Genomic DNA, 130,047 nt, shown 5'->3' on the forward strand with positions numbered 1-130,047 from the left:
TGAAATCCATAAAACACAACATAAAACTTACACGAGATCGAAGCCCTCGTCGTAAGGATTTCAGAACAATTTACGGAATCGAAATTGGATAACCGGAGCAAAAGTTACGAGGATTTAAAGATCACAATTTCAAAGAAAAACAAAGGATCTCGACTTTCTGCTTCCAACTTTTGAATTCTCCACTATGATGCACGTGTACATGCTGAATCAAAAATATAATCTGATAACTTTCAAGCATAATTGCAGTATAGTCCCTTAAGTCTTCAATATTTGCAATTTGGTCCTCGACCCTTATTTTAATTCAATTTCAATCCTAAATAATTTAAGAATATTAGAATTTAAATCAAAACTCTAAATATTCCTAAATTAAATATACTCGGATTAAAATTAAATTAATTTCGTATTAATATTAATTAATCCCGGGCCTTACATTTCTCCCCCACTAAGACATGAGTTCGTCCTCGAATTCATAAACAGTATAGATATGAAGACTGCATGCTCATAAGAATAAAGAATAACTAAAAACTGAATAAGAACTCACATCAGTGAAATAGGTAAGGAAATTGTTGCTTCATATCTTCTTCGACTTCCCACGTCGCCATTTCAACTTCGTATCGATTCCATTGAATCTTCACCAATGGAATGGTCTTCGTTCGGAGTTGCTTTGTCTTCCTATCGAGAATCTGAATAGGTTGTTCGAAATAACTAAGAGTATCATCCAACTCAGCTTCATCAGAACGAATCACATGAGACGCATCAGATATATACTTCCTCAACATCGATACATGAAAGACATCATGTATTCCAGATAAAGACATAGGAAGAGCGAGTCGATAAGCTAGATTTCCTATCTTCTCGAGAATCTCATACGGCCCAATATACCTCGGAGATAATTTTCCTCGTTTACCAAATTGAACGGTGCCTCTGAACGGTGAAATCTTCAGAAACACTTTATCTCCCTGATCGAAAGATAATGGCCGTCGTCGTATATTCGCATATTTGGTTTGTCTGTGCTGTGCTGTTCTCATTCTCTGCTGTATCAGTGTCACCTTCTCAGTCATCTATCTGATCATATCTGGCCCTAACTCAGGTACCTCAGAAACATCATCCCAATACAAAGGCGATCGACACTTCTTCCCATATAATGCTTTAAATGGTGTCATCTCTATACTCGTTTGATAACTGTTGTTATACGAAAATTTTACGAGTGGTATAGAATTTTTTCATGTAACACCAAAATCAAGTACTACAGCTCTGAGCATATCCTCAAGAGTCTGAATAGTTCGTTCAGATTGACCGTCAGTTTAAGGATGATAAGCAGTACTCAAATGTAAGCGCGTACCTAAAGCTTCCTGTAGGCTATGCCAAAAGTGCGAAGTAAACCTCGGATCTCGGTCAGATACAATCAACTTTGGCATACCATGTAGTCTTACCACTTCTCTAATATAGAGATCCGACATTTGATCACGACGATAAGTCATTCGGTAAGGAATAAAGCACGCAGATTTCGTCAATCTGTCGATGATCACCCAAACATCATCGCATCCTCGAGATGATCGTGGCAACTTCGTTACAAAGTCTATGAAAATGTGGTCTCATTTCCATTCAGGAATCGATAAACTCTGTAATAAGCCACTTGGTTTCTTTCTTTCAGCCATCACCTGTTGGCAATTCAAACATTTAGATAAAAATTCAGTCACATCAGACTTCATTTGTTTCCACCAGTACTGATTCTTCAAGTCGTTGTACATCTTTCTGCCTCCAGGGTGAACACTAAAGCGACTGCAATGGGCTTCTTTCAAAATATTCTGTCTCAAGTCTGCAATATTGGGAACAACTATTCGGTTATTCACATACAAGATATCATCATCACTAACCTTGTACTCAGACTGATGTCCTAATCGGATCATTTCAATCGATTTCTGCACATTCTGATCGGCTTTCTGCGCTTCTCTAATACGAATCAGCAATTCTGGCTCAGCACTGATTGCATACACTCTCATCGGCCTTCTATCTGTCTCAAATACATACCCAGAAATACAATAATCTTCAATCAAATTAGATACACCTACAGTAGACAAAGACAGAGCACAAACCTTTCTACTCAGGGCATCCGCTGCTGCATTTGATTTTCCCGGATAATATTTGATTTCACAATCAAAATCCTTCAATAAATCAAGCCATCGTCGTTGTCTCATATTCAATTCGGATTGTGAGAACAGATACTTCAGACTTTTGTGATCAGAAAAGATTTCAAACTTCTCGTCATATAAGTAATGTCTACAGATCTTTAATGCAAAAATAATTGCAGCCAATTCAAGATCATGAATCGGATACCTGACTTCATGTGGTTTTAGTTGTCGAGAAGCATAAGCGACAACATGTCCTTTCTGCATTAAAATACATCACAAACCCTGGTGAGAAGCATCACAATAAACAACAAAATCACCAGTACCTATAGGGATTTTCAAAACTGGCGTTGTAGTTAATCTCTTCTTTAGTTCGATAAAACTCCTTTCACACGCCTCAGACCAAATAAATGGTGCATTCTTCTATGTAAGCTGTGTAATAGGCTTCGCTATCGATGAAAAATCTCGAATGAATCGACGATAATAACCAGCTAAGCCCATAAAACTTTGAATTTCTGGCACAGATGTCGGTCTTTGACAACTGATCACAGCTTCAACCTTACTCGGATCAATTGAAATGTCATCTCCTGAAATTATATGACCAAGAAAAACAACTCTCTGCAACCAAAATTCACATTTGGACAACTTGGCATATAATTTCTCTTCTCTTAATGTTCTCAGTACAATTCGGAGATGATCAGCATGTTCACACAGATTCTTAGAGTATATCAAAATATCATCGATAAAAATAATCACAAAGTCGTCTAAATATCTTTGAAATACTCTATTCATCAATCTCATAAAAACTGCAGGTGCATTTGTTAAACCAAAAGGCATGACTATGAATTCATAATGGCCATACCTGGTTCTAAATACATTCTTAGGAATGTCTTCGTCTCTAACTCTTAATTGATGATATCCTGATCGTAGAATCTTCGAATATACTGACGATCCCTGCAATTGATCAAATAAATCATCGATACGAGGTAAAGGATATCGATTCTTTACCGTTGCTTTGTTCAATTGCCGGTAGTCAATACATAATCTCATCGATCCGTCTTTCTTTCTTACAAATAATACTGGAGCACCCCATGGGGATACACTCGGTCTGATATATCCTTTGGCCAATAAATCTTCAAGTTTGTCTTTCAGTTCTTTCAGTTCAATTGGTGTCATTCGGTAAGGTGCTTTTGATATCGGCTGAGTACCTGGTATCAAATCAATACCAAAGTCTACTTCACGGTACGGTGGTAATCCTCGAATCTCATCAGGGAATACATCTGCAAACTCATTCACTACCGGTATATCAGTCAATTTCGGACCAGTCTTCAGTATATCAACTGCATAGATCAGAAATCCCTCCGCTCCCTTCTGTAACAAATCAGTCATAGCAATAACAGAGATCAAGGGAATTTTAGATCTAGCACCCTTACCATAAAATTTCCATTCGTCAGCCATCACTGGTATGAACCTCACTATCTTCTGAAAACAGTCAACTGTTGCTCTGTACTTGGTTAACATATCAATACCGATTATACAGTCAAAATCAGATAAACCAAGAACGATACAGTCAAGATCAACTTCATTACCTTCGTACTGTAGTACACAATTTCTAACAGACTTCACTGATATTATACCTTTTCCCAACGGTGAAGATATAGACACTACAGTAGTTAATGACTCAACAGGCAATGAATACAACGTAACAAATTGTTCAAATATGAAGGTATGCGACGCACCAGTATCGAATAAGACATAGGCAGGATAACCAGAAAGAAAACAGTTACCTGCAATCACATCATCTGGTGCTGCTTGTGCTTGCTCCTCTATCAATGCAAACACTCATGCTTGTTGCCTCGGAGGTTGGTTCACCGTCTGACCTCCTCCTCTACTCTGTGCTGCAGGCTGTGGTTGAAAAGAGTGAACAGAAGATGTAGATTGACCCACCGGTTTCGATGATCCAGTACCCTGTGCACCCTCAGAACCTCGTTGTGGACACACTCTCGCAAAGTGTCTCATCTTGTTGCAAATGTGGCAACTGCCAAACATACCTCGGCATTGATCATTATTATGGCGACCACCACACTTGGTGCAATACACATCAGACCTCTGTCCAGCTCTAGACTGTCGGGAACTACCTGAACTAGAAGAGCTACTACCACCAGATCTCTTGAATTGTTTGCTCTTGCCCTTGAAGAAACTTTTCTTTCCACTACTGCTACCTCCAGCTTCAAATCGAGGTGGTGGAATCTGTGGATGCTCTTGGGGTTGTCTCACTGGCTGTGACACAAACTGTGCTCCTCGTTGTTTTAATATCCCTGCTTCTGCACCCTTTGCTCGATTCAGAGCATCGGCAAAGGTATTCGGTCTTCCCAAATTCACAAGTGTAAACACATCAGGATTCAAGCCATTGATGAATTGATCGGCTTGAGCTTCATCACTAACAGCAATATGTGAAGCAAACTTCAACAGGCTAGTGAATTTTGCAACATATTCCTCAATATTTAACTGTCCCTGTTGTAAACTTGCAAACTCTGCTCCTTTGTCCCTACGATAAGATACAGGAAAGAAACGCTGATAGAAAGCAGTTCGAAATACAGACCAGATAATAACAGTACCTTGGCTTTTCATTGCTCTCTTCGTCGCTATCCACCAACTCTTGGCAAGGCCATGCAATTGATGAATTACCAGTCTCACACGACGATCATCTGTATAATCAATGGACTCGAATAACTGCTCAATATCTTCCAACCAGTTTTCGCACTCCACAGCATTCTCAGTTCCTTGCAACTTCGGTGGTTTGAATGATTGGAATCGTTTCAGAAGTTTCTCTATCGGATTAGCATCACTGAACTCATCAGTAGAAGTACTACCCTGTCCATGTTCAGAAACTATCACTGGGACCTGTGCAGCATTCGTCTGTTCAGGCTGATTCATGGCCAATGTCTGTCTAACTCTTGGTGCTGGTCGGGGAGGCATATCTGATAATCAAACAGATTAGTGTACAGTTCAATCTCAAATAGAACAAGTCTGTTTCAGTCCACAATGCCTTCTCAAAAATCGAGTTCTGATTCATACTCATTCAATACATGCTATTACTTCAATCAAATAACCAGATAGCATGTAATTCAAAACATTGTATAACATATTCTTCGCAAATTATCACAGCATCACGTGACAATTTAACATCTGTAACAATGAATCATATACCATACAAATATGAATGCAATAAATAAATCAGATTAAAAGACTCGATCTACCCCGCTCATCTATTCTCAGTCCAAGAAACTTATGCTCTGATACCACCTGTTGTGGGGACCTCGGGTTGCTAATATCATTTTAGGGCAATTAACGATTAATAAACCATTAATCAAGTGTTTAAAAGAATACTCAAACCAAATAAATTTTTTTAAAAAAAACTTGGACCTCGCTCGATCGGTGAAATCTTACCGATCGAGCGGGCTAAGAAATCACAATTCTCGTGTCTGAGTATAATTTGGCCTCGCTCGATCGGTCAACTTTTGCCGATCGAGCGGCCAAGAAAATCCAAATTCTCTGTTTGCAAAATACAGGCCTCGCTCGATCGGTGAAATCTTGCCGATCGAGCGGCCTCCAACTCCAGAAAACTCTGCATAAATATTTTTGCTGTCAAAACCATACACTATCAATTCTTGTCACCAAAATCAATACAAGGCATGGTTTAAAAGTTCTGGAACTTGCATCAACAAATAAACAAGATCTCGAACAACAAGTCATGCATATATATATACATCGAACGATTCATTCAAAGGTTAATAGAAAGCATAACTATCTTAAATTCCATACAATACTTCAAACCAACAAGTTTTAAGGTTCTATGCTTCTAAAGTTCACAAGACTTCATCTACAACCCGAGTCCTCACGTGCTAGACTCTCTCCCAGCTGTCAATGACGTTGATGATCAGCTCCTGCCCTCTCTGTTGTCATGCACACATACAAAACAAGACAACAACCGGATAAACTCCGGTGAGAAACGATTCTCAGTATAAACAACATATAGAAAGCGCTAAATAAATCACATCATCTCAATTTAAACTCGACTCAACAAATAGAGTAATTTAACGCTTCAAATACGAATTGATTCACATAACTTCGAGGCCATCAAGATTCATAACTGATCTTGACATGGATATCCATCTAACGAGTTCGTAATCGACTCGCAAATAAGGTTAACAGCAACCTTGGCATAGAATCAATTCAATATAGCATCATATCAACTCAATTTAAAGATCCACTATCTGAGATGGATCGACAACATCACAATCAAATCAAAAACATAAACAAGTATGTGGTTTTTGCGGGCCAACTCAATAATAGTCATTCTTGAGTTTCAAAGTCCCTACTTCGCGATGTCGTCATTATACCTTCGTTATTATCGATTCTGGACTCTTCAAATCTGAAAGATACATCAAATACACAAATATCAAACTTCATTCCAATCTATTATATCAAAATCGAATCGAAAACATCATAAGATCGTCAATCGATCGCATTTCAAACCTCAATCAACTTTCTTCGGTTCAAAATCGTTGTCTCGAGTCGTTGGCCTTCCAAACTCAACTAAAACTGAAGAATAAAATTCTATAACATTCACATCATCAAGATAAGTGTTTCAGCTTAGCTATCGAATATCAAAACAGTCCAAAAACTCGATTAAATGGCGTAGCGATTGAAAATCGGTAACCGACGTAATCCCAAAACCATTTCTAACTTCATTTCAATCATTCATACAACATATATCAGATAATATCTCATCAAACTCTTCATAATATCAGCTATAAACAACAATCATAAGCTGGAATTCATGCTTGGACACATTTCATATAAACTCCTCAATCCGATTTCGAGATAGAATCGCATAAACGTCAATAAACGTAATCAAAAGCTTAAACTATGATTTTTGTCACAAACTGATTTCGAAATCCATAAAACACAACATAAAACTTACACGAGATCGAAGCCCTCATGGTAAGGATTCCAGAACAATTTACGGAATCGAAATTAGATAACCGGAGCAAAAGTTACGAGGATTTAAAGATCACAATTTCAAAGAAAAACAAAGGATCTCGACTTTCTGCTTCCAACTTCTGAATTCTCCACTATGATGCACGTGTACATGCTGAATCAACAATATAATCTGATAACTTTCAAGCATAATTGCAGTATAGTCCTTTAAGTCTTCAATATTTGCAATTTGGTCCTCGACCCTTATTTTAATTCAATTTCAATCCTAAATAATTTAAGAATATTAGAATTTAAATCAAAACTCTAAATATTCCCAAATTAAATATACTCGGATTAAAATTAAATTAAGTTCGGATTAATATTAATTAATCCTGAGCCTTACAATCCTTATGTACTAATCCAATCCTACTAAATAAACGTAGCTTATGAAAATAAAATGTTACAGACAGGGTTGCGATATTTATTTATTTATTTATTTATTTATTTCTTTTTACAAACAACGATTAAAATTTATAAAACCAAATCTGGAGTTACTACTTTAAGACACTCTTCTCACTAGACCAGTCATAGGTCTCACTACTAGAATATGTGCAGTCCGATTCATTGATCGTGTTATTTATTTATTTATTTCTTTTTACAAACAACGATTAAAATTTATAAAACCAAATCTGGAGTTACTACTTTAAGACACTCTTCTCACTAGACCAGTCATAGGTCTCACTACTAGAATATGTGCAGTCCGATTCATTGATCATGTTGCAAAAATAAAATTACGAAAAGGTATGCGAAGCAAGGATATTACAATCGTAAACTATGCGAGATTTATTCACTCGCATAAATATTACTCCCTCCGTCTCAAATACATAGTCCTACTTTTTTTTACACGGATTAAAAAAAAATTATTGGCAAAGTAAATTTTATACAAACTTCCTATTTTATTCTTATTTAATGTATTAAAAAATGATGATTGCACAATTTTCAATGTGTAGTTAATAGGGGTATATTAGTAAAGAAGTGTAAAAAAATATTATTAAATATGGTATATGACTATGTATTTGGGACAAATAAAAAAGGAAACGTGGACTATATAATTGAGACGGAGGGAGTATTACAAAGTCGTGTAATGGGAAAAAAAATTTCATAGTTAAATTTAAAGAATTACGAAGAATTTCAATTTTCATATGGTTTTACAAGAAATAACTAAATCTGATTATTTATTAGTGTTTGCAAAAAATTATGTTTTTGTAAAAAGTGATTAAATTTATAGATAAATGATTAAATTTATATAAATAAGTGGAGAAAAATCATAAGTGAATTGTGCTTGAAAACGAAAATTAAAAATTAAAAATTAAAAATCAGAAGTGACTAACGTTTGATAAATAAGAGATTCTACTAATAGAATCAAAATCATCATATTTAATTTCAATTAAATTAAGCAAAAGTTAAATCATACTTTAAATTTAAGAAAGATGATGGAACATGCACTAAATTTTTATCAAGCAGAAGTAAAAAAATCACTTTTTTTTATTGATTGTAAATAAATCAATTCAAAGATGGGATGGGATGTACGTTTTCTCCAGCCATTACAGTGGTTTGTTACGGGCCCAAGGTTTTGGAGGCTTTTGATAATTCTCGAACCGAAAGCCAACCAAATTCTTATCCACCTGTTAATATCATAGGTACCAAACGGGGCCTAGATATAAAGAAAGAGTTAGTTGGGACGTTATCCTTATCTCTTGGATAATACCTTCGAACGAAGCTTAAAAAAGTTTTAAGTTGTGACAACGTGTGATTAATGCATGATTAACTTTAATTCGGATTAGATAAACACTTACTTTGTTTGGTATGGGGACGAGATAACTAAATGATTAATAACTTGATAGATAAGTGGTGGATAAGAAAAGATTATGTTTATATATGACAGTGAATATTATGTTTGTTATGTGGTATATTGGTGGGATTGATAAATATGTATTTTATGTTGTGACCAAAATACCCTCATTAATTCCCTCAATTTTCTCACCCATAAACTCTTTCTTTCCCCTAGTTTTTCGAAGCCATACTGAGAAAAAATCAGCAGCTTACAACTTTCCTATCTTGCGAGATCTGTCGTGCAAGATCTTAAGAAGAAAACGACAGCCTATTTCAACAAATCTTTTGCGGCTTCCTTCATCGTGTTATGGTAATTTTCTTCCCAACTCATGTTGAATTTGACGTTCATAAATTATATGATACGAATAAAAAATTGTTTGAATCGTCAACACTACTTTGGACACGACACGATATTGTGGGAATTTGCAGATCTAGTTGAATTTCTTCCCAACTCATTGAATTTCACGTTCATAAATTATTGATTTCTGTACATGAAGCTGTAAACCCGAGTACGTTGATTTCATATTATTTAAGTTTGGGGTTATTTTGGTAAATGAATGTATGTAATCCAGTGGGACAATTTCAATCCTTGAGAATACACGTGATTGGGAATACACGTGAAAAAGAAATCAAGTTTGTACAGTAGATTTTAAACAATCCATGTTACAATCAAACTACAAAAATCCTTTCAAACATGAGTTTATTTATCAATCAAGTTTTTATCATAGGTATCGAATGGGGCCTTATAATTTTACTAACTGCAAGCTCCACGGCTCCAGTAAAATATATCTATAACGCCAAAAGTTTGAGAAACCTTGAAAAATATTAATTTTTAGAAATTTAAAGTGTGACATATTTTACTAGCTATATCGGTATATCTTACTATATTATTAAAAAAGAACATCACTTAGTAACCTAATTAAAATTGATTTGGAAAATCCAAAGTCGAAATATCTAAAATATATCTTGTAAGAGTAAAAAAAAATCTATATTTTAAACTTCACGTATCCATGATTTTCTCCATTTTTCGTGCCTCCATTTTACTTGTAAATTCAAATATGTTAGAAATAAAAATATAATAACAGCAACAACAATAAACATTCATATTTTAACAACACACGCAATGCATTTGTGGATGCTACGAGTATTAATTATGAATTAAAAGTTATTTTCAGTACTAAATTTAATTGGTGATAGACCAAAGACGCAATACAAGAATTAATCAAGAAAACTATTATTTTTTGGTGTTATATGTACCAAAATTTTATCTCGAGTATGATTAAACAAGATGGATGGATACAAATGGAGTGGAAATATAATAAATCGTAAAAATTTTATTTATTTATTTATTTTCAATTACAGCCCATTTTATGCGCAAAATTTTATTCGACAAATGGAATGTGATCAATGCAAACTGGAAAATAACATCAACAATTATCAAAGTACATTTTATATCAGATTTAATATCTGTTCGAGTTGGAAATAACCGTATTTTATAATATTCTTTCTGTGTAAAAAATAATAATTTTTAGGTATAATGTATAAATTCATATATCTGTGCATGCGCGCGCGTAAATTACTCGAAATCGAGATTTTTTAAAGAAATTTTAGCAATCGAACTAAAGAATTCTCTCAATTTATACAAGTGTCATATTTTATTGCTACAAACTTAGGGGATTTTTTTTAAAAAAAAAGTATAAATTAATGGTAGTGGAAAGTGTTGTCTCCTACTCAAGACACGGCTCATTTGGAATTAAAAGCCTACAACATAAAAGCTCAATAATTGCCAATTGGCTGGTAAAAGTGAGGGGCTAACTTTAAACACAAAGGCCGATTCATTTCAAAAAATTATTATCAGTGATTTATACATTTAAAATTGTTTATATGTGTATTTTTTAGTCAATTTACCATTAATATTTGCATATAAAGAGTTAGTTCTAATATTATAAAATAAAATGTGATTCATCATATATGTGGTCAGTGGTAGGAGAAATTTCACGAGCTTGCAGATGATATATTGTATATAGAATTATATATCCTGAGAAATGCATTAAATTTTGACTCAATAAAATAAAATTATAGTACTCGAATTGGAACTCTTGCCATGAAAAGAATGTCCCATTCGTGGCCTCAAATTTCACCAAAGTATCGCTAAAAACCAATTTTGTATTGCTTTATGGAGGGGGAGGGCCCCTTATCGTGATAATAATTTGAACATCGCTCAATTGCCACGTAAAAGATCAATGGAGTATTATTAGAAACAATTTTTTAAATAAAAATGAGACAAAATCACATAAGTAAGAAAATACTATTTTTTTATAACTTACTAAATATAAATATACACAAAAACTCACGTGAGATTGCTTGAAAAGTATGTTTTTCTTATCAAACGTATTAATTTTTATTTAATGTATGAACTGTGTTGGTTTTTCTTATGAATATACATTCTTGAGACTTTCTCACACAAAAATGGAACCATGTATTGTTCTGCATGCCCATATATGTCCTAGTTTTTTCCTATTTCTTATAAATTAAATTCAGTTCAATTTCTCAACAATTATCCGATGACTCAATTTTAAAATATATGATACAAGCTTAACCCATAATTTAAAAGGAGATTGACTTAGAAAATTTGATCTAGCCCTAATAAAAATAAAAACCTAGCTCCACCATTAGTACCAAAAGAAATTTGTCCAAACGTGGTAGAATAATAATTTTTTGTAAAACATATATATTTATTATAATTCAATATCGAACCTAAAACTTCTTTCCAAACTTAAAAATTGGATATAAGATAAATTATAAATCCTTTAAATATGTCTGCATGTGTTGTTCTACTCCATTGGTCCAAGTTTTTTTCTTATTTTTATACATTGAATTTAGTTCAATTGATCAATAGCTGGGTGACCCAATGCTAAAAATATAAAATATAATCTAAGCTCATAAAAAATAAACGGTTTAGAAAATTCTAGCTCGGGTAAAAATAAAAACTTAGCTCTGCCATTGATCTGAAAATAAACGTGTTCACATAGTAGAATAATAATTTTTTTTAAAAAAAATGAGATTATTTGTTATAATTAAATGTCGAACCTATAAATTTTTCCCAAATTAACTTAAAATACTGAAACGATTGATTCAAAAAAAAAAAAAAATACTGATACGATATAAATTATAAATCCTTTAAATTTGTCAAGTGGGTTTTGATGGAATGGTGAAAATCAAGTGTTACGTGGCCGTTTCTTAGTAAGTAAGGAAGAACTTAAAGACCCTACAGCAGCCCCCAAATTTCCCAATCATATCAAACACCAAAAACACAAGAAAAGTAAAATTAAAGGAACAAAAATAAAGAAGCAAAATAAGAAAAGATGAAGCAACGTCCAATGGATATGCAAAGCAATTGGAAGGAATATATTCTAAATTACATCTCAATTTCGGCTCGTATTTTTAGAATTTATTAATTAATTAATTCTTAACATTTTATATATTTATGACATTATTTAGCAAACACTAACTTATAAGTTTACACAACCTTTACCTCTTAGCTCGTAGAATCAAGTGATAAAAGATGTGTCCGTAAATTATTAAAAGATAACATGATAGTTATTTATTATTAGCTTCATATATATATATCACAAAAATTTACATGAGACAGTTTGATGCGTTTTTTTTTTTTCATTCATTCATTCAAGGCTTGGATTGATGTAATATGGCGTAAATAAAATTCTGATTTTTCATGATCTTATCTTACAAGTTAGTGATCAATTAACGAAAAACGTTTCGTAAGTTAATAAAACTTACTTTATCTTGCATTTTGGAGTTACACGACTCTATTTTTTTAAAATCAACTAACGTAAAAAGCTTGATCCCTTTGAGTAAGAATCAATGATTTTGGTCCATTGCATAAATGTCCCATTAATTAATAAAATAAAGATGTCGTTATTATAGGTTAAATAAGCAATCCAACAGAATTTTAAATCAAATCTCAACTTACTTTTGGTATTAATCAAGTGTCTCCTCAACACCACTTTTTTTGGTCTATTTAGTTTTTCAAGCAACCAATTGGGAATTTGGAGTTATCCAATTTTATTTATTTATTTTGGTAATAAGAGTTGTCCAATTGAACAATCTAAAATTCAATCAAGGACGACCGAACTATTCGTATTCCGGATCAAATTCGGATTTATACATTTAGTTCTCTTCCTTTCGTGTTAAATTGGATCAAATTGTTGTGTAATTACAAGGATGAATCATGGGACTTAACGGCCAATGATAATAATTTTTATCGACAAAATATTCTGATATATTAACTTTTATAGCGTAGGTTTATTGTCAGATCCAGTTTCACGTATCTATATATCCATAAAATTGATCGACTCAATTCATATATATTTGTAGAGAAAAATAATATTTTTGACACAAAAAAATAAAATTTTTCATGAATCGTATCAAAGATTTGTCTAATTATAAAATTGATTGTAAGCAGGGACCGACCCAGAATTTTTTTTCAGGTGGGGCACAATTAATAGCGAAGTCATGTGTTACTCCGTCGGGTGGTAGTTTGGGTGACCAGTTTGTTTTTTCTATTTTGTATACAATAAATTTAGTTCATTTTGTCATATCTCTATTAAAAATTTTAAAAATAAAAAGATAGAATAAACACATTTAAAAAATTGAGATATTATAGAATTTTAATTCAAAGTAAAAATAAAAATTTAACTATGTTAAACGATGCAATTCATCATAAAAAAATCACGAATGCATAATTTATATCACTAAAAGACAAACAAAAAATTTAAAACATTGTCATCAATTCGTAAAAAATTATTATATAATTATTTGATAAGTCCCTAAATATTTATAATTTTCAATATATAACACCAATATGAGTTAAAATTGACATGCATGTACTATATTTTGTTTTATTAAATAAATAATACATATATATATAATAAAAATTTATTTTAAAAAATTGAGGGGGGGGGCCGTGCCTAGGGCTGGGGAAAAATACTGAAAGCCAAAAATACCATCATATCGTACCGAAAAATTTACCGAATATACCGAAAAATCGGTATACCGAAAATTTCGGTACGATATCATACCGTACCGAAATTTTCGGTATCGGTATCGGTATATAATTTTTTTTTTTTCGGTATACCGAATATATCGAATTTTTTTTTTAAAATTTTTCACGGTATACTGACAAAAAACTCGGTATACCGAAATTTTGGTATATCGAGTTTTTTGTCGGTATACCGAAATTTTTTTTTTCGGTACGGTATCCGATATAAAAATTCTCTATACCAAAAATTTGACATGGTACGATACGATATACGGTATCATAGTTCGGTACGATATACCGTACCGTACCCAGCCCTACCCATGCCCCCTGGACCCAGTATGGGTCCGCCCCTAATTGTAAGGCGGTCTCATGATAAAATTTGTGTAATTTTTTAAATATCTGAAGTATGGAATGTATATCACATGTTCTGTTTATAAATTATCATTTTTTTCGAGACAGATTTGTGATCAACACAACTATATGTTGATATAATATTTCGAAAATATCCTATCACTCAAATTTTATTATAAATAGAAAATAATCCTTGGGGGAAAATATATCAGTACTCTAACTTAACTTCTGAATTGTTTCAAGTTTATAAATATAACTTATTAAAACTACTTAATTAAAAAATTGAGCTAGAAGTGTCACCAGTATTTCTATATTTGAAAAAACATAAATTTGAAATTAATGTTCAATACGTATTAATGCATGCATGCTCATCAAATATTGAGCAACAAAGGTTTCATACATATTGAAAAAGTCAAAAAACAAACAAATAACTTAATATATTGCACTATACAGAAGAATATTACAAAGGAAATATTTTGAAGCATGCTATGTATTATAGAATACTAGAAACATAAAAACTTATGTGAGACGGTCTCACGAAATTAATCTGTCTTATTTGGGTTATTCGTGAAAAAATATTATTTTTATGCCAAAATATTACTTTTTATTATAAATATAAGTAGCAACTAGAAATCTAGAAAAAATTATAATATTATTATCTATAATGTACTATTAAAACACTTTTGGTCCTTAAATATTTTAGTTTAATTTTTGGTCCTGAAACTTTTTTAAAAAATATAACACAATTAATTATTTTTGTTACTTTTTCTTAAAAACAAATATTAAATTAATTGAAATGCTCTTAACTGTTCTGCGTCAAATTAAAATTAGGAAAAAATTGCGTTTTTGGTCTTGTATGTGTGTCACTTTGCGATTTCAGTCCTTTATATTTTCAGATTTCAGTTTTAGTTCGCTAACTTTATTTTTTTGGCAATTTTAGTCCTTTTTCCGACGTGGCGCTGACGTGGCACCAATTCAGTGCTGATGTGGAGCTGACGTGTATAATGCAACGTAAGCATTTTTGAATAAAAAGGACCGAAATTACCAAAAATTAGAACATGCAGGACTAAAATTGAAATGTGAAAACATAGAGAACCAAAATCGCAAAGTGACAAACATACATGACTAAATTTGCAATTTTCCCTTAAAATTAGTGAAACTCGGGATCGTCGTGAATTTTTTTCCAACAAATTTCTTTTGAGACGGTTTTGGTCAATTTTATGAGATGGATCTCATATCCGACTCGATCTATGAAATAATAGCATCTTTTATATCAAAAGTATTACTTTATAAATCCCGATAGCCAAACTATGTTGTTTTTCTGATTTCCGAAACAAATAGTACTCATTTTCTCAATTTTTATTGGGGAAAATTAATTCTTTCTATTCAGTAACTTTGTCTTTTTTAAAAAAAAAAAAAAAATTTTGTCCCACTCTTTATTCAACTTTTAGTGTAATATATTTTTTTTTTTTTTTGGTTTTTAGTTAGGTTTTACTGGAATGTTAACTTAACGCGCGCGACACCAAATCAACATGTTGATGCACGTTAATATTGCCAACCGTGAATAAAAAAAAAATTGCTAATGTATTCAACATGATCACACCAACAATTGGATCTTGATGTTGTAAGAAATGTTGCCTTAGATTAGATAAATTTAGATAGTCACTTAGTCCGAGTGAACACGTTGATCCAACAAAACACGTGCTACGAAATGAATTTTTGGGGTTGCGGATCGCACCACGAAATAAAGTTAGAGGCGCGGCAAATATCCGATGATGCTGCTAAGCCCAAATATTCAACTATCGATCACCTTAAAATATATACTCAAAAAATTAAAATATTTTAAATCATAAATAGTGATATAGAAATCAGCTTCTTCTGGAAAGGAAGAAGTGCCCTCTCTTTGTAGGATTTTCAAGATGGATTGTGGCTAGCTAGCTAAAGGTGTAAGCTAGCGCCCAATTCTTGAACTCAAAACCCTTTAATGATTATATATGAAACCCCATTTTCTAATTAGATTAATTAATATAAAATGTGCTACTACCCATCATGATGGACTGAAATTGAAGGTTATATTATCACCAAATTATTAGAAATAAAGATATGTGGAATTCTAAATTCAATTGAAATCCAAATATTTTTGTCGCTTTGGAAGCAAAGTGAGTGAGTAAAAAAGAAAAAGGGGAACGAATCTAACTTTTGCCTATAAATACTTCCAATTACATTCCATTACTGCAAATCCTACCGTTTATATATTCCATCTAAGAACTCTCACTCTCAATCAAAAATCTCCCACTTTTTTCTTCTTTCTCTCTACAAGATGGATTCATATCATGCTCTCTCATGTTCAAATTCTTATATAAAACTTGTGGCAAAATATAATTAGCCAAGAAAGAAAATTAAGTACCCTCTATTTCTTTCATATCATGATATAATTGTAAATATTAGATATAAGAAAAAAAATGGATTCACTAAAGTTTTGTAATGTAAGAGTAGAAAAAGCCAACGCAATTTCAAAGTACGTTAAGATTCAGAGAATCACGGCTGTGTTTCGATTCTTGGAGCTTTTTGTTTTCACGATCATCGTCGTTCGATTCTGCTCGCACTTCCCATTTTCTGTCAAGTCTCCGGGAGAGCATTTCAGGGGTTTTCTGCTGACTTTGATAAGCCCAAGATTCGTTTTCTTGATCGGAAACTTGATAGTCGCCGTTCTTCTGTTGAATTCCGGCCGATTCTCCGCCGGAAAGGGGACCGATTTTTACGACGAGTACGTGGAAAAGTGCCGCCGGAACCATCCAACCAGCGGTAAAGGGAAACCTAGAGACGTGGAGGTGATGAACAGGAGTGCGTCGGAGAAAGTTCTGAGGGTGGCGCAGGTGGAGGAGCGCCGCCGTGAGTTGAGACGGAGCATGACGGAGAGGTGTCAGAGGAGTGCTACTAATGCGAGCAGTGGGAGGAAGAATGCTGCGGCGGCGAACGGTGGCATCACCTCGTACTGCGCGGAGGACGAGATGAGCGGCGAAGAGTTCCGGCAGGCCGTGGAGGCATTTATCGCGCGGCAGCAGCGGCTGCTCAGGGAAGAAGAAGCACTTTCCGATGTATGAAGGTAGCGTTTGGAAGCATTTTCAACGAAGAACGTCTCGGTTTTTCTTTTACGAAAAAAAAAAAATTTTGAAATATCGTGAAAAAAAAACTAAGAAGTATTTTTAGAAAATCTCTCAATTAAACACTACCGAAATTTAAGTTGACTTGGTGTGGATATATGGATTATGGAGTTCTAAGTGAATTTTTTTTAAAAAAATGTTTGTATTAGAACTCTTCCACTGTTTTAGTACATGGTAAAATTAATATATGGAGTTCAAAATGAATTTCTATTTCTTTCTTTATTTATATATATATATATATATATACATATATATGTATGTATGTATGTATGTATGTATGTAGATCAATTAATGATATTTCGAGTTAGAATCGCTCGTTGAACTAATTTCTTGTTTTATGATATTATTATAAAATTAAGTATATATGCTTCAAATTAAATTTTCAGATAGGATTGTGGAGTATGAATCTTCGAAATATGCTTAACCGCTAATGCACACGTGTTACGCAAACACAAACATTTATTAGATCGAATATCTGATTAATTATCCTCAAAAAAAAAATCTGATTAAAACTCGATTTTAAATTCATTTTAGTGGTTATCAAGTGAAGCCACAAACATTATTACTGATGAAAAAGTGCAATTCCACTCTTATAATTTTGTCTTTTTCTAATTTTGATTTTATATTTTGTCAAGTTTTAGCTTGAGTTTATGTTATATAGATGTGATGTCGACATTTCACTGACATATAAATAGCAACGCGAGTGTCAATATTCATGAGAAAAAATAATTATAATTGCAAAAAATTGAAACATTCAAGATTAAAGTTGAAATTTAATAACGTAACCAAAATGAGGAAAGACAAATATATAAATAAATCTGAAATTTTCCACACTTAATGTTTGTGCGTGCATTAAATTCTATATTATTGATGTAATCAGTTATTGCTATTATTTTGGCTGTATTTTCATCCCAAAATCCCACCATTTTGATGGTGGAGGATGAGTCATTTTACTCTACGTGTAAATTATCATCCTTTATCAATCTCCCAACAAAAAAATCGATACCAAACATTTAACAACAATATAATTTAATTTATCCAATATATGGATCATACCAAAAATTTAACATAATTTTTTCTTGTTGGATCTAATAATATATTGCTTTATAATTCTCACATATAATGATTTATGGTTTATGAATATATATATACCCATATGTATTTTATTATATCCGTGCATAATTCTTATAGCTATATATAAAATCTCCCCTTCTTTTGTCCTCCATTTGAGACAGAAGCAAATTAATATATTTGGTTCAACATATATATCCAATTAATCATCAATATCATGATGACTAATCCTTAATCAAGATGATTACACAATTAATAAAAAGGATAAAGCCACAAGAACAAATTAAAGGTAGTTTTATACGATTTGTCAAAAATGACTCAGCTCTTACACCGCAGAATTGATACCTCCACGATGTCCCAAAAAAAAAAAAAGTGTCTTTATACAAATTATGTCATTATCCAAATAAAAAAATTAATTATATAGTGAAAACTTTCTCCGGATCAATTTAATGTTTATGGTCTGCAATTGCGCGATTGTCGATAGTCAACATTTTCATGAAACACGACTTTAACTTTAATTCCCACTTTTTCCAATCCATTTTTTGTTGACTGATGGAATATTTATTGGAATCTGCGTATATAATATGTTATTTTAAATGGACCAAAATCACTGCGTCAAACACTAGCAATGCTTGATGATAAATGTTGGCCACTTTAATTAAATCTCATGAATTAAGGATCTAATGTATCAAACACTAGCAATGCTTGATGATAAATGTTGGCCACTTTAATTAAATCTCATGAATTAAGGATCTAATGTATATATATATATATATATATATATATATATATATATAACTAGATTCATGATCATAAATCGAACACGGAAAAATTACTTTTTTGAATATGTATGTTTGTTATTTTGTGATTTTGTTTCTTTATGTTTTCATATTTCAATTTTAGTCCGTTATCTTTGTTTTTTGGTAATTTTAGTCCTTTTTCGACGTTGTGCTAATGTGGCACCAAAGCAGTGTTGATGTGAAGTTGACGTTTATAGTGTCACATAAATACTTTCGAAGAAAAAAAGACTAAAATTGCTTGCCAAAAATCAGAACACGCAGGACTAAAACTAAAATATTAAAACATAAAAATCAAAATCGCAAAGTGACAAACATACTGTATTCATGTATCTTTAATTAACTTTTTCTTTCTAATTTCTTTAATTATACAGTTCATTTTTTTCCCACACTAAAAGGAGTATGAGTACGTGATTCTCATGCTCCCTTTATATTTTAAAATTTTAGGATTTTTATTTTAACACGCAATATTTGAGGTAAAAGAGATGTTTACATTGTATGGGGTTTTGTTTTTTGCTTCTCCTTTTCAGCTTTGAAAGCTGGATGAGTTAATGTGTGGATGGTAAGCTTCAGAATCTGTCATGGGAATTTATGCCTTCTGCTTGGGGTTGATTTTGATCAATATCTACGTCTAAAGGTAGGAAGGAAAAACAGTCTTAATTCGCATAACATTATTATTTTTTTGAGGTATATATGGTGGGTTCATTCTGTATATTTTATGCATGCATGCATGACTTTAATTAACCCTCACTCATGCTAATTAAACTCTAAACGTACACGCGAAATTATATATATATATATATATATAGACAAATGTATATTTTCATGCATATTAAGAAAATGTTTGAGAAAGTAAATTTTAGAAAGTAATTTCTTATTTTAGGCTTATTTAGTGAATATTTTAGTAGAATATATAAAATAATTGTACATGTAGATTTTAAGGATATTAATTTAATAAGTGTAGAATGGTAAGAGAGTATGAAAGTGTGTTTGCAGTATTAACTACGTACAAAGATCACCAGAATAGACTATTTCCCCAAATTAATATATGGGATGGCCAAGATTAATTAGTATAAATATCAAGGAATTGCAAGGCAAATAATAGCAAAAATATAAGTATATAACTGATAATAAACAAAAAAAATACATCTTTTTAGTGTTTTGATTAAACAATACAAATAATTATCGTTTGTACTTATTAAAATCATTATAATTATTAATTAAATTAATGAAACTTTAATTTTTTAAAGTTACCATTAATAATTATACATATAACAAATAAATCAACGGGAAAATTGCGTTTTTGGTCATGTATATTTGTCACTTTGCGATTTTAGTCCTTTATATTTTTAGATTTCAGTTTTAGTTCGCTATCTTTATTTTTTTGGCAATTTTAGTCCTTTTTTCCGACGTGGCGCTGACGTGGCACCAATTCAGTGCTGATGTGGAGCTGACGTGCACAGTGCCACGTAAGCATTTTTTAATAAAAAAGACCAAAATTGCCAAAAATCAGAACATGTAGGACTAAAACTGAAATGTGAAAACATAGAGGACCAAAATCGCAAAGTGACAAACATACAAGACTAAATTTGTAATTTTTCCATAAATCAACTATGCTTAATGATATTACATTGCGATTATTTCAGTAATATAAAAAAATAATGGGATTTACAAAAAAAATTCAAAAGAAATTAAAATCAAAAGTTTTATTTAAAATATCTAATAAAAAATTGAATTTAATGAAAATAATAATAAATAGTACTGAAAAAATTAATTTATTTGTTTTGATTGATTTGTTTACAAAAATAACCGAACCAAATTGAATGAACACATTTTTTTTTATTAAAAAACGCCAAACCGATTTACAAATGAAATCGATTTGATTTATTATTTCAATTTAATATGTAACACCCGGTATTTTAATACGTAAATTCGCATGCATAATTAGGAAATTTATTTATTTAAAATTTTAGATTTATGGGTTAAATTATTATGTGAATTATTTGTGCATGTTTTAAGATTTATTTTCAAGCATTTAACCCATAATTTGAGATTTTTATGATTTTTGGTATTTAAATTATTTTATCGCGTAGACGGGACCGTGGACGGACGAGATGACAACTTTCTATCCAATGTATTTCATGAGCCTTTTAAGAGCCCAAAAATATTATTTTGAGTTTTATCTCCTCAAAATTATCAGTATTTAATTTTATATAATTTTAGGAGTCCATCTTTATCCAAATTTAGCCAAAATATTGACTTTTAATTACCTTTAAAATTCCCTAAAATTCATATTTCGGGATTTTAAATGAGTTATCAGATTCTTAACTTTTATTTGGAGTTTTAAGTTGTATATTTTATATTTAAAACCCTTATTAATATTTTAATTACCCTATATTCTAAATTAATCAGAAATCACCAAAAAAAATAAAAAATAAAAAAATAAACCCCAACCTTACGTTCAATCCTTCAGCCGCCACCCCCTCCCTTGTTCTTCATCTCCTTCATCGTGCCAGGCCAGAAAACTTCTTAGGAGATCGATTTTAAGCTTCCAAGGTGGTTGATCATCGTCCCGTCGTCACGGAATCGTCATCTACGCCTACTTCTCTTCAATCTTCGGTGCTAGGCATGTTTTCTTTCGATTTTTTTTATGCCATATCAGTGTTTATGCGTGTGTGTGTGATTATCAGAATTATTCAAAAAAATTTCAGAAAAATCGATTGGTTTTGTTGTTATGCGCCTTGTTCTTGGATGGGTTGAATCATGCTCACGTTTTTTTTAGCCATGGATGCGTCCAGTTGCTGGCCAGGGGTTCCTAGGTTGTGTGAGGGTGGTTTGGACTCGAGTGGCTCGAGTGGTTCGAGTCAAACGAGCCTAGGAAAGGGCTGGTGCAAGATCGGCCTTGTTAATTCTTAGTTTATTTCTTGTTAATAATCGTAATATAATAGATTTTTTTCCAAAAGGGTGGACCTAAAATAGACACGAGAAAAAACTATGATGCTTTCTAGATTGCATTAAAGAGCTTTATCTTCGTTCTCATTTTTCCTCCCTCGCCATACTTCAATATCATAAATAGCCAAAAAATTAATGTACAAGTCCACTGACTATCCTCAGGATAGCACCCCAAGCTGATCTGGACGACCCAGATCAAATCAACATGTCAAATCATTTGATATGCAAACTGATCTGGTCCGTTCAGATCAATTTTTGGGTGCTACCCTGAGGATAACATATATTGATCCCATAAACACATCCAGCATTAATACAAAATAGAAACCGAGGAAAAAGGGAATATCAGACTAATCTCGAAAATATAAAAAACTAATATAAAAAACTAAAAACACAAAGGTCCAACAGCAAAAACTTAGCCATCAAATTATACAAAAGAGACAAATTTTATTTTTTTTTTGATTTTGTAATATACTATGAGGAAACAGTCCCGCTTAGAAGCTGCGGTCAAGGGCCCAATATAACGAGGCCCCATAATGTTGGGCTAGTTATTCCAGTGCGCTTAACTCAAAATTTTCATTTCTTTCATAACCAGGCCCTGATAAGCTTGGGCAAGGTTCATATAAACTAGTATGGCCCATATACCTTATTGTCCTAGTGAATATTGTCGTTATTGGCTTGTCACTTAGTTGAAAAAGTAACTACTAAAAGATGAAAATATTAGGAACTTAAAATACAATGAAATAGGTCCGTAAGTGCTCACATAATTGTTCGTCATAGAAACTTTATATTTATATATGTGGAAATAAAGATAGAAATATACATGGTCTCTTGTAACTAATTAAAAGTAGTCATTCAATTCTTATCACAACAATATATTATCATCATCGTGTCGATAAATTTCAATAAGAGGTGATATGAATTGTATGGTAATGACAAACACTTAAATTTTCCAAAAAAGTATACGAAAAAAATAGCAATTGTTTTTATGAATTAATTAGGAATTGACCCTTTCCGTAGCTATCTTGATGGTCCCTGGCTATATATAATATGCCCTAATAGAATCAGTTTTCCCCTTTTTGCACTTGTGTGGCATTTTCGAATCCTATCTTATGATCAATCCATATACATGCCAAAGGCACACACCCGTTATCACCATTTCGACAAAACCCTTTTCCCTTGATTATAACCAAATCAAAGTTTAAATTCTATATAATTTTTTTGAGGGTTGCTGTCCCTAAGCCAATTCATGATGTTTTATCACATATTTCAAGGGAAAATTTAAAAATTCAACTATGATTGTACAAATTTTTTTGGTTATTTTGGTTCAATTGTTAATATATATAACACCAAAAAATGATGATATGGCATTGAAAATTACTAACTTGTCAGATGTCACGTCAACAATTATACTAAAATAATCTAAAATTAAAAATTATTGTACGAAAACCTAGCTTTGACAAGTTAATGGAGCAAAATTCGAATTTGAATAATTTAATTGACCAAAAAATCATTTTCCCATGTATATATACATGTGTGTGTGTGTATTTGTTGGTTTTTTTTATTAAATCTTTAATTGAAGATTAGTTTAATGTTTTTTATGATCCCTAATAATTAATAATTCATAAAAATTTATGTGAGATAGTTTCATAGGTTAATTTTGTGAGACGAATATCTTATTTGGATTACTCATGAAATACTACTATTACATTTATTGTAAATATGACAGAATTGACGAAATTCACAAGATACTCTTTATAGGTTGTATGTCCGAGGCTTATTTACTCCATACTTCAAGAACATGCATGCTAAACTATTAGTAGAACTTAAAAGCCACCCAAAGCAACATTTTTGTATATTTTGCAATATTATCAAATCATTTTCCATACAAGATTATATTCTCTTTATATTCAAAAAAAAAAATCATGATCACCTATTTAATTAGCATGCATGCATCATGTGGTATGCTACAAATCGAAATATCACAATGCTTTTGGAATAATAAAATCATGGTCCCCTCGTTTCCCCCAAATGCATGGACAACACACATCCTCGTTCCTCAAAATGCATGGACAACACCATATGGGGCATTTGTTCCTCTTATATTATATGAGCACAAATACCACACCAAAAACTTCACACATATTATTCTCTAAAAATTCAAAATTCGTACTAAATACATCGAATCGTGAAATATCCAAGTTGTGAGAAGGACCATCCTATGCATAGGGGGGAGCTTGTAAGCTAGAGATTCACACATGTTATTTTCCAAGAAGGCAAAGCATAATTACTCGTGACAATGGATTCCTAATAATATGTGTGTAGATAAAGGTAGCTGCGTCTTCTATTCGCAAAAACACATCGATTCTCTTCTACGTGGTATGATCCTGGGCAAGAATCACATGTTCCTTTCGACTAATCATTGGAGGACCACAAATATTTATTCATTAGGTTGGCACAAATTGCCTCAAGGACCAAGTAAGTTTAATGCATAAAGCAACTTGTCTGTCGAGGTCCCGACCCCCTAGCTAGCTTTTGATTTCTCTAGTTTTAATTTGAGTTTACGAGATTGATCATAAATCACACATATATTGCTATTATACTACTGGAGACGTGTTCGAGGCCAATCGAGGGTTTGATGAAAGAGCCGTCGATATCGGAACGAGATAAAATAGACTTATAGTGTTTGAAAACTCTAAAAATATTAATAAGTACTGAATATAGAATTTTTTTTCTTAACAATCTTGTAAAGAAAAAAAATCTACAAATACTTATTTTTAGTGGTCGCAAACACTCTCTTAATTGGAAGGATAATGATGAACTCAATGACAATGTGGATGAATTTTGTGTTACCTCCAATTATCGCAATTTGTAAATACACAACAACTTAAAAGACAATATCATGAATCAATTTTGTAATACGGATATCATATTGAACTCGATCAATGAAAAAATATTTATTTTTAGGTCAATATGAGCTAGTCGACCAATCTCGCGAATATAATTTCGTGAGACCATAGAGACCTAATATGCATGGTTTTTTAGAGTTTATAAGACTATCGAGATTATTTTGAATAAAACATATATATTAACCTTTAAAAAAAAAAAAAGATCTACAACAGTTTTAAGTTTGGTCGTGATTTTATTAATGTACTTTAGCGCGTAAATTTTTTGTGTAACATATGCTATGGTGCGTATTTTCAATATAGCCAAACAAGAATATTCCAATTATTGCATTTTTTTTTTCGCTTTTGCTCTCTTTCGAGTAGTGAGATTTTTCCATAGAGCTACACTTAATCTTCGATATTATTCCATATTCTTTAGATTTTTCTGTTATTGATTTTATTTCTCTAAAAAACTATTTTAGTTCGTCAAAATACTCGTTCTTATAAGCATATATATTATAAACAAAAATCAAAACTTTTCATGATAAAATAGTCCATAAAATAATTTAAAATAAACAAGTGGTCATACTAATGTCCACAATTCCCCAATGTCGACGAAGGCTCCTCTATATATATATAAGCCAAATATGCTTTTTCAACCCTTAGCTTTTTTCATTAATTATTATCAAAAGTGGCTTTTGGAATCGATCGAAGAAATGAAGAATGAATGAATATTTTAGTATCAAATTTCAACCGACGAAGGGACCATATATGAGGATACCCAATCCCACTAGCTTGCTACAAAAGAATCAATCGATATTTTATCCGGATTTTGACACTTCATTTTTATTTTATTTTTTTGGAACGAAAATTTTTCGAATTTCATACGTATTTCTTTTGTGTGTGTGTGTCAGTGTGTGCGTGTGTATATGTTATATACAAAATCTCTTTTTTGTTTAGATGGAATGTACAAACTATAAAATTTGAGTTTGATTAAATTATGTGAAATATGCAAAAATTCCACGACAATTTCAAAATAAATTGAAAATTATTATCTTCATATGGATATATACCATGTAATGTAATGAAACGAGCCTACACGTAAGATGGCATTCAAACACATTTTTTCAAAAAGAAGTAGAAAAATTATACATGTAATATTATTGGAAATTAAAAAGTAAAAAATCTATTTCAAAATACATGTATTATGTTTTGTGAAAATGTTTGCGATATATACATGTTAATTCTATATCAATTATATGTGCATGTACACTAGTATTCGGAACGTGGCTTGATGACACCCGTGTATGATGTCTATCTATATATGGTGGTATACATAATATATTTTCCTTTTTGGACCTTTTAACTCAAAAAATAAAAATAAAAATAAAAATAAAAATAAAAATAAAAATGACGATGATGATGATGATGATTTATAATCAAATCGTTGGATTGCCATTACGTGAGATGGGTGTGTGTAAAATATAGTAATTATTGGTAATTTGTTTATACATACACGATTGAATTCATATATATTGCCCATTTACAATTAAAATAGGAAATAAATATTAGATCATAGTTGTAACATAAAAAATCTCCCATTCCAATAATATTTTAATCGGACTGATGATCTGATGCATGAGAAAGTCTATGCTATCCCAAGGGCACTGTCCTTGGGGTGGTGTGACAAAGTATAATTGGTTAAAATTAGTGGGCCCCACATAAGATTAACTAATTTTAACCAATCACGCCACGCCACCTCAAGGGCAATGCCCTTGGGGTAGCATAGAATTTCCCCTGATGTATCATGCATGCAAGAAATGATGATGTACTATTGACAATTGTTAACGTGATTTCGAACACGTGAGTATAGTATACTCTGATTATAAAAATGGCTAAAAAATCTCTATTGATCAATAACATCAATTAAAAAAAAACAAATAAAATTATATATACGATTCCGTTATATATATGTGAGATAAAACCACGAAAGTTAAAAACATTGTGCCTCTTCTTAGAGTAAGAGAGGATCCATGAAACTAATTGAATCCATTTCTTGAATTAGTGAGTGAATTAAACACCAAAACTTCTTATTCTCTCTTTCTTGACATGGATTGGAGAAAGGGTTAAATTAAAGAAATAGAAAGCAAAGGGCCCCTGTTTTGTACATGATGCACGTACTTGTTCAATTACAATGGGCTACAAATCTTAATTCTTAAAATAAAAATGCTTGTATGTATTTAAGGTAAAGCCAGCTATAAGTTCTTGGAATGTTGTCTAGCTCGAAGGGCACAAGTACACTACACCAAAACAAAAACTCAGGGAAGCAAAATGAATGCATGCATGGTGATTATCATGTCATGAGAAAACCAAAATTTTCCTGTACAAACTAGTACATTTTTCACCCTCGTGACGGCCATTTGTACAAAAAAAGAAAAAAATTTGTTTAGTTTGGTCACTCAATGTTTCTTGGTATGATATATTTTTCGGTGGTACCTTTTATGTCATGAATACAATGGTGGTTTGTATTTTAATTTGAGAAAATTTTAATTTTGATTATGTTTGTGTTTTTTCGATATCAGTCTTCTATGTTGTCAAATGTTTGTGGTTAGGTTTAGGGCTGGCATATCGGATCAAAATACCGAATTTTTGGCATACCGTACCAAAATTTTTTCGATATACATATATTTTTTCGGTACACCAAAATTTTTTCGGTATTTATATCAATATGAATTTTTTCCGTACCAATATTTCAGAATATCGGTATCGATATGAATTTTTTTTCATACCAATATTTTTGAAACGGCATACTGAAAAACCACCCCTAGTCAGGTTTAGATAGAGTTGGGGAGAGCTTTTGCGAATCACTTCTCAACTTTTCATTCACAAAAATTTCAAAATTTTGTGAAGGAAAACTGAAAATTGCTTCTTATAGAAGCTCTTCCAAACACTACCTTAGTCCCGTAACTTTCAAGTATTTGTTATTTTAGGTTTTTTTTTTTTTTTACCAAAAGTGTTAATGTTGCACTACACACATCATATCTTGATGTGGAAGCCAAGCCAAGGGCTAGCCATATTGGTACCGCTTCCGAAAAAATGATAAAAATTACAAAAAAAACAAAGCTAACGAGTCAATTAAAATTGAAATTTGACAACATAAATAACCAAAATCAATAAATTAAGACGATGATACACTACTAATATTGAAGTTTTCTATTATATATTTTTTATTACGACGATTTAACTATTTCTTATATGTTAATAAGGATCTTTTTACCCACAACATTGTCTTTTTTAGATTTTATTTTTACCCTCTATTTATATTAAAAATCGGTTTTGTACTAAAAAATGCAGACACCGCAAATCTTACGTACTTCATATCATTATTATTTCCCCAATTATAAGTCTTTATTATATCCACCAATATTCCATGCACAATACAAAAGTAATCGTAATGCAAAATTTTTAACTAATAGTGACTAAAATAAAATCAATTAAGAAACTTGTGCAAAATAGCCTTGTATATATATTCTTGGCTATATAGCTATCATCTATTATTACGACATTTTATTCATGAGGATCTACTTACGGATTCCAAAGGTTGTAATTGTTCTTGGTCCTTGTTCATTTGTGGTTTTTAAGAAGACAAATCACCCAAATTTCTAATTCACATGCATTTTGCAAGAATATTGACCAACTTGCGTCACCCCCTCTCACTTTTTCTCCACCCTAAGCCTATAAAAGAGGTAGCATTTCTAACACTTTTTGCACATCCCAAATCAATTAATATTAGTAACATCGAGTGATCTTAATTAAATCCTCATTCCCCCTTAATATTTTAACTATTCCTTCTTCAAATGGCTTCGAGTTCAATGAGCGCGCGTGGACGTTCTTGGAGCGCCAAGGAGAACAAGGCGTTCGAGCAGGCGTTAGCGGTGTATGACAAAGACACACCGGACCGATGGACCAACGTGGCCAAGGCGATCGGGGGGCGAACCACCGAAGAAGTGAAGAGGCATTATGAGAATCTTGTGGAGGATGTGAAGTATATTGAAAGTGGCAACGTACCATTTCCCAACTACTGGACCACTGGAAAAAAGTGATATATAGGAGGAGCATGAGAAATGACCAAAGGTAGTAGTAGTAGTAGTAGTAATACTACAAATAAAATTTTGCCTACTTCTTTTTTCGAATTTTTTTTAAAAAAAATTATATTTGTTAAACTATATAATATAAGTTCTGAAAAACCAATTAATTATATTATTGAACTATTTACCACTTGCTATACTAAATATATATGAGGACTTGTAGCCATTACTTCTCTTTGTTTTCCAACTTTAATTCAATTTCCTAGTTTTATTGCATTAATTAATTTAATATTTTACTCGGAAAATTTGACTGGAGGCGACCACATTTAAATGTGTGTGGAATAATAGAATTGGTGTCCAACACGCGCTTGAACCGTACAAAACTCAACTTTATATATTTTTATTCTATTTAATAATTTGGCTTAAAATACATATATATAAACAAGTATATATTGATTAATTTTACCATTAATTTATGGCTTACATTGAATAAAATATTATAAATGAATTAAAGTTCATTAATCGACGCCAAATTATTTATCTTGATTAATTGATTTATTTATATATATATATATATATATATATATATTTGGAACTCAAATTTGAATAATGCATGATTAAAGAAATTATTCTTTCTTTACTCACACTTTCCTTTTGATCAGTTTCCACGTGCAGTTTAATATAAATTTATGAAACATATCTACGTAAATATATATGTTTTCAATTTTCTAGGAAATATTCCCTTAATCGTCATCTAACACGAGATTATCTTAACATTAGATTATATCCCATGCATGCACGTCCCTATATAATGAGAATATTTTTAAATGTTTTTTTTTGTTTTAAATAATATTATTTTGTCGTGGATAACAACCTTGAATATTGGTCCTTTGCAGGTGAAAATTCTGAATCTGCGTCCCGACAACCACCAAATAAATTATACAGACAAGAATACATATATATGAATAATTTCGTATGCAATTGAAGTTGATTTGAGAATCATGCATGCAAAGCATATACTATATATATGCGCATGCAGTCATTTATATATAAATCTAAGTTTATTATATATGTATTTTATTGTTTTTATTTGCGATATATACCATGTACTCGTAATCTGAAACGGAGATTTCAATTTTATTTCATTCTGCTATATGTATCGTTTATGATTTTATTCTATTGAACCATTACAATTAATACATTTAACTAAGTGATATTTAAACCTATAAAATGTTGAGGAAAGAAAGTAAATTGAATATCGGAGTGATTAAATAAACACTTCAATTAAGTAACATTATCAAGACATATTATTCAAGAATTTTTAGATTGTGGAGATGTTATTGTTTTGTTTGCACTCTACTTGAATCATGAAATACATCACCATATATATTTTGTGTATCCTATTCTTATCTAATTGGCCAAGCTCGTAATGTAATTAACCAGAAAAAAAAAAACTCAAAATATGATAAGCCAGTTAAATGTTAAAAAAAAGTCTCCTATGAGACAGTTTACGTATTTATATTCGTGAGACATATCGATACGACTCATATCTAAACTGAAATGTAATATTCTTAACATAAAAAAATAATCTTTTTTCATGATCAGTCGGGACAAAAATGAGACTCGCATCACAAAATTAACCTGTAAGACATTTTCATAGGAGTAGTATGCTAAATTAAATATAAATTCCAAAAGGGTAGGTGATAAAATTATTTTGAGTTTTGGATGCTCCGTACATCAAGGTTTATTTCAAATTTTGGTGACAAAAATATAAATTATTATTGGAAAATGGGAGTTGTGTACATAGAAATTCAGTAGGTTGGGCTTTCAAAATTGTGATCTATCAACTCAATCGAATGTGCCCAACACTCCGAAGTCCGAAAATATGTTATTAATTGAGAAAAGCCCATAGCCCAAATAGAATGCATACATTAGAAGCCGGATCGAAAAATCCACCAACAGGCCCAACATATATATGATAAAATGAATACCTTATCTGATACATATTTTATTTTTAAGCTGTTCGCATGTTGTTTTTTTTAAAAAAAATATATAAAGAAAGAAAGAAAAGAAGAGAAAATAAAATTTTTTGACAAATATATTATAATTTGGAATAAAGTCTTATAAATATTTAAAAATAATCCGTTGAAATCTTTTAACACAAGACCATTCCAACCTTTTTCTCAATATCATATAGATTTTGTACGTTCAAGATAATCTCAATATATACTTGTTCTTATATCCTTAATTTCTGATTAAATCTATTTTTCTTCTACTACTTTTTCTCAATTTTGTGTTAATTTCATTCACTAGCAGTGTCAAAACCCAAGATCATTAAAACTCTTTTTAATAAATGATATATTAACTTATAATATATATATATATTAACTTATTATGCTTTCAAATATTGAATGCGTTCATTCTTAGATTTTCAAGTATTAGGCGCACGCATCATTTATTTTTACATGTTTTCAAAAATATGCATCCTCAAAATTTAAAAATGTATTAATCATAAAGATTTTAACAAAAATATTAGATGTAATTAACCCTAAAATATTTAGCTTGATTAACTTGTGGAAATACATGGTGTTCATGCAACTTGTAACAAATCTCATTTTCTAAAGCATTCCAAAGTTTTTTCATTTATTTATCACGAAACATCATATACTTCATTTAATGAATCAAAATGTCATGAAGTGCAACTTGTTTAAAAAACAATGGAATAGCATCGGGGAAGCCAAGTTGATAAAACATTCCAATGTTAAAATAATAATAATAATAATAATCTTGTCAAAAAAAAAAAATTAATAATAATAATAATTGGGGAAATTGACATAAAGAAGAATAATAGAATTTTTACTAATAACTTGGTGTAATTTATGTCATATGCGATCGTTCTTTATCCACTCGGCCTCAGACACTAGAATGCAGGTATTCCAACCACAGAACCACCATATCGCCACCGTCCTCCGCCACCAAGACTGCCGGTTTTCTCCACGCGTCACCGATCTATATCTCTTCCCCATCGCCTTCAATCGTCGCCATTTCCGTCCCATTTGCTCTTCTCTCCCCCACAGCCAGCATACACTCCCAGACCAAGAAAACACCCCGGTCCCCGCCGGCGCATTACCGAGCACTGTAGATGACTCTCTACGGACCCACAACGCAAAGTCGGCGGCCTTCCTCATCCGCCACCTCTCACCCCAAGATCAGCAAAACCCACTTCCACCGCCGCCGCGAAGACAAGAACACCGTCTGCAATTCTCCAAAGAAGATAAAGAGAAGCTGTTGGAATTATCATTAGTTAACAAAAGAGCCCCACAGTTTCCGGGCTCCATTTTCGTGAATAGTTCTTCCCCACCTGTGAAGAGTGTTTTCGAAGTGGAAAAAAGTAGACTTGATGATGGTGCTGAGGATGTGGATGATGAAATGCTTATGAAGGCACTTGAAATCCGGAGGAAAGTGACTGTGGAGGTTTTCAAAGAGGCTATGAAAAATGGGAAGTTTGGAATCACTTATTCTGAGAATTTGATTTCCAAGTTGGCTGATTTCCTTGATTGTGTCATGATTAAGGCTGCTTCCATGAAGCAGTTGCCTGAATTCTCTGGTTGCACGTACAACAATCGTGCCAAGGCATTCATTCGTGAATCTGGTGTTGTTCATCTTATCAGGTGAATAGATAATATAACTTGTTTAGCTAAAATATATCATGAAACACACCTTGCTGCTCAAGCTCACAACATTGCTCGAACTTGATCAAGCAGTTAATTTGGAGCTCAATTCTAATGCCTACAGGGTACACGGACTTGAGCTAAAGCTTGATCCAGTAATGAATTTGGAGCTCAACTTTAATGTATGTTCGAGTTACTTGACCCGTTCTAGCATCATTTAATCTCGAGTTCCGACAAGTTCAATGTTAAAATGACCAAAGTGGCATTGTTTTTTATGAATTTAGTGGATGCAACCTTTTATTTATAATATTATAAATAATTTCAAAAAATTAAATAAATACAATAGCTCAAGTTCGAGTGAAGTCGAATACCCAAGCTCAGTTTTACCAGGCTTTGCTTGAGCTGCTTGCAACTGGCGCCTTGGCCCATTTGCACCTCTAACTGACGAGAAATTTCATGTTATTTTACCTCAAAATACAAAATATGTATAGTTGCTTGCCAACAAAGTTCTTGGATCAGTTGGATAAGCAACTGCTACCAACTAGGAGAAGTTGCTATTTTACTATGAATTATAGCTTTCACCTTTGGTCATCTAGCTTTGAATCTTGAATGAGTTAGTTTGTATGATACAAATTCAGAAAATGCCTACTATATGAATTTCGATTTTGAATTTCATGTAGGTGGTTGAAACACAATTCACTATCATATCCCCAAATTGGGAAATTGATATGTGCTTCAAAAGGAAATGTTGTTTCCATCAGAAATTTGGCTGAATGGCTGAAATCAATTCATGTTAAAGGGAGATTTATCGGGGTTGCTATGACCCGAGCTGGAGAAACTGCATTGGAACGGGATTTGGAAGAATTGGATGAAATTGTTATGTATCTGGAGAGCAATGGTGTGAGGCAGGATTGGATGGGCTACGTAGTCAGCAGATGTCCGGAGGTACTGTGTTTTAGCATGGAAGAACTGAGGTCTCGTGTCGAGTTTTACTTGAATATGGGTATGGATAAAAATGACTTTGGAACGATGCTTTTTGACTGTCCCAAGGTTCTTGGTTACCTTTCCATCGAAGAGATGAACAAAAAGGTACCTAAAGTTCTATGCTTTACACGGAGCCAGTACATTATCATGGTTATTTTCTCATCATTGTGTGGGTGTTTTTCTATGAATTTGTGAAGTTTCACAGGCCTTAAATTTATAAACATGTGCTTATTTGGTGCTATAAGTCAATATGTTGATCCCAAATATTCTGCAAATGCTTAGTTTATGTATTATTCATGCACCAAAAACTCGCAGTATTTAATTACTTCTGAAGATGTTTGCTTATTTATCTAGGTAGCTTATTTGAAGGAGTTTGGCCTTGACGATCAAGATGTGGGGAGATTATTAGCATTTAAACCACAGTTGATGGCATGTAGCATCGAAGAACGATGGATTCCTCTCATTAAGTACTTTTATTACCTTGGAATTTCCAAAGATGGCATGAGAAGAATCCTAACTGTAAAACCAATTATTTTCTGCATTGATCTTGAGAGCACCATTGTCCCAAAGGTATGCCTTGCTTGCTGATGTCGCATTATGTGTAATTTAATTTGGGAAAGAGATTGTATTTCAAATTGTCAATAGTGTAAGTGAAGCTTAATATATTTGGCTCCCAACTTCCCTCCTATCAAAGTTAAGAGAAATAACTATCCAACCATAATTCGGTACATTTTGGTCTCTTGTGGCATTTAGTGCTGCTCATGTACCATATGTTGACATTTACCTTAAAATTATTTATGAAGGTTCAATTTTTACGAGATATCGGAGTTCAAGATGATGCCATCGGCAGCATGCTTGTTAGGTTTCCCTCCTTGATGACATACAGCCTATACAAGAAGATTAGGCCTGTGGTACATCTCATCTTCTAATCATTCTTCCTTTATTTATTGGCGTCGCAGCTGAACTTTCAAGTTCCTGCACAAAAATTCAAACATGCAGGTCGTTTTCTTGTTGACGAAGGCCGGAGTTTCTCAACGGGACATTGGGAAGGTGATTGGGTTGGGACCGGAACTATTAGGATGCAGCATAGCTAATAAACTTGATCACAATGTGAAGTATTTTTTGTCACTTGGAATTAAGTTACCAGTGTTGGGTGAGATGATTGCGGATTTTCCGTCACTGCTTCGATACAACATAGACATCCTTCGACCCAAATATCGTTACCTTCGGAGAATGATGGTACGGCCTTTGCAAGATGTCATTGAATTTCCGAGGTATCACTCCAATAATGTAACTAGTTTTTCATTCAATCTTGATTTCTTGAAAGTGTTGTTTTCCCAACAAGATCAAGGCTAAAAAATGATAATTTAGTCGGCCAACAGTGGTAGTTTAGTTGGAATCGGGTCAAATTAACATGTGTAGAGATTTATTTTGAAATAAATTCAAATTGAACCAATATTCACTCTCAACTTTTTTGTTATCGACCCATAATCTGTAAAATTGTAGTGGTGAAAGGAGGTTGCAAGTGGGAAATCAATGGCTATATTTTCATGGGAAAGGATCACACTTGTTGGCTGGAAAAAATTATATGTTTGAATTGACATTTTCTTGCATACTGAATTTTTTGCAGGTTTTTCAGCTATTCACTTGAAGAACGAATAATCCCAAGGCATAAGATCATGGTGGAAAATCAAATAAACTTTAAGCTGCGATACATGTTATCAAGCACAGATGACGAATTTCACACGAGGGTCGCGGATGTAGTGGAGAGACGAAGAAGATTCGAATCTGGTATAAGGGATGAACAGCCAACAGACTGAAATTGATATACCTACAAATAATACAAATGTATTTGGCGACTAACCCAATAGTTTCAGCATAGTGTATAGCATGTACATATTTTGTAATGTGAATACGGGACACAGCCAACATTGACCGATAGCAGCTCTTTCTTAGGTTACCCCTTTCATTGCATTGATCATCAAGTAACGTCATACATCGAGCTAGAACGTTTTGTAATTAGTCAGAGAACTTGCATTTTTTCAAAAAAAATATTCAAACACAAGCGTAACAGCATCAACTAAATATAACCACCGGGTCATAATTAACATCACAGGAAAAAATTGTGACAATCCGTAACACAGAAAGTGAATTTTCTATTCGGATTCAAAGCATTCAAAAGCAAAATCTCATCACCGACGCCTTACTGGAATGGACAGATATGGCACCAGAACAAAGTAAGCATCTGCAGTCTGCACTGGTGCATCGGATGAGAAACAAAGTTTAAGCAGTTGTCTTCATCTTTGAAGCTGCATCAGTGCTCAGAAATACCGGGTGGATTTCATGACCCTCCTTAGGCTCAACGTGAACCCACTTGCGACCAGTCAGCTTGTGTCTCTCAAACTTGACACAACCTTCCTTTAGAGCATAGAGAGTGTGATCTTTCCCAATCCCAACATAATTTCCAGGATGGAAACGAGTTCCCCTTTGGCGAACAATTATATTTCCAGGTATCACTCTCTGCACCCAAAGCAGAATTGCATTATAAAATTCAAGATTTCGTGTGATAGGAAGAAGGAATGATGTTTATAAAGGTTAAGATACATGGTTCACATCAAGAGATACAACACCTGCTTACTTAGTTCAAGAACTAGAGATTTATGCATTCACACATCCAATATTTCATGTGGCGCTTGTCACTAATTTTGTACTTTGAAAGACCTCTTGATTCAATTAGAAGAAGGGGATGATTAAATAAATGTTATTTTCAGTTGAGCCATAAAATTTAATCAACGATCTAATTAAAAGCTTACGTTTTTACATAGATGCCTTTGATTTGAAATATTTGAGGGGGACTCCAGGTTATTAAAATTCAGATGCATAATTCAGCAATAAAGATTCTTTGCCATTTCATGTTCTGATGCTCACCTCTCCCCCAAACTTCTTAACCCCGAGATTTTTGGGAAGTGAGTCACGACCATTTTTTGTAGATCCTGCCGTCTTTTTAGTAGCCCAACGCCTGAAAATTAAGCTCAATCCCTCTCCAGATACATCTGAATAGTGCAAATCGAATAATTGTTCACCATATACAGCAATGCAAAGTATATGAGCTGCTATTACAAAAAAGCAAGAGCAATTTCATACCACTGGCAGAATTATAAACAGGAGTGCTAGTGATCAAATCCCGGATGCTCAACCTTCTCTGGAGTGATGCCACGATATTCATCATTTTGTCAACTATGTGAAAACACAAAACCAGTATTAGAACCCGAGCTTACACAACACAAATTGATTGATTCAAACATCTTTAAAACATCTAGACAAAAAAAATTCATAATTTTCAGTTCTCATATCCTCAAATCAGCCATATCATGTCAAACGATTTATATTAACTGCTGATCTGGTGCATCTAAATTAAGATAAACCCCACACCGACTGAAACCAAAGCATAAAAAAGAGAAAAACAGAGTGATCAAACCAGCTGGACTCGCACAAACCCGAATCACGAAATGAGTGAGGATCACAAAAATGCCTATCGGGAAGGCTAATATTAATTGGCCCACAAAGCCTACAAACAGAGATATGGGGAAATTCAAAACATTAATCACAGTTGCCAATAAAATTAATTCAAACATTTCATCAAACAGTTTATACCCATTCACAGAAAATGGTGACACCGATCACACAGTCATTATCTCGAATAGATGATCTCATTTAACACAGAAAATTAAGCTGAAAACTTGAGAAATTACAGGAATTCAGAAGTTTGGGCGAGTGAGTGAAAGAGGAAGAAGCAGTACCTTTCCCCTTAAAATGAGACGACCCAATTCTGAAAGTCCATTACGTGCATATAAACAAACCGGGTCTGACCGGAATCAAGTTTCGATAATTACATTTCACTCCAAAATATTTAACTAAACTTGTAGAGCCCATTTGAATTTCAAAGATTTTTTTTTTTAAAAAATATTTATTCAAGTTCTAATTTTGGGCTTTTGATAAAACTCTAAATTTGGCTTAAAAAATTACTTTTTAAGCACTTAAATGACTATCCAAACACCTTATAAATTAAAAAAGTATTTTTAAAAAAATGATTTTTTGATTTGGCTTTTGATACCAAACGGGATCGTAATTATCACTAAAGCTTGATTTATTCACAATTTACCCCTTTTTATAATATTTCATTTGGCAATCAATTTTGATTATTTGATAAATTGCTTGCTCATATATTTAAAATATTAGTTAATTTAAGTACTAATAATGTGAGGACATGTTGATTGATTAGATTAAGACTGTGTTTACATAGTGGGATATAATTATACATGGATAAATCATACTAGGATTATTAAAATGAATTTAATGGATATAAAATAATAATGAATAAACGGTACCATGTTTACTTTGAGTTATTAATTTTGACATTAAAGTAATGATTGGTGAACGAATTAAAATTTTACCCTCCACCTATTATAAATAATCTTATGTTTACTTTTGTATTCATAAAATTTGGATTAGATTATTTTTAAAATTTTGAATTGGGAGATGGTAGATTATGTTATCTATGGATTTGTTTTATCCAAAAATAGTGATAAGTATGAGTTATACCTAGAAATATGAAGGATGAGATATCACGTCAAATATGGATAAAAAAAAGTGAAATGACGGGTTTTGAGATTTGAAAATAATTAACTTTTTTCAAGGCCTAAATAAATATTGATGAATAGTCAAGCATTTATCTAACCTTTGGATAAATGTTTGATATGCTTTAATTAGGATAATTATTTGATTACTAATCTAACAAAATAAGTGTGATAAGCTATTCAACTCATCAAATTACATTTCTCCCTCTGATCACTTTTTCAAGATAAAAAACGACAACAAATCTTTAGGTATATATCGTTTTCCTCTTGAAGAATCTACAAATATTTAACTAAACTTATAATTATCCACTGAAGGTTGATTTATTTACAATTTACTCTTTTTTACAATATTCCATTTGATAATAAATTTTGATTATTTGATAAATTTATTGATCATATTTAAAAAAATATTAATTAATCCAGTTAATTTAAGGACTAATACGGTGATTTGTGAAAGTAAATGGACAAATAATAGGATAAAAACGAAAAACATGTAAATTAAGGTAATAAATATAATTTTATGGTTTTCGGCGGACCAAAGTATAATTATTTTGTACCGCGATTGAAATCTGGAACGACAACCTCAGTCCCGCAAAACCTCGTCAAAACTGAAATGGCGCAGGCGTGGAGATCCGCTGCGGCGATCTGTAAAAGCTCCCCGTGCGCTCGCCCTAGCTCGATACTCAAAACCCTAGCTCGGAGGCCGATCCTCTCCTCCGCCAGACCAATCCCTTGTCCTGCTTCAAGGTAAACACCATTTTTTTTATGCAAGTTTCAGTTGATTCATATGCATTTTTCAAAATAATTGATGTTGATTGATTTTACAGACATGCTTCGGTGCTGGGGAGTGTTGAATCAATGCTGCCACTACATAGTACAGTTGCCATTGCTCGATTGAAGTCCAACATTGGCTCTGATACTGCGTTCTGGAGTTGGCTGTCTCAAGGTGACTGCTTTTTGTTTCGATTTTTTTTGTTGATAATTTCGTGTTGTGTTTGACAGATTGGGTGACCTTGTGTCGTTTTTGGAGATGAGATACCCAAAACATTATGGTTTAGGTTTTATAAGTAAGCTAACACCTGTTTAGTTCCTAATCTAATTTTAACTCTTGGTGGTATGCAGAAGCATCACTGATTTGAATGATATTCGTATCTTCTATAGTTTTTTATTACCTTATCCATTAAGGGTAGCCTTTATTTACTGTGACATTTGATTGTTTGAACATGAGCAAGCGGAAAATTAGCCATTTACTCTGGCATTGTTGAATTGGTTTCTCTCTTGGCCGCCTTATGTTTGAGTTAGGTATGTGCGCATCTGTTACAAAGGTTGTGGACGAAACCCCTGAGACAGACAAGAGATTGTAATAGCTTTCAATTGCCCTCAGATGGAATTTTTGTAATTTTTTTTCTTCAAACACGGTTGTATCGTACGCAATAACACAATTAACTCTAGTTTAATATAGTGTAGAGTTGAGCATCTCCACTATTTTCAATTTTACAGACGCACAGACATTGTGCTTGAGAGTTGAGAGGCAAGTGTTGGTCAACATACTATACTCGTAACCAACTTACCGCTCTAGTGGATTGAACATGTGATCTTAGATTTAATATAAATGGTAAGAACAATAGCTGGTTTGTGTTAGTGGACAATTTTTGTTCTCAAACATATTATTATCAGTTATCAGTTGTCACGGTCTATATTATCTAAGTAACTCATGTTTCTTGTTTTATTTACTCTGCATGATTGCATTATGCTCCAGGAGATCCATTTTGCGTTGTAAAGTATAGACCTTTGACATCGTTTTGGGTTACAAAGAATGAGGATTTACATATATTTTAAATCCAATTGTTCACATGGTTTGTCTTATCCCTGTTATCAGCCCCAAATAGTTTCGAACGAAGTCTTGTGTGACGATGATGATCGTGTGATATTTTGTCCATTGATTTTCCAACTTTCTTTCTCCTATGCGTTCTTTAGATTTTGCCACTCCTCGGTAACCAAGGATAAAAAATCCAGACTTGAATTCAAGTGGCTCGTCTTCTCCATCTTCAACCACTCTTCACTGACATTTAATACTCCGGTATCACGATCATTCCCTAGTAAGAATTGCCTCCAGATCCTGAAATGAGACAAGATTCGTTGCTGCTGCTGTTTCTAATTTTGGATGATGATGCTGACTTGGTTACATAGTTTTCTCATTCCGTTTTTATACATTTGGATAGTTCTTCAAGTTTTGAGTTTTCCAAATCGAACATTCTTGCTATTCTCATTGTCTGTATGGATTTGAATTCGGATTTGGATATAAATATTTCCAAATAAGTTTTTGTAGGATCAAATATTCAAATTCAAGTCGAGTAGGATGGTTCCAATAATTGTATTAGCAAGTCGAGTCATTTGGGGGGATTTAATGTATTTTTTAAAAAGTTTGAGATGGATAAATGAATTATTCGAACTATTGCTCAGATATTAAAGATCGAAATATTCGAACTTATCCGTGAACTATTCGAACTATTGCTCGGATATTAAAGATCGAAAACTTCGTTCAAAAGATCGAAATGTTCGAACAAAATTCGCAAAGTATACATATTTATTATATCATTATATTATATTAATAAAATATTTAGACTCGTGAACTATTTGCGAACTATCGAATAAAATAAATTTGGATCGAGCTCGACTCGAAAAAAAGTTGGAACATGTTCGAGTTCGGCTCGAGTTCGATAAGTTCGAATACGAATCAAATATTTATCCAGCCGATTCGAAAAACTCGATCGACTCGATTCATTTAAACCCACTCAGTCTCACCTTTTTTTCCCTCAATAAAAAAAAATAATTGGACACGGTTTTGTGATTTTAACTTGTTTTAGGTCAAGTTGCCTATAGTTGGGTAGATCTTGATTAAATTTCAAGTTTATTTTTTAAAGAATTAATTTTTTATTTAAAAGTAAACAATGGCTCATGGTGGGACTCATTGTCGAGGACAAAATCATACAATAACCCAACAAAATCAACAAAAATAATCGATCAGATGGACGCCCCCACATTTATTGTGTAGCATCATAGGTCATACCAAAAAAAAAAAAAAATGTCTCAATACAAACCTCATGGATCATGCACAAGTTCCACTGTCATTTTATTTTATTTTTTTTTTACACTTGGGAATGAGAGTTCATATATGTTTCGGTTCGAGAAATGTCTGTATTGGGACGGTATATGTCGCTAGATCAAGAGATGAGATTACAATGTGTAGATAATACCTTAACAAATGTGTAAACCTGAATATTCACATGGGAGAAATACTGATGGGAAAAAATACTGATGATTTCGAAGTTTGATCTCTTACCTGTGTGAACCTGAATAGATGTCCGCGAGTTGCGAACTTGATCACCCATATGCCCTTCTGATCAGACCCTTATATCTGCATTGCAGTACTATAGGTGCACTGCCTTTGCAATGATTGAGAGACATGTCAACCTATATTATATTGGTTGAACAAAATTCCACCCTTTTCCGAACGAAATACAACAGTTACATATAATCTTCCGTCTTGGAAATTGAAGTTTTGTTATTTCCTTAACTCCATTAGCTATAATAGAGGATATATACTAATACAATGTGAGGATGGGTAATTTTGATGTTATCTTTGGGGTAGCTATTCCAAGGGCAATTCAATGGACCAAATCATATCATTTGAGGTGTAAATGTGATCTGGTCCATTCAATCATCCTTGGGGTGCAAATGTGATTTGGTCCATTGCATTGTGCTTGGAGTCAGGGAAGGGTCCAGGAATTAGAATTAGGATGAGCTTGAACTTAATTTAATAAATTATATAGTATTATAAAAAAACATAATATATTTTATTTATAAGATATTTTGAACTCATTTAAAAATTTCATGAATTTAGACTAATACAACAATAAATAAAAGTCAATTTTTTTTTTCAACCACTACAATTTATTTTAATGCAACAACAAATAATTTCATTACTTAAGTAATATATATTTTTCTCAAATCATAAAAAATATCAATTTTTAATACATTCATATCACACAACTATTACAATTTTAAAAATTAACCTGAAACAAAAAAATATTTCATTTGTATCTGTATTTAAGACTTGAAAATCCGAAATCATAAGCTGAATTTTATAAAAATATTTTAAACAATAAGCATACAAGATTTAAAATTTACTATACTATTAATTATTTTTGAAATTATATATCTATAACCCCCCCCCCCCCCCAAAAAAAAAATGGGTTGTTTTTAGGGGTGGGTTTTCGGTATACCGTATCAATAATATTGGTATGAAAAAATCCATAACGGTACCGATATCGAAATTCTGGAATTTTGGTATGGAAAAAATTCATAGTGATACCGTATAGAAATCGAAAAAAAATTCGATATACCAAAAAAATGTCAATATCAAAAAAAAATCGGTACGGTATCACGAAAAATCGGTATTTTGGCTCGGTATCCCAACCCTAGTTGTGCTATAGCCTAGCATGCACAATCCATACATAGATTCGTCTATGCTTGGAGTAGCTACCCCAAGGGTAGCATGAACTACACTGTGATTATGATAAATTGAGATGAATGGATGATGAAGGATATTGTAACTTTGTTGTCAGAACCCAATTTCCATACCAAATTATTCCAGCTTATGTGAATATTTATCATATGATCACATATAAATCATGGGTAGATAATGAAAATTAATATTTTTTTATGATTCTGACCTACCCTTTTTTTAAAAAAAATAAAAAATAAAAATTGCCCACTAAACTATTCAATTTTAGGAGATTCATACCGAAATGTTTTTGAGACCATATATAAGGTATACCTAATTGATATTAAGAGAACTTTGTTCGCTAATATATTAATTTTAGTATAGAATCAATTTTGAGTGGATATCTTGTAAGTCAGTTTCACGAATTTATATTTTTTAGATGAATCAATCGATTCGACTATATTTATAATTAAAAATAATATTTTAATATAAAAATAACATTTTTTCATAGGTCAAGTCAATAGAAATGTGACTTATCAAAATGACCCGTAAAAACGTCTTATAATATTATAATCAAATTTATATTTTAATTTTTGGTTAATGCACATCTATTAATGTAATAGTTTATTTACTAATCTGAAAATCTAACAATAATTCATATATCAAATAAATTTACCGATCAATAACATACATAGAAAGTTAACGCTAGAATAATAAAAGATAATTATAAGCTTTAAAAATAAAAATAAAAAACTAAAATTTGGAGTTTAATGGGTTGCATGACTAGTTATCGGATTCATGTAGAAAATTGTTCTTGATGATTGAAGTTGGTGCCTTGTTTTTTAGGTATGAATTGGTTGAATATTTTATTTTTTGATTATTCTTTTTTTTTTTTTGACACAATTTTATTCTTTGATTGATAACTTAAACATGATTTGGTCTTTTTTCAGTTGGAGTGTAACGTTACATTTTGATTTTCTTTGACTTATTGAGATATCAAGCTTTTCAATCCCTTTCCAAGTTATCTTTCTCCATATATAATTAATGTTAAAATATACATAATATCTCGAATTATTAATTTGCAGTTTATTATTAATGGGATAATTAATCTTTATCTTGATTAAGACATTTTCACGTAAAGTGAATGTATAACAGTAGTCGGCAATTTATATTATAATTTATAAAATCTAATTTAACATATTTTAGACAGCTAGCCAAACTATTTATTTAAGCATCGCTTAATTATATTGTTGGTAAATAAATATGTAATCAACTTTCATATACAAGTACTTTAAATTGGAGTATGTTTCTTTCTAATATGGATTTATGGATCTATATTTATGATATGAATATACTCAATCTATATATGAAGTGAAGAATAATATTTTTTTGTCGATCGAATCGAATATCTATCTCACAAAATTAATTAGTGAGACGATGTTATATGAGTTTTTTTTTTATTAAAATGATAGTATCATCTGAGACGGATCAATCTGATCCATATTTGTAATAAAAGTAAAATCTTTTAAATTAACATATAATATTTTTTATGAGTAATATATCAAACGGTTTCATATTCTAAATTCCTCCTGGATCTATATCACAGAAAAGTTTTCATGGTGTATAGATGCATTATCATCGTATTATCTACATGGAGGCTGCAACTATCCGTATAAGGAAAAATCAAAAATCCAAAAAGTCAAATCTTGGCCCACCCCACCCTACGGATTATTCTATGCTACACCTGCAGTAATTTTTCTCCCATAATGTGGTCAAATATCAACCATTAGATCATCAACACATATGTCAATTTTCATAAAAATATAAGGGTCCCACGTGATCCAATGGTATTGAAATAGGAGGAGAAACACTCCCGATGTAGCATAGACTAACCCCATCCCACTCCGTATGCATACACTATTCATAAAGTCAATGTAATAAAAATCATTTTATCCAAACAAACTAAGTTTTTACGTGTTTACCGTCAAATAAATAATCATCCATTTAACTCATAATTCGTCGAACTTAATGTTAAATCACGAATACTAACATCCGTGGATATTGATAATTCCATCAAGGTCCAAGGATATGTTAAAGTTACAAGGATATTTACAACAATTATATCGTGATATTTTGTTGTTATATCGTGGTACTTTGATATTATATCATGATATTTTGCATTCAATATATCATGAGATTTGATAAATTAATTTTGTATCGAATTTTGTATACTATAAAATTATTGTACAAATTTCGTTGTATTTGTAACATCGCTTTTTTTAATGTTTAAAAATAATTTAAAAAGCTACTAACAAGCTTTGAGAATGATCAAGTGACTCGATAACGTTCTTATGAGTTGTGTTTCTCTTCGAACAAAGCGCGTGGTGTGTATCCTGTGGTTTTAAGTATCAAAACCTACTTAATTATTTAATAAATATATTTTATGAAAATTTTGTAGCTAATGAATCTATGTTTGTTATATAAATAAATATTTTATGTGTCACAATTCCTAGGGGTACAACAGTCGTTTAAAGCAGCCGGCGCTTCCGCCACACCTAGCTCCCAAATTGTCTCCCACACTGTCTGCAGTTGCGACAGTGGCATTCTTGTAATATTCCCAAAACAAATTACCTAAAACGGTCCAACCAATTTCCTGCCTATATTTTCCCTTTAATTTCAATTTCTCATCCGCGGATTCACAACTCAAACCTTGTTTCAACTTAGCAGACTCTAGCAGAAATGCTTCCACTTTCCAAATTCCACTCCATTCACTTCTAGAAAGTTCCACGGAGAGAGAGAGGAACACTAGGCGGTTACCTCTCCGGCGAAATGGCGGATTCTGGTAATATTTTGACCTCAAAAACTCCGATTCTCGGCCAGAAACTGTACGTCGTAGTTATCGTTACCATCGTCATTGTGATCGCTCTTTTTCTCACGATTTTTCTGTTATTTCGCTGGAACCGGAAGTCAAAACGGCGCCACATTGGCGGCAAGCGCAGCGCGGGGCGGCTGCCTCTGGTTTTCGAGGAGATCGGTGAAGTTAACGACTCCGATCAAGGTCAGGCGATCAAAGTTCTCGATGAGGAAAGGAAAGCGTTGGTTCTGGTGGACGATGTGGGGAGAGTTGGGGAGATCGAGTCGGAGAGTAGTAAGAAGGGGAGTTCGGAGAGCAACGAGTCGACTGTGACTCGGAGTGAGTCTTCATCCGCATTTTCCGCGTCCACCGACGTTTTGGGGACTGCTGGGTGGGGGCGGTGGTACAGTTTGAATGAGCTTTTAACTGCTACCAATCAGTTTACTAGTGCGAATGTCATTGGAGAAGGAGGCTATGGCGTTGTTTATCGAGGTGTTTTGCAGGATGGTTCTTTTATCGCTGTCAAAAATCTTCTAAACAACAAGTAAGTTTACTGTCTCCAGCTTGGGGAAACTGGGAAAACAACGAGCTAGTATTTCATGAATTGCATAAGGCATCTCATATTATGTAGCCTGAGAATCTTATTTTTAGGACGAATACCTGGATTGGCAAGTTTTTTGTTTTTTTTAAAAATTGGATTGGCAGGTTTTGAGGGTTCAAAGAAAGTTTTTTCTCTTTAGATTTAAAGTTGTATTTTTCTTAACGTAGTCAAAATTTTGAACAAGTGGAACATTAGATTTATCTGCAATATTCAGTTGAGGGGCGACTTTATTGCCAGCCTGGTTTCATGCTTTACTCGCCATTATTGTCAGAACAATTTGCATACAAAAGCGCACATGTGTTTATGTGTATGCTTGTCCATCGACGCCTTTCTACCTCATAGTTCACTATTCATTTATGATTTCTTAATAGATATTTTAATCGAATTCTCGATCTACCGCAATGGTCTTTTTTCTTTTTGGCGGAATGGAGAGAGTTTTATGCTCCCTAGACCTGGACTATGTGGAATTGACTGTGTCGGTGACTGATTTTGTCCTTTGTGATTAGAGAGGTAGAGAGAGACAAAGTAAACGGTAGTTTTTTCCCTCTTTATTTCTTTTGGTTCTTATTTTCCCCATCTTGTGTTCTACTCGGCAGAACAAGTGTCACACACCTTTTTATCTTGCTGTTAACTGTTGCATTATGATCTTTCACTTTTTATCTCATCTTCCGTGACTCTGTCGTGTTGCATTTATTTCTCAGTTTATATCCCCTTTGCCATTTTTCTCTTAATTTGCCGATCATTTCTGGTTTTCTTTAGCAAGGCTTTGTATATGTTGTATTATCTTTTTGTTCGGATTTTGCAAATGATATTTCACTGTGTGAAAATGATGCCAACAAATGTACAATGATACATGTCGGAAATATTTGACCACGGCTTGTTTGCAATTGCATGTTTTGGGTGGGACCTGAAAAGAACCATTTGTTGAATATGTGTGTAGACTTGTAGTGCTAGTGGGCATTAACATTTGCACCTCACTTTCACTCCGGAATCCACTTTGGATTGCAATCTTGACATTATGAGTCTAATGATGCTGCGTGCAGATTCTGGTGCGATTCTGCATCGGTAGAAAATATAAGTATCCATTTATAAAAGATGGAGCCAATAGTGTTCTATCACATCTGTGGAGAAAATGAAGCAGTAACTTATCACTTTGTTTTTGAGCACGTACATAAGTATCATTATGTCTATGGTAGTATGGTTATGGTTCCACTGAACAATATTGAAAAATGCAATTATCGTAGAACACACGATTTTCCATTTGTTATTGTTTTAAGGTATCGAGCAACGCACTCCCAAAATGAGAATCTTCTCCTGCGATACTCGTTTTATTGGGCATAACAATTTCTTTTTACTTCTGTTGACACGAAAAAGGCTCTATGACAGCAATTCTGAATGTGACTGCAAAGGAAACATATGCATTGTTAAGACCTACTAGAAAAGGAAACAATATGAGCAGATTTTTTTATGTGTATTTTGTCATGAACACAGGGGTCAAGCAGAAAAGGAGTTCAGGGTGGAAGTCGAAGCTATTGGCAAAGTAAGACACAAAAACCTTGTAGGACTGATAGGTTATTGTGCGGAAGGAGCTCAAAGGTACGTCTCGTTAGCTCTAGGTTAATATAGAACATGTGACTAGCTTTTCTTGGATTGTTAATTGATCCTATCACTCTGATTCAGGTTGCTTGTCTACGAGTTTATTGATAATGGCAATTTGGAGCAATGGTTGCATGGTGAGGTGGGGCCAGTTAGCCCTTTAACTTGGGAGATCAGGATGAAAATTGCCAATGGAACTGCAAGAGGGTGAGGCGTAGCACGATTAACGCTTCTGCCTGCATTTTCTTTATTATTATCTTTGTGTTTTCGTGGAAATATCTATTACATATTATATTCTCTAATCTGGAAATTCAAGTAGCTACTGTACGGAAATACATCACAATGTTTCTCAAAATTCCATGACCAATTTTTATTGACATAATTTCCACAGCATCAAGGACTTTTCTGCTGATGTTGGTTTTTTTCCCCCCCAGACTAGCATACCTGCATGAAGGATTGGAACCCAAAGTTGTTCATCGTGATGTGAAATCCAGCAATATTCTTTTGGATAAAAAATGGAACCCTAAAGTATCCGATTTCGGACTTGCCAAACTATTGGGATCTGATAAAACCCATGTGACTACACGAGTAATGGGAACATTTGGGTTTGTTTTGTTCTGTCTTTGGTGTACATTTTCCATAATCTTTCAATTGTTGCGAGCAATTCTCATCATTTCCCCTGTTCCATTTGTTTAATTTATGGCAGATATGTCTCCCCTGACTATGCAAGTACTGGCATGCTTAATGAAGCCAGTGATGTGTACAGCTATGGAGTTCTACTCATGGAAATAATAACTGGAAGGAGCCCTGTGGATTATTCCAGACCGCCTGGAGAGGTGAAGAAAGTTCTACTTTTTAACCATTTCTTCGTGTATATCCCCACCCCATACTCAACCTTCTTCACTGATATGTGCTATTACATACCTTCTAAACATTCACGTGTTAACCCATTTTCCCTATTTCAGATGAACTTGATCGATTGGTTCAAAGGGATGATATCAAGTCGTCGTAGCGAAGAGTTGGTAGACCCCCGGATTGAAGTTCCTCCTTCCCCAAGAGCTTTGAAAAGAATATTACTCGTTTGCCTTCGATGCATTGATTTGGATGCCAATAAGCGTCCGAAGATGGGACAGATTGTACACATGCTTGAGGCAGATGAATTTCCTTACCGTTCGGTGAGCTCCCACCTCACCCTCTCTTGCTACGCATTCGGAGAAATAAGCAAGCAATTTGAAGTGGACATAAAGCGTGTCATGGATTTATAACTAACACGTTACCATCAAAACATGTGCAAGTTCCATGCTCTCCCTCCCTTCGCAAATTGCTAAAGTTCAAATGATATCATGACTGCTCCACTGTTAATTTTCATTTAGTCAAATTTAATTTGATCTCCTGGATCGCTCATTTGTTTGCTGTTATGTAACATCCTCTGATTTCTACCTGTTTCACCTATAGGAACCTCGATCTGCTGGTGACAAAGCTCCGCAGCCACCGCCAGTTGGTAGCGACAGAATTCAGGCAGCACAAAATGAAGTGCTACATGATAATGAAGGAAGGCCTAAGGCAGAAACCATCAGTTTTGATGCCGAATGAAGGTTTGTACGTACTGGCTTCTATTATATATTGATTGTGGTATAGTTTTCGAGTCATAAACGTTTTTCATTCTGGCTATTATTAATTTTTTTTTAAAAATGATATCCGATCCTGATATTTAACTCTGAAGCTACGATAGTATAAGTTTGTAAATAATATTTAGGTTGGTCCAATATTGTTTGATAAGTATTTCATCTTGGCTTGATGTATTTATAAAATTTTGGTGAAAATACATGTAAGTGGAATATTCATTATTGGAGAATTGGTTAGACTCCATTTTCTTCGTTTCTTGATGTATTTAATAAAATGTTACATGTTTCAAGATATGATTGTTCATAGAAGTGGGTCCGATAATTTTTTCCTAGGCAGTACAAATACACACATATATATATATATATATAGAGTTTTGATATGGTGAACATCTATCATGTGCACTTATGTATGCACCTGCTGATGTGACATTCACCTATTGGATGTAGAGAATGTCACGTCAGCGGTGCACACAAAAGTGCACATCATGGGTGCTCATAATATCAATGGATGAGTGTCACCTCATAGGTGGGCATGGTCCGGTGGACAGCATAGCAAAACTCTATATATATTCACTTGGCCGAGCAAAAAAATGTTCCGACTTTATAAGATCCTGAAACAAACAGCAAGAGTGTTAGAAAGGGTCGGGATTAGATATTTCTGATGTGTCCCTATGACGCTCAAGTCAGATGTGAGAGCGGAAAATATATATTGAATGATGTGTGTGTATTCGAAGATTGGAACACCTGGAAATGAAATCGAACCTGGTATTTATAGGAGGTGTCGTCGGATTTGGTGTCGTCATTTCTTAATTAGAACCCGTGATCATAGGAATCGCAATCCCACGAATCTCGACGGAGATCTTGTCCAAATCCTCCTCAAAATGAAATTCGAGTCTCCGAAGTGATTTGGTTATCATTTGGTAGACCCCGGAATATAGCAGAGCTTCCACAGTGGCCATCCTGAAAGGCAAGCCGACCTCCCACTTGGCCGACTTGGGATTCATGGTTAAGAAACTATGCCGACCTGCCATGGAAGCTGACTCGAGAGTCAAGCCGACCTTCCACTTGGCCGACCTGAGATTCATGGCTAAGGAGCTATGCCGGTCTGCCATGGGAGCCAACCCGAGCATTGGGTTTAGGGCCATCAAGGGTGACGTAGTCACGTAGAGGATGAGCTAATTTCATTCTTGGGGCATCAATATAAATATATATATATATATATATATAAACATATAATATAATGAAATATAAATGATATTTTTTATTTTATATTTAAGTTACAATGTCTCATACAACTTGAATTTTTCTGAAAATAATTAATAATAACTATGTTCCACAAGTTATGAAATATATCCTTTTCAATATCAGTAATTAAATTATTAATTAAATATTCATCTTTTATTTGATTAATTGATGAAAATTTTGGTTGGAATTTTTTTTAAAAAAACTTGTTTTCATTTCTTTAAATTGTGTGTTGTTGGAATATTTGACATGAGAAAACATGTCGGCTGGGTGGCTGGATTTGCTATGTTTAAGCATCAACTATATTTATTTCAATGAAAATTTAGGATTTGTCTTGCTGACAATTTTATCAGATTATTTTTTGAACATCAAACTTATCAGATTTATTAGAATTATTGGTGTTAATAATCAATATCTGGCCAGAAATGTTGTTGGAGCCCCATCGTACTAACTCGACTTTAATATCCATATATGGATCAAGATAAAGTGTTTTGATTAGGCATCACCTTTTGTCATTTTCATTGATTTTAGGGAGATTGCAACTTTCTTAGCATATTCAACTTTTCCCCACACTCGTGTAGTCCCCATTTCTTCTTATCTGGAAAATATATCGTCTCATTTGGTTCCTTTTTAGCTTGAATTGAGTCAAAATGTGGCCACAAAACAAAATTCACGTGAAAAATAGGGAGAGATGGGATTTTGGGTCGAGATTTTGTTCAAATCTTAGACTATGATTTTTTTGTTTTTTAACACGTATAATTGAAGCTGATTATGTCTCTTGATGATCTATTTTCAAATTGGGATTGGGAATGGTGGGATAATTCTCCCAACATGTCGTTGGCTAATGGCTTGGCTGTCCTGACCTAATTAAGGAAAGTAGACTATTACAAAAAAAATTGTGAGGTTTTGGTGGAAAATTCGATCCTACCCACCCATGAGTGGTGTAGAATCATATGATTGTTTAAATTATATGGATTGATGTGGGCCTCATGATTTAAACCAATCAAATCATACCCAAGAGATATTACCTTGATTTTGGTGAGTACCCTTTTTCCCCTCACCCGGATGTTTGGCTCATTAATGATGGGATTGGGTTCTTACTATATACTTGGCATAAAATTACGTAAAAACTTTGGTGAAAATATCTCATCAGTTAATTTTGTGACATAATTTTTTTAATTGATTCGACTTATAAAAAAATATTACTTTTTCTAAAAGTATGATTTTCAGGTTGATTCGTTTTACGGATAAATCATGAATGTCCTTGAGACCCAGACTTGCTCAAAAAAAAAATCAGTAATGCTGAAAAACGTAAAGCTAGACTCGAGATTTTGCGATATGTGTAAGAGCGATATGTCCAAAAACTAGCTAGCTAGCTATTTAATGAATTCTAACATCATCTAATATTTTTCGGGATAATCATAATACAAACACAACGCGTGGTAGAAGAGAAAAGAATCCGAGGCTCTAGGCACATCGTTGCTGTGTTTGAAAAATCTAATTAGTTTGACATTTGTGAAAGCAGAACTGTCGTCCTAATGACAATTTATGATTTTAATTAATTCGTAGTTGAAAAAAAAGAAAGAAAGAAAAGTTATATTTATTATAATACAACGGAACTTAAATTTGTCCTTTTAGAGCTCTGTCGGAAATTATTGTCCCTGTTTGGCCGCATGCAATATTTTAAAATTTAAAATTTAAATAGAGTTTATGCAAGTCATTCCCCGATTACAAGTTTGACTAGTGCGGTAGTGCCACATTTTGGAGTGATGCTAATTATCTATTGAATTCGATATTGATGTAGCTAAAAAACATTTGGATTTCATGAGTTATTTTCGCAAAATTCGGAGTATCAACAATTATTTGTATGTTTTCTGTTGAGATTTTCAATGGGTTGTTTCTACGTCACAAAACAAAGTCAGAGGAGCCGGGAGGGTTCCTGGCGAAGGTACTCCGACGTTCAAGTTAGTGATTACTCAAGAAATAATAATCGAGAGTAGAGCGTTATAGTGCTAAAAAAATTGTGTACCTTAATAATGAGGTGACTTGAGCTATTTATAGATATTCGAAGAGTTTCAAGGGCTTGAACCTGTTATGAACTTTGTAGAATTTAGGGTCTGCTTAAATTAAATATAAATAATACTTAAATAAACTTGAGCCTCAAAAATATTTGGACTGAACTTTTATGATTGAGCTCATGCCCAGTTGAATTTTTAGATATAACCTATCAGATATTATATTTTAAATTATCAATTATTACATATTTTATAAAGTACCAATTAATTCCTTAATTTATATATTATTATTATATATATAAATATCTATCGGTGTGTATTCAATATTATAAAATTTTACTTAAAAAAGAATTAAAAAGAAATAAGAGGAGATGTCATTTTTTTATATTAAGGCACCGTTCTGTCCACAGTATTACTAATATATGTATAACTCATCTCATCTCATCCCACGTTCTTCTCATTATATTATTTATCTATATATTAACTATTTATTTTACATCAATCAAATCATTAATTATTTATCTCACATCAATCAAATCATTGAATTCAAATTACTATATTATCTCTTATAAATAATATAATTTTTATTTTATTTATTGTTAAAAGAACAAAATAGTCATTTAACATTTTTATATAAAATTTAATCAATCAAATCTAATAAACATAATCTATCAATCAAATTCAATACAATTTTAACTAATATTTTTTATTTATTTTTTATTACATTATACTATTTATTTATATATTATTTATACTATACTTCAAATCAAACGATGACGTAAGAAAATGTCATTTCAAATTTCAAAAAACACGCATAAGAGAAGACTACATCCATTTTGACCATTAATTAATTTATTAATGTTTCTCAATCATACCCCACGATCCCAACTTTCTAAATTCTAACCGAACCTACTTTTCAAGGTTTTTACCTAATTAATAATTCAATTTATCGAATCTAACCCCCAAAAATTCATGATTTATTATTAATAAATTGCATCGAAAAATGCACACGTTTTGCATGTTTAAAAGAAAAGTTTAATTTTTTATATTTATTTTTTAAAAAAAGTAAAACATGAAGGAGTGGAAGAGATTTAATGGGTAGTTGATATGAAAGGATAATTATGAAATAAATAATTTTGGTGTCCTCGAGGTAGTTATTATAGTGTGCTCAACTTTTATATAATAGTACACCATCATATTTTTAAAAAATAAATTAGTACATCATCAACACAATAACTTTACAAATAGAACAAAACAATTACAAATTTTTCAATACAATCTCTTCGTAATTCAAACATTAACTTCAACTCCAACAATTATCATTCATAAAAAAACGAAAAAAAATAATAATAAAATAAAATCCATTGTGCAAAGATGCAAGGTGTAATCCTAGTAATCAATGTTAATTTTTTTTAATTGACGTTTTCGGTTCACATTTTAGAAAAATCCTCAAGCTAAACAAATTGGCATGAAAAAAATGTTGATGAGATAAATCATAAATCGACCTACTTTATCATTTGTTAAATGTTAACGTACTCCACCAACTCATACATATTTTTTAAAGTCGTGGTCTTCCTTAGTTGGCCCTACATCATCTGTATATATCTAAAATCGGAAAATCTATATTTCATGAATATTAAAAATATCATAATCAGCGGTCCCAAGGAATGTAATTTTGTGTTGTCGTTCCCCTCAATTCAAAGCTCCATCATTTTACAGTCATCGTTCCAGATTGATTATATATATACAGTGATCACTCACTCACCCACCTTCACAGTCAGCCATGGCCCTTCATTCAATCTTCTTCCTTCTCTTCCTCTCTTTTTACTCTGCAGCAAGTAATCACTTCATCTGCTACATCTTTATTTCTTTCTTTTACTTTCATCCCTTTTTTTTGGGGTTCTTTTTGCAATTTTCTATGTTAATTTATTTGTTCCAATTGGTTAAGTATACGTTCTGCAAGATTTCTTGCATTGTTGTTTTTTCTTCTACAGTTCATTCACCGTTTACGCTTGTACTCAACAACCCTTTTTCTATATTCATAATTGTAATATAATTTAATCTCGTTTTTTCATTAAAGAATTCAGTGGGTCAAAGCGAGTCATCTTTTATATATTATATTTCTTTTTGGCCTTCGATTTTGCCTTTTTCTTGTTCGATACAATGACGAAACCAAATGATTGATTATCTAGTGATGGGATGGTGATTCTTTGTTTCCATTTTCAGAGTCGGAGTCTTTCATCGGAGTGAATTATGGGGAGGTGGCGGACAACCTGCCGCCGCCGGAAGCGACGGCGCAGCTGCTGAGATCGACGAGCATCGAGAAGGTGAGGATGTACGGCGCCGACCCGGGGATGATAAAGGCGCTGGCGAACAGCGGCGTGGGGATCGTGATCGGCGCCGCCAACGGGGAAATCCCGGCGCTGGGATCCGACCCGAACTTCGCGGGTAATTGGGTCGGCTCGAATGTGCTGCCCTATTACCCGGCCAGCGACATCATCGTTGTTACGGTCGGGAATGAAGTTATGAGCTCCAAAGATCCGAATCTAGTGGCTCTGCTGCTGCCCGCCATGCAAAATGTCCAAAACGCCCTCAATGCCGGTGAATAATATATATCTTACTCACCTTCTCCAATGTTAAATTATTTTATTAGTTTCCACTCGACAAATTACATCCCCACCAATCATGATTAGTTCTAACATTGTCAAAAATCCAAAAACTGTAATATTATTACCATCAGAAAAATGGTCACATACACATAATTTGATAAAAAAAAATTATATAAAGTTTTGTCCCATAAAAATCATTAAATTATATTTGAATGAAATATTTATAGTACAAAAGTCAATCGTGTGAGACAAACGTCCTATTTAACACGATCGATGAAAAAAAATATTTTTTAGGAAAATTGTTTTTTTGTCCTCTCTGTCTTTTTGCAATTTTTGTAATGGTCTTTTGTGTTGTCAAATTTCAATTTTAGTCCGTAACTGTTAAAAAAAAAACTAAAATTGTTAAAAATCATAAAAACTGGAATATGGAATTATAAAACACCAAAATCATTTTTAATGTTAAAAGTATAATAGATACAAGTCTCACAAGAGACATGGACTTTGTGTGATATCAACAATATAAGGAAATTTTGCATAATTTATGGATATTTTGTTTGCAAAAGAATATGGAAATTATGCCCGCAGCTCTCAGCTTGCTTGTGATGTTAATGTATACTATTTTACAGCATCACTTGGTGGGAAAATAAAGGTGTCAACTGTGCATTCAATGGCTGTGTTGAGCCAGTCCGAACCGCCTTCAGCCGGGGCGTTCGATCCGGCTTCAACCGATGCAATGAAAGCATTGTTGCAGTTCCATAGCGCCAACGGCTCGCCTTTTATGATCAATCCATATCCTTTCTTCGCTTACCAGAGCGACCCGAGGCCGGAAACGTTGGCGTTCTGCTTGTTCCAACCTAATGCAGGGAGGATGGATTCTGGAACTGGCATCAACTACATGAACATGTTTGATGCTCAGGTAGTTAGACCCTTTTTCGCACAATTTGCTCGATATCTTCTTGTTCGTTTGCTTAGAGTTTGATTGGAATTTCAAATCAATGGACTGTTTTTGTTTGATAAAATCTTCTGGTTTTTTAATTCTTTGATATGATCTTTGCAGGTTGATGCTGTACATTCGGCCTTGAACGCGATCGGTTTTAAGGATATCGAGATCGTTGTGGCTGAGACGGGGTGGCCTTATAGAGGTGATCCTACAGAAGTTGGTCCAAGTTTGGATAGTGCTAAAGCTTACAATGGGAACTTAATAAACCATCTCAGGTCCATGGTTGGTACTCCACTTATGCCTGGGAAATCAGTTGATACCTATATCTTTGCTCTTTATGATGAAGATTTGAAACCCGGGTCGTCTTCGGAGAAGTCGTTCGGGCTTTTCAGGCCTGATCTTTCCATGACTTATGATGCTGGTCTCTCAAAGAGCTCGCAGGTGACACAACTCCTTTAACATTTGGGATACTATCATCCATAAAAGACTAATACATGATGATATACTTTTAGGAGCATTTTTATAGCATTATCCATTATCTTGGACTAGATTGTGCTCGAGTTGAGCCCTGCTGATGTTTTGCTTCATTTTCTTAGGCTCCAACAACGCCCACTACTCCGGTGACTCCTGCGCCAAAGCCAGTAGCAGGTTGGTGTGTGCCTAAGACAGGCGTACCGGACGCGCAACTGCAGGCAAATCTTGACTATGCCTGCGGACAGGGCATTGATTGTACTCCGATTCAGCCTGGTGGTGCATGTTTCGATCCACCAACCACCCTATCGCATGCTTGTTACGCCATGAATCTTTTATACCAAACCGCGGGTAGAAATCCATGGAACTGCGACTTCTTGCAGACCGCAACAATCACCGATACAAATCCTAGTGAGTTCTACTTCCAATTTGTGCCCAAGGTCCTTCGATTCTTGCTCATGATCAGGGGATATAATATGTCCATCTCGAGTTAATGTGGAGTCAAAACTCAGCATTTTTCCAAAAAGAAAAAGGAAAAAAAAAAAATCAGACATGAGATTCGATTAAATAATTATGTTATGGTTATCTTTCAATCAATCATCTCATCCGACGAGCCTCGATGGATCGACATTTTGCCTGGGGCTGATGGGTGTTTCTTATATTGTAGGTTACAATGCTTGCGTTTACCCTGGTGGGAGTACATGAGGGGGAGCACAAGTATTTTGGCAGCTCTATTAGCTTAATTAATAATTTCCACATGATGCAAATTGAGTTTCATGTTCCTATTTATTTATTTTGCAATTGTATTTATGAGTACGATTGATAGTAATGAATATATATTATCGTTCAGAGGTTATGCTCTGAATTATTAGAGTTGGTTGTTATTCACTCGCACGAGAATTCGGGTGCACATATTTTAACATGATTAATTATTGTTTTTTAAATATTTATGTTATTGATTATATAAAATTATTAAGTTATTTTTAGAGTTTAATCAAATAGGTTCTTAGCTACAAAATAAAATAAAACAAAATAGGTTCTTAAAATAATTTTTATTTAATTAAAGAAACGGTATTTGTTCATACATGAAAGTGATCAAGATAGTTATTTTAAGAAGTTTATGTATTATTATATAGTATATATTATTATTATTTTTCGAAAAAAGAAAAGAAAAAAAAAGAAAAGAAAATCACAACCTCTTCAATCTATGTGCTTATTGGATAAATCCTGTAAGACCGTTCTTCTAATCCATCCGACATAAAAAAATAATATTTTTACTTTATACATAGATAAGATCAATCCGTTTTACTGATAAATCATGTCACAAAAAATTCACTATTGAGAGAAAAGTTACTTTCTCCCTACCAAAAAGAGGTAGTTTAAACAAAATATAGAAATGAAAAAAGAAAAAAAGAAAAAAAAACCTTATTGCTGTCAGTGTAGGATCCAATAAATATGCAGGGTTAAAAAAGAATGTAATTACGCAAACTTAATTATAATTAGAAAAAAGTAAGCACAAATCCATTGTCGTCCAGCGGTTAGGATATCTGGCTTTCACCCAGGGGACCCGGGTTCGATTCCCGGCAATGGAACCTTTTTTTCCCTATTTTTCATTTTCATTTTCATTTTGCTTTTTTTTTTTTGTTTTTTGTTTTTGTTTTTTTTTTCATTTTCATTTTCATTTTGCTTTTAGATTTTCTTTTCTTTTTTTTTTTTTTGTTGGTAAATTTTCAATCTGATCGATCCCATTTCACAATCATTCCTCTTCTCTCCACGGTCAACATCAATCCCACTTTTCTGCTCAATTTCTTGTTTTTGCTTCAAGAAGCCCTAATTGTCTTCGGGGAACTGAAATCGGTGTTCAAAATGGAGCTCTGATTCTGAATCTTGTTGTTCAGAAGAACAAAGATGGCGTCAGTTGCTGAGCTGAAAGAGCGTCACCTGGCTGCTTCCGAAACCGTTAATGCGCTCCGGGAGAAATTGAAGCAAAAGCGTTTTCTTCTTCTCGACACTGATGGTTCGTGTTTCTTTATATAAATTGCGCTTGAATCTGCCTTTGGTTGGTTAAAGATGTTTGATTTATTGTTTGTGATGATTTTAATTGCAGTTGCTGGTTACTCGAGGTTGCAGGGGAAAAATCCGGTGAATTTTGGGCCAACCGATCTGGTTTGCTGTCGAACGTTGCAGGGGCACACAGGGAAGGTACCCTTTTCATTATAATATTTTTTGAAGTTGTGAATATGTTCTCTGTTTTCTAAAGTTTAGTTTACTGGTTTGGGCATTTTGAACTTGGATGTGTAACATTGCTAACTTTATCTAATAATTCTTATAAACAATGCGGGACAAGGATGTTCCAGCCTATCAATCATAACACATCAGTCCGCCAATGCCTGAAATGTAGAGGTGGCTCTCCGTGAATGTAGCACGTTGCCAGAAAGAAAAATCTTTCATACCAACCTGTAGTTCCTTGTTGTTTTCCGCACAGTATCTAGAATGCATGCAAACGTCTATATGCCAGACTTCTTTGGTCGATGAATTTTAAATTAATTGTAGGTTTATTCCCTCGATTGGACCACTGAAAAGAATCGAATTGTAAGTGCATCTCAAGATGGCAGATTGATAGTGTGGAATGCTCTCACAAGCCAAAAAACTCACGCAATTAAGCTACCTTGTGCATGGGTCATGACCTGTGCCTTCTCTCCCAGCGGGCAGTCTGTTGCCTGTGGTGGCTTAGATAGTGTCTGCTCTATCTTTAACCTTAACTCACCATGTGACAAGGATGGAAATTTGCCGGTGTCAAGAATGCTTACCGGGCATAAAGGATACGTGTCATCATGTCAACATGTTCCCGATGAAGACTCTCATCTAATAACTGCTTCTGGTGATCACACGTGCGTTCTATGGGACATAAATACTGGCCTGAGGACTTCTGTATTTGGGGGCGAATTTCAATCTGGCCACACTGCCGATGTGCTAAGGTATGTTGGAAAAATTCTTTCTGATGTATAATAGTACTTCCTTGAAATGCATTGTTGGGCCTGCTGAGCTTGAATTTTGTCCTTGCAAACGAAGGACTCTAACATGTATCATTTTCAATTTAGTGTCTCCATCAATGCGTCCAACTCGAGAATGTTTGTGTCTGGCTCATGCGACTCAACTGCCCGCCTTTGGGATACTCGTGTTGCTAGTCGAGCTGTTCGTACTTTTCATGGCCATGAAGGAGATGTTAATACTGTAAAGTTCTTTCCAGATGGCAATAGATTTGGAACTGGTTCAGATGATGGAGCTTGTAGACTATTCGACATCAGAACTGGGCATCAGCTACAAGTGTACCAGCAACCACACAGTGATAATGTGGTCCCTCATGTAACTTCTATTGCATTTTCTATCTCAGGCCGACTCCTCTTTGCTGGATATACAAATGGTGACTGCTATGTATGGGACACACTGCTAGCTAAGGTATATGGCATTCTTATAGTACTCACTCATCTTATGATGTTGAAAAGTTGCTTCTTCAATCTCACGGTTGAGTCGATTTTATGCATCCCAACTTCCATTTTAACTCTTATGTTCCAGGTGGTTTTGAACTTGGGATCCCTTCAAAATTCTCATGATTCCCGGATTAGCTGTCTTGGACTATCAGCTGATGGGAGTGCATTATGTACAGGAAGTTGGGATTCAAACCTTAAGGTAAGTGACAAATCATGGTTTTTGTTGTGTATATTGTTGTTCCTAGTGATTACCTGATCGATCTTCTTTGTGCCATTTTTGTTGAACACGTTTATAGATACCAACCTGAATGATATCTTTTAAAATATTCTGTCTAAATTGTGTATTGCTCTCCTTTTTTTATTTGAAATAGGCTAAAATCCCAAGGTGAAAAATCAGTGAGATGAAATCTCCTGTATTCTTTAAATTGATTATTGAAATCCCCTTAGATATATTTAAATTTTATGGAATGAAATTGTCACCTTCAATTTTTGTAGTATTTCCTGCTACATATAATACATGTGGAATTTGTTTAGCTTGTAAAACATGGAATTAGTTGGTAATTTCGTTTTTTAAATGGTTAAAGTTAAAGGAGAAATTGGGGGCAAGCAAATCTCGCGTATAACTGAAATTGCTATAACTACTGTATTTGTGTGGCAGGAACTACTAAACAAATTAGAGTTATAGGATTTCATTCCACTTTTTATGCACATATATTTGCAGAATATCCAAAATTGGAGTTCTTGGAGTTGAAGATGACATTCTTTCTGTGGTGAAAGGATAAATATAATATCCTTTCGTTGTAGACCTTGATAGCTTGACATTCTTTGCGTTGTTATTAATTAAAACTGATATTTTCGAACTTGAGAACACTCATTTTGGGGTAATTTAATGCATAACACAAAAAAAAGGTAAATCGAATTAGGAGTTTCAGCTGTCAATTCAACAGCACATTCGGATTTTAGCTTATTAATTGGTAATACAGAGAGTTTCTATGCAATTTACTCTATATTTTATATCGACCTTTTCTGTATATATATATAGAGAGTGAGTGAGAAAGCAGCACACTTAACTTGGACTCTCTTTTGGTATGTCAATGGTGTGAAATTACATAATTACGCTGTCCACTTCCATTTTGCCTTGCACTGACTTACTCACAATTCAACCATAAAAGGAGAAATGGCTATAAATTGCCACATACACTCATTTTTAGTGTGCCTTTTTATATGCAAACTATTTGCCTATTAATGATTTATGTTATTCTAATTTCACAAAAGACTTGTTATTCTATGACTTGGTTGATTAAATTTTGATTCCCATAACATTCTAATGCATTATCATCGAAATAAGTAAGTGTATTGCATGTGTCCAGTAACTAGTTTATGTGTATTTGATATGTTATTCTGTGGCACGGCAGATTTGGGCTTTCGGAGGTTACAGAAAAGTGAGCTAAGAGATTGTTGTGCTTAGTTTCATTGCTCTGGCTTGTGGTAAATGGACACTCAAGCTGTGTGTTAAATCATGATTTCTGTTTGGGGTTTGTAGAGATGTAATTGTGTTGTATTTTTGCCTGTAATATGATGTATGTTTTCTAAAAGACAGTCATTAGGTTACTTGCAAAATGTAAACTAGATGGAACTGATTGATCGATTCTTGATCTTAATTGTAATGGCCCGTCATATCATTTTTCCCCCTTTCTGCTGGTGGTGGTATGAAAAATAACTCGAAACCAGTACGCTTAAAAAATGGAATAATTTAAGCCAAAAAACAGGTGGTAAAAATTACTACATTATGGAATATTTTATCACTAAAACACAATATATTTTAGAAATTGATTACGAAGGAAGAAAATATGTTCTACTCATAATTTGCCGCGTATAACGTTCCCGCAATATTCGATATGACGTCAAAAGTCTATTACCTTAGCGCAATTTATGACGTGAAAAGTCTTTTGTCTTGATCTCAAGTTTGATTTTTTTGCTTTAACAAAACTAGATGATCAAAGCTCAAACTAGTCTTTGACGAAGGAAACCATAGGAAAACATCAACAAACGAAAGTACACTATATTGGTTGACTTGGAGAATCCATAAATCGAGAGAACAAGCTTCGGAGTTGCAAAGCTACGCGAAAGAAATTCCTCTGTAATTACATTTCGTTCGTCAAAAATTGCCTTTCAACTTGTTTACTTCAATGAGAACCAAATCCTAGTGAAATACAAAACGGCATTATGCAAGCCCAAGAAACGTTTCTTCTCTCAACGTAAACAAAAAATAAAAAAAATGATAATGACAAAAAGCTTAGGGGATAAAAGAGAGGAATTATCCACTGGCAACAATTTCATGAATAGCATCACTAACATTCTTATCCTCGGATCTCACCGCCAACTTCATGGCCACTTCTTTCGACGCATCAATCCCGAACGACAGCCGAACAAGAACCCTGACATTTCCAATGTATACCCCTGATAATAAACAGGTATGTGATCTCGAATTCTTTGGGACCATCTCTGTACCCTGCAAAACAGAAGTAAAAAAAATGAAGTGGTATAAGATGGCGAGCTATAAACCCCGATGTCACATTATTCAAGGGAGATGCAAACAAACTGAAACAAATAACTGACAGACCTTTACTCGAAATAATAATAATAACTGAGACCTGAATAACAAACCCGAAAGACAACTGCACACCCCTCAAGTAGGGTGGGAGGTGTCAGTTTTTCCCTAATGGAAAATCGCAAAATTTATAATCACTAAATCTCTAAAGATAGTTGTTTCCGAAGACTCTTGATATCCCTCCCCGGATCCCCTGAAATCCCAGTCTGAGACTACAGTGGTGGAACAGGAGGAGGTAAATCATTCAGACAAAAATGCAGTAAACACAAAAGCAAGATTCTAACAAAATTTGAAACCAAGCTAGGATAAATGGATATATGGCATCCTTTTGAAGTAAACCACTGACCTCGCAGGGTTGCATGCCGAGAAGATTGATGACTGCATTAACAGCTTCGGCCAAGCTCTCCCTTGGCCCGAGACCATATTCATCTATACGCTCAAAATCAGGGCCCAGGCTATCCCAGGCATTTTTATAGTTAGAGACCCCAACTTTACGAATATAATCTGCAGCTGCAACTTCAAAATCCTCAAGTTGGTATTCATCTTCCACACCATCATCTTCAGCCTCACCAGTCGAAGGATCAACCTAACAAGTTATGCAGGGAATAACAATCAAAGAATAACCAGCACATGGATAAGAAGCTAGCATGTTCTCTAACTGAGCACCGATGGTTAAAAATGAGAAAATATCACAATCGTATTCCTCACTTTCTGTTTCCATTTTTTTAATTCAAAAATATCCTCTGCAAGGCTCAAAAAGTAAAAGTTTGTTCATTCATCAAAATACCCATGTTTTAGTTCAGGTTTAGCACTTCAACAGGTGATTTCCTCGACATCAAGTTTTAGGTATAAAACAGTTTAAATAATTATTTATGACTACAATGAAATGTAAATATTCCTTGAACCTCTTATCAAGATTAAGGAACAAATACCTCTTTGACAGTAAACCTCAACAAGTTCGAGAACCTTCCAACGGCAGGGACATCATCAGGTTTCTCAAATACCACAAAGGTTTGCCCTGGTGAATCATATGGAAGAGATCTTAAAGGTTTAGATCCTAATTCAGAAAACTCCTCAGCTTCAGAAGCATCGACAAGTACAGTAACCTAACAGCAGAAGACAATATTAAGAAAATGAGTCTTCAAACATGTCTCTAAGGAATTAAATGCTTGCGACAATATGGTCAATACCTTTTCAAGTAGCTGCTCAGGTATTGTATTTGTGCAATTGTACTGGAACACCACATGGCGGTCAAATACGTGCTTAACAACATTAACTGCATACTCAGTTTCTGCTTCTGTGAGCTCCACAGGTGCTGATGACTGGTTTAGGGGCAATAAAAAATTATCAGAACATATGGGAATAGCCGAATAGATCAGAGCAGAAATTTACATCCCAAAAATATTCAGAACAAACCTTGAAAAGATTTCCAAAACCTGCGAATTCTGGAATAGAAGAGAGAAGACTTTCATGAGAATCAGCGGCTGACGCCGGGCCAGTAGGTGGAGCACCCAAACCAGTTGGCTTTTTGCCTGGTGCCTTTTTCTCTGCAAGAGGTTGAGATTTAACCTCTTTAGGTACAGAATGAATGTCAAAAGGTTCTTCTGTTGGATCCTGAATCAGTTCCCAATAGACAAATTAAATCTTGATTTCAACATGCACCAAGTTAAAAGATAGATTGAATAACAGTCAAATAAGAACCGACATAAGTTGCCACTTACATAGTTTTTCAAACTCGTCTCCAAGTTTGCCAGTGGTGTTTCAAGTGAGCCAAACAAAAATTCCTTCACATCTTTACCAGTTTCTGCAACTGAACCATCTCCAAGTGTATTTAAATACAGAGTTGCTCTATCACGAACCTGTAAACATCATGATACACTTGGACATAAGCTTCAGACATGAAATGCCAGCCTATGAGTTCTAAGTTTTCAGACAGCTACATGTTCCATCAAGTTACGGGAACATGGGCAATAAATTAAATGGTGTAATAAACACTCCAACTCAGGAAAGTCAGGCCAAGCATAAAATTTTGATGAAGAAAGTCAAAATCTCGATAGTTAACACAGCCTCAAAATATTAATGTATTATGAAATAGTGAAGTCACACACGAAAACAATCCATTAAATGGAACACTAGAAAGTTTCAAGTACCATTGCTACATAATACTGACCTCGTCATCATTATCGAATATGCACCGCCTCAGCAAAACAAATATCCGGGGCTGCAGCAAGGAGCAAATTATTTATTCCCCACTCGTAACCGGCAATTCTTTTGAAATATGTGAATGAAGATGGCTAATTCAGTCTTACTTTCAACGAGTTTACCATGGTACCAAATTTTGCCAGTGTGCTGACAGCACTAGCCCGGACCGTTGCATTTTCAAGTATTACACGGTTATAGATATAGCGGATATATTTACCAGGATCAGAAGTCTTGGGTCCCTCAGTTCCAAGAAAGTGGAGTATCTAACGAAGAATGAAGCCATACAAGTCAAGTAACAATTGAGTGTAGCTAGCTTGCAAGTTGCAACACATACTTGATGAATGGTAGATAAGTTCAACCTGAGTGGAAAGATAAGTGAATTCACAATCCTCAATGAATTCACATAAGTGCAGCAATCCACTTTCCTTGGCATCAGGAATATCTCTAATTAAGATCACAATTGAATCAACAATTGCCTTTTTATACTCAAACCCACCTTCTTCTCTCAAGATAATGCTTAAGAAATTCATCCTATGGTGACCCAGAAGATAAAAAAGAATTAGGAGCATGTAGTAGAAAACTTTTTAAAAAAGGAACTTGTAAAATTGCCAATCTACTATTTCCAGGAAAAACTCAATATCACTCACAGAGATCCGTAATTGAGGGGGAACTTTAGACACAGGGATCTAATAGCTTCCACCACAACTATCTTGAATTCATCAGCAATATCAGACATGAAATTGGTAATCTGTTTCATCAAGCGTTCAACACTAGATTCATTGCCTGTTTTGAGAAGAGTGGTAATGGCAAGAGTTGCAATGCTTTTATTCTGGTCCGAAATCAAGCTCTCCATGTCTATGTTACAGGCTGTTACAGCCGTAGGATGCGACATCGCCACCTGCACCAGTTTGAAGACAATAAGCATGAAATGGGTAGATTGCTTCATTAAAAAAAAACAGAAAGACGGTATCAGATTTCACTGAGGACTGAGGGGATGAAGTCAAGAAATAAAATTTAGTAAAATATTATTCTACCAAGTCCAATAACAGTTGAATATGAGGACCCACACTCTTAATTGAAATGATGTGGAAGATAAAATATCACAAAAGAATTTAAGATCAAATTACACACGAACCCTTTAATGAATGCTTAACCTTAGTACAGACACATTCCATTAAAATGCAATTTTTAAGACGCCGTGTGAAAGCTACAAAAACCATCGCACATTTGCAAATGACACTAACATAATCTAAAGCGCGAGGAAGACGATAGTAAATCCCTTTACTTGAACTTCGATTTGTTCATGAAAAGGTTGAGATTATAATCCCTCAGCATATTCATTGCAAGGTTTGTCCAGATGCTGACCCAATCTTATATGACCTTCTGGCAACCCAAAATCAATCTATGCTCAACTGACTTCATATATGGATCATGAAAGCAAGTTAGGCTTAAATATAGTCTCAAGCTTTAATGTTCTGTTGGCGAAAAATGAGAGAGAGGAGCCAACACAAGTCTAATATTTCTTTACAAACAATGAACCAATTAAGGTGTGGTACAAAAGCTGTTGGAGAATTATAGTACAATCCGGTTCGCCAGGGCATGATGCTGAACATAGTTCTGATGGAAGTAGCTAATATTTTCCATCGAGAGTAACTTTGCAAAACAACATTAAAAAGAAACATTACATTCAAAACTTGTAACATCCTCACGAAATCTGTTGGAAAAAATTTGACTAGCATCATAAATTGAATTTACATAGAAAATGTACATCTGTTGCATGTGACAACAGAAAGAGAACCAAAAAGACAAGGAAAAAGGAACAATGGAAAGCATCACCTCATTCACAGCTGAGAAAATCAATCAACCACTACAAAGAAAACATACTTAAATCCTCAAAGGAGTACCAACCTTGTTCAAAGTTCGAACAGCTGCAAACCTAAGCACAGGCTTAAAAGAACTTAAGAAAAGTTGTATAACAGTTACTGCAGGAAGTAGCTCCCGCATAGTTACATTGCTCAACTCTGTGATTGCCTTAGCTGCTTCAAAGATAACCATTTCAGCTTTGTGACGCAGGCAGCCACCAAGGTAATCATAGAGTGGACGGCCTCCGGTTTCGGAATTAACACCAGATTCTCTTATCACCTGTATTTGTTAATGCAACAAAAGTATAAGAATTAGCTATCAGCATTTTAAAAGAAACAAAAAGTTCAGGTAACTCAAGAACTAAATCACATAAAAGTCACCTGTGTGGTATAGCGAATTAGAAGGCATTGAGCTAAAGGAGAACGAACAGTACCCTTCGTCAAACTAGTAACCAACTTGCTAACAGCCAGGCGATCATTTTGTCGTATCTGTAAATTGGGGGAACTTGTCAATCCATTCAAGTATGTCAATGCTGTTCCACGTTAAAATACTCCATAAATTTTCATGCTTCATAACTGATATACAAAAAAGAAAGCAGAAGAAGATGTGCGTAACGATTTCAGAAATTATTCCAAATAATCCACTCACAACAAATACTTTCTTCTCACAGGCTATCTACAGAAGACTAAAAAAAAGCAGGGACAACTTGAACAGTGCATTCAATATCACAAAAATCAGAGAAGACATGCATAATCAAGTTAATGCATCTAGCAAGAATGTTGAACCTTGTCTAGGTTTCATCTAGACTCATGTCACATACCACCCAGAAAAGAATTCACACAATGGTGGCATAACTAATGAGTTTGCTTCGTTATAATGGCCAGATCCATAATGTGGATATAGATTCACCTACATCAATCCAAGTGCATTATTACAGAAGGGGAATGAAAAAAAAAATCAAAGCCAATTTCACATCGCCTGAGTAATCAGGAAGCTGAAGCCAGAAAACATTGTAAGAAAATTTGACTGGTGCTTTATAAACGGTAAATAAAATTTGTATTATTACACTTACAGCTCTAAATTAGTGGCAACAAGAAGCAATCCCTAATCATCTCATCAATACAGACCTTGAATAGGATCACTATTCAGTGAGCTGGTTCAACTTTCAAGTGCAATAAAAGGTTGGTCAAACAGTCCGAGTAGGAAGAGAGTACTTCATAAATGTGAAAGAACCTAAAATCACACAGAGTTTGACAACATAACATGTACCTGGTGGAGCAGACCCACTGCATGGAACTGCACAAGTGCAGCTCGTGATTGAACAGCTTCTTGTACTTCATTACTCCATCTTTTCACTATTTCTGGGTTTGTCTGCATAAACAATTGTATCGATTTATCCCCAAATTTTTTTAGTAGCATTCATTGAACATTCCTGAAACACAGGTAGCACCTGTAACAAATGGATACCGCTCACAAGAACAGCACTGGCAACCACAGGATTTTTATCCACGATAGCTTGCTTTAGGTATCTCTCAATTTGTGTTAAAATTGTCCCATCAGTAATTCGGCACAAGACACGGATGGCATTTGCTCGATACATATCAGTGTGACTAGTCATGTCCTTCATTAGGGAGCTAGTGACAATGATAACCTTGGATGAAAGAGGGGGAAAACAAATTCATTCCTTTAGCTTGAAAATAAGGGAAAAATTAGACACGGAACAAGAAGGTTCAAGCACAATTAACCTCATCAGCAGACGGAGAAAGCTCCTTTATCATTAGATAAACCATTCTTCTCAAGCCATTATCTTTTGACTGAAACAGCTTTGTAACAGAAAAAAATACTTCTGTAGCCTCAACCTAAAATCAGAGCATCAGAATGTATCAAATCTCGCTTTGAGCATATGCTAAATTAAATAAAAATAATGTGTAAAAAATGGAATATTCAATGAATATGATTCATTCTTCTGTGCAGCAAGTAAAAGAAAAAGACAATCTTTGAATACCTCACATTCATGCACAAATAGAATGACCAGGAAATCACAAAACAAGATGTAACACGGATGCATTCGAGAAAATCAGAAGAAAAAATATTTTTTCAAAAAAGACAGCTTATAAGTTCCACATTGATATCTCTATAAATTCACCCTAGCGGCTTAACTTTGACCAAGTTTAGTCAGTACACCTAAAAAATTGTGAATCCAGACTGATACATTCTCCCAACGTTGATAAGAAAGCTGAAAGCCTAGTGCAAGTTAAAATATAACGTCATCAATCGAGGATTGAATCGCGATGAATAATTTACTTACAAAACAAAACACTGATGAAACCACGCTAAGATTTTCTGTGTGTAATGAGTACAATTTGACAAACTAGTCTAAGGAAGTGATTATTGTGAGTTTCATGGCTTCTATAAGCCAAAAATAATAATCTTTGAAGTTAACTTGCTGTAACGTGTGACGAGTTCTCATCATTCAATTGCGTAATATCAGTAGTGCCTAATAGAAAAGCGATCAGTTGCATGTAAGCCAATATAGTGCTAGCATGAGCCTGTGCTGCATGTGCATATGCGATGAACGTAGGAGAAAGAGAAAGAGACATCAGATTCTCACCTTTGTGAATGTTTCACCTTGATTTAGAAGATACAGAAGCTTTGTGATAACCTGCAAAAGCAGACACCTTAAACATGGTAATGATTTCTGAAACAATGAAGTTGGAACATGTATGATGTTTCAGTGCCAGGATTTCAGTGAGGAATGCAGTATCTTTTTTCTTTTTTATTGAAAGAACTCAGTTTTCACTGGGTGGAACTATAAGATCAACCAGACAAAGTTCTTAAAAGAACTTCATATAGGAATGCGATAACTCATTTATCTTCTGAGATGATGTCATATCATGCGGTCGTATATTTTTATCTATATTAATCAACGAAGTTACCCCTTTGTGAACTCAGAAAACATTTACATTCATCAATTATTGACAAATATGAGGAGTAACTAAGACAATAAACAAGCATATAGTTAATAATAGTTAATAAAAGTGCAAAAGACATCCACCTAGGCTCATGGCACAGCTAGACTCAAAATCCTTGAGGCTAGACATACGCCAAGGCATATCCATCGACCCATCAATAGAGTGGTAACTATGGCCACGAAATACAAGCTTTTGTGTGGTTGAAAGCCTCAAGACACCTTCTATGCACACGTTGAACATATGGACGGTGAATCCAAGATGAAATACAAGGTGCCAATCATTCATTTCCACATATAAACCAATCAAAATATACTTTAACATCTTATCAAAAATATATATATATACACTTTAATATAGTCCAAAATTGTAGTTACAGATTGGATAATGTGCAATGTAGTTTTCTACAAACATTTATTATGGTGTATCATCATTTCTTCATGGTGAATTTCATTGTTATTAGTAGCACGCTTTACAACATCCAAGTGCTTTGTACCTAGGCCCTCCTTGATATCATTGAGCCTTAGTGTGCCTCGTGCTTCTAATAGCCATGCGCAAAAGTAAAACGGGTGCAGATTAATTTCTAAAACCTTAACAGATTCCTTTCACTTCCCACACCTAACTTCTGGCGTGAAAAATTGATATTCAAACACTCAAAGGGTACCTGCGAACATCTCCTAGCATCCAGCTGAGGGTCATGGAAAACCCTAGCTTCCTGTAACACTGCGCCCTTCTCAATCCCCGAAAATGGTGAGTACTCACCTGCTAGAATTAGTTAAAGATCACACTACAAGTTACTTAATTAGGTAATAAACAATTTGTCTTGTAAAAGGTAAGATCACAATAAGGAGCACATCAAAAAACCAACTCGTATTTAATACTGAGTTACTATGAAAATCATACAAACACGAGAGTTTTCCCAATTTACCATCCACTTTCTGTCACGAACAACACAACTCGAGCGTAAACCCACGAAACACGCTAAATTCAAGCATTGGTTAATCGTATAAATTATATAAACGGAAAATAAATCACGAGCCAATGGGACATGCAACCGAGAATCAATCATATATACAAAAATGTATAAACTACACGAGTATTCCAACCCAATTATTTATAGGAAAAACAGTCCGCACTTTCGAATTAAGAGAAACCCAGAGATCTGGAACTTAATTCGACTCAAGTGAAAACATATCGAAAACTAAGAACCAATAGAAACTAAAACCGCAAAAGCTGAATTTTAGCAGCATCAAACGATAAAAATTCAGAAATGCACCTTCGTCATCGCGATCCTCTTTTTTCTTCACAATCGGCTGCGCCATTTTACAGAGATCTACGCCGTTTCAACTGAATACGCCTCCAATATAGAAAATTATTCCGCGAACCTACAAATCAGTGGCGCGCAGTAGATTCCACGGATCCCAAAATAGAGTTGAGTCACTTGAGTGCCGAGCTTCCCCCGATTGAAAACAAAACGTGCTTGTGAAGCATGCACAAACCAAATAAATCTAATTATTTTATGGGAAAATCTTTTTTTTTCTAATATAAAAGATTTTATCTCGGTCTATGTGCAGATTTCTATTTTTTTTTAAACAGTCAGATTTCAATTTTAATATGTTATATTTGATTTTTTTTTTTTCAATTTTAGTTTTTTTTCATCGTGATATTAATGTAACATCAATGTAACGAAAAAAAATAAAAATCAAAAATGGAAACATAATTAATGTTACAAATTGTATTTTTTGCTGAGATGATGTGATTTTGGTGCATAAATTATTTTTATTTCCATTCGTATAATTTTTGTTATTTTTTCAGTACAATGTAATGTGTCACAGTAGTACTGTCATTGATATATTTATGCGTGTTGAAATGATTCTGATGCGTACAATAACCTATTTGAAATTTGAACAAGTTACTCATGTAATGTCATGATAACAAACAAACCATAATTAAAATTCGAACAAATTTACTGTCATGATAAACAAACAAACAAACATCTAAAATTATAATATTCTCTTTTTATATTGATCAATTATAGTATTCCCTTTTATATTGATCAATTATCAACTTAGTTATTCAATATTATTTGCTTGTTTCTTTAATACAATACATAACATCTAATTTTATATCGAGTTGTTCTTGTTGAAGTCCTATATCATAAAGCGGGAAAAGTATACTTTTGGTCCTCTAATTTACACAATTTTTATTTTTGATCTTGTTAAAAATAAATTTTTAATTTTAGTCCTGTAACTTGCATTCTTTTTTTTATTTTTGGTCCTATTAACATTGAATTCGCATTTTTAGTCCTGTAACTTTCAGATTTTTCCACTTTAAGTCCGGTTAACATTGAATTTTTAATTTTAGTCCGGTAACTTGCATTTCTTTTCATTTTTAGTCCCTTTTACATTGAATTTTCATTTTTTTTAATTTTGTAATTTCCTTATATTTTTATTTTTATTCATATTATCAATGAATTTATATTTTTAATTTAATAAATTTCATAATTTTTTATATTTTTTTCATAATATATTATTATTCACATATTTTAAAATTTTAGAATTTAAATGAATTAAATAAAAAATCCAACTAAAATTATTCAAAAAAACTTTACACTTATAAATATCATCTTATAAAATACGTAATATAAATAAAAATATTAATCTAATGTTAATCATGTTTTTTTTTATTTAGTTTTGATATATAATATGAAATCAAAAATTAAACCAAAAAAATGATTCATTTAGATTAATAGTTTTATTTATATTATGTATTTTATAAGATGATATTTAGTGTAAAAAAATTTTAAATAATTTTTAGTTGAATTTTTGTTGATTCATTTAAATTCTAAAAGTTTTAAAATATGTTAATAATAATATATTATGAATAAAAAAATGAAAAAGTATGAAATTTTTTGGGTTTAGTTTTGATATATAATATGAAATCAAAAACTAAATCGAAAAAAATGATTCATTTAGATTAATTGTTTTATTTATATTATGTATTTTATAAGATGATATTTAGTGTAAAAAAATTTTAAATAATTTTTAGTTGAATTTTTGTTGATTCATTTAAATTCTAAAAGTTTTAAAATATGTGAATAATAATATATTATGAATAAAAATATAAAAAAGTATGAAATTTATTAAATTAAAAATATAAATTCATTGATAATATGAATAAAAATAAAAATATAAATATAAATAAGTTACAAGATTAAAAAAATGAAAATTTAAAGTAAAGGGGACTAAAAATGAAAAGAAATACAAGTTACCGTACTAAAATTATAAATTCAATGTTAACAGGACTTAAAGTGAAAAAATATGAAAGTTACAGGACTAAAAATGCGAATTCAATGTTAATAGGACCAAAAATGAAAAAAAATTGCAAGTTACAGGACTAAAATTAAAAATTTATTTTTAACAGGACCAAAAATAAAAAATGTGCAAATTAGAGGACCAAAAATGTACATTTTCCATCATAAAGCAGACGTAACACTTCAATTTCGATTGACAACCCTTGTATGCATGCATGCACCGATCGATCCCCAATATATACGGCTACAATGTAATATTCAAAAGTACATGCAAATTAAAACGTACAAAATCTTAGACAAATATGACCAATCCCCAACTCATTCACAATTTGAAAGTTGACTCCCAAATAAACATTGTACATATAGAGAACCTAGCTAGGTTATAATTACACATTGCATAACATGGTTGGGATGAAATCCTTGCTAAATGGCTTTGTTAGGATGAACGAACTCGCCGGTAAGTCCGTGCTCACTACTGCTGTTGAATTCCTGGCTCGACATCCCGTCTGGTTTCTTGAGTCTTCTGAGATCCGTGTATGAGCCACTGTCATACTCGGAGCCGCCGTTCGACCCGAACATCCTACTGTGGCCTGGCCTCACTCCCTCGTTCAGGTCCTCTAGGGATACATCACCTTCCAGAGCTCTCACAATCTGTAGTTTAATTTGTATGATCATAATCCACCAAAGAATGGTGGGTATCTTTTAAAATGTTGAGATTCAAACTATTTCTACTTTTTACACAAGAAGAATTGGTTCTTCAAAATACATTTTTGTAATTGGAAAAACGCAAATTTGTTGTTACCTGGCTCATCTTGGGACGTCGCCTCGCAGAGTGCCTAATGCAGGCGGCGGCGCTAGCCACCATACTTAGCATAGCATGGTGGTCGTAGTTGTTTTCTAGCCGTGGATCCACCAACTGATCATAGCTTCCTCCCTCTACAGCTTGGACCAGAATTGGCCTAGCCTGTTATAATTAAGTATAATTGTCTGGTCGTATATTCGTCTAACAAAATTGACCATTTCGTAAACGATTTTATGTGTTGTTTTCTGAAATGCCCATTCCTCATGAATCATGATGAGATAAATCATAAATGTGAAATCAGGGAGATATTTATTTTACTAATCACCCATTTAATACATATAGATATAGATATCTAAGAATTCAAATGTTCAGGCACGTACCCAGTCAACTAGGCTGTCGTCCTCGTCGCTGCTCAGATCGATGGGGCGACGACCGGTGATCAGCTCCAAAAGCATTATCCCGTACGAGTAAACGTCGGATTTCTCAGTAAGCTTCCCGGTTGATGCATATTCAGGCGCCAAGTATCTTCATACACAATATGTTTCAAGCATTTAGATAATTAATCAATTAATAAAATTTTTATTTTTATTTTTAATTAATAAAATTTTTATATATATGCCTTCCAGCTATATAAAAAAAAAATTAATAATAATAATAGGCGAAACCTATTAATTGAAAGAGGCCGTAATTAATGGATAAATCAATAATTTATTATGATTCATTAACATTTAATATACGTTTAATCTACTAGGAAATAATTTTATAAGAAAATCTCAATTACAATAGAAATTATTAAATTATGAGGATGATATATTATTTCATACCCAAAGGTTCCCATTATCCGAGTTGAGACATGAGTGTTGGTGTCTGAAGATAGCTTAGCCAATCCAAAATCAGCCACCTACAATGAATTATGGCACACAAAAATTAATTAATCAACAAATTAATGAAGATATATACTTGAATAGATTAAATACACGAGATAATCTAATTCGATGATCAAATTTTGAAGACAAAAAACCATACATTTAAGTCTTTAATTTTTTTTAAAAAAAATATATTACAAGAAATATGCTAATTAATAAATTTAAATATTCAGGACACAAAACTTAAAATCTTAAAACGGAATTCCTTTACCTTGGCTTCAAAATTGAAGTCCAACAAAATGTTTGCAGTTTTAATGTCTCGATGGATAATGCGAGGATGACCTGAAAATTATGATAAATTTACTCATACAAACAAATTTTTTTAGGCAAACTAATTATATTATATTATAAATAGAAAATATACAGTCTTCATGAAGGTAGGCGAATCCTTTGGCTGATCCTATAGCAATTTTAAGTCTCGTGTGGAAATCCATCGTTGGCCGACCGCTTCCTACAAACATATATAACATCATTTTCATAAAACGAGTACAGTACGGGACATAAACACATTATGTACGGGCCTGAGCCCGAGACGTGACATTTTATGTGCGCGCGCTTTTTTTGCAACATACCATGAAGGTGAAATTCAAGAGTTCCATTGGGAACATATTCATAGACCAACATCCTTTGAGATCCTGCGATACAGTATCCAACCAGAGACACCAGATGCCGATGGTGGACCCTGCTGATGATGTCCACCTCCGCCTGGAACTCCCGCTCCCCCTGCGAGCTGTTCGATTTCAAGCTCTTGACCGCGACCTCCTTCCCATTAGGCAAATACCCCTTGTGGACGAATCCGAACCCGCCTTGACCGAGTAGATTTGCTTGCGAAAACCCGCCGGTGGCCGCGGACAGGTCGTTGTATGTGAAGCTGCTCTGGTTGAACCCTAAGGCGACCCCAGGATGGGGAGGCGGCAGCGCTGCTTGGTGTGGGCCGGAGAACCCGGTGGAGCTTAGCTCGCTGCTGCTCATCATCGGAGGTGGAGGGGGAGGTGCCGCCGGCCAGCCTAGCTCCGAGCTAGCGTTGCCGCTGCCAGGCGGCGGTGGGACCGCGGAGGGACGGCCGTTGGGGTTCCAGTTGCCGTGTGGAGGAACATTGTTGTAATAGATGTCACCTGCATGGTTCGGGTACTTGGCGCATGTAAGCTACTAAGCTATTTTTTTATGAATAGCAATACATTTTCTTATTAAATTGCTGAGGATATGGACATAACATCTTATAATTGATCATATGAGATTATTTCCAAAAACAAAAATAAAAAAAAAGTGTCTTTTTATTCTCTCCAAATTATAAATAAAATTTGATTTTCTTGAACAAATTTGATTGGATGATTTTCCACAATAAATATGTTACATCTACGCATGCACGCATGACCATCTTTTTTCCAAAAATTATTTATGATGGGCAAAAATTACTCTCTTTTTTAAGTGATCAAAATGGGAAAACCCAAGGGGGAACGGATGATTATGAATATGGATGCATTAACATTCTCGTAAATACATATTAATTGCATTTATATCACAAATAATGCCATTAAATTTGACCAAATTAAAATGTTCCTTGCATTCCGGCTCAAATTTTATTATTATTATTATCATTATGGAAAGTTTTGGTTAATGAAAAGTAATGGGATGAATGTAGCACGTACTTTTGTGTCCAAGGGAATCTGTGTAGTAATGCATACGGTCTCGTGCCCTTCTCTTCTTTCTTCTAGCAGAACATATCATGAAGGTAATCACGATCAAGAGTATTAATCCTGCCCCTGCTGCTGCTCCCCCTATGATGGCCTTTTGGTCCGAACCATTGTTCGATGAGCCCGTCGCCGGAGGAAGCGATCCTGACTGAGAAGATGGCGGCGTGGGAGATGAACTTGACTTGGGCGGCGGCGGAGGGAATTTGTTGCTGTTCGAAGGTGGAGAATTGTTGTTGTTGTCGGAAGGTGGAGGCGGGGATTTTTTGTCGGAGGATGGAGGTGGTGGAGGTGGAGAATCTGAGTCTTTGTGAGGAGGAGGTGGTGGCGGCGATGAATCATCTTTTGGTGGCGGCGGAGTTGATGAGTCGGAGGATGGCGGTGGCGGCGATGAATCCGACGAGTCCGGTGGCGGCGGTGAGGAGGAGGGTGAATTAGATGGTGGAGATGAGGAGGAGGACGACGACGACGACGGCGGCGGCGGCGAAGACTCATCTTGTGTCGACATGTTCACAATTTTCGATCTTTATTTATGATCTTCTTTGAAAGGTTAACCCCGTCACTTTCCTTAATAACAACTTGAGATCAAGATTCATGAACGTTTCGTGATGAAGGGAACGACCATGAATTTATATATCAACTGTAAAAATTACATGATAATCAACCAAAGATATAATAAATAAAATATTTCATTGAAAAAATTGAGGGGAAAAGGAGGGAGAAGAAGAACAAAAACAAAATGAATGAATATACCTTAAGGAGAAGAGACGAGGATAATGTATGATTCTCAAAGAAATGTGGGAGAAAAGAAGGTCCATGGCTATTCTTACATCTAACTAAACAAAGTTATTGGCCAAACAAGTGTTGGCTTCTCATTCGAAGTATGGTAAAATATATATAATATGCCTAAACATAGAGTTTTCGTTTCTTCTAAAAATTAATTTTGATGCAAAAATATAAAATATTTATATGGATGTAAATTTTAAACATGCAGTAGATGATCATCAGATCGAGGGGTGCTTAGTTTTTCGACTGTATAACATGTCGCCTTAGTGATCATATGTAAGCACCGATCCTGGCTATATCTCGATGTTATAACATGATTATAAATTTATAATTACATTTAAGTGATTGCATTCCTGGATGCTTATGATCCTTTGAAATATTATTGCTGATTTTATGTAACAATCTCATAGAAGTCAAATGTATCAACAGGATTAGATGCGAAAAAATGATCGAAAAACGAAATCAAATCTTGCCAACTTTATATATAGCCACAGATTTTTATTCAAGTTGAATACCATCACACATACAACCCGACACCATACACGTACGCTAAACAAAAACATGAACCACTTTATCATAAATTTACAAACATATAATATATATTTATTTATTTTAATCCGAAGCTTCATTTCCATTCTTGATAAACAGGAATGTTCTCAGGCATTGGCTCGGAATCCTTTAATTGTCTGCTTTTAACTCAATAATACCATCGTTATAAGCTGAGACATTGGGGCTTGGCTCAAACTCTTTCGCGAAAAATTTATCGCCTTCCGGTTTTACACCATCGGAGTAGGCCGAGACATTCGGACTCGGCTCAAATTCTTTTGTGAAAAATTTTCCACCTTCAGGGTTCGCTCCATCGGAGTAAGCTGAGATATTAGGGCTCGGCTCGAATTCTTTTGTGAACATTTTTTCACCTTCCGGTTTAACATCATCGGTGTAGGCCGAGACATTAGGACTCGGCTCAAATTCTTTTGTGAAACGCTTATCATTTTCCGATTTCACATCATCTGTGTAGGCTGAGACATTAGGACTAGGCTCGAATTCTTTCGTGAAACGTTGATCATTTTCCTGTTCATCATCTGTGTAGGCCGTGACATTAGGGCTCGGCTCAAATTCTTCCTTGAAACGTTTATGATCATTTTCCGGTTTCTGGGATGAGATGTGGAAGTGGCCTTTGTTTTTCTTGCGATTATCGTTGTCGGCACATGTAACTTTGCTTGCACCAACGAGGCCTTGGATGAATTCAGGCATTGGCTCATCTTTCATAACATGTTGCCAGTACTCGCCTGGATCCTTCCTTGCAATAGCGTTGCTTGCTAGCTGCAAATTTCAAAATTAATGAACATATATATGATTAATTAGCTAGAACAATTGATAATATTCAACCTGAAAATTGATTATATTTTGTGCAATAAAATATATATATTATACCACAGCAAGAAACAGGAAACCAGTAAAAATGAAAAGGGATTTCATGTCTCCAAATTTATTTTTATTTTTTTGATGAATTGGTTACAACACTTGGAAACGCAGATACTTGGTATTTATAGGGCAATTATCCTTTTAAATTTATTGAGTTGGTTGGCACCTTATAATTGCGATTCCTGCTTGTCTCGATATATTTCGCTAGATTAATTAATCATCCGTCACCTGACGTGATTTATATATAGAAAAATGGAGTGCAAAAAAAATATTTGGATGTCACTTTCGGTAATTTATTTTGGGAATTCACGGCCACCATGTTGTGCATTAGGTAATTCTTCGGATTAACGTAGTAACTTCGAACCACGCTAGCCAAGTAAACTGTAGTATTTGGTAAGCCCTATGTGATATGCTCATCCACTATCTTTAGGTATGCACTAGTAAACACGGTAACCTGTAAACCACACTAGTTAGTACATCGTATTGGACAAACTATTTGCCCTAGAAAGTGTTGATTGGGCAAATCCATGAACCTGCAGGATGGAGTCTTCAGTCTTGTAGGCTTCTAAATTTTGTTTCGAATTGCTGTAGCTAAATAATATTATCTAAACATGGAATTTAAAATGAAACAATATCGTTTGAAACAGATGTATATGAAGTGGAGAGTGACATATAAATCAACTTGACAAGAAACAATCTAGCGTAAATCTGGTTGAAACATATATCTTCAATTTTTTTATGTTTCTTCCTCCTTCTATTGATTCTCATGAGATTTGATCTCTTGCAATTCGTAATGTTTTCACCTATTTATGGTCCTGCTAACAATGTATTTGTATTTTATAACTTAATTTGCATTTTTTTGTCTAGTTTGAATTTTTATTTTAAGTCCTGTAATTTGTAAAAAAAATTATTTTTGGTTCTATTTTGATCGGAGGAGTCCGTGTTTATCTATCGATCAGATTAAAAAAGACAAAAAAAAAAATACATACACGTTAAATGACCACATAAAATGAAAAAAAAATATACGAGTTCGGAACTAAAAATGAATATTTATCATAGCAAGACCAAAAATAAAAAAAAAACATGCAAGTCACATTACTATTTAATACTCAATTGCAAATTTATTGTTAATAAAATTGTTAATAAAACTAAAAATAAAAAAAAGTGAAAATTACATGCAGGACGAAAAATATGAATTAGCCTTTTGGTCCTGATATTTAGAATGATTGAAAATACATTACTTAAGATTGAATGAACAAATGTGGTTTCAAAAAAAAAAGATTGAATGAAAAAATGTGAATGAGATACTATAGTTTGATCATCTGAAGGAAAAGTTCATTTCCGATTATAAAATATTCAGCTCTATTATAAATGTCGAAATAAGCTAAATATTGGCAGGACCAATTTTAAATTACCTTTTTTACCATCCTCATCCTAACATATACGATAGCACTCTAGTCTTGAAGCTTTTCAAAATTGGAAAAACTGTATTTTTTGTCATGTACGTATGTTTACTTCATTGCGATTCTGAAATTTTATATTATCAAGTTTCACTGTTTCAACATTAGTCACGTACTTATCTTCATATTTTTGGTAATTTTAATTATTTTTATAGAGAGTGCGAATGTGGCACTACATATGTCAGCGTCACATCAGAAAAAGTGACTAAAATTACCAAGATGATCAAAGATATATAGTGAATTAAGAGTTAAATTTGCTAATTAACCTAGAATATCAAAATTGCAAAGAAGCTAATTAACATATATGACAAAGAAGAAATTTTCCTTTTCAAAATTCTATTCTTCGTGAGTCCGTGACTGTGGAAATTTTTTCCAACGTGTGTATATATATATACACACACACACACCCTATATAATTATGGCATCAGCTAGCTAGCTTGAAGTTTTTCAAAATTCTATTAGGTTGTGCTTGGATGAAGACATTTAGATTTGAAGGTGGATTTCAAATTAATGGATTTGAAAATCCATTGATTTGAATTTTTTTTTTATTAAATCACTTGCTTGGAATAACATAGAATTTCAATGTGAAATTTTAAATCCATTGATTTGTTGCTTGACTAAAATTTTTAAAAATTTCAAATAATTGAAAATTCTAATACATTATTCTTTATTCTATATATATTTTGAAATTAAATTATTATTATGATTACACAAAATAATCATATTCAATTTAAAATAATATATATTTAAATTTTATTTATTTTAATTGGATTAAATAATAAAGTTACATAAATAAACTTTAAAAAAATATTTATGCTTTCTTAAAAAACAAATATATAACTTATTATAATTTTTAAACTTCAATTTCTTTTTCATCATACTAGTAACATAAAAAAAATATTTTTCGGACAATACCTCTACAATAAAATCAAAATTTAATAACTTACATTAATAAAAAAAAATATCATTAAAATATGTTGGAACAATAAAAATAATAATTCAAAAGACTTTCATAATACAAATTTCAAACAATAGTTTTAGGAACGAAAACACGAGAAAATTCCAACAACTAAATTCTTCGACGAGCTCGATATTCTTCATACAAATTGCATAACCAAAATTTCTCGAAACGTTGTCCATTCCCTTGTTCGAACTGTCATAAAAATGAAAAAAAAACATTACAGCAAAGAAGAAATGGGATTTCATAGAGCAAAGTGAAAAGAGTACTCTTTTTTTTTTGCCTAAAAAAGTTTAAGAACTCACATTTATAGTTGTTATTAAGAGCAAAGACATGATGATTTTTAGCAAAAGGCTCGGTTCTTACACCAACCAACCAAATGTTCCAAAAATAGAATGAATGATGAACTTTGGCAACTACACAGCAGAGCGATGCATGATACAATACATTACTTATTCATATTGAGGGAAAAAAAATATGATTCTTGGTATTCATCATAACAAGTATCTTGGTGTTGCCTTATAGAAATTGGAAACATAACAATCCAAGCAAAAATTATTCAAATCTCCAGTTGAAACTCACTTTATTGGATTGTATTAACAGGATCATGTCTCTATATATGCATTAGATATGCAAGTATCCCATCCTCCAATCAATATTTTATAAATAACAGATAGTTTAAAGACTGCAAAGACATATCTAAAATTGCAACTTTAAACTATTAGGCAACTCTTACATAGCATTATGAGATTTTGTTCCTTGACGACGGGCACTTAACAACTTGATTAGACTTTCGCTCTCTATAGATACAGTAAGAGATACCATAATAATACCACAAAGCATGCCAAAAACACCATAGTTGCCCCATACCAAGCATTTATACAAACATATAACGAAAAAACCAATGAGCCCACGCATAAACCCAAAAGTAAAGAATAAATCCAACATTGTTTCAAGAACATCAATTAACATTTTGATGTGCAACATCAATATTATCATGGTGCCACACATAAAACCATCACAAAACAGATCCCTCAAGACTCAATTTGGCAAAAACCATCACAAAACAGATCCCTCAAGGCTCAATTTGGCAAAATAGCATAGGTTTGATATTACCACGTCCAACTAATCACATAAAATAGTAATGAATGTCATAATTAGATGCCCTTACAATTAAGACCACGGACCACCTCAGAGCAACAACATAAAAAAGTGAACACTTATCAACAAAAAATACAAATGGAAACCGTGAAATTTAGCTTCGGGAGATATAATACCATATGACAGGGGAGCCATCTTTACTGTCGCATGATCCTTGCGAACTGACATAATCGCCGTCCCTGGAAAGAAGTGTGACTTCACCATCCTAAAACAAAGCAAACACCAAGTGCTAAACTTCTTAGGCAAAGATCCAAAGAATGAAGAAATCATACAATTATAACCCTTGTCACAATCACATGTTTAGACGACATAAATGTTCCACAGGTTACATATTCGGTAAGACCTCGTCGAGGGTTTGATCGTCCATTGGACCCCTTTTACTCAAATAGTCACAAATTTCACAGTTTCTAAGATAAACAAAGACTTAACTGGACGCGATTTTTTGAGAATCAACTCCTTCTCTTCTTCTTGGACGCGTTCTCACTCAAAACCAATGCCTAAATCCCCTTTCGTGCCTGCATCTGAGGTGAGAGGCGCATCCGTGAAGAAGATGAGGTGAGAGGTGCCGCTGTGAATCTCATCGCAGCCGTGAAGAAGATGAGGTGAGAGACGCAGCCAAAAGAAGAAACGAAAGAGCAAGCGGAGAAGATTTTAAATGAGCCGATGGAAGAAAAGATTCAAATCCGTTAAATTTTATGGCATAAATCAACGGGTTAAATCAGACAGATTTGGAATCCAAACTCCATGGGCTAGCCAAACAGATGTAGTGGATTTGGGCTGCGGATTTGAAATCCAAATCAGCCCAAATCCACTGATCCAAGCACACTCCATTTCCCCTCATTCAACTAAAAAAATAAGTGTATGGATTATAATCCATTTCCTATACCCCACAAATGAACGTGTATATACGTATGCATAAATTAATTCGTTTGAATATTTATCCTAATTGTACATATAATAATTCATATACAAATAAGGAATAATATCAATGGATTAAACATTTTCTTGAGAAAACTAAAAAAAAAATATTTTCCTGATTTCTTCCAAGTTATTAGTTCTAATATAAACATATATATTTTGTGCCTACATATCAAACATGTATCTGGTTCATTAATTATATTAGACACAAAATTAATTATTTGAGAAATTATACTATTACTATAATTTTTTTGATTGTGTAATTATACTGAAAAAAGGTTTTTCAAATTATTAAGTTTAGTGGCTTCTGTCGAAAAAAATATAATTTTTTTTATATCATTGGAAAAAAATGCTAACTTTGACAAGTTAATAAAACTAAAATCCAAAATATATCAACTTGCATGACTAAATTAAAGTTCCAATTTTCCCACAAAACAAATATACCAATTAAATTCTTTACATATTCATTATATCGTAATCAAATAACCAACGAAATAAGTTTGATGATATCTAAAAAGAATTAATAAAATGTTGCAAAATATTGTAATTTGCAAAGTGAATTATAACGTACGTAGTCGTCTAATCTAAATCCTGTGATCGGTAGCTTCGATCAATACCCATGGGGTAGTTGGCAATCACTGGTTGGTTCAAATCATGTGACTCTCACTGAATTATATGGGGCTCATATGATTTGAACAAATAAAATACATCTACCTCTCCCATATGGTTATACTCATGTGGTAGTTTGAAATTTTTCCCCGTGATCATGCATGCATGGTGTCGGTATGGTTGTATCCTGCATGTTTTAACCTTAAACTTTGTATTAATTTGTAAACGAATGCGCGCAGGTTAATTAAACGAATGCAGTTTTAATTAGTTAATAGATATATTGCTAATTAATATATTATAATTAATATGTACGTAATTTTAGCTTTGCTATATGGATCGATTCCATTAATTAAATAATTTATCCCAAAATACTAATATTATGTCAAAATTATCCTAATTAAATCGATTTATTTGTGCTAAGAACCTAGAATATTTTTATTGAAATTTAGCTATTATAAGGGCGTAAAATTACATGGTTATGGACAATTAGGTATTTTGTGAGAACCCAGCCACCAAGCAAGCAATGATGAGCCATAACAGAAGGAGTGAAGGCATGAACCATAACCGAAGGAGTGAAGGCAGATAACTTTTCAAATCTGAAACTGAAGAATTTTAACAGCTAGTGTAACAGTCATGTAATGGTAATTAAATGATTATTATGGAGGTTAAATGACTGATCATGGGAGGCTTTTCAGTAGATACTTGAAGCATATAAATTGAGGATTCGGCTGATGGAAAACTCACAAAAGTTTGAGCACCACAATCTCATACAATATTCTACCATTTTCGAGCCCCATTTCTTCCATTTTCTGGTGATCAAGGAACTGCTGAAGTTGGGAAATTTCAGCAGAATCTTGAAGCCAAATTCGGTCCCTAAATCAGAGGAATTATATAGCCTGTTTTCGTCCCAAGTTTGGAGCATCCCAGAAACAATTCGAAACCTCAAGTTTCTACCCATAAATCTCGTAGTACTCGGCGTCGTATCGATCAAAGTTTCTGTCTAAATCTTGATCGTATCTCTTGTCCAAATATCATAGATCTCAACCAGCCTTGTTCCTGATGAAATTTTAAGCACACAGCAACCATTCAAAGCTCAGAAATTCTGCTCGGTGTTGATCTTCAAAGCTGCCCAAAAAACTCGGGAAAAAGTCGGCATCGATTCGAAGGAACTTTCATTCCAAGATTCGGGCAGAATTGCTATGCATTTTGGAGACATTTGAACGGTATTTTGAGAAGCAAATTCTGTCCATTATTTAAGCCTTTGAATCTGTACAAGTTTGAGCAATCATCTACAACAAACAAAGCTATAAATTCTGCTCGAAATCGGTCAAGAAGCTTCGATATTTTCTGCCCAAAATTGGAACAAAGACGTTCGGACCTTCACTTGGGTTTTACATTTGCTCGAGTACGAGGCCTTCCAACAATACCTATCCTACACGATTTTCTTGGAAAAATCAAATACAGTAAGTGGGCTTCTACCTTTCTTTTGTGTGATATAAGTTTCTACACTTATATTTATTTTGTGTATGAGTTAAGCTTCATAAAATAAATAACGTATACTTTTGAAAATTCGATCGGCATGATAATATTCGTTTCACTTTGATATATATTATTTCTTGGCTATTCGTGATATTATTTGAAGCATGTTAGAATTTTTTGAAAATATTTTAGATGCACTGTTAAGAGTCGATTTAGAAATGGTTAAGGAATTTCCGATAATTTGATTTGATTTGATATGGCCCTGATGCGGTGGGTTATAATAACCGTTCCTTTGGCCTCTCCCCTTAGAGGAGTAACATATAGGGGACTGATCAGTAGAACCACGGAAAATGAGATAATTAACAGTGCAATATTTGCTTCGTATTTGTTCAAATTCAGCATGCTTATTTTGCTTCGAGATTATGAAATATACATGTGTACATGTAAATATATTTTTTGTGTCTATCGTGCTCGATCGGCCCCCACTTGCTGAGTGTTTTCCAAAACACTTACCCCCTTACTTTCCTCCCCAGATACCGAAGAAAATTTAGAAGAGGATGAACAATATGCATTCTTTGATTGGTGATCAAGTTGAAGTTTTATTAGTATTTATTTTCTATTATTTTGTCGCTTTCGCTATTGTTGTATTTTCTATTTTGTAAAAACATATTTGGTTATGTAAAAGACTGGTTGAAGGCTGTTATCTATACTACGTGGCTTGTTGTTTTTCAATTCGAAATGTTAAACAACGCCGATGTCAACTATGCCCGGTTTCGGGGCGTGACATTTTTGTGGTATCAGAGCCGCCAGGTTCATAATTCGGGTGGGAATTCCTTAGGAAAATTTTTGGACATTTTCTCATAGTAGGCCAAAGGGCCAATGTAGTCCCCTCCGAAACGATCTCACAGATCAAAGTCACCACAAAATTACATTTTGTCGTGATATAACTCATATTTTGGCCGAATTCCTTCGTTTAGGCCTCCGAAATCGCGTTTTTGTCGTGTTAGGAAAGATTTAGAATGCTTATAACTTTTTATAAAAAAACTCGAATTCCAATTCCGTCGATTGTGTCACGATCCTCACAATTGATACTATCATCTCAATTAAAAATCTCAAAATTTTCTTTTTTTGGAAAATTTTTCTGAACAGTCCCGTTTCGTTTGTAATTATTGCAAACTGTTCATGTGTTGTGTATTTGCTGATTTCTGATATTTTGTTCTAAGTCTTGCCTTTTCATTTGTTTTCTTTCAGGAAATGGCGCCCAGTTTTCCTCGTACCCGTGCCCATTCCATCTTTCGCATGAAGCAACTGGTTATTGATAACCAGAAGCATAAGATTACTCGACTTTGCGCTAAGGTTGTCCTTGCTAGGCGTGAGCAACGAGAATGGGAGAAGAGGGCCAACAAGTACTTCTATGAGTTAGAGCAAGTGAGGGGGGATAACATATATCTCCGTGATGACATGGACCTTAATCACTTTCGTGAAGAAGCTTTGCGCAACCAAGTGATTAAGACTGAGGAAGAGCATAACAAAACGAAAGGAAAAATGGAGGCAGCTGAGATAGAGCATAAGCAGACCAAGGACAGATTAGGGACAACACGGGACACCATAGCAGAGTTGTCTAGTGTTGTTAGCCACTTGACTAAACAAGTGGAGTATGAGAAGCAGTTGGGGCAGCAGTCTTGTGCAGAACATGGGCAGCGTCGTCAACAGATGCGAGATTGCATCCAGCAGCTGGAAGCTCAAGTCCACCAATTGCAAGGTACAGTGGCAAACTTGAATAATCATAATGTCATTCTACTCCAGGACATGAATCAACTGCAAGAAGAGGATTCTGAGGAGGAACCTGAGGAGGATCCGGAAGAGATTGAGGTTGAGGAGGTGGCCGCCGATGTTCTGGTGGATGGAGAAGTTATAGACTTAGATTAGTATGGATGCATTAGTTTTTTATTCAGCTATGTTTTCTTGTCACTTATTTCCAATTCAGTTGTTGCTTTCAATTCCAAAACTATCAGTTGTTAGTTCAATTCGATTGTTATTATAAAATTTAATGAATGGTCTTTTGTTTACCTATGTGTTCAACTTGTTAAGATATTTTTCTAATCCATAAATCTATCAGAATCTTAGAAACTTTTACGTATGTAGGACATGGACGAGAGACCAGTACGCAACAATCGTAACCCACGCTATAGAAACAGCAACAACAACAATGAAGGGAACCCTCCGCCGCCGCCGCCACCGCAAGGGTTAGGCCTAAATCATGCTGACTTGGCGGGTATAGCAGCCATTATGGCTAACACCCTTCAAGAGTTGGTAAATCCGCCTGTAAATGGCAATCCACCACCACAGGCAGTACCACTGGTGCATGGGGTGAAGTACCATTACGAGTCATTGAGAAAGAATCGAGCCCAAACCTTTAAAGGAGATCCATATCCTGAGGTTGGCCAATATTGGCTCAAGAATATCGAGACTCAACTTCGCCTACTCGAAATCCCTGATGAGTTTAAGGTGGATGTAGTAACACCCTTCTTGGAAGAAAAAGCAGCCAAGTGGTGGGAGGCAGTTTCACCACCTATGATAGCAGCGGGTCCAATCACGTGGCAACAATTTAAGGATACGTTCTTGAAACAGTACTATCCAGCCGAAGTTAAACTGCAAAAATTGAGTGAATTTGAAAATTTCACCCAAGCTCCGGATATGTCAGTGGTTGAATACACATCAAAATTCAACTCACTTGGGACATATGCTCCTACGATTATGGCGGATGATATTTTGAAGATGCACCGTTACAAACGAGGGTTAAGCAGCCGTATTCAGACAGCGTTAGCAGTATACCAAGCCACAAGCTTTGCTGATCTAATGGGAGCAGCAATTCGAGCTGAGACCGACATCAATCGAAGAGAAGATGAAAACAAGAATAAGAGGCCTCTCTCAGGCCAATATTCTCAAGGAAAGCAGCCATACAAGAAACCCAATCAGGCTAGTGGAGAACCAAGAACACTTTTACCGGCTCCAACTATCAAGAAGCCAAAATGTGCCCTACCTGCAATACCCGTCATTCTGGAGAATGTCGGAAGAAGTCTGGAGCATGCTTCTTAATTGTGGGAAGCTTGGACACAGAATTGCTGATTGTCCTAAACCATTGAAGAGAGGGACATGATCAAATGTAGATGCTACATCTAACAAACCAAGGGATCACAAGGAGAATAAGCCTAACGCACGTGTGTTTGCCCTAACTCAAGAGGAGGCAGAAAAATCTAACGATGTTGTGGCAGGTACCATTTTAATCAATCAATCTCTTGCTTATGTGTTGTTTGATTGTGGTGCTACGCATTCGTTTATATCTAAGAGATTTGCTAAGAAGTTAGGACTTATTCCTGAAATACTTGTGGAACCTTTTAGGGTAGCAACTCCCACTAGTAAAGCAATTGAAACTCATAGGGTACACCGAGATTGCATAATTGGTATCAGTGAACACGTATTTCAAGCTGAACTAATTCAACTAAACATGGTAGAATTTGAGGCCATTCTGGGGATGGATTGGCTAGCAAATAATCATGCATTAGTTGATTGTCGCATGAAGAATGTCAAACTGCGAACTTCAAACCTCGACGAAGTCATTTATCATGGTAAAACCAAGGAGCAGAAGTCTCTTTTATCTGCTTCTCAAGCTTGGAAAGCTATGAAAAGTGGAGAAGAAGTATATCTAGCCGTAGTAGGTGAGGTAAAGGAAGAAGTTACTCTTGCATTAGAAAAGATTCCGGTTGTACAAGAGTTTCCGGATGTGTTCCATGAAGAACTCCCTGGAGTAATTCCTGACCGCGAGGTGGAATTTGAGATTAATCTAGTACCCAGTGCTGCACCTATCTCAAAAGCACCATATCGAATGGCTCCAGCAGAATTGAAAGAATTAAAAGAGCAACTGCAAGAATTGTTGGATAAAAAGCAAATACGACCAAGCGCATCTCCTTGGGGAGCCCCGGTTCTATTTGTGAAGAAAAAAGATGGGAGTATGAGGTTGTGTATCGATTATCGAGAACTCAATAAGATCACAATCAAGAACAAGTACCCCCTTCCAAGAATTGATGATTTGTTTGACCAACTCAAAGGAGCTACAGTCTTTTCCAAGCTCGATCTAAGGTCAGGCTATCACCAATTGAAAGTCAAAGCAGAAGACATTCCGAAAACAGCCTTTCGGACAAGGTATGGTCATTACGAGTTCATGGTAATGCCTTTTGGGCTAACCAATGCACCAGCAGCATTCATGGATCTCATGAATAGAGTGTTCAAGCCGTTCCTCGACAAGTTTGTGGTGGTGTTTATTGACGACATTCTCGTATATTCACCAAGTGAAGAAGATCACAAAGAACATCTCCGGCTTACTCTCCAGACTCTAAGAGAGAAAGAACTCTATGCCAAATTCAAAAAGTGTGAATTTTGGCTAAAGAGCGTTGCATTCTTGGGCCATATAATATCCAAAGATGGAGTATCGGTGGATCCCTAGAAAGTGGAGGCAGTTATGGATTGGCCTAGACCAAAAACGGTAACTGAAATTCGAAGCTTTCTAGGGTTGGCTGGTTACTATCGAAAATTTATGGAAGGTTTTTCCTCGATAGCTATACCTCTCACCAAACTCACACAAAAGAACTCTAAGTTCAATTGGGATGAAACGTGTGAAAAGAGCTTTGAAATTTTGAAGAAAAAGTTGGCATCTACACCAGTATTGACACTACCGGCTGAAGGCAAGGATTTCACCATCTATAGCGATGCGTCAAAGGGAGGATTGGGATGTGTACTCATGCAAGATGGAAGGGTAATTGCTTATGCTTCAAGACAACTAAAGCCGTATGAGCAAAACTACCCCACGCATGACCTCGAACTAGCCGCTGTGGTCTTTGCACTAAAGATTTGGAGACATTATCTTTACGGTGCAAAGTGTGAAATATTTACTGATCATCAAAGTCTCAAGTACTTGTTTACTAAAAAAGAGTTGAATATGAGACAGAGACGGTGGATTGAATTATTGAAGGATTATGCCTTGACAATAAGCTACCACCCTGGAAAAGCAAACAAGGTAGCCGATGCTCTAAGTCGGAAGAACATGGGTAAGGTGATCTTAGTCTCACTCTCAGCACAACCATGTCTTCGAGAAACAGTCAAGTTGAAACAAAACCAAGATCCTTCTTTAGCAAAACTCAGGGATCAAGCAGGAGAAGGAAAGACACCAAATCTTGAAATAGATCAAAATGGAGTTATGTGGATGAAAGGACGATTGTGTGTACCTGACATTGATAATCTTCGTCAGGAAGTAATGTCTGAAGCACACAAATCAAAATTTTCAGTTCATCCCGGCAGTACCAAAATGTATAAGGATTTGAAAGGAAATTTTTGGTGGAATGGAATGAAAAAGGATGTTGCAGAGTTTGTTTCCAGATGCCAGGTCTGTCAGCAAGTCAAAGCCGAACATCAACGACCTGGAGGATTACTGCAGCCCCTGGAAATTCCAGAATGGAAATGGGAGCACATTTCTATGTATTTTGTTGTCGGTTTACCCAAGTCAAGACAGAGCCATGACGGGATATGGGTAATTGTGGATAGACTAACAAAGACAGCGCACTTCCTACCGGTTCGCATGAATTATAACCTGGATAAGCTAGCTACCCTATATATGGACAATATCGTGAGATTACATGGGGTACCTGCTAGTATTTTGTCGGATAGGGATCCAAGATTTGTCTCCCGATTCTGGAAAAATTTTCAAGAAGTAATGGGAACCAAGGTTACTCTCAGTACAGCCTACCATCCGCAAACTGATGGCCAAACAGAGAGAACAATTCAAACCTTGGAGTATATGTTGAGGGCTTGTGCCCTAGACTTTAGTGGTAACTGGAGTGAACACTTACCTTTAATCGAGTTCGCTTACAATAATAGTTACCACAGCAGTATTGGAATGGCACCATACGAAGCCTTGTATGGGAGAAAGTGTCGTTCACCTTTGTATTGGGATGAAGTGGGAGAGAAAGCTATCACTGGACCTGACCTCGTCCAAACAACAGTAGAAAAAGTTTCTATCATCAAGGAAAGACTCAAAGCTGCTCAGGATCGACAAAAAAGTTGGGCTGATATGAAGAGACGACCGTTGGAATTTGACATAGGCGAAAAGGCTTATGTTAAAGTTTCACCCATGAAAGGGGTGATCCGGTTCGGGAAAAGCGGGAAGTTAAACCCGAGATATGTCGGACCATTTGAGATTTTGGACAAGGTGGGAACATTGGCATATAGACTGGCATTACCACCAGATATGTCAAGGATTCACAATGTTTTCCATGTATCTCAGCTCAGAAAGTATATTTCAGACTCAAGTCATGTCCTTGAAAGTGCACCCCTTATAATCGAAGGGAATCTAAATGAGGAACTAAAGTATGAAGAGGTTCCTATTCGAATTGTGGATACAAAGGACCAAGTGCTAAGGAGACGGATTATACCATACGTTAAAGTGCAATGGTCTAATCATTCTGAAAGAGAAGCCACATGGGAACTCGAAGAAAAGATGCGAAAACAATATCCATATCTTTTTGAAGAGTAGAACGACTCAAGTTTCGAGGACGAAACTCTCAATAAGAAGGGTGGGATGTGAGAACCCAACCACCAAGCAAGCAATGATGAGCCATAACAGAAGGAGTGAAGGCATGAACCATAACCGAAGGAATGAAGGCAGAGAACTTTTCAAATCTGAAACTGAAGAATTTTAACAGCTAGTGTAACAGTCATGTAATGGTGATTAAATGATTATTATGGAGGTTAAATGACTGATCATGGGAGGCTTTTCAGTAGATACTTGAAGCATATAAATTGAGGATTCGACTGATGGAAAACTCACAAAAGTTCGAGCACCACAATCCCATACAATATTCTACCATTTTCGAGCCCCATTTCTTCCATTTTCTGGTGATCAAGGAACTGCTGAAGTTGGGAAATTTTAGCAGAATCTTGAAGCCAAATTCGGTCCCTAAATCAGAGGAATTATATAGCCTGTTTTCGTCCCAAGTTTGGAGCATCCCAGAAACAATTCGAAACCTCAAGTTTCTACCCATAAATCTCGGAGTACTCGGCGTCGTATCGATCAAAGTTTCTGTCTAAATCTTGATCGTATCTCTTGTCCAAATATCAAAGATCTCAACCAGCCTTGTTCCTGCTGAAATTTTAAGCACACAGCAACCATTCAAAGCTCAGAAATTCTGCTCGGTGTTGATCTTCAAAGCTGCCCAGAAAACTCGGGAAAAAGTCGGCATCGATTCGAAGGAAACTTTCATTCCAAGATTCGGGCAGAATTGCTATGCATTTTGGAGACATTTGAACGGTATTTTGAGAAGCAAATTCTGTCCATTATTTAAGCCTTTGAATCTGTACAAGTTTGAGCAATCATCTACAACAAACAAAGCTATAAATTCTGCTCGAAATCGGTCAAGAAGCTTCGATATTTTCTGCCCAAAATTGGAACAAAGACGTTCGGACCTTCACTTGAGTTTTACATTTGCTCGAGTACGAGGCCTTCCAACAATACCTATCCTACACGATTTTCTTGGAAAAATCAAATACAGTAAGTGGGCTTCTACCTTTCTTTTGTGTGATATAAGTTTCTACACTTATATTTATTTTATGTGTGAGTTAAGCTTCATAAAATAAATAACGTATACTTTTGAAAATTCGATCGGCATGATAATATTCGTTTCACTTTGATATATATTATTTCTTGGCTATTCGTGATATTATTTGAAGCATGTTAGAATTATTTGGAAATATTTTAGATGCACTGTTAAGAGTCGATTTAGAAATGGTTAAGGAATTTCCGATAATTTGATTTGATTTGATATGGCCCTGATGCAGTGGGTTATAATAACCGTTCTTTTGGCCTCGCCCCTTAGAGGAGTAACATACAGGGGACTGATCAGTAGAACCACGGAAAATGAGATAATTAACAGTGCAATATTTGCTTCGTATTTGTTCAAATTCAGCATGCTTATTTTGCTTCGAGATTATGAAATATACATGTGTACATGTAAATATATTTTTAGTGTCTATCGTGCTCGATCGGCCCCCACTTGCTGAGTGTTTCCCAAAATACTCATCCCCTTACTTTCCTCCCCAGATACCGAAAAAAATTTAGAAGAGGATGAACAATATGCATTCTGGGGTTGGTGATCAAGTTGAAGTTTTATTAGTAGTTATTTTCTATTATTTTGTCGCTTCCGCTATTGTTGTATTTCCTATTTTGTAAAGACATATTTGGTGATGTAAAAGACTGATTGAAGGCTGTTATCTATACTACGTGGCTTGTTGTTTTTCAATTCGAAATGTTAAACAACGCCGATGTCAACTAGGCCCGATTTCAAGGCGTGACATATTTAATTTAAATTCTATAGTTATTCATTAAATATTCTCAATCATATTTTACGCACACGCAACCCGTGCATACTGACAGAAGCATCAAGCATCACAAGTTTTATACGGTAGTAGGAAAAAGAAAGTGGCCTTTCTACTTACGAAGAGGTCCCTTCTCTCCCAAGCATGAAATTGAAATCATGATTTTATTATATATTTTTCCAATTTTAAATGTCTCGTTTCATTAAAAACCACACCGGGCGCTCTCTCAATTTTCTGAATCCCCACTGGGCCAACTGGATAATCGAGTCTCCGACGTGCAAAACGTGGAATAATAATTGAAAACTAAGAAAATTAATTACCATATTTTATTTCGGTAAAAAAAATTTAAAAAAAATAAATTGATCAATTATTTTGAACATAAAATCTACATTGATATCTAGCCAAAGTCATCACCTTTTGTTCTTTTGCGCGCAGCTTAATGGACGTCAAACTTCTCACGCACACCAGTCTCTTGATTCATCTTCTCATTCTTCTGGTACGTACGTTGATTCCTGAATCCTAATCCCTCCGAATATGTTTCCGATCGATTCGTCGACACCAAGAACAAAAATTCTTTGCTTTGAATTATTTGCAGGGATCATATGTGAATGGACAGATATTTCTAGGAAATGATCATGGGCACGATCATCATTTTCATGACGACATGCGAATCGAGCTAGTTCACGAGTCACATGACCGCGATGGGTCGATGTCGCACTTGCATCATAACATGGATCCATCACTTATTGTGTTCTTCTTTGTTGAAGACCTAAAGTTAGGGAACACAATCCCAGTCTACTTCCCAAGAAAAGAACCGAGATCATCTCCTAATTTACTAACAAAAGACGAAGCCGATTCGATCCCTTTCGGGTCCAAAGAACTCCCATACCTCCTCCGGTTCTTCTCTATTCCTCAAGACTCCTCACAAGCCACGGCTATGCAAAACACACTGAGAGCATGTGAGTCACATCCAATAAAGGGCGAGACCAAAATCTGCGCGACATCCTTAGAATCCATGTTAGATTTCGTGCAAACCATCTTTGGTTCGGAAACAAATCTCAATGTTATATCCACGACTCATTACACGGAGGCTAAAACCCCCATTCAACAGAAGTATACAGTAAAGGGTATTCGTGAAGTTTCCGCCCCCAAGCTTGTGGCATGTCACACTGTTTCTTACCCTTATGCTGTCTTCTATTGCCATCACCAGACCAGTGAGAGTAGGGTTTTCGCCGTTTCGCTGACCGGCGAAAATGGCGAAAAGGTGGAAGCTCTTGCTGTTTGTCACTTGGATACCACTCAATGGAGCAAAAATCATGTGTCTTTCAAAGTTCTCGGTATCGAGCCGGGGTCGGCTCCCGTGTGCCATTTCTTTCCGGCAGATAACTTTGTTTGGGTTCCAATATCTGATCATGATGCTATGGTATAGGCATGACTTTGCCTTTTTTGCCATGTATTTTAAGATCCTATATATATGTATATGTCTTGTGTTGGGTGAGAAAAAATAAGGTCTCGTGATAATTTGTTATTGTAATCGACCAGTGCAAAAAGTACCTTTAGCTAATTAGTGTGATTTACAACCTTTTATGATTTGCAGCAACCGCATGCAAATTAATGTGTAGAAGTACTTTTTGTTGTGTGTAAATCCATAAAGAATAACACGTTTCTGTTTTGAAATTTTTCAGCATATATTGGATTCAATTAATTCATGAGACTTACTTGGACATCATGCATGCATTATTATTATTTTTTTTTTCTGTTCCCACGTTTGAAAATTTTAATGATTTGTTTTTCTAAATTTAAAATTTGTTTTACTTTATTACTTTGTATTATTATGTAGATTGATACATAATTTTTATTTCTTAGAATAATCATTAATGATGATAAAATTACAAATAAAAAGTAGTATTATTATTTTTTGCTAATGTAAAATAATAGTGATTTGATGAAATTGAAAACTAAAAAACGTGTACTTGTGGGAAAAAAACTTATAACAATAATTTTATAAATTTAACCGGAATTCAATATCTCAAAAATTTGTCCTTCAACTATTTTTTTTTTGTTTACTTAATTTTTTTAAGTCAAAATAATTAGAAATTTTTAAATAATAAAATTTTCTCATTAATATAATAATATTTAAATTTAAAATCATTAATTTAACTTAATAGAACTAAATTATATATATTAATATAAATATATATTAGTTTATATAAAATAAATTTTAAAAAAATTAATATTAAATTTACCCGTAAATTAATCTTTTAATGTCATGCTAGCTAATCATTAATTTATCAATTGTAATATTCTATCAACGTATTAATATAATTTTTGTTACTAATCTCCATATACTAAATTTAAAATTTGAATAATAAATCATTTAAGTTATCAGATGTGGAAACATAAAAAATGTTAATAAAACCAAATTTTAAACATTTGCCATAAATTAATTTTGTTACCAAAATTACTATACCACAGCATATGGTGCTGTGGTAGCCCCACTGTAGAGGATCTAAGTCCTCATTTTTTCCATCCTTATAATTTATACTCCCACTTAACAAACCTATCATATAATTAAAATGATCAGCTCAACATATTAGGCACGTATGGCTTGGCTCGTGAATAGGAAATTAAATTATACACGAGGGTATTTAATATATATATATATATATATACTAGTAAATTAAAGTTATGTGCGATGCACCGTGCACATGAGAACATCTTTTGTTGTCGATAAACGTTTTTAAATAAATTAATTGAGATGAGAAGATATTAACACGCAATTAACAAATGATTTTCATGATAATAATATATATTTTTTGAAAAAAAAAACTCTATTACATGTCTGTAATCAATATAATCTTCGACATTGCAACTAATAAAAATATTTGCAACATTTTCGAACAATGTAACACTTGCAGTTTTAATGTTTGTATTATTTACAGTCATGATTATTTTACATCCATATTAATATTTTAGAATAAGACATTATCAATAATTCATGTAACTTATAAATATAAGTGTTACGTGTATTGTAGTTTTACATTAACACAATATTGATATTAAAACTTATGTAATTATTACAGCTTAATCGAGTTTTCTATTTTTTTATTAATATTGAGAAATTATGACATGTTTTGTGTCATGAATTCGTCTTATTTTCTATCTCGTGTATATATGATTTATTCCTTATTTGTTAATAAGTGAGATATGTTAATAAAATTATATTAAATATGATTTGGTAATTATTTTCTATGTTATATGTTGATCATTAATATTGATTTATGGAAAAAAATGGTATAGATAATGCATTCTAAACCTTAATTAAATTATTACGTCAAATATTTTTTTTATTTTATATTTATGATTTTTTTCTCTTTAACGATTTTTCATATCATTTGTTTTTTATTCTCCATGAAAGAATCATTATTATCGTCATCTTTAATAACAATTCTTGTGATACTATCTTCATCAATCATTTGCATTTTTTTATTGTTATTATTTAATCATATGGTCTCTTTTTTATGCTAAAAATATTACTTGCAAAGAATAACAATAATTTCATCATTCTCCATTCTGGTATGTTATCGTCTGTCATACTTGTATGTCATATCGTTAGCGATCAATGTATTTTTTGTACATCCTCTTTTCTTTTTGATTTCTCGTTTTTTTGAAATCTATTGATCTCTTTTTGCTTACAATGCTCTCATTGCTGAAATTTTTTATTGAATTTTGAATGTCTTTAATTACAAATGTAAATGTTAACATTGATCCATATTGTATCTGTAACGTCCCAATTATTTTTCCAATCGAAGCGTTATTCAAACATACATACTTAAAAATAATATTTTTTGGGGAAAAATAAAAACTTTGCGGAAGCATCATCTTCCTTATTAAAAAGAACGTATTAAAATTGCACAAATAAATAAATAGCCTCTAAAAGTCTTTGTCAAACATGGCCACCAACTTAAAATTCAAAACTTGTTTTCCCATCAAAACATAATTTTTTTTAACAAAACTCATTCATAAGTCTTGCACTCATGCATCGCCCATCGGACCAACCCCTGCCTCCTCTTCATGTCCACCAATGAAATCATCAATGAATGCATCAACGTCATCGTTATCTGCACCATTCAAGTATAGTGAGTTTAAAGAATCAGCAATGAATGCATAAAAAGGATGTTCTAAACTTTAAAAGAGAAAACATTAACTTAAGCTTCCATGCAATACACATAACTTTGATGTAGCCATAACATAAAAATATTGGGGTGATGAAGTATGAGTAGTGTGGCAACCATCATAATGAGTCATACATAGTTTAATCTTGTTGATCAACAAGTATATGGCATTATGCCCGTAAACTTTCATTCTTTGGATAGTCGATTCGTAGCTCATCCCGAAGTGCATATCCCGTATAACCATTCCGTGAGCCATGTTTGGATAGCCGCTTCCGAGCTCATCCCAAAGTGCATATCTCGTGTAATCACCACAAGACGCATAAATCATCAAAATATTTTCCATATACCATAGCATTCGTCTTAGCATATCATTTCATATCATTGTAAAATCATGCTCATAAACTTCTCGTGATGCTAACATTCTTACAAGTTTCAAAATATTTCATGAAAAAATAAATTTTCAAAATAAAGTGGCATAAACATGCATTACATAGCTTGACCGATCCACATGAGGCATTTCGTCCGTTCCGAACATCGAAAACTTGAAACGTTTCTCTATACATACTTATAATTAATTAAAATACATTAAAATATCCAAAACATGATTTTTAGGACCCAAAATTACATAAATAGGGGTGGGGAACACTAACCTGCAGCGCGGTCGTGCTGCACAAGCAGCGTGGCCCGCTCGCAAAAATGCGGAGGTTCTGCGCGGGCAGGCGCGCAGCCTGTGCGCAGAAATGCACAGCTCAGGCATGGGCGCGCCGTCGCGACTTCCTTTCCGAAAATTCACTTTTTTTGCACATTTTCTGAAATCCAAAATGCTTGGAACATTTTTCTATCAAAATATCCTTCAACATCATGAAAACTTTTAAAATAACACACACCAATACACCAATAAAGTCAAAAGATCTTTCATCAAAAACCTTCCTTCAAACTTTTGCCCAAAAATCTGATTTATTGCCTTCAACTCAATCCAAACTCAAATAACTTGAACCGAACACATTAGAAATGCTTCACATATCACAATCAAGCAACATACTCATGAATTTCCCAAAGAAAATGCATAGATATTCATCAATCAAAACACCTAGGGTTTTACCTTGAAAATACATATATATTCTTAAATGGGTTTCAAAATCTGTAAAAACTTGTCTGAATTGACTGATTGGGATTAACCTAGACTGCGGAACGATCTAGCCTCGAGAAGTCGAAGAACCCTAACTTTGAGATCGTAGCGTTTGAGAGAGATTTTAAGAAAAGTGAACGTTCAAAATGAAAAGGAAAAATCTGAACGTTTGATTATCTTTTCTTTAACTTGTGACTAATGGGCTTCCAACACGGCCCATTAGTTACACTTAAAAATCTTTTAAAATTTTACTCTCTCTCAATTAATAAAAATACACTACATCAACTTAAACTTATTTAATTAAAACATTTTCTTAATTCTCTCGAAGGCTAGACTCGTCCCTACGACCCAAAATTAAATGTCAATCATGAAAACTTTAAAAATCACATCACATCACATAAAATTTCATGCGTTAAAATAAATCACATAAATAAACATAACAATTAAATATTTAAAATAACATGCAATAACTCATATAATTAATTAATTTATTATAATTAAGCTAGTGGACTTTTTGACCTTACAGTATCTCAACCGTTTTGTTGCATATTTTTATTTATTTATATTCATCTGATTGAAAATTTGCATCAATGTAATTTTTACATGATCTTTAATTTAATGTGAGACGTGTCATCCAAAATTTTTCTAGACTTTTTTTTTGATTTATTAACTAACTCGTAGTAGATTGATTAACATAAATATATTTATAGACTTCAATAATATTTAAATAATATCAATCTTATAGTTTTTCTAAATCAATTGAAGATATTTATTTTCAACTCTTGTAAAAATATTCCTCCGTTCATTGTAATATCATCTCAAAAATAATTGTTATAGTTTTTAGATTTTTTGAGGAGGAAAAATAGTTAATTTTTTAAATGTCAACTTTTACATATATGATATTTGTGTGTTGGTTTGTTCTTTATTTATTATTTTGGATTAAAACTTGACTCTACATGAATTGATTTATTTCAAAACCGATGTGTAATTTAATTTATGTATATATATATATATATATTAATAATGTTTAAAAATCTTATATTTTGTTATATTTATGAACTCATGATATAATTATTTAATTCAATAGGTCCTTACGCAAATTAAAATACGTAAGATTTTTTGTTGAAAAAATATGTCATTCCATCTAAAAAAAATAAAAACTAAAGTATTTTGGTGTTTCAATCTTTTAGGAAACTGGATAAGTATTTAATTTAATTAATTTTTTGTGGAAAAAATATGTTCATGACTTTATCTACAAAAAAATAAAAACTAAAGTATTTTAGTATTTGCAATATTTTTGAAAACTAGAACCTTATCTAATATGCACACATTGTCAATCCTTAGTTCACACTTTTATAATTGGTATAGATACGGATGACAAATCAATATAGTTGAATAAAGTAATTGTGCATGACAATAATCCTCATGAGCTAAGTATTGAATAGAGCAAGATGAATATCTATATATCAAATATATATATCTCATATATATATATATACATATATATATATATATAATTTTGATCCCCTGCACCCTAGGGTGCAGAAAAACTGTGTGCGATCATTAAAACCCGGTAGTGGGTTTTAGTGGTGCAAAAAAAACAAAAACAAAAACCACTAAAACCCACTACCGGGTTATAGTGGTCGCACACAGTTTTCCTCCACCATAGGGTGCAGGAGATCGGAGCTGCATATATATATATACCAAGTGGTGTCTTTCATGACTAACTATTCAAGCATTTAATATGGGCACTAATTAGGGTGAAACACAAATTTTATGCATGATTAATTAATAGTATAACGATGACGTACGATATTCTGGATGCGTTTTAAATTAAAATAATTGGATTACGATATCTTTTAAGAAACCCTTTGAATAAATATGCGTCACATGCATGCAGAGGCAATTATGTGCGTGAACAGTGAACTGAAACGATCCCTTGAAATTCTAAAGTACATCGAATTAAGTGTCATAAATCCCTTGACATATATGTTAGCATTTTCGATATCACGCCCGTATTTAAAACAAAATAAACAAAAACTAGTAGTATATATGAAATCAAACTTTAAAAAATTAATAGATCGAACAAAAAAATGAACAATTTAATAGAAAAAAAAAACCATTTTTCTATAATATCATAACCAGGTGATAAGTTCATTGATAAAAAAAACTAGTGAAGCATTATCGATCGGGATCCAAGTTCATCAGTTCAATCTACCTGCTACAGTTGTGCATTTATATATTTTTATTTTATAAGGAATATCCTACATATAACAATGATTAAAATTATTAATCATTGGATACAAAGCTTAAGATAATATGATCTAGATGTTAGCATTTCACTAACTCAAGTAAGAGTAATTTTGTCCGTTGAAATGGTTGAGTGTGTGCAAAAACGGGCCCGTATGTATAGTTGTATACATTTGACTGTAAATTAATTCATAGTTTATTAATTAACTATTGGACAGGTCTCTTGTGAGACCTAGTACTATATAAATTTTTTTTCTGAGTGATTCAAATAAGAGATCTATATCACAAAATGATAAGTTCATCTCAAACAATTGGGATAATCCGTAAATGGAGCGTCAATCGGGATGGTTTTGTTGGATGGAATTGAAATCAAAATCAATTGAATCACACCCTTCGTTATTTGAGACGCGCACTACTAGAAAAAATCCTTTTGATAACATTTTAAAATGTTCTTACATATTACATATAGTGACATTTTAGTTATAGTGACATTTCGTAAAAATGTCCTTATAGTGATGTCGTTAAAAGTGGGATGACACTTTTTAGTGTCATTATAGCATGGTTATACCAACGCTATTAGTGTCACATAATATCATTGTAAAAACACGGAAAAATGTCAAAAAAAATTAAGATGACATTTTTTAATCTCACGATAACATAGAAATATCAACACTATTAATACTATATATATATATATATATATATATATATATATATATTGTTTTAAGGACAAACAAATGTGTCATGATAAATTTTATAATGACATTTGTAAGTGTTTTCTAAACTTTTAACCATTTAAATATTATTCCTATATTTTCATGTTACCAATTCATAAAATATTATGAATTTAAAACTTAAAAAATTATGAAAAACAATAACCTCTAACATTTAACAAAAGTAATAAAAAATTATTAATCATTAACAACCAATATTTTCATAAATAAGATTGCAAAAAAACTTCTACAAAAATGTTGATACACAATATAACTTTTGCATAAATGTTGGTATACTAGAATGAATGAAAGACAAAAACTGCCTATAAATTATATCTGATCTAATATGAAACCATCGTCCTTCATCATTCAGATCCATGCCATATGAAGAAATAGTTTGGCCACACGTTTGATTGAATCTTTTGATCAAACCCGAGCTTCCAACCTAAAAGGAAAAAAATGATAAGAGAAATTGAGTTCAAGAAATAAGGATGTTATAACCTTAAACAAATTATTCCATTATTGTAATATTAATTAGAATCTTCCTAATCTAAGGAGCTAAAAAAACGTAACTTTACAAATTTGTGTAACTTGTCACAACTACGTACAAGATTAGAACCCAACAAAAAACAATAAAGTTTGATTATATGAATAACTATGATTCATGATGATAAAATACAAATAGTACATCAGAAAAGAACTTACATCAAATATGTATTTGTAGCTAAGCAGTCAAGTAGCCAAAACTATGGGTAATAATCAAACCAAATAATGTTAAAAGCCAAATATAAAAATTAACTACAAAACACAATCAATATACATAGCCTCCGATGCAAGAACCACAAATAAGACCCAAAATATATCTCCACTCGATATATAAACGTAGAAAATCATGTAAAAAAAATGCTAAACATGTTAGATCACATACTACTATGTTTTTTTCCCATAACTGATTGACGTTCCTCAAGAAGTCATGGTATGAAGAAAACTCTTGTAATCCCTTGTAATCCAATACAGCTCAGTCAATATTGGCATAAGATAAGAAAATATTAGGACCGCATTTACACTCAGAGACTATATACTTACAAGGTGGTCAGAGATGAAAAATTCCCCATCGAATAGGTTAGCTGGCCAAATAAACTATTCCCTGGCTAATTCCTGCATTATCAACACATGATGTAAATCAAACAAAAATGGTCCAAGTATATCTAAATATTATATTATGTTCCAATTACAAAACCTCTGACATGTTAACCAAGTCCTTGAGCTGTTAAAAGACACCAGGAATCGATCCAGTAAATTGATTATTATTCAGAGACCCAGAAAGTGTGGGGATTTTAAGTTAACTAGAAATTGATACAGAACCAATGAAAAGAGAAGACAAGAAAAAGTAGGACTAGAGAGAGAATAAAACTTACAAATCTGTCAACTACCCCAACATTGATAAAGTATCTGGAACATTTCCTGTAATCTGATTATCTGAAAGAAACCTAGAGTTCATGGCGTTTTATTGGGGTAATAAGGGTATTATCAACCATTATTTACAGAAATAGTTGCGACATAATGTAATAAGTAGTTTGAGAACAGAAACACACTAACTTTTAAAAGCGATCGACAAGTTCGATGGTATATTGCCTCTAATATGATTATTGCTTAAATCCCTACTTTATAGAAAAATCAATATCTTTAATCTCCATACTAATTGATTTAATGATGTAAAATACTATAAATCAATCAAGAAAACAATGTGCAATTGAAGACTCATCTGTACAGTAACTCCATGAAAATAGCATGATCAAAGAATAAGACAAGAAACAGATGAAGCCAATATAAATTAACTCACATCACGATAATTGAGGCAAACGATCCCAAATCATTGCACAATCCTCTGCCTACAATTGCATCAGATAATTAATTGGGTATTTAACTTGAACATTTGCCAGAAAGTTTCACTAGTTATCACGCAACTAAAATCGTCTCAAAACATCGCACAAAATAATTTGACAAAAATCATTCATCGTCGAAAATATACCTCAAACTCCTTGAAACCCAACAAATCATTTATAGTCTCAAAAGGAGTCAACTTATCACCTCCTTGTCGCAATATTTGATCGATTATATCATAAAAAATTGCCAACAATTTCCCAGCATAAGCCTTGATTTTGCGCTTAATCCCCTGTGGATCGAAAGGCTTCAGATCTGGAAAGTAATTTGCAAGGTTTGGCGTCCCATTAAGCTCCATCATACCATGTATGAGTTCTTTAAGTTTCTGCGACAAATCCATTTAAATCGAGCAAAATCAATTGAGAACAAACTAGCTGAAATAAGATTAAGCGATTTTGTAAAGGCTGCATCATAAGTATCCATGACTACATATTTACACAATTAACAATCAATATTAATGTGATATAAACGACAAAACGAATTTAAATCTAAGGAATTTAACTTTCACCCTTGGCCAGCCTATGAATGGCGATAAAATGGGCTGAAAACTGAGCTGGAACAGATTTAAAACTTCAAGAAGAAAGCATGACCGAGCAGAGAATAAAACAAGGTGGTCACGTGGCCAAACTTGTCGATGGAACTCAAAAACTGCCGAGAAGTGGTCGGCTAGGCCCTGAAGGAACTTGAATCCACCTACTTTACATTGAATCAAACATGATGTTTAAATTCTCTAAAAATTACAGTGTAAGAATACATTTGCTTACCCCTACGACTCCATTCACATCACCTACAGTCCACAGAATAGAAAGAGCCCGCAAATCCAGCTGGTTTCGATGGAATACTCAACTAAGTCTGACTGTTGTAAAACAAGTAGTATAGGGTTCAAAGACATCGTTAGTCAATCGACCAAAAACAGCTAAAAAGTAGAAAAAATCGCGTGGAAAAATATCTATAGATTCATTCGTGAAACAGAGTCTAACTTCGAGCGTCATTATTGTGATTTTGGACACAATTGAAAGCTTTAAGGCTCGGATTGCTTGAACATAAGTTGTTGGACCCTCTTCGGCAGCGTATGGGCGGCTGCGGCAAAAACAAAAGGTAGAAGATGGCTAGAATTGAGAGGCGACGCCGCGACGGGAATGGGGCTTAGGGTTGGGTTTTCTTTTCTTTAGTCTTTTAAGTTTTAATTAAAATGTGTGTATGTGTGTGTGGAAGTGATGTATTCAAGTTTGAGTGGGGAAAAATGGAGGGAATCGTGAAAACAAATGGAGGGATTGAGATAATAAAAAGTTAAATATTTAATGACATTATGGTGAAAATGTCACTGTAGCTAGGTTTTTAAGATTTATATTTTATCAAATTAAGTTATTTTTCCAAGTGTCATTAAAAAGTTGTCTTGACAACATTACATAAAAAATGGCATCCCACAAATGTCACTATATCTATTTTTTCTTGTAGTGGCAACACCAAATCAATGAATTATTTTCAGATAGTGGTTAATCGTTTTGATGGGTTTTATTTTTTTGAGTTGGAGAGAGATTGTTGTTATAAGTATTGGATCTCGAACTCGAGACCTCGTTTTATATTTGAAATTTATGGTGTCAGATGAACTACACGCGGTCATTATAATAACGTTTGGTATGAAATTGATTTGATTTGGAAAAAAAGGTAAAAAATAAAAAAAAGAGGAATTTCAAATAACTACGTCTTATATTATAAATTTGAAATAAAATAGGTTGTATTAAAAGTCGAGTCTTTTTGAAATCCATTTATCGGATTTATTTTAAATCGAAGAAGCTCAAATCTCCATATATCTTCTACTTAATTATTTAGGAAAAATATTTTTTTCGATCTAATAACTTGTCCATTTTTTTGTTTTGGTCCACTAACTTTTTAAAGTTTGGTTTTGGTACACTAAATTTTAATTTTCGGCGATTTTGGTCAAGTTGATGATGTAGCAGCTTGACACGTCATCATTTTCCGATGTCATGTCATCATTTTTCGATGTAATGTCAGTATTTTCCGATGTCACATCAACAATTGGACCAAAATTATCGAAAATTAAAAGTTGTTGTCAAACCCAAAATTAAAAAAGTTAATGAACCAAAATAAAAAAAAATAGACAATTTGCTAGTTAATAGATCAAAAAAACTCTTTTCCGAATTTTTTTGACAGGCTCTTTTTCCTAATTATTTACACTATAGTTAATATAACCACATTGGATTTCAAATTTCTGTAATTAATATTCTAAAATTTTGAAATGTATTACAGTTAGTATAATTATTATAGAGTAAATAAGTACACAAGTGAATTTGAATTTATATATATTATCTAAACCATGAAATTAAAACACATAAAATCTTTCAATTCTGTCCAAACACAACCTTATATATCCCAACGGGTGTGAATTGTGATGAAAAGAAAATGTGTGTAGAATAATTTATTTTTTTTTTAAAAAAAAACGAAAACAAAATCTAGCTAGCCCCACCGTAGCCATAAATTGTGATCTTTTGTCACTTCACCTAAGTAATTAGCTTAATTTTTTTTTAAATGTTTATAAAATTTTAGTTGAAGCAACATGAGAAAAAAGATCAATGACACAGACTGCAATCGATTGTGTCGGCCAAATACGAGTGTGTGAATGTGGTATTAGACATCATATTATCATGTAAATTTTTTAATAAATTCATTTTATATATAATTTGTACTAGTCGTCGATACACACACATTATGTATATATGTAACACGATATATAAATATTATGCATTATATGTATGTGATGTATTAAAGAACAATAACCAAAATATTATAATTTTACTATATATTGTGTGACATTATAGAATCAAAGTGTTATTAATGAAAAATAAAGTTCGTTTACGAAATTAATTAAACACATGATTGTGCTGAACAAGATTTAGGCAAGGAAAAAATGATATTATGATCTCAAACGGTTATTATTGGGTGTTGAACTATTATAAAATACTATCTACACACGCATACACATTGTTGTAAAATATAATATATAGAAAATAAAAGGTAGTGGGAAAAATTGAGAGAACGTGGACTTGGGATGAAAAGTTGGATTTAAAATGAGTCATGTAAATTATTATATTGTCATTCAATTATTTTTATCAATAAATAAAATTGAAGGGTATTTTAGTCTACATACATAAATTACCAAATCAGTTACTATAAGGGGTTGATGCTTTATTAAATGGTAAGATATAATAATAATAATAATAATAATAATAATAATAATAATAATAATAATAATAATAATAATTAGTGTATTGATGCACGCGTTGCGTGCTTGTATAATATTTTTGTAATTAATTTGATTTACATTCATATAAGAGTAATATCATAGTTGTAAAAATTATTGAGGGATTAAAATACAATTTAAAATATCGAAATTAAAAAAAAACAAAAATTTAATATTTATATCACATAAGAGCAGTTTGGGTAGAAAAAAGATAGTGTTTAAGACACAAATTCTTTATATATAGGAGAAGATAATAGTAATAATAATATGATAATTTATGTAGTTGGTTTGTTAAGATGGAAAATGTTTAGGTAAATCCAAAAATTGATTACATCATAAATTCATTTATTTAATTAGTTAGTATATGATGTTCTTTTATTATGTTATGTAGTGACAATTATAATTTTTGTAAAAACGAAAAATTCTCGATCTTATAATTACTATTAATTTCAATGTGACATGTTTGCAGGGGCGGAGCCAAGATTTAAAAATACTTGGGGCTGGCTCCGCCCGTGCTAGACTATATTGACAAAATAAATAGGAAAAATATAATAATTTTAATTTGTCTAAACTTTATATTCCAAGAATTTGATCCTCACGTTAGCATGTAAATATGTGAAAATAATTTAATTGATCCTTCCAATAAACAACATATTATATTTGAAAATAAAAAATTTTTCCTCAAAAAATTAAAAAAATTTCTTATGGTACTTGTCTGATTGCTCGATTTTTGCACTTAAATATAATGTGTGTACAATCTAGCACTTTAAATAAAATATGTGTACAATCTACCACTTAAATTGGTATTGTCAAAATGCTATATATCCATGCTCAAGTTCCGTCGGTTGTGTGCGGAAAATTTCATTCTTTAGTGTTATTATTTGATGTAATTTGATATCCGATTTATTTGTAAAAAAAAAAAAAAAGTCAGCCACTCTTCATTCTTTCCCAGTATGGCTTCTGGATATTGTAATTTGTAAGTCATAATTTGTTAACTCTAAGTTAATGAAGTTGCTCTTACTTTAAAAAAAAAATATTAAGAATCGGCCACCACTGTTTCTTTCTATACCACAATCTAACAAATAAGCCTCGGCCTTAACGATCTCATCTAATGCAATTAGATCACGAAAGATTATTACATAAAATAACACATTCAATTCTTGTAGTTGAAGAACCAAAATAGAACAAATCAAACCAAAATTTTGATCACCTCCTCTAAATGTCGAGCTATGACAGTCAATAGTTCTTCACAAAAGTAGTGTCGAAAAATAGTTTGCGATGAGAGCTTTCCAAATATGTGGTCGATTATAAATTTTGGCAACAAAAAATGATGAATCGGTCATGGAAGAGTTTTTGAATTTTTTTGGGGGGGAAGTCGAGAGAAGGGAAAGAGGGGAGAAACTAGAAAGGGCGGTACCTTTGTGGGGCTACAAACACATTAAAAAAATAAAGCATTACTATTTTTTTTGATTAGGTTTTTTTTAATTAGGTGGAGTTGGAGCCCACCCTAGCCCCTAGGGTGGCTCCGCCCCTGCATGTTTGATTTCAATTGATTACAAGGAGTGCGTGAAATTATTGGGAGCGAGATTATTATGATATAATAATTGTTCCTACTAAGAGCAATCGAAACATTGCGAGTAGGTTATTGTAAGATTCAAAAAATGTGTTTTTTCACCAACTATAATATGAGAGATTGACTCATCTCATTAATATATATATATATATATATATATATATATATATATATATATATATCAGTTCGGATCTCACGCATACTAGGATATTGCGGGGAATTTACGTGCACCCGTACCCAAAATAATTCCGATTGCTTTGAAATTTTCACGGTAGGGTCGTCTCGAAAATGAGAATCCAACGATATATCATATGATACAAATTTCAATCTCGGTGGTCGGAAATGTGAAGATGGCCGGAAATTTCATATTTCACATAATTTTCGATCATCTTCAAATTTTCGACACCGAGATTGAAATTTATATCATATGATATATCGTTGAATTTGAATTTTTGAGACGACTCTACCGTGAAAATTTCAAGGCAATCGGAGTTTTTTTGGGCACGTGGATCTCCCGCACCCTAAGGTGCGTGAGATCAAAACTATATCTATATATGTATATATATATATAGAAGTTTTAAGGTACCCAAAAATTTATGCCCACCTCGTCCCCGATCACTAAAATCCAGTACCGGGTTTTTGTTATTTTTTTATTTTTCGCATCACTAAAACACTGTATCGAATTTTAGTGGTTGAAGATGAATTGGGCATCATTGGTTGAACAGCTGAAAATTTATATTATATTATATATATATATATTTATATATATGATACCCCGGTAAATTATTTTAACCCGGACCCGTTCATTATGGGTTGGCCCAATTGTTGGATTATTATTATATATATAAGGTCCAACCCAATTTCCTACCTGTTAGGGCGTATCAAGACCTGGGCTGTTGTTAATGGGCCGACCTACCCGAGTTGGGGCCCAGGGGGCTTGGTATGTTTTCTAGTTCAAGTAAGACTCAAATACATTGAAGATAAGCTTGGTCATTGCACATGTATGAATGAGATAGAGATAAACTCAAGGACGGACCAATGAATGAAGAGTCCTACTTCAGGACATGTTATAGTTCGACTGTGTAACTTACTTTATTTTTCCCTATAAATACAGGTACTGTTATGATTTCATTATTCATTATTCATTACTCACTTTTACATTCACGCACTCATATATCTCAGTTTTCGCATTAATCATACTCTCTGCCTTCAAGCCACTGACTTAGGCATCGGAGGGGTCACGCCGAAAACACCTTCGGCGCCCCTTGACCTAGCTGTTGCTCGTGCAGATCTATGTGGAGCCCGACCCGACCTGCTTCATAAAGGAGTTGGAGGATCCATTCTACCAGACCGAACCCGAGGTAAAATTCCGACATCATCAATTGGCGCCGTCTGTGGAAATTTGAAGAAAAAGAGTTTCGATGGCTAATCAGAATGAAAATCACCCAAATTTAGAGGAGTTAGTAGCTCAGACTGTTCAGAGGGCTTTGGCGGAAAGGGGTGAGGCCAATCCTCCGCACCCCGATCATAATGCCCACCTCGAGGAGATCAAAAAGTTAAAGGAGGAGATGGAGCAGCTAAGGAAGAAGCAGGCCGGGTACCTAGCTACCACAACCAGAAACATTCCTCTTACTCAGGAGATATTGGACGCTGATCACCCCAAACAATTCAAATTGCCTCACGTCGGGGAGTATGATGGTAAAGGAGATCCTGAAGACCATTTAGCACGCTTCGAGAATGCAGCTCTGTTGCATAAATACTCTGACCAGATTAAGTGCAGGTCTTTCCTTACAACTCTCATAGGACCAGCCCAATAATGGTTCTGTAGTGACCCTTACCCGGATCACCTACTAAACAGAACTTAGGCATGCAATTAACTTAATAAAACAGATATCAGAATAAAACTGCGGAAACCAATAACATTATACAATCCCAAGTAAAGGAATCTGTAATTATCCAATATTATACAACCAAATCGAATAGATGTATAAACCCAAACAACAGTAATAAATCCTAGACGAAGCTCCAGCTGGCCAACCACTGACTAGCCCCTCCTGGATCCACCCTCCTCGTCCAATCGCAAACCTGCCCCATGGAATAGGGTGTCCAGAAAATACAGAGTACGAGACGTGAGCATAAAATGCTCAGTGCGAGAGTATGAGTATACATGCATGCAAAGTGAACTCCCTATAGACTCGAGGTCAAGGATCAGATAACAGAGACAGACCGAGCCCTGGTATGTAGCACGCTGTGCCGTCGCTTCAGGAGGTGGCTCCCATACCGAGATAACTGTGGATACGCCGGACCCAAATCGATGGAAGTCCATCCACTAACAGGATAGGGTAAAACCCTACTAACAGACATCTCGAAAGAGATACAGCAAGATGCAAATGAATGCAGCATAATATCATGGCATATAAATCATGCAGTCACGTAATACATGCATACTCAGTCAGGATATCTCGAACAGTACTTTCGTACCTCAAAACAGTGCAAGCTCTACCAACTCTAGGTCCACGCCTATAGTCTGCTCTACACTGCCAAATGATACTACTATCATTAAAGTGCTCTAAAAGCCTTAACTAAGCTATTGCATACTCCTAAATATTTATAGAGAGCAAAAGCTATACCTTCGTCCGTCGTTAGCCCTTTGATGTCGATGCCTCCAGAACTTGGGCACAACTCCGCTACGACTACCGAACGCCTCTCCGACCTCCGGACCAAGCCTAAGAAGACTAGAACAGCTCCAAAAGGACTAGAAAGGAAAGGAGAACTCGGAATTGGCAAAGAGAAATGAAGTCTCGGCCTTCTATTTATAGACAACGATCGGAGCCTCCGATCCTCGATCGGAACGTCCGAACCTGGATCGGAACGTCCGATCCTGCCATCGGAGCTTCCGAAGATCCTGATCTGCCACGTGTCAAAATATCACTTGTTGACTCCGGATAGGGGTGATCGGAACGTCCGATCCTGATCGGAGCTTCCGATCCAGCCACACGTCATGGATGACGTAATATCATCGGTGCCTCCGATCCTCATCGGAGCTTCCGATCCCGATCGGAGCTTCCGATCGTCCCTTCGGAGCTTCCGATCCGTCCAATCCCCAATTGAATTAATTAGCATTAATCCTTTAATTACTCAATTAGGGTACGGGCTACTACATTCTCCCCCACTTAAGATATTTCGTCCTCGAAATCAGATCTTAAGTACCGAATGCAAATACAGAAATCAGAAACATTCTTTATTCCATCAAACGTTTACAGAGTTTGCAACTGAATACAACTTAAAGAATGAAATCAAAACAACTCAGGATGGTCTTTACGCATCCTGTCCTCAAGCTCCCAAGTAGCTTCCTCAGTGCCTCGGCGCTGCCACTGAACTAAAACCAAAGGAATGACTTTGTTCCGTAAAACCTTATCCTTATAATCAAGGATGCGAAGAGGTTTCTCAACATAAGTCAAATCCTTGTCTACCTGAACCTCAGATCGCTGCAGAATATGAGATTCATCCGCCACATATCGTCGCAACAGAGATACGTGGAACACGTCGTGAATACTGGATAGATGCGGTGGCAAAGCTAGTCGATAAGCCAAATCGCCAATGCTATCCAAGATCTCAAACGGACCGATAAATCTGGGAGACAACTTGCCCTTAAGGCCAAATCTGAGAATCTTGCGGAAAGGTGACACTCTCAGAAACACTTTCTCCCCGACCTCGAACTGCAAAGGCCTACGCTTGATATTAGCATAACTGGCCTGACGATCCTGTGCAGTCTTAATCCGTTTCTTGATCTGATCAACAATGTCTATCGCCTGCTGGATAAACTCCGGTCCTTCAGCCTGTCTCTCCCCCACTTCTTCCCAGAAGAGTGGAGTACGACAACGTCGCCCATACAACGCTTCAAAAGGTGCCATCCCAATACTAGTGTGATAGCTGTTGTTGTAAGCGAACTCGATCAACGACAAATGATCCTGCCAGGCTGAACCAAAATCCAAGACGCACGCTCTAAGCATATCCTCTAACGTACGGATAGTGCGCTCTGACTGACCATCAGTCTCTGGATGATAGGCTGTACTCAAATTGAGAGTAGTACCCATCGCACGCTGAACACTCCCCCAGAATCTAGAAGTAAACCTGGGGTCCCGATCGCTGACAATGCTCACAGGCACTCCATGAAGTCGAACGATCTCCTGAATGTACATCCGTGCCATGCGATCCACAGAGTACTCTCGGCTATAGGCAATGAAATGCGCTGACTTGGTGAGTCGGTCCACCACAACCCAGATAGCATCACAGTTCCTCGGGGATACCGGCAAATGGGTCACAAAGTCCATAGTGATAAACTCCCATTTCCATTCAGGAATAGGCAGACTGTGAAGAAATCCTCCAGGTCGTCGGTTCTCTGCCTTGACCTGTTGACACACCAAACATCTCGAAACAAACTGATAAACACTGCGTTTCATTCCCTTCCACCAGAAACGAGTACGTAGATCCTTGTACATCTTGTTGCTCCCAGGATGAATACTCAACTTAGTGCGATGTGCCTGAGATAAAATCTCCTCTCGCAACTCTTCATCCTGTGGAATCACAAGCCTACCAGACAAACACAGAAAGCCATCTGACTGATAATGAAATCCAGATGAGCTACCCTCGTTAGCTAGACGAGCTAAACGCTGGGTCTTTGAATCAGACATCTGAGCATCTCGGATCCGCGAGTACAAGGCTGGCTCAGATAATATCGCAAACATCTGGATACTCTGCATACCTTTCTTATGCTTGAAGGTATAACCTGAAGTACAACAGTCACTGATCGCACTAGACATCGAACAAGTCTGAAGTGCGGATAGTCGCACCTTGCGACTCAAAGCATCAGCGGTGAGATTAGCAGCTCTCGGATGGTACTTAATCTCGCAATCATAGTCCTTAAGCAAGTCCATCCAACGTCTCTGTCTCATGTTCAATTCTGCCTGAGTGAACAAATACTTGAGACTCTTATGGTCGGTGAAGATCTCAAATTTCTCGCCATACAGATAATGACGCCAGATCTTCAAAGCGAACACAATGGCTGCTAACTCCAAATCATGGACTGGGTAGTTGTCCTCGTGAAGTTTCAGTTGTCTAGAAGCGTATGCGATTACATGCCCATTCTGAGTCAGGACACACCCTAACCCCTGAAGAGAAGCATCCGTGTAAACTACATACCCTCCAGATCCTGACGGTAATGCTAACACCGGCGCAGAAGTCAACCGCCGTCGAAGCTCACGGAAATTCTCCTCACACTCGGAGGACCACTCAAAATCCACACCCTTGCGGGTAAGCTGCGTCAACGGTCGAGCTAACTGAGAGAAATTCAGAATGAAGCGACGATAATACCCTGCTAGACCCAGAAAACTACGGATCTCAGCAACTGTCGTCGGACGCGACCAATTAAGTACCGCTTCAATCTTGCTTGGATCAACAGAAATCCCCTCCCTGGATATGATATGGCCAAGAAAAACCACTCTATCCATCCAGAACTCACACTTGCTCAGCTTGGCGTAAAATTGCTCATCTCGAAGAGTCTGTAGTACCAACCGCAAGTGAGAAACATGCTCTTCCGTATTACGCGAATACACCAAGATGTCGTCAATGAAGACCACGACAAACTTGTCCAAGTACTCCCTGAAGACACGGTTCATCAGATCCATGAATATAGCCGGCGCATTAGTCAAACCAAATGGCATCACTAGGAACTCGTAATGCCCATAGCGAGTACGGAATGCAGTCTTGGCTACGTCCTGATCACGGACTCTCAACTGATGATACCCAGATCTCAAGTCAATCTTGGAGTAAATTGATGTGCCCTGCAGCTGGTCAAACAAGTCATCAACACGAGGCAACGGATACTTGTTCTTCACAGTCACTCGATTCAGCTGCCGATAGTCAATGCATAGCCGCATCGACCCATCCTTCTTCTTCACGAAGAGAACAGGAGCTCCCCAAGGAGATACACTAGGACGAATGTACCCCTTGTCCAAAAGATCCTGTAGCTGATTCTTCAACTCACGCATCTCTGACGGAGCCAGACGATACGGTGCTCTAGAAATAGGCGAAGTACCCGGCATCAACTCTATGCCAAACTCGACTTCCCTAGCAGGAGGAAAACCCGGAATCTCATCAGGAAACACATCTGGAAATTCATCCACAACAGGAATGCTCTCTATCCCAATACTCTCAGCGGACAAATCAACTGCATAGATAAGGTAGCCTTCCCCGCCAGACTCCAGAGCTCGACAGGCTCTCAAAGCTGATACCAAAGGCATCGGGGGTCGCGCTCCCTCACCATAGAAAAACCAACTCTCACTCCCTTCCGGATGAAAGCGTACTAATCTCTGATAGCAGTCCACTGAAGCTTGATAGGTAGTCAGCACATCTATTCCCAGAATGCAATCAAAGTCGTCCATCGCCAGGACCATGAGATTCGCCAACAGAATGTTCCCTTCGAACTCTAAAGGGCAACCCATCACTAGACGCTTAGCCAAAGCAGATTGGCCCGTCGGAGTAGAAACAGACATCACTACGTCTAGTGCAATGCATGGTAATCTATGCCTCTTAACAAAACGTGCAGAAATGAAGGAATGAGATGCACCAGTGTCAATAAGTACAAGAGCAGGTATACCATAAAGCATAAATGTACCTGCGATGACTTTCTCATTCTCCTCCACAGCCTGATCATGTCTTAGGGCAAACACCTGGCCAGAAGCTCGTGGCCTCAAATGAGAACTCCCAGCAGACTGTCCCTGCGACCTCTGCTGAACGGTGGCCTGAGAACCCGATCCTGAACCAGATCCAGAACCGCCTCCCCCAGACTGTGGACAATCCCTCCGGATATGACCAGTCTCTCCACAACGGAAACAAGCTCCAGAAGCTCTGCGGCACTTGTCGGATGGATGGTTCTTCCCACAGTGATCACACTTGTCCTTCTTACCATAACGGACAACACCTCCAAAACCAGAGGAAGAAGAAGATCCAGACTTCTTGAAAGTTTGGGCACGGGGATCCAAAGAACTAGCAGGCCTCGACTGAGGAAAAGACCTATTCCGCCGAATGCTGTCCTCCGCCTGGTGACAACGGCTTACCAAACCCTCGTAGGACATGTCTTCACCAACCGCCACACGGTCATGGATCTCAGGGTTAAGGCCCTGAAGGAACAGATTATACTTCATCTCTGAGCTATCAGCAATCTCGGGGCAATAGGATAACAAATCAAAGAACCTCTGCTGATACTCATCGATAGACATGGCTCCCTGTCGCAGACTCAGTAGCTCGCCTGCCTTTGACTGTCGGAGTGCAGGAGGAAAATACCGCTTTTGGAAAGCTGTGCGGAACTCGGCCCAGGTGGCCACTCCTCTCGCCGCAACAAAAGGTGCAGAAGTAAACCTCCACCACCTACACGCACGCCCATCCAGAAGATAGCCAAGGGTCTCCACCTTCTGCTCATCGGTGCATTGGAAAGTCTGAAAAGTCGTCTCCATGCGGTCTAACCAGTTCTCCGCATCCTCCGGAGACTCACCTCCAACTAAGGGCTTAGGACCCATAGCTAAGAATTGACGCACAGTGAAACGCTCGTCGTCATGATGACGATGACGCCGTTCTCGACGAGGCTCCCGGTCGGCATCACCCCAACGCCCACCAACACTGCCATGAGAACTCTGGTCGTCACGATTTGACATCTACAAAAATACCTCAAGATGAGACTAAATCCCAAGAAATCTTTTGCATGCTCTGATACCATAAATGTAGTGACCCTTACCCGGATCACCTACTAAACAGAACTTAGGCATGCAATTAACTTAATAAAACAGATATCAGAATAAAACTGCGGAAACCAATAACATTATACAATCCCAAGTAAAGAAATCTGTAATTATCCAATATTATACAACCAAATCGAATAGATGTATAAACCCAAACAACAGTAATAAATCCTAGACGAAGCTCCAGCTGGCCAACCACTGACTAGCCCCTCCTGGATCCACCCTCCTCGTCCAATCGCAAACCTGCCCCATGGAATAGGGTGTCCAGAAAATACAGAGTACGAGACGTGAGCATAAAACGCTCAGTGCAAGAGTATGAGTATACATGCATGCAAAGTGAACTCCCTATAGACTCGAGGTCAAGGATCAGATAACAGAGACAGACCGGGCCCTGGTATGTAGCACGCTGTACCGTCGCTTCAGGAGGTGGCTCCCATACCGAGATAACTGTGGATACGCCGGACCCAAATCGATGGAAGTCCATCCACTAACAGGATAGGGTAAAACCCTACTAACAGACATCTCGAAAGAGATACAGCAAGATGCAAATGAATGCAGCATAATATCATGGCATATAAATCATGCAGTCACGTAATACATGCATACTCAGTCAGGATATCTCGAACCGTACTTTCGTACCTCAAAACAGTGCAAGCTCTACCAACTCTAGGTCCACGCCTATAGTCTGCTCTACACTGCCAAATGATACTACTATCATTAAAGTGCTCTAAAAGCCTTAACTAAGCTATTGCATACTCCTAAATATTTATAGAGAGCAAAAGCTATACCTTCGTCCGTCGTTAGCCCTTTGATGTCGATGCCTCCAGAACTTGGGCACAACTCCGCTACGACTACCGAACGCCTCTCCGACCTCCGGACCAAGCCTAAGAAGACTAGAACAGCTCCAAAAGGTCTAGAAAGGAAAGGAGAACTCGGAATTGGCAAAGAGAAATGAAGTCTCGGCCTTCTATTTATAGACAACGATCGGAGCCTCCGATCCTCGATCGGAACGTCCGAACCTGGATCGGAACGTCCGATCCTGCCATCGGAGCTTCCGAAGATCCTGATCTGCCACGTGTCAAAATATCACTTGTTGACTCCGGATAGGGGTGATCGGAACGTCCGATCTTGATCGGAGCTTCCGATCCAGCCACACGTCATGGATGACGTAATATCATCGGTGCCTCCGATCCTCATCGGAGCTTCCGATCCCGATCGGAGCTTCCGATCGTCCCTTCGGAGCTTCCGATCCGTCCAATCCCCAATTGAATTAATTAGCATTAATCCTTTAATTACTCAATTAGGGTACGGGCTACTACAGGTTCAATATGCTACGCCCCGGGGAGATCAAGGAATTCAAGGATTTTAGCAAATCCTTTTTGCATCACTTTGCTAGTAGCAAAAAGCATCCTACCACTACTTTCAGTCTCTTTGCAATCAAGCAACGAGAACATGAAAATTTGAGAACATATATCCGCAGGTTTAGTGCCTTGGCTCTCGAGGTACTCATGGCTACCCCAGACCTGCTCATCAGTGCCTTCATGCAAGGGCTGGATACAAAAGATTTTCTCAAATCTCTAATAAAGAGGTCGCCGGAGACATACGAGGAATTACTCGCCCGAGCTGAGAAATATGTCAACATGGAAGAAATACAGGTCTCGCGAGCAGCTGTGAAGAGGGAACGACCAAAAAGTCCAAAGAACAATAGGGTTCCGAGCAGTAATTCCGGGATGGGACAGTCATTCCGACCCGCACTATTGGGAGAATTCACCTCTTTCACTCCTTTGCGCATGAGCAAAGTCCGAGCTCTTCAAATTTGTGACGATCGGAAACTCACGCAAAGGCTTTCATGGATTGAGAAGGGACCTCGGAATAGAGGATCGGATAAATATTGTCACTTTCATAATGAGTATGGGCAAACTACGGAGAACTGCCGTTAATTAGATCAAGAGATTGAAAGGATAATACAGCAACACTCGGAATTAAAAAATATATTGACCCGTCAAGAGGGATATCGCCCGAACAGGAGACAGGGAGGAAGGTCAAGACAAAGAGCCAGGACTGTTCCTCCCCACGAAGACTTCAATCATCCAAGTCAAGACCAGCCCAGGGATGACCGAGCTCATCAAAGACCGGCCCCTCCTGCTTGAGGAATTATCAATATGATTTCTGGAGGCCCTACAGATGGAGATTCTAAACGAGCTAGGAAAACTAGCAGCCGAAAATTAATAAATATGGAGATTGACAATCAGACTGTCAACACTGGCCCGACCCTCTCTTTTGGGTCGGAAGATTTAAAAGGGGTTTCTAGCAACCACAACGATGCACTGGTAATAAGGGCCATGGTTGCGAATTACGATGTGGCCCGGATATTTGTGGATTCAGGCAGTTATGTCAATGTTCTATTCCAAGAAGCTATCGATCAAATGGACCTTGGGCAGTACAAAATGAAGCCCTTCGTTACATCACTCTTTGGTTTCACGGGTCATGCAATCCGACCTGTTGGGTTAGTACATCTACCCCTAACTCTTGGGAAAGGCAACGGTCGCAAGACCAGGATTGTGAGCTTTATTATAGTAGACGCTCCGTCTGCCTATAATTCCATACTGGGTAGACCTGCCATGAACACTTTCATGGCTGTTGCGTCAGCTCTACATCAAAAAATAAAGTTCCCAGTTGGTAATGAGATCGGTGAAGTACAAGGTGATCAAGTTATTGCTCGCAAATGCTATGTGGAGGAGGTCAGAATAGAACAAAAGGTGACCAGGATGGATAGAGTGGACAGACCTGGACTTTCTAGCATGGAAAAAGTCAACATAATAGAAGACACAGCTGTCACCGCTGAAGAGGAAGTTGAGGAAATCATAATCTCCCCTCCTTCGGGGACGGTAAAAATTGCTAGCACCCTTGAAACACCGTTAAAGCAAACCTTATTGGCATGCTTGGAAAAAAATAAAGATGTTTTTGCATGGTCAGTTCCAGACCTAGTAGGGGTCCATCGAGAAGTAGCAGAGCACAAGCTCAATGTGGTAAAGGGTTGCCGTCCTATTATTCAAAGGAAACGACACTTCGGCCCTGAGAAAGACGCAGTAACAAAGGAACAAGTAGACGAATTACTCAGAGCTGGACACATTGAGGAAATCTATTTCCCGACCTGGTTGTCCAATATAGTTCTGGTGCCAAAGTCCTCTGGTAAATGGCGCATGTGTGTGGATTTTCGGGATCTGAACAAGGCATGCCCAAAGGACTGTTATCCGTTACCCAGAATTGATCAACTTGTCGATTCCACAGCGGGGCACGAGCTGCTCAGTTTCTTGGATGCCTGTCAAGGATATCATCAAATCCCACTAGCTAAAGAGGACAAGAATAAAGTGAGTTTTGTGACGTCAACAGGAACATATTGTTACAGGGTCATGCCATTTGGCCTAAAAAATTCTGGGGCTACATACCAAAGGTTGATGGATAAAATATTCGAGCAACAAATCGGCAAAAATATCGAGGTCTATGTAGATGATATCCTGGTCAAGACCCGAACTACGGACCAGTTCATTACCGACCTAACTCAAACTTTTCAGACTTTGAAGCACTATCAGCTTAAGCTAAACCCTAGCAAGTGTACTTTTGGAGTCCGAGCTGGAAAGTTTCTTGGTTATATGGTTACGAGAAGGGGAATTGAAGCAAATCCGGAAAAGGTCCAAGCTATTATTTCTATGAGCTCGCCCAGGAATATACAGGAGGTACAAAGGTTAACAGGAAGAATCACAACATTAGCACGGTTTATAAGTAGGTCTGCAGATAAAAGTCTATCCTTCTTTAAAGTATTAAAAAAGAACAAAACTTTCGAATGGAATGAGGAAAGTGAGAAAGCCTTCAGGATTTGAAAGCCTATTTAAAACAATTTCCTGTGCTGAATAAGCCCACTCAAGGAGAAGAACTGTTCTTATATTTGGCGGTCACACCTCGAGCAGCAAGTTCAGTCCTGGTTAGGAAAGAGGGAACAAATCATCAGCCTATTTAATTTGTGAGTCATGCTTTGAAGGGACCCGAGCTCAATTACTTAACTCAAGAAAAGCTTGCCTTAGCTCTGGTCATCACCGCAAGAAAATTACGTCCTTAATTCCTGTCACATCTCATCACCGTGCTCACCAATAGCGTTCTGGGAAAAATTGCAACTAATCCAGACGCATCAGGGAGACTTATCAGGTGGATTACAGATTTGAGTGAGTACGACATCAAATTTGAGCCTCGGACAGCCATAAAAGCTCAAGCCCTAGCAGACTTCTTAGCAGAGACGGTTCAATTAGAACAAGAGGAGCTTTGGAAGATCTTTGTAGACGGGTCATCATGTCAATCAGGGAGCGGAGCTGGAGTCGTGATTATCTCACCTTGGGGTGAAGAAACAAATATCTTAATTAGATTGGACTTCAAAGCTTCTAACAACGAAGCAGAATATGAGGCATTATTACTTGGACTTAAGGCAGCATGGGATCTGGGTATTTCTCGGGCTACTCTATATTCCGATTCCCAATTATCTATTCAGCAGAGCAACGGAAAGTTTGAGATCAAAGATGATAAGATGAGGAAATATGCCAAGGCATTAGACAAAGCCAAGGAAGGATTCACCGAACTGAACTTAGAGCTCATCCCCCGAGCTGAGAACATCAAGGCCGACTATTTAGCTCGCTTAGCCAGTGCCTTGAATGACCGACCTGATCCCATTGTTGCAGGTCGGGCGCTCGTATCTCAGCTGGAAACTCTTGATGATATGCTAACTCAAATACCAACAGGGGATTGGAGATATGATCTGCACAAATATCTAACCGCGAAAGAATTACAAGTTGATAATAAAAAAGCTAAGGAGATAAAGCGAAGGGCACTTCATTTCGTCATGATAGATCAAATTCTGTTCAAACGATCCTTCTCTCAACCTTTGTTGAAGTGTTTAGGTCCCGACGAAGCAAATTATGTATTACGGGAAATTCATGAAGGGTCTTGCGGAAGTCATCTAGGTAGTCTTGCCCTGGCTCGGAAAGCCCTTCTTGCTGGTTTCTTTTGGCCTACTATGCGGAAAGATTCTTCAGATCTGGTTCATGCGTGTTATAATTGCCAGAGACATGCTAACTTACAGTGGAGACCTGCAGAATACATGAGGGCAGTGGTGGCCGCCTGTCCTTTTGATCAGTGGGGAATGAACATTGTAGAACCATTCCCTGTTAGCACGGGGCAGAAAAAATTTTTGTTGGTAGCAGTCGACTATTTTTCTAAATGGGTGGAGGCCGAGCCCCTAGCTAAAATTATGGAAAATGAAGTGCTCAATTTTCTATGGAAAAATATAGTGTGCCGCTTCGGGATCCCTCGCAGGTTAGCATCAGACAATGGAAGACAGTTCTGTGGATCCAAAGTCCGAGCATGGTGTCAAGAAATGAATATCGAACAGGTTTTCACCTCTGTAGCGTACCCGCAAGGGAATGGACAGGTCGAAGTTACTAATAGAACGATAGTCCAGGCTCTTAAGACACGACTGGATGCATCCAAGGGCAAGTGGGCGGACGAACTCCCATCCGTATTGTGGTCTTACCGAACTACAATTCGATCTGGTACGGGTGAAACTCCTTTCAGTATGGTGTATGGTACTGAAGCTGTTCTCCCGACAGAAATTGGACATGAGAGTGCTAGGATAATGACATATGGAGCAAACAATCAGGAACTGCGAGCAATGGATTTAGACTTACTGGAAGAGCACAGGTCCCGAGCTGCAATTAGGCTCGCAGCCTATCGCAAGCGAATGACCCAAGCCTACAACAAAAGAGTATACCCTAAGGTTTTCCAGGAGGGAGACCTGGTTATGCGAAAGATACAACATCCAGGGGAAAGAGGAAAGCTAGAGGCCAAGTATGAATGCCCATTCAAAGTGATAGGAAAAGCTGTAATAGCTGCATATTATTTGGAAGATGCCCAAGAAAAAAAGGGTAAAAGGCCATGGAATGCTCAGCACTTAAAAAAATACTATCCGTAGTAGCTCAGCTCGGGTCTCGTCATACTATCTTACTAAGTTGGTTCTTAACCAGCCGTCTTTTTGCGTTACAGTCAGTCCTGTTTTGTTTCCATCAGGGCCAGCCCTGTTTTAGTGTCAATTTTGTTTTTTGAATGTTGCAAGGGTCAGTTATGTTTTATGGAACACTATGTGATTTTTGGTAACATCCTTTATTCAAAGCCCAGGCAGGTCTGGCACTCAAGGACCACATTAGTGGAACTCAAAGCCCAGGCAGGTCTGGCATACAAAGTCCACCGTAGTGGCCCACATCAGTGGAACTTAAAGCCCAGACAGGTCTAGCACACAAAGTCCACCTCAGTGGCCCACATCAGTGGAACTCAAAGCCCAGACAGGTCTGACACTCAAGGACCACATTAGTGGAACTCAAAGCCCAGGCAGGTCTGACACACAAAGTCCACCGCAGTGGCCCACATCAGTGGAACTCAAAGCCCAGGCAGGTCTGGCACTCAAGGACCACATTAGTGGAACTCAAAGCCCAAGCAGGTCTGACACACAAAGTTCACCTCACTGGCCCACATCAATTGAACTCAAAGCCCAGGCAGGTCTGGCACTCAAGGACCACATTAGTGGAACTCAAAGCTCAGGCAGGTCTGACACACAAAATCCACCGCAGTGGCCCACATCAGTGGAACTCAAAGCCTAGGCAGGTCTGACACTCAAAAAATCACATTGATGGTACTTAAAAAGTTCAAGTTCGGATCGATATCAAAGACTGCAGTAAGGCTAGAATAGTTTTATTTTGGGACTCAATTGGAATTCAGCCAGTCTTGGTATATGTAGGTCGGGCCTGTAACGAGTTGCACTTAACAAATCCTTGATTAAACTTTTAGCCAGTCCGGATACATGTAGGTCGGACTCTCAAATATTTAAATAGGTTCGATTCAATAAGTCCGGTAACATGAAGGTCGGGCTTTAATGACAGCATTTATTGTTTATCCAGTCCGGGCACATGTAGTCCGGACTCTCAGTAATTTACTCGATGAAGTTTAGACTCAACTGGAATCCAGCCAGTCCGGGGATGTGTAGGTCGGACCCTTGAATGATTTACACTTAATAAATTTTGTGGCTGGACTTGCATGCACATTTATAACATTAAAACCATGTTAGAATATGAGAATTCTTAAAGAAAACCGAATTGGGCAAAAACATTCATGCACGAAACAGTAAACAATGTAATAGCCCGACTTGAGAAACAATCAAAATTACTGACCACACAGGGTCTACCATTAAAGATTATGTTTTTAAACAACACATACAACAGGAACAAAAATAATCAAGGAACGGAGGCATCTTGAGGCTTTGAACTCTGGTCGGGATCTGCTGGCTTCTCCGGCTCGGCCTCCTCCGAATCCTCATCAGGCATGTCATCGAGAGCCTTGGTACAGTCTAGGAAAAGGGCGGGGTGCTCGGCCTTTGAGTACCCATTAGCCCTGAACTGGGCTAAGCACCCCTTGAAACCCTCGTCAAAGAAGGTGGCCGCCTTCTCGGCTACAACATTAGCAAAATCGGCGGAATTCAAGAACTCCTTTTTCCCGACCTCCTTCGCAGCCTCAAGCTTTTTGGTCAGGGCCCGCGTTTTGCTCTCCAGCTCAATCTTGTCCACCTCTAGTTCAGCAATTCTACTATTGGCAGTCTCCAGAGCGGTACTGCAAGACTCAACTTCAGCACTCATCCCAACCCGTTCTTCCTCATATTCCTTCTTCATCTCACGAGATTTCCATATGAGCTCAGAAATCCGAGCAACGAAGGCCTCCTGGTTCAGGTTGTGTTCCTCCCGGGCTTTAAAAGCTTGGCTGGTGATCTCCCCTCCCCAAGCTAGAGCCTGTGAAAATGTAAGGGGTAAATACCAGCTCGGTACGTGACAGCTCAGTATACTAAGTAAGACTGAAAAATGCAACATACCTGCAGGGATGCCAGAGCAAAGTTCTGTTCAGCTTCCAAGGCGGGCACCCCTTGAAGGATTTTTAAATCAGAACGGGAAATCAGGTTCTGCATTATGCCCAGGCAGCCTTGCGGGTCGGGCTTTGAGAAAAAAGACATATCTGGGACCCCGGGCTGATCAGGCATTCCCTGAGGCTCAGTATCAGGTAGGGGTTCGAACTCCACTATGGGTTCCTTGCCACGAGCTCGGGATGAGGAAACAACGGGCGGTTGCTGAACTTTGAGAAGACCAGTGCTGTGTTGGTCCTTGGCTTTGGAGTTTTTCTTTTTGGATGGCTCAGCAGGAGGGGGCTCAGGATGAGCACCGGCCTCACCTTCTGTTTTCTTCCTTTTCAGATTCTTTAGAGCAGCTCGGAAATTAGCAGGCATGGCTGCAGATCTGATCCTGTCGTCTAAACCATATAAAAAACGATAAGTAAAATACACGGGTTTAAGTTGGTCTACATAAGGGTAGCACGGGCACAGGGGTACTACCTACATACCCTTCGATCTCCTCTCCTTTCCCACTGAAGCCGTAATGACAGAGCAGATCATCCTCAATCAGGTTTTTAATGTTAAAGGTTTGCGCGGACATTGTGTTGATAAAGTTTGTGAAATTTTCAGTGGGTAGAGCTGGGGGTTCAGGGGTGGTGAAATTCATAGCCCAATTAGATTGACATTCCCAGGGCTGGTTGGGTTTAACATAAAAATACCTGTTTGTCCAACCCTTGTGAGAAGTAGACTTACCCTTAAAAAAGGGATACTCGAGTCGCATGGAAATATAAAAACGCCCTGGGGCGGTTTTCTTAATCTGTAGGAAATAGATGAAATTTCCCAAGTCTAAGGGAATTCTAAAAAAACAGAATAGGACAGCTAATGATAGGATCGAACTAAAGGAGTTCGGGGATAGCTGACTCGGACAAATGCAGAAATATTGACAGAGTTATGACACACAGCTCGGGAGTGGAAACCTCAAGCCCATTTTTACCTGATCTAAGCTAAAACTTAGAAAGTCGAGGGGAGGCTTGTGAGCTCGTTCTTTCCGACCTGGGATTAAAAGCTCATAGCCCGCACGCATACCCGATCTTTCTCTAATACTAGGACCCGAGTCAGGACTTAGGTGGGAGGCTAATATTTCAAACCATTGTTTACCCTTAGCAATTAATCGAGCCTCATCCGACCTAAGTCTATGTAATCGTTTCAATTTTTCCTCTCGGGTTTTAGATAAATCGAGGTCTGAGCTTGGGTTATCAGAGTCAGAGGGATTGGGGTTGTTTTAAGGGGAACTGGGTGCTTCCATAAATTCTACTATTTCCTTAAGGGAAGTTTCATCTGGGGAAGACATTAAGCTAGCCTATGTGAAAGAGAGAAAACTTACAGGTGGAAGGGTTGCAGTGATGTAGCTCGGTACGAAAGCACACAGGTCGGGAGCAAGTAATTCAGGTCGGGCGAGCTATCGATATTTTAACAGCGTAACGGTACAAGAGTGAGGTAAAAAATGAAATTTTTTACTGACCTATTTATAGAGGAGGTGAATTGATCTGGACCGTTGATTTTACTCTTGATCTGCGAATCGGGACGGGATGAGTCAGGGTTTTTTAAGCTTCGGGAGATGAAACGTCAGAGGGCATCTCGGCTGTTCGTAAAAAGCACATCACGCGGATCCTGATCTGGACCGTTCAAAGAAACACATCCCTCGGATTCAATGTTGGATTGTCTGACTGAAGTATGGGTCGTACGGGGTCCGGACTACCTTTCTTGGTCTAAATTCATTCTTCTTTTAGACCAGTTAGGGAGGTACTATTGATATCCCGGGAAATTATTTTAACCCAGACCCGTTCATTATGGGTTGGCCCAATTGTTGGATTATTATTATATATATAAGGTCCAACCCAGTTTCCTACCTGTTAGGGCGTATCAAGACCTAAGCTGTTGTTAATGAGCCGACCTACCCGAGTTGGGGCCCAGGGGGCTTGGTATGTTTTCTAGTTCAAGTAAGACTCAAATACATTGAAGATAAGTTTGGTCATTGCACAGGTATGAATGAGATAGAGATAAACTCAAGGACGGACCAATGAATGAAGAGTCCTACTTCAGGACATGTTATAGTTCGACTAGATAACTTACTATATTTTTCCCTATAAATACAGGAACTGTTATGATATCATTATTCATTATTCATTACTCACTTTTACATTCACGCACTCATATATCTCAGTTTTCGCATTAATCATACTCTCTGCCTTCAAGCCACCGACTTAGGCATCAGAGGGGTCACGCCGAAAACACCTTTGGCGCCCCTTGACCTAGCTATTGCTCGTGCAGATCTACGTGAAGCCCGACCCGACCTGCTTCATAAAGGAGTTGGAGGATCCATTCTACCAGATCGAACCCGAGGTAAAATTTCGACATCATCAATATATATATATATATATATATATATATATAAGAGCGGATAAGTGTGAAAATGGTGATAGGAAACCTGATTTCCATATATAAAATATTAGGCTCTTTTTGTAGGAAACACGTCGATCCATCAATTATTAATTGTCATAGGCTATATTATATAATGTGAATGCCTAGTTGATTATTTTGAGGCCCGTTAGGCTATAAGGACATGAAAAAAATGTTTTGGAGAGCTTTTACTTATTTAAAACTTAAAAATGATTTTTGTATAAATTATTTTGAAGTTGGTGAGAAGCTAAAGTAGATAGTGTTTGGAAATAGAAGTTGAAAACTAATACAAGCTAAAGTAGAGAGTGTTTGGAGAATAATTGTTTTCAAACTTAATTTTTTAATTAAATGACAACCACATCCTTAATTAATTATTTAATTTTTTTATTCTCATACTATAAAAAATGAGTTTATATATTATTATTACATTATGAATTTTGTATCAAAAAAATTTTATTTTTTATAACATGAATACTTGAAAAAATATATAAGATTAATATAAAAATATAAAAAACGACAAAATTTGTATAAATATACAAGAGATGTACAAAAAAATTTATGAAAATGCAATAATATTTTTTTAAAAATAAATGCTTGTAGTAACGATTTAAATTTTTTTATTTTTTTTAAATAAAACATACGTAATATGATAAGTTTATTAAGAGTATAAATGTCAAATTGTAATTTTATACCATAAACAAAAAAACAGAAGCAAAAAAATCATATATTTGCTTCTTGTTTTTGGGTAAAAGTTGTAGAAGTTAAAAAAAAATTTAACATTAATGATATCTCGGGAGAGCAGGGGTGCCAGGGCTGCTGCTCGGAAATAAGGAGTGAGGAATTGAAAGAACTGAGCCAATAGCCCGAGGCTGGACAAGTAATTCATGTCGGCTGGATATATAAGGAAGAAGAGGCGGGAAAGACCAAGTCACAGTGATCTAGTCAACATCTATTTTTTAGGAGCATGTTCTCCACGTTGTCATGACCCCGGACATCCCGGCCTGGTCATCCACAAAGCAGGAACGTGGTTAGCTTAATCATCCATGATCGGTATCGTGGTCACTACCCGAAAAAGGCAGGACATTTATCTCAATTTAAAACTTATAAATACCTTCAAGCAAGTATTAGTAGGGGTACGTTGATCTTGAACCAAAAAAACACTATATTTTACTCTCTACTTTCCTTTAAGTCCACTCTATGTCCGAGTCTGACTTAAGCATCGTAAGACCCCGTCGAAAACCTTCCGATGCCTCACTAACGTACTTTATGTGCATTTTTCCTGCGCACAGATATCATCACGCAAAAAAAAAAAAAAAATGATAAACCCAACTGATCACTCACCATATAATCTCATCAATGAATCAGGCCCATTTTTACTTTGTTTGCCCATCAGGCCCAATGATTCTAACAAAGTACAGTGGCACGGTTCGTCTAGAATAATGTTTAAGTTTAACCGAATCATGTATGTGCTTTTCGTTCGTCCAACCCATTGGGCTGATTAATTGTTTAATAAAATATGTTATTCATACGCGAAACATAAAATTATTTTTATTAGTTTTTTTATTTATGTTCTTTTGTATTTAATACGTACCATTATCATGTATTTAATTATTATATTATATATCTAAATATCTATGGTTATGTTAAGAGGAGGGGTGGAGACCGATTAATTAGTGCAGGTGTTGTGGCCTTTGTTAAAAATATTTTTTTAGATGTTATTTTTTCTTCTATTTTTTAATGTCCAATTTCATAAATTTCAAAATACCTCATATCAGCGTTTAGTTTTTTTTTTTCCTAAAAAATGATTGTTTACATATTTTGTTTAATTAAAAAAATATACAAACATGCAACACATACGCCAAAAAATAGACTATACAATCATATAATACGTGTGTCATATATTACTAGTTAAATTGATATATGAAATTCTAATTGGTATTATCATTGTGTGTGTATGTATCCTTGAGTATGACATGTAATGTCAAATGCTATTGCGCTATGTTCATGTTAAGTATCGTTTGGTACATGAGATGATAGTGGGATGAAATACAAATTTTTACTCATACCATATTTTTCTTATTTTTTTGTTAACCCAATGATATCTCATGATCCGGTATAATATTAGATGTAGGTTTGATGACAAATACCTCTTAACTCATGATATTAGTGGAGGATGAGTGAAATTGTATGAAATTGACAATGATAATTAAGAGAATAAACACAATAATCCTACAAAATAAAAAAATATAAAACAACATATTATTCATATCTATGTCTTGGTTATCCACATCTCATCATGTTTTTATTCATCTATCGTACATCCCATTCATGATACCAAACGATATCTAAATGTATGCATGTATGATTAGTATATTCATGCGGTAGGAATAATTAAACGTGATGATTTATGTTTATTTTCAAATTAATGAATCATCCTCAATTTTAAAAATAAGATTTAAGGACATAATTAAATTAATTAAAATTAAAATTAAAATTAAAAAAATATATAAATAAGCATATTTGTTCCCGTATCATAGGGTGCTAGGAAAAAAAATTCATCAACAAAA

The 130,047-nt window shown here is 35.1% G+C and overlaps 13 protein-coding genes and 1 non-coding gene across 20 annotated transcripts; 10 read left to right on the forward strand and 4 right to left on the reverse strand.

Annotated features, from left to right (window-relative positions):
• The first annotated feature begins 16,668 nt into the window (after positions 1–16,668).
• Positions 16,669–17,789, forward strand: LOC140892921 (uncharacterized). The gene has a single exon (XM_073301966.1). The coding sequence runs from the start codon at positions 16,878–16,880 to the stop codon at positions 17,517–17,519; it is 642 nt and encodes a 213-aa protein (XP_073158067.1). The 5' UTR covers positions 16,669–16,877; the 3' UTR covers positions 17,520–17,789.
• Positions 17,790–29,106: 11,317 nt separating this feature from the next.
• On the forward strand, positions 29,107–30,354 carry LOC140892207 (transcription factor RADIALIS-like). Its single transcript, XM_073301018.1, has 2 exons — positions 29,107–29,415; positions 30,266–30,354. The coding sequence occupies exon 1, from the start codon at positions 29,139–29,141 to the stop codon at positions 29,382–29,384; it is 246 nt and encodes an 81-aa protein (XP_073157119.1). The 5' UTR covers positions 29,107–29,138; the 3' UTR covers positions 29,385–29,415; positions 30,266–30,354.
• A 1,921-nt stretch (positions 30,355–32,275) lies between these two features.
• LOC140887773 (transcription termination factor MTERF2, chloroplastic) lies at positions 32,276–36,002 on the forward strand. Its single transcript, XM_073295239.1, has 6 exons — positions 32,276–33,040; positions 33,721–34,129; positions 34,379–34,594; positions 34,828–34,935; positions 35,024–35,298; positions 35,655–36,002. Exons 1-6 carry the CDS (start codon positions 32,295–32,297, stop codon positions 35,842–35,844), a joined length of 1,944 nt encoding a protein of 647 aa, XP_073151340.1. The 5' UTR covers positions 32,276–32,294; the 3' UTR covers positions 35,845–36,002.
• Positions 36,003–36,105: 103 nt separating this feature from the next.
• Positions 36,106–37,856, reverse strand: LOC140887774 (uncharacterized). 5 transcript variants are annotated; one of them, XM_073295240.1, is made up of 5 exons: positions 37,679–37,815; positions 37,503–37,592; positions 37,169–37,261; positions 36,953–37,077; positions 36,106–36,544 (listed from the first exon to the last, which is right to left on the reverse strand). In XM_073295240.1, exons 1-5 carry the CDS (start codon positions 37,680–37,682, stop codon positions 36,308–36,310), a joined length of 549 nt encoding a protein of 182 aa, XP_073151341.1. In that variant the 5' UTR covers positions 37,683–37,815; the 3' UTR covers positions 36,106–36,307. The 5 variants fall into 5 exon arrangements, with proteins under 5 accessions (XP_073151341.1, XP_073151343.1, XP_073151346.1 ...); XM_073295242.1 differs by having other exon boundaries at positions 37,522–37,592; positions 37,679–37,717; XM_073295245.1 differs by lacking the exons at positions 37,503–37,592; positions 37,679–37,815 and adding an exon at positions 37,825–37,856.
• Positions 37,857–45,817: 7,961 nt separating this feature from the next.
• On the forward strand, positions 45,818–50,134 carry LOC140887359 (probable receptor-like serine/threonine-protein kinase At4g34500). Its single transcript, XM_073294571.1, has 7 exons — positions 45,818–46,566; positions 48,115–48,219; positions 48,304–48,426; positions 48,654–48,824; positions 48,926–49,055; positions 49,185–49,394; positions 49,675–50,134. Exons 1-7 carry the CDS (start codon positions 45,998–46,000, stop codon positions 49,810–49,812), a joined length of 1,446 nt encoding a protein of 481 aa, XP_073150672.1. The 5' UTR covers positions 45,818–45,997; the 3' UTR covers positions 49,813–50,134.
• A 4,623-nt stretch (positions 50,135–54,757) lies between these two features.
• Positions 54,758–57,994, forward strand: LOC140887360 (glucan endo-1,3-beta-D-glucosidase-like). Its single transcript, XM_073294572.1, has 6 exons — positions 54,758–54,939; positions 55,328–55,702; positions 56,337–56,626; positions 56,768–57,091; positions 57,247–57,532; positions 57,789–57,994. The coding sequence occupies exons 1-6, from the start codon at positions 54,885–54,887 to the stop codon at positions 57,824–57,826; spliced, it is 1,368 nt and encodes a 455-aa protein (XP_073150673.1). The 5' UTR covers positions 54,758–54,884; the 3' UTR covers positions 57,827–57,994.
• A 647-nt stretch (positions 57,995–58,641) lies between these two features.
• TRNAE-UUC (transfer RNA glutamic acid (anticodon UUC)) lies at positions 58,642–58,713 on the forward strand. The gene has a single exon. It is a non-coding gene; the product is annotated as a tRNA-Glu (tRNA).
• A 149-nt stretch (positions 58,714–58,862) lies between these two features.
• LOC140887361 (guanine nucleotide-binding protein subunit beta) lies at positions 58,863–62,294 on the forward strand. Its single transcript, XM_073294573.1, has 6 exons — positions 58,863–59,138; positions 59,229–59,323; positions 59,675–60,099; positions 60,223–60,580; positions 60,698–60,811; positions 62,028–62,294. Exons 1-6 carry the CDS (start codon positions 59,030–59,032, stop codon positions 62,061–62,063), a joined length of 1,137 nt encoding a protein of 378 aa, XP_073150674.1. The 5' UTR covers positions 58,863–59,029; the 3' UTR covers positions 62,064–62,294.
• A 355-nt stretch (positions 62,295–62,649) lies between these two features.
• Positions 62,650–71,750, reverse strand: LOC140887100 (coatomer subunit gamma-like). Of its 3 annotated transcripts, none has more exons than XM_073294140.1 (18): positions 71,534–71,750; positions 70,922–71,019; positions 69,900–69,950; positions 69,034–69,147; positions 68,739–68,939; positions 68,558–68,659; positions 67,669–67,776; positions 67,334–67,567; positions 66,073–66,323; positions 65,785–65,956; positions 65,533–65,688; positions 65,394–65,444; positions 64,945–65,082; positions 64,640–64,837; positions 64,414–64,545; positions 64,156–64,329; positions 63,570–63,809; positions 62,650–63,124 (listed from the first exon to the last, which is right to left on the reverse strand). In XM_073294140.1, exons 1-18 carry the CDS (start codon positions 71,577–71,579, stop codon positions 62,930–62,932), a joined length of 2,661 nt encoding a protein of 886 aa, XP_073150241.1. In that variant the 5' UTR covers positions 71,580–71,750; the 3' UTR covers positions 62,650–62,929. The 3 variants fall into 3 exon arrangements, with proteins under 3 accessions (XP_073150241.1, XP_073150240.1, XP_073150242.1); XM_073294139.1 differs by having other exon boundaries at positions 70,922–71,022; XM_073294141.1 differs by lacking the exons at positions 67,334–67,567; positions 67,669–67,776; positions 68,558–68,659; ... (3 more) ...; positions 70,922–71,019; positions 71,534–71,750 and having other exon boundaries at positions 65,643–65,688; positions 66,073–66,211.
• Positions 71,751–73,654: 1,904 nt separating this feature from the next.
• LOC140890383 (proline-rich receptor-like protein kinase PERK15) lies at positions 73,655–77,839 on the reverse strand. Its single transcript, XM_073298141.1, has 9 exons — positions 77,743–77,839; positions 76,948–77,629; positions 75,871–76,413; positions 75,663–75,749; positions 75,510–75,580; positions 75,197–75,273; positions 74,753–74,897; positions 74,373–74,534; positions 73,655–74,221 (listed from the first exon to the last, which is right to left on the reverse strand). Exons 2-9 carry the CDS (start codon positions 77,495–77,497, stop codon positions 73,994–73,996), a joined length of 1,863 nt encoding a protein of 620 aa, XP_073154242.1. The 5' UTR covers positions 77,498–77,629; positions 77,743–77,839; the 3' UTR covers positions 73,655–73,993.
• Positions 77,840–78,254: 415 nt separating this feature from the next.
• On the reverse strand, positions 78,255–79,275 carry LOC140893284 (uncharacterized). Its single transcript, XM_073302349.1, has 2 exons — positions 79,210–79,275; positions 78,255–79,098 (listed from the first exon to the last, which is right to left on the reverse strand). The coding sequence occupies exons 1-2, from the start codon at positions 79,252–79,254 to the stop codon at positions 78,454–78,456; spliced, it is 690 nt and encodes a 229-aa protein (XP_073158450.1). The 5' UTR covers positions 79,255–79,275; the 3' UTR covers positions 78,255–78,453.
• An 8,658-nt stretch (positions 79,276–87,933) lies between these two features.
• LOC140888551 (uncharacterized) lies at positions 87,934–90,289 on the forward strand. The gene is made up of 3 exons (XM_073296242.1): positions 87,934–88,864; positions 88,956–89,795; positions 89,895–90,289. Exons 1-3 carry the CDS (start codon positions 87,934–87,936, stop codon positions 90,287–90,289), a joined length of 2,166 nt encoding a protein of 721 aa, XP_073152343.1.
• Positions 90,290–94,648: 4,359 nt separating this feature from the next.
• Positions 94,649–95,638, forward strand: LOC140888552 (BURP domain-containing protein BNM2A-like). The gene is made up of 2 exons (XM_073296243.1): positions 94,649–94,705; positions 94,805–95,638. The coding sequence occupies exons 1-2, from the start codon at positions 94,649–94,651 to the stop codon at positions 95,636–95,638; spliced, it is 891 nt and encodes a 296-aa protein (XP_073152344.1).
• A 15,038-nt stretch (positions 95,639–110,676) lies between these two features.
• Positions 110,677–118,991, forward strand: LOC140888553 (uncharacterized). The gene is made up of 2 exons (XM_073296244.1): positions 110,677–111,035; positions 118,373–118,991. The coding sequence occupies exons 1-2, from the start codon at positions 110,677–110,679 to the stop codon at positions 118,989–118,991; spliced, it is 978 nt and encodes a 325-aa protein (XP_073152345.1).
• Positions 118,992–130,047: the final 11,056 nt, after the last annotated feature.

This window comes from Henckelia pumila, chromosome 3 (genome assembly GCF_033568475.1).
Source record: "Henckelia pumila isolate YLH828 chromosome 3, ASM3356847v2, whole genome shotgun sequence".
NCBI classification, from domain to species: Eukaryota; Viridiplantae; Streptophyta; class Magnoliopsida; order Lamiales; family Gesneriaceae; genus Henckelia; species Henckelia pumila.

What these genes read in the sequence shown, in the direction of transcription:
- LOC140888552 (XM_073296243.1), top strand. Translation starts at nt 94,649, where the DNA reads ATGGACGTCAAACTTCTCACGCACACCAGTCTCTTGATTCATCTTCTC. An exon ending in TTCATCTTCTCATTCTTCTG is followed by an intron (nt 94,706 to 94,804) that starts GTACGTACGTTG and finishes AATTATTTGCAG; the next exon opens with GGATCATATGTGAATGGACA.
- LOC140887774 (XM_073295240.1), bottom strand. An exon ending in GGTTTGTGCGAGTCCAGCTG is followed by an intron (nt 37,262 to 37,502) that starts GTTTGATCACTC and finishes GTTTTCACATAG; the next exon opens with TTGACAAAATGATGAATATC. An exon ending in TGTTTATAATTCTGCCAGTG is followed by an intron (nt 37,078 to 37,168) that starts GTATGAAATTGC and finishes TGCACTATTCAG; the next exon opens with ATGTATCTGGAGAGGGATTG.
- LOC140887100 (XM_073294139.1), bottom strand. Translation starts at nt 71,579, where the DNA reads ATGGCGCAGCCGATTGTGAAGAAAAAAGAGGATCGCGATGACGAAG. An exon ending in AAGGTGAAACATTCACAAAG is followed by an intron (nt 69,148 to 69,899) that starts GTGAGAATCTGA and finishes CTCTGATTTTAG; the next exon opens with GTTGAGGCTACAGAAGTATT. An exon ending in GCGGTATCCATTTGTTACAG is followed by an intron (nt 68,660 to 68,738) that starts GTGCTACCTGTG and finishes TTGTTTATGCAG; the next exon opens with ACAAACCCAGAAATAGTGAA.
- LOC140887360 (XM_073294572.1), top strand. Translation starts at nt 54,885, where the DNA reads ATGGCCCTTCATTCAATCTTCTTCCTTCTCTTCCTCTCTTTTTACTCT. An exon ending in GTCTCTCAAAGAGCTCGCAG is followed by an intron (nt 57,092 to 57,246) that starts GTGACACAACTC and finishes TCATTTTCTTAG; the next exon opens with GCTCCAACAACGCCCACTAC. An exon ending in AATCACCGATACAAATCCTA is followed by an intron (nt 57,533 to 57,788) that starts GTGAGTTCTACT and finishes CTTATATTGTAG; the next exon opens with GTTACAATGCTTGCGTTTAC.
- LOC140893284 (XM_073302349.1), bottom strand. Translation starts at nt 79,254, where the DNA reads ATGAAATCCCTTTTCATTTTTACTGGTTTCCTGTTTCTTGCTGTG. An exon ending in GTTTCCTGTTTCTTGCTGTG is followed by an intron (nt 79,099 to 79,209) that starts GTATAATATATA and finishes TGAAATTTGCAG; the next exon opens with CTAGCAAGCAACGCTATTGC.
- LOC140888551 (XM_073296242.1), top strand. Translation starts at nt 87,934, where the DNA reads ATGGACGAGAGACCAGTACGCAACAATCGTAACCCACGCTATAGAAAC. An exon ending in TCTGGAGAATGTCGGAAGAA is followed by an intron (nt 88,865 to 88,955) that starts GTCTGGAGCATG and finishes GATCAAATGTAG; the next exon opens with ATGCTACATCTAACAAACCA. An exon ending in TGTGAAGAAAAAAGATGGGA is followed by an intron (nt 89,796 to 89,894) that starts GTATGAGGTTGT and finishes ACCAACTCAAAG; the next exon opens with GAGCTACAGTCTTTTCCAAG.
- LOC140887773 (XM_073295239.1), top strand. Translation starts at nt 32,295, where the DNA reads ATGCAGGTATTCCAACCACAGAACCACCATATCGCCACCGTCCTCCGC. An exon ending in GGTGTTGTTCATCTTATCAG is followed by an intron (nt 33,041 to 33,720) that starts GTGAATAGATAA and finishes AATTTCATGTAG; the next exon opens with GTGGTTGAAACACAATTCAC. An exon ending in AGAGCACCATTGTCCCAAAG is followed by an intron (nt 34,595 to 34,827) that starts GTATGCCTTGCT and finishes TTATTTATGAAG; the next exon opens with GTTCAATTTTTACGAGATAT.
- LOC140892921 (XM_073301966.1), top strand. Translation starts at nt 16,878, where the DNA reads ATGGATTCACTAAAGTTTTGTAATGTAAGAGTAGAAAAAGCCAACGCA.
- LOC140887359 (XM_073294571.1), top strand. Translation starts at nt 45,998, where the DNA reads ATGGCGGATTCTGGTAATATTTTGACCTCAAAAACTCCGATTCTCGGC. An exon ending in AAAAATCTTCTAAACAACAA is followed by an intron (nt 46,567 to 48,114) that starts GTAAGTTTACTG and finishes TCATGAACACAG; the next exon opens with GGGTCAAGCAGAAAAGGAGT. An exon ending in CGAGTAATGGGAACATTTGG is followed by an intron (nt 48,825 to 48,925) that starts GTTTGTTTTGTT and finishes AATTTATGGCAG; the next exon opens with ATATGTCTCCCCTGACTATG.
- LOC140888553 (XM_073296244.1), top strand. Translation starts at nt 110,677, where the DNA reads ATGGCTAATCAGAATGAAAATCACCCAAATTTAGAGGAGTTAGTAGCT. An exon ending in TCTGACCAGATTAAGTGCAG is followed by an intron (nt 111,036 to 118,372) that starts GTCTTTCCTTAC and finishes GGGCTACTACAG; the next exon opens with GTTCAATATGCTACGCCCCG.
- LOC140892207 (XM_073301018.1), top strand. Translation starts at nt 29,139, where the DNA reads ATGGCTTCGAGTTCAATGAGCGCGCGTGGACGTTCTTGGAGCGCCAAG.
- LOC140887361 (XM_073294573.1), top strand. Translation starts at nt 59,030, where the DNA reads ATGGCGTCAGTTGCTGAGCTGAAAGAGCGTCACCTGGCTGCTTCCGAA. An exon ending in TGCAGGGGCACACAGGGAAG is followed by an intron (nt 59,324 to 59,674) that starts GTACCCTTTTCA and finishes AATTAATTGTAG; the next exon opens with GTTTATTCCCTCGATTGGAC. An exon ending in GTTGGGATTCAAACCTTAAG is followed by an intron (nt 60,812 to 62,027) that starts GTAAGTGACAAA and finishes GTGGCACGGCAG; the next exon opens with ATTTGGGCTTTCGGAGGTTA.
- LOC140890383 (XM_073298141.1), bottom strand. Translation starts at nt 77,497, where the DNA reads ATGTCGACACAAGATGAGTCTTCGCCGCCGCCGCCGTCGTCGTCGTCG. An exon ending in CGCCTACCTTCATGAAGACT is followed by an intron (nt 75,581 to 75,662) that starts GTATATTTTCTA and finishes CATAATTTTCAG; the next exon opens with GTCATCCTCGCATTATCCAT. An exon ending in ACGACAGCCTAGTTGACTGG is followed by an intron (nt 74,535 to 74,752) that starts GTACGTGCCTGA and finishes TAATTATAACAG; the next exon opens with GCTAGGCCAATTCTGGTCCA.